Raw genomic sequence first — 130,128 nt, forward strand, 5'->3', positions numbered from 1 at the left:
TCCGTAGTTGTGGCACATGGGCTTCAGCAGTTGTGGCTTGAGGGCTCTAGAATGCAGGCTCAGTAGTTGTGGTGCATGGGCTTAGTTGCTCGGTGGCATGTGGTATCTTCCCGGCCCAGGGCTCGAACCCATGTCCCCTGCATTGGTAGGTGGATTCTTAACTACTGTGCCACTAGGGAAGTCCCTATGTTTCTGTTTTGAGTTGTGTTTGTTTCTGTAAAGTTTAAAAAAAATTCTGTCCTCTTCAGTGAACATAATGTAATAGCATTTATCTATGTTAACACGTATCTTTATAAACAATTTTAAAGGGCTGTACAATTTTCTATTATATGTAGACTCCATGATTTATTTATCTAGTACCAGATCATTAGATATTTAGGTTAATATAAATTTTATCTTTCAGTAAGTATGCTACTGTGAATATCCTTATGCATAGAAAATATTCTTAATTTTGAATTTTAGGAGATTTATTTAGGTTTTCTTCTCAGAAGAGAGATCAGATTTAAAGACCTTTTCAAAAAAGGACACTAGCATCAGAAATCTATTAGAATGCTTTGTTTTATGACACTCTTGCCAGCACTGAATAGTACTGTACATATGACTTCCTGTTCAACATGGCAGAGTGACCACTTATTTTTTCTTCTACTCAAAGCTTCATTAAAGAGGCAGTAAAAGAATAAAATATATATCAAAACCCACAAGATCAAAGAAAATGAGAATGAAAACATGAGATTTGCACAAGAGGAAGCTGTGCCTCCAGGAGCTGACTGGGAGAAAAAAGTGAAAATATGCATATACAGTAGAAAGTAATACAACATTTTAAAGCAATTATACTCCAGTAAACATGTTAAAAAAGACTGAAAATATGAAGGCTCTTTCCTGGGTGTTGAGGCAGTCAGATATACACACCTCTTTGGCAGGAGATAGGAGGACAATTTTCTTGAAAGATTTAAGATCAGGAGAAAAAACCACCAAATAATAACATTTTGGGTTCCTAGCACAAGGGTTGGCTTGTATTCAGACAGAAAGTTGGAGAAGAGGAAGAATAGAAAATATTAAAAAGAGCATAAGAATCATATGGGACACTGATAAGAAACTGAATATATGTGTAACTGCAATTTACTTTTAACATATGTGTAATGAGAGATACTGACTAAGAATTTTCAAAATCCGACAAGAGATATCAAGCCGTATAGTCAATAAACTCTAGACCCTAGCAAATAGAAAGAAAATCATGTCTGGCACATCATAGCAAAGCTAATGAGCACCAAAGACAAAGAGCAAAATCTTAAAAGCATTCACAGGGAAAAAAAAAATCACTTTCAAAAGAACAACGATAAGACTGTCACCACTAATTCCAGAACATTTTCATCACCTGAAAAGAAACCCTCAGTCACTCCCCATTCTCTCTTGTCCCTGTCCCCTGGAAACCACTAACTTAATTTCTATCTCTATGGCTTTCCCTATTCTGGACATTTCATGTAAATGAAATCATACAATATGTGGCTTTTTGTGTTTGGCTTCTTTCACTTAGCATAATGCTTTTGAGGCTTACCCATGTTGTAGCATGTACTTCACTCTTTTTATGGCTGAATACTATCCCATTATACAGATACAACACATTAAAAAACTCCTTCAGCAGTAGGTGGACATTTGTGTGGTTTCCAACTTTTTGGAAGATAAATGTATGGGTTTTTTTCTGGACTCTCAGTTCTATTCCACTGATTTATACATCTGTCTATAAGCCAGTAACCACACAGTTCTTTATTTTTCTTGAAAGAAGTTATTTATCCTTGATATTTATTTGATTCTTGCTGGAATCTTCAAGAATACAAACTCTGTGTTGTCTGTTGTTTACTGATCTAGCCTGAGATTCTATAATAATGCTTAGGATATGGTAGGTGCTCAATAAGTACATGATAAAGTTGAATTTGGACTTAGTCTTTTTTAAATAATTTCTAAACATAGACCTAGAAAATCTCTCAGAGGTTTTCTAAATATCCAATTTTGTTTCTTTCAGTTATTCTTTGGCTAATTTTATTACCTTTAAATTTTTACTTTTGTTCTTTAATTTATTTTATTATTATTTTATAATTTTATTTTTGGGTGAGTTGGGTCTTTGTTGCGGCGTGTGGGCTTTTCTCTAGTTGTGGCAAGTGGGGGCTACTCTTCGTTGCGGTGCGTGGGCTTCTCATTGTGGTGGCTTCTCTTGTTGTGGAGCACGGGCTCTAGATGAGTGGGCTTCAGTAGTTGTGGCATGCAGGCTCAGTAGTTGTGGCTCGCCGGCTCTAGAGCACAGGCTCAGTAGTTGTGGTACACGGGCTTAGTTGCTCCACGGCATGTGGGATCTTCTTGGACCATGGCTCTAACCCGTGTCCCCTAAATTGGCAGGCGGATTCTTAACCACTGTGCCACCAGGGAAGCCCTTTACTTTTGTTCTTGATTTATCATTAAAAAATTTTGTTTTCCAAATTGCCACCTAATTTTCCTTAGATTATTTAGTCAAACATTCTTCCCCTCTATATTGATTTGTAATACTTTCATCCATCATATGTGAATAAATTCTCTTATGTAAAAGGCAGGCAAGGAGAAACTAACCAGAAAGGGGATTAATCAGAATTTGAACTCAGTTATTCTTATTTTTTGGACACTATCATTCTGCTTTCTAGACTATTTTATCCCATGGGACTATATTATTATACTGGTACCATATGTTGTTTTATATATGGTAAAATTAGGCTTCCCTTTTAATTTATTATTTCTCTTCCATAATCTTGTGCCTATCCTTGACTGTTTAAAAAAAATTAAAAATAATTTCAATAATTAACAAAACTATAATAACATCTTACTAATTTTAACTGTAATGATAACTAACTTATATATTAACTTGGGATAAACTGACATTTAAAAAAAAAGTTTGTACACTTGAAACTAACACAAATTGCAAATCAACTATACATCAATTAAAAAGAAGTTTGTCTTCCTATATATAAATATTGTCTTTATATTTATTTATGTCTCTCAATAAAATTTTCTAAATTTCTTCCTGTTGATATTAATACATTTCTCAGTAAGCTACTTGTTGGTAATTTTAAAACTGGGTTTATAAAAGAAATATTTTTGTTATATTTTCTAGTTTATCTCTAGTAGATGTTTATTGATAAAGTGAGAAAAACACCCTCTTAAAAGTACTAACAAATATTTATCAAATAATGTTTATTGTGTCTATTTAAAATATGGTTTTAAATACAAATGTCTCATTTTAAATATTTTAAGAGCCTCTGTATTTATGTACAAGGTAGGTGTGGGAATTTTCCCCCCATCCTGATTGGTTGCAAATCAGGACCAACAGAAATTTTGTTATTCATACTCATAATTTAATCGAAGCATCTATTAAAATGCATTGGGTGCTTTATAATTTAATAAGAAGGAAAAGATGTCATTGCTTAGAATTGTAAACAGCCTGTTATAATCTGGTTCTCTATAAACTGAAAAAGAATATTGCAGAAAAGCTATCTACAGCAACACAGTAAGGAATATACTGACTTTTAGAGAGGTTTTTAGCAAAAAACACTAATTCTATTTCATTTCATGAGTAAAAATCATTATTGGAGATATAGTTTACAATATCATCTGATGAACACATACATATTGTATAGAAGCACACAGGGATATGTTTTATGTTGTTCCTGGCTGAAATGTGAATTTGTGTAACCGCATCCTTCTGTTATTTTGCTACTCTGTGTACATATACACATAAAAACACACACAAGTGTGTACAATGTTAATATTAATTGTAGAAACCACTTTCTAGTAGAATTAAAATGTGTACATGTTAAAATTAAAGCATTTTAATAAAGGTCAAGCTGTCTCCTCAAAATAGGTCAGGCAATTTTTACAATACCTGTAGGTCAAGCACTGGCTCTGCCTATAACTAAAAAAAATTTTTTATCATACTATGCATTAGAAAAATTAACTAGAAAAGCTACAGTAATCAAAAAAGCATGGTACTGGCACAAAAACAGACACATAGATCAATGGAACAGATCTATGAACACATAGATCAAAGCCCAGAAAAAAACCCACACACTTATGGTCAATCTACAACAAAGAAGGCAAGAATACACAGTGGAAAAAAGACAGTCTCTTCAATAAGTGGTGCTGGTGACTGTCCTAGTGGTCTAGTGGTTAAGAATCTGCGCTTCCACTGCATGGGGCACAGGTTTGATCTCTGGCCAGGGAACTAAGATCCTGCATGCTGTGTGGCAAAAAAAAAAAAAAAGTTGATGTTGGGAAAACTGGGCAGCTACATGTAAAAGAATGAAATTAGAACATTTTCTAACACTATATACAAAAATAAACTCAAAATGGATTAAAGACCTAAATGTAAGACCGTATACTATAAAACCTAGATGAAAACATAGGCAGAACACTCTTTGATATAAATAGAAGCAATATTTTTTTAGATCCATCTCCTAGAATAATGGAAGTAAAAGCAAAAATAAACAAATGGGACCTAACTAAACTTCAAAGCTTTTGCACAGCAAAGGAAACCATAAACAAAACAAAGACAACTTAGGGACTGGGAGAAATTATTTTCCAACAATGCGACCAACAGGGTGTAATTTCCAAAATATACAAACAGCTCATAGAGCTTAGTATTAAAACAAACAAACAAACAAAACCAAACAACCCAATCAAAAAATGGACAGCAGACCCAAATAGATACTTTTCCAAAGAGGAAATTGAGATGGGCAATGGGCACATGAAAAGATGCTCAACATCTCTAATCATCAGGGAAATGCAAATCAAAACTACAATGACATTTCACCTCACACCTGTCAGAATGGCCATCATAAAAAGTCTACAAATAACAAATGCTGGAGAGGGTGTGGAGAAAAGGGAACCCTCCTACATTGTTGGTGGGGATGTAAATTGGTGCAGCCACTATGGAGAACAGTATGGAGGTTTCTTAAAAAACTAAATATAGAACTACCATATGATCCAGCAATCCCACTCCTGGGCATAGATCCGAAAAAGATGAAAACTCTAATTTGAAAAGATGCATGCACCCCAATGTTCAATAGCAGCACTATTTACAATAGCCAAGACACAGAAGCAACCTAAACGTCCACAGACAGGTGAATGGGTAAAGAAGATATATACAATGGAATACTACTCAACCATAAAAGAATGAAATAATGCCATCTGCTGCAACATGGATGGACCTAGAGATTATCATACTAAGTGAAGTGAGACAGAGAAAGACAAACATATGATATCATATATGTGGAATCTAAAAAAATGATACAAGCGAAGTTATTTCCAAAATAGAAAGACTCACAGACATAGAAAACAAATTTATGGTTACCAAAGGGGAAAGGGGTTGGGGGAGGGATAAATTAGGAGTTTGGGATTAACAGATATACACTATTATACATAAAATAGATAAAAAACAAGGACCTACTGTATAGCACAGGGAACTATATTCAATACCTTGTAATAACCTATAATGGAAAAGAATCTGAAAAAGAATATATATATGTATATATACGTGTGTGTGTGTATATATATATATATGTACATATATATACATATATATATACACACACACACACACACATATATATATGAATCACTTTGCTGTATACCTGAACTAACACAACATTGTTAATCAACTATATTTCAATTAAAAAAAATTAAGCCATTACTGAGAAGCTAAAAAACAAAAGTGGATCTTAGGCTACATTCATTTGTATGTATTTCATTAATTTTTCATGTATTTATTCTACAGATATTTAGTGAAAGCCATAGCAATGACTGGCTAGATGCTGATCAAACTCATTTTCTCTTATTTTGAAGCTACAGGTAAACTATGTCTTTTAGCATCGCTTGTATGCGGCCAGTGACTGACTTCTGGCCAATGGGATGAGCTAAAGTGAACTACACCACTCCCAGCAGTGACCTGTTAAATCTCATGCACAGGAAAGCTCCTGTGCCAGCCTATCCTTGGGTAAGGTTTTCAAGGACCTAGGATGTGGTAGAGATAAATGACTGATCCGGAATCTCTGATTGACTGAGAGAGCAAGGCTTCCCTGACTGACCTACAACTGATGCTGACATAGGGAGATATAAGTTCTGATTTTCTTAAGCCACTGAGTGTTTTGGGATTGTCTGTTACAGCAGTTAGCCTTCCCTGATTAATACTAATGCAATTCCTATACTGTGCCAGCCCCCATTCTGGGTACTAGGGACACAACAGCAAACAAACAAGAGAGACAAGGTTCTTGCTCTTACAGGATGTTATATATAGAAGGGGGGCAGACATAAACGGCGATCGTTTACTTTCATTGGTGCTTTCCAGTTTACAAAATGATTTCATAGGTACCAATTCATTTGATTTTCATAACAATGTTCTACAGATGAGGAAACAAAAGCTGAAAGATTTTAATTGCTTTGCACAAGACAAAGGGTTTGGAACTAGACACATGGATCAGAGTTTTCCGACTCCTAGCCCATTGATAATACCATGATGCTTCTCAAGTATAAAAATATGACAGAGCAAGGAAGGTGTTAGTCCTTTTCAGAAAATTATTTTATTCAATTTTATTTTAAAAATAACATATTATGCAGAAGTCTAAGAATCTTTATGGCAGCACTGGAGGAGAGGAAGTAGAGGGATGTGACTGGGGAGGGGTACACTGAGGACTTCAACCGTATTGGCCGTATTCCATTTCTTAAGAGAGGTGGTAGGTACAACGTTATTCTGGGTGATCTTCCATTTGCCCCTCTGGATCCATTTTCCACCCTTCTCAATCTGGTCCTCTGCCCTTTGGGGCTGACTTGTATGCTTCGCTGCAGATCAATGGGCTCCTTATCCTTGTAGCTTTTAGAGGATTGAAAGGGAGGAAGAGAATGAGGTCCCAGATTCCTGATTTTGGGGTGGCTTTGGGTTGGTTAGGTCTCTTAACCAAAAGTCACAGCTCCTGCTAGGAGGCCCTCTCCTCTCAGCTGACTCCGGGTTTTGCATTTATTTGCATTTATTGTGTAGTGTACTGGAAGTATCCAATAAGTTACTACCCAGGAGTCTCCGCTGAATCCTGAACATCAGTTTCCATTCCTTGGGCCCCATGTAGGGTAGCAGACAGAACCAAAAAACTATTTTGCTGAATGTTAATAAACTTCTCAATTTTGGCTAGAAATATTTCTTCAGCAGGCACAAAGCATTCTTTAGCATCCATCAGTGAAAATGCTACTATAGAAAGAGGAAATATAGTTGATCCATTTTCCACTGGATCTGAATACGGAAACTTGTGGCTTTGATTTTCGAGGGCAGTTGCAACTTATTTTCAATTCCCTTTATTCCTTCAGACCAAGAAATGTAAATATTGCCTCATTGTTAACTCTCAGTTATTGTAGTATTTCTTTTGGTTTTCCAAGACACTGTCCATGCCTTAGTATACAGTCTGTCTCTTTTTTGGGCAGTGCCTGTGGCCTCTGACCAGGGACTGAACCTGCGTCTCCTGCAGTGGAAGCTCAGAGTCTTAACCAGTGGACCACCAGGGAAGTCCCTAGTTCCTTTATTAAATTCTTCACTCTTCTCAAATTACCCAGCTTGAGAGTGTCTTCTGCTTCTTTCTGCATTCTGATAGAACAGGTATTCTCCCCATCACCCCCAACTCTCTCTTTCAATCAACATGTACACATATCTTTCTTCTTTTTTGAACATTTGACATAATTCATATTTGCAAAAAACTTAAGAAGGAAAAACATTTACTGAGCACTTATATGTCAAGAATTGTGATAGGGTTAACGGTTGGGAATAGAGAAAAAAGTAAGATATAACCCTCTTGTCACAGAAAGTTACAGTCTAGTAGGAGAAACAGGTGAAAGATTAAAGGTAATGAGTACAGTGGTGAAGAGCATGGGATTTGTAGTCAGACAGACTTGAACTCAAGTCCAGGCTCAGCCACCTACTGGTTATGTGAACTTGGGCTAGAGAGATAAAAATGGGATTAGTACTAGTACCTTCTTCATAGGGTCCTTATGTGGATTAAAAGTAAACCCATTAGTATCTATACTTACTTATAAACATATGATCATATGCTTAGCATATAGTAAGTTCTTAATAAATGTTACTTAAAATTATCCTTAATGGCAACAATAGCACCTTGTACCTGGTTTAGAGGTGGCACAGTGGAAGCCACTGATTAACTAGAGCTGTGGAGGTCGGCAAAAATTTAACGGGTAAAGTGATATCTGAGCTGGATCTTGAAGAAACAGAATTATAATTTCACCAAGAGATCAAATAGGGATCAAACATAACCCATTTCCTTTACAGCAAAAACATTTCTTTTCTTTTGGTCCAAGATCCAACCCAGTTTCAAGTGTTACATTTAATTGTTATGTGTCTTTAGTCTCTTTTGATTTGGAATAGTTCCTCAAATCTTTCCCTGTTGGGTCATTGGCATTTTGAAGAGTACAGGTCAATTATACTGTTGATTGTCTTCTGTTTCAATTTGTTTTATGTTTCCTATGATTAGAATCAATTATGCATTTTTGGCAAGAACACCACATGATTAGAATCAATTATGCATTTTTGGCAAGAACACCACAAAAGATATACCATGTTCTCAGCATTTCATATTAGGAGGTGCACAAAGTTGATTTGTCCTCTTCCTGGTGATTTTAACTTTGATAACATAGTTAAGAAAGCACTTTCAATGTTTCTCAGCTGTGAAGTTACCATTTTGCCTTCTTAAATGATAAATATTTTGTAGGGAGTTACACTGAGGCTATGTAAATACCCTGTTTCTTAACAAATTCTCCCCCAATTGTTTTAGCACCCATTGATGGCTCCTGCCTAAAAAAGTATTACTATAATGGTTGCCGAACAGTGATTTTCTAATGACTTCATTTCTTCCACACTTAATATCCGACATTCTATTATAAAGAAGTGCTTACTTTTGCCCCTCATTTGTGTGTTTATTTATGTGTTTTTATCCATATGGGCTCATGGATGACCATTTTTTAAATGGGTTATAATCTGATACTATCATTGTTTATTCTGATGCTCAGATTGTCTCCAGTTTCGCCAGTGGGAGCTCCTTCAAATTGGCTACTATGTCCTTTTTATACTTTCCATCATTTATTTATTAAAAAAAATATTTGTTTATTTATATTTTTGGCTGCAGCGGGTCTTAGTTGCAGGGGTCTCCATCATTTTTGAGTTTTAGTTTATGTTCTGGTACAATGAGAGTTTACAGACTTATCTTGTACTTACCCTGCTCCTGGAATGAGCCAGTTCTCCAGGAGCTCTGATTCCTTTTAGTGGGGAATGGTATTTAGAAACCAAGATCTGGAAATCAGATGTGCTCATTGCCATTAGGCCCTCTCAGTGGGTAAAGCATTACTTACACAAACACACACACACGTCTATATTATCTATGTATCAAAATTTGAGTTCACGCTGATACTTCTAATTCCAATACAACACTACATGATTCATTCTAGCCTTCAGCCTTTCCATATTTTAAACTCCCTCCTTAGACAGTGAAAAATTTGAATCTCAGTATCTTTAATTTAATTACTTATTTTCTTATTTCCCCTTTATGTACCAAGCCTCTGATCCTTGATTATCTCCTTAGCTTTGGCCTTGGTGGTCCCAGAGATCCCCTTAGCTCTGACTGTTTCATTGGCCCCAATTCTGCGAGCTCTGGTCACCTCTCTGACCCTGGCTCCAGCTCCATAGGCCCCATATTAGTGAAAGATGTTAAGCAGGGGAAAGGTATGATCAGATTTGTCTCTTAGAACAATCAGTTTGATGGCAGGGATCAGATTCAATGGAATTAGAGGTAGTTAAGAGGCTGCTGTAAAGCTTAGGCATAAAACGGCCTCAACTAAAACTAAAGCCAAAGTATAGAGAGAACACATACAACAAATACTTAGAAGATAAAACCTATAGGATTGAGTAAATAATTTGATGTAGGGGCATACGGAAGAAGAGAGAGACTAATTTTTTTTTTTTTTCGGCCACACTGCATGGCTTGCAGGATCTCAGTTCCCCGACCAGGGATTGAACCCAGACCATGGCAGTGAAAGTATCAAATCCTAACCACTAGACCACCAGGGAACTCCTGAGAGAGCCTAATTTTTAACTTGTGAGATAACAGTAGAAAGGATGTCACTAAACAAAATAGGAAATTCAGGAGAAAAAGCAGATTTAAAGGGGGTGACAGAAGTGCCAAATAGAGGACAATTGTTTATTTTTGACCATGTTGAATGTGAACTGTCTGTGGACACCTGAAACAGAATAGCAAGTTGGGCAGATGGCTTTGGGCATGGGCTTAGACACTACCTGAAAAATGCTTTTCTCTGTGCAAAAGTCCAGGGAAACAAGTGCCTCCAGGGCCAAAGGACTCTCAGAAATGCCAAATTCTCATCTGAGACTCTGAAGTCCATTTTTCTGCCTGTAAGTGGGTTTGCTGAACTTTGCCCAAGGTAACTAAAACAGAAACCGATGTCCAATGGGGATTTTGACTTAAAAATCTCAGAAGAAGGAAGAGAAGAATACAACAGGACTATGTCTGACATAATTATATAAAACTATGTTTTGTCACTTTTTCATGCTTAAAAAAAAGCATAAAATTGCTTATCTGAAGGACAGCCAGGGACTTCCCTGGTGGCACAGTGGTGAAGAGTCCACCTGCCAATGCAGGGGGACAATGGGTCGAGCCCTGGTCTGGGAAGATCTCACATGCCGTGGAGCAACTAAACCCGTGTGCTGCAACTACTGAGCCTGTGCTCTAGAGCCCACAAGCCACAACTACTGAGCCCATGTAACACAACTACTGAAGCCGTGTGCCTAGAGCCTGTGCTCCACAACAAGAGAAGCCATCGCATTGAGAAGCCTGCGCACTGCAACAAAGAATAGCCCCCGCTCACCGCAACTAGAGAAAACCCGTGCTTAGCAAAGAGACTCAACGCAGCCAAAAAAAAACTCAAAAAAAAAAAAAAACCCCAAAACCAAAACCAGCCATAAAGGTGGTCTTAAGAAGTTTATATCACTCAATAGCTTGTCTTGTGGGGGTGAAGGGGACCAAAGAAAGAGGAGCTGATGGCAAGGCTAACTAGTATTGATAATAATTATAACTTATTGGTCTCTTAAGCACTTCACAAAGTGTTTCCAAATTAATTATGACAAAACTCTATGAGGTAGGTACTCTAATCTGTATTTTTCTGATATGGAAAGTGAGGTTAAACAAGTGGCCCATGGAAACACGACTAAGGGAGGGGGTATGTAGGTAGAGGTTTCAACCCAGGTGTGTCTATCTTAATACAACATCTGGGCTCTTAACTGCCCCAAGCACTGCTTTCCTAAAGATGCAAGGAAACAGCAGCCTCCAGAGGAGATGGCCAGCAAGAGCAGGAGAGTTTCTAGTCTCCCTGTGAAGAACCCTGAGGGTCTTTTGAACTAGAATTTTCAGAAATTCCTGTTCCTCTATTTGATTAGCTCAGTCCTGGACACAACCCAACAGAGGTCAACAAACTGGAATTTCTCCAGAGTAGATGGACAAAGATTACAAGGGATCTGAACGTACTATAGAAGCCTTTTGGTGGGGCTAATGGCCGACTCTGGGAGCGCTTACACCAAGGAGTACTTCCCAGAATTTCTGCTGCCAGTATCCTTGTTCCCATGATGAGCACAGCCATGCCCCGCCTCTGCAGGAGACCCTCCAACCCTAGCAGATACATCAGAAATACATCTACACGTGGAACAACTCCTACAGAACACCTACTGAACGCTGGCAGAAGACCTCAGACCTCCCAAAAGGCAAGAAACTCCCTACGTACCTGGGTAGGGAAAAGAAAAAAGAAAAAACAGACAAAAGAATAGGGACGGGACCTGCACCAGTGGGAGGGAGCTGTGAAGGAGGAAAGGTTTCCACACACTAGGAAGCTCCTTTGCGGGCGGAGACTGCGGGTGGCGGAGGGGGTAAGTTTCGGAGCCGCGGAGGAGAGCGCAGCCACAGGGGTGCGGAGGGCAAAGCGGAGAGATTCCCGCACAGAGGGTCAGGGCCGACCGGCACTCACCAGCCGAGAGGCTTGTCTGCTCACCCGCCCTGGGAGCTGAGGCTCGGGCTTCCGTTGGAGCGCAGGGAGAGGATTGGGGTTGGCAGCGTGAACACAGCCTGAAGGGGTTAGTGCACCACGGCTAGCTGGGAGGGAGTCCGGGGAAAAGTCTGGACCTGCCGAAGAGGCAAGAGACTTTTTTTTCCCTCTTTGTTTCCTGGTGTGTGAGGAAAGGGGATTAAGAGCGCTGCTTAAAGGAGCTCCAGAGACGGGCGCAAGCTGCGGCTAACAGGGCGGACCCCAGAGACGGGCAAGAGAAGCTAAGGCTGCTGCGCCGCCACCAAGAAGCCTGTGTGCGAGCACAGGTCACTATCCACACCTCCCTTCCGGGGAGCCTGTGCAGCCCACCACTGCCAGGGTCCCGGGATCCAGGAACAACTACCCCGGGAGAACACACGGCGCGCCTCAGGCCGGTGCAACGTCACGCCGGCGCAACGTCACGCTGGCCTCTGCCGCCGCAGGCCCGCCCCGCACTCCGTGCACCTCCCTCCCCCCGGCCTGAGTGAGCCAGAGCCCCCGAATCAGCGGCTCCTTTAACCCCGTCCTGTCTGAGCGAAAAACAGACGCCCTCCGGTGACTTACACGCAGAGGTGGGGCCAAAGCCAAAGCTGAGCCCCTGGGAGCTGTGAGAACAAAGAAGAGAAAGGGAAATCTCTCCCAGCAGCCTCAGAAGCAGCGGATTAAAGATCCACAATCAACGTGATGTACCCTGCAGCTGTGGAATACCTGAATAATCATCCCAAATTGAGGAGGTGGACTTTGAGAGCAAGATTTATGATTTTTTCCCCTTTTCCTCTTTTTGTGAGTGTGTATGTGTATGCTTCTGTGTGAGATTTTGTCTGTATAGCTTTGCTTCCACCATTTGATGTAGGGTTCTATCCGTCCGTTTTTTAAAAAAATATTTTTCTTAATAATTATTTTTTATTTAAATAACTTTACTATATTTTATCATACTTTATTTTATTTTACTTTATCGTCTTTCTTTCTTTCATGTTTTCCTTCCTTCCTCCCTCCCTCCCTCCTTTCTTTCTTCCTACTTCTACTAATTCTTTCTCTCTACTTTTTCTCCCTTTTATTCTGAGCCGTGTGGATGAAAGGCTCTTGGTGCTGTGGCCAGGAGTCAGTGCTGTGCCTCTGAGGTGGGAGAGCCAACTTCAGGACACTGGTCCACAAGAGACCTCCCAGCTGCACATAATATCAAATGGCGAAAATCTCCCAGAGATCTCCATCTCAACACCAGCACCCAGCTTCACTCAACGACCAGCAAGCTACAGTGCTGGACATCCTATGCCAAACAACTAGCAAGACAGGAACACAACCCCACCCATTAGCAGAGAGGCTGCCTAAAATCATAATAAGTCCACAGACACCCGAAAACACACAACCAGATGTGGACCTGCCCACCAGAAAGACAAGATCAAGCCTCATCCACCAGAACACAGGCACTAGTCCCCCCCACCAGGAAGCCTACACAACCCACTGAAGCAGACTTAGCCACCGGGGACAGACACCAAAAACAGCGGGAACTACGAACCTGCAGCCTGCAAAAAGGAGACCCCAAACACACTAAGATAAGCAAAATGACAAGACAGAAAAACACACAGCAGATGAAGGAGCAAGATAAAAACCCACCAGACCTAACAAATGAAGAGGAAATAGGCAGTCTACCTGAAAAAAAATTCAGAATAATGATAGTAAAGATGATCCAAAATCTTGGAAATAGAATAGACAAAATGCAAGAAACATTTAACAAGGACCTAGAAGAATTAAGATGAAACAAACAACAATGAACAACACAATAAATGAAATTAAAAATACTCTAGATGTGATCAATAGCAGAATAACTGAGGCAGAAGAATGGATAAGTGACCTGGAAGATTAAATAGTGGAAATAACTACTGCAGAGCAGAATAAAGAAAAAACAATGCAAAGAACTGAGGACAGTCTCAGAGACCTCTGGGACAACATTAAACACAACAACATTCAATTATAGGGGTTGCAGAAGAAGAAGAGAAAAAGAAAGGGACTGAGAAAATATTTGAAGAGATTATAGTTGAAAACTTCCCTAATATGGGAAATGAAATAGTTAATCAAGTCCAGGAAGCACAGAGTCCCATACAGGATAAATCCAAGGGGAAATACGCCAAGACACATATTAATCAAGCTGTCAAAAATTAAATACAAAGAAAACATATTAAAAGCAGCAAGGGAAAGACAACAAATAACAAACAAGGGAATCCCGATAAGGTTAACAGCTGATCTTTCAGCAGAAACTGTGCAAGCCAGAAGGGACTGGCAGGACATATTTAACATGATGAAGGAGAAAAACCTGCAACCAAGATTACTCTACTCAGCAAGGATCTCATTCAGATTTTATGGAGAAATTAAAACCTTTACAGACAAGCAAAAGCTGAGAGAGTTCAGCACCACAAACCAGCTTTACAACAACTGCTAAAGGAACTTCCCTAGGCAAGAAATACAAGAGAAGGAAAAGGCCTTCAATAACGAACCCAAAACAATTAAGAAAATGGGAATAGGAACATACATATCGATAATTACCTTAAAAGTAAATGGACTAAATATTCCCACCAAAAGACACAGATTGGCTGAATGGATACACAAACAAGACCCATATATATGCTGTCTACAAGAGACCCACTTCAGACCTAGAGACACATACAGACTGAAAGTAAGGGGATGGAAAAAGATATTCGATGCAAATGGAAACCAAAATAAAGCTGGAGTAGCAATTCTCATATCAGCCACAATCGACTTTAAAATAAAGACTATTAGAAGAGACAAAGAAGGACACTACATAATGATCAAGGGATCGATCCAAGAAGAAGATATAACAATTGTAAATATCTATGCACCCAACATAGAAGCACCTCAATACATAAGGCAAATACTAACAGCCATAAAAGGGGAAATCAACAGTAACACAATCATATTAGGAGACTTTAAAACCCCACTTGCATGAATGGACAGATCATCCAAAATGAAAGTAAATAAGGAAACACAAGGTTTAAATGATACATTAAACAAGATGAGCTTAATTGATATTTATAGGACATTGCATCCCAAAACAACAGAATACACATTTTTCTCAAGTGCTCATGGAACATTCTCCAGGATAGATCATATCTTGGGTCGCAAATCAAGCCTTGGTAAATTTAAGAAAATTGAAATTGCATCAAGTATCTTTTCCGACTGCAACGCTATGAGACTAGATATCAATTAGAGGAAAAATCTGTAAAAAATACAAACACATGGAGGCTAAACAATACACTACTTAATAACGAAGTGGTCACTGAAGAAATCAAAGAGGAAATCAAAAATACCTAGAAACAAATGACAATGGAGACATGACGACCCAAAACCTATGAGATGCAGCAAAAGCAGTTCTAAGAGGGAAGTTTATAGCAATACAATCCTACCTTAAGAAACAGGAAACATCTGAAGAAACAACCTAACCTTGCACCTAAAGCAATTAGAGAAAGAAGAACAAAAAAACCCCAAAGTTAGCAGAAGGAAAGAAATTATAAAAATCAGATCAGAAATAAATGAAAAAGAAATGAAGGAAACAATAGCAAAGATCAATAAAACTAAAAGCTGGTTCTTTGAGAAGATAAACAAAATTGATAAACCATTAGCCAGACTCATCAAGAAAAAAAGCGAGAAGACTTAAATGAATAGAATTAGAAATGAAAAAGGAGAACAACTGACACTGCAGAAATAAAAAAGATGAGAGATTACTACAAGCAACTCTATGCGAATAAAATGGACAACCTGGAAGAAATGGACAAATTCTTAGAAATGCACAACCTGCCAAGACTGAATCAGGAAGAAATAGAAAATATGAGCAGAGCAATCACAAGCACTGAAATTGAAACTGTGATTAAAAATCTTCCAACAAACAAAAGCCCAGGACTAGATGGCTTCACAGGTGGATTCTATCAAACATTTAGAGAAGAGCTAAGACCTATCCTTCTCAAACTCTTCCAAAATATATCAGAGGGAGGAACGCTCCCAAGCTCATTCTACGAGGCCACCATCACCTTGATACCAAAACCAGACAAGGATGTCACAAAGAAAGAAAACTACAAGCCAATATCAATGATGAACATAGATGCAAAAATCCTCAACAAAATACTAGCAAACAGAAACCAATAGCACATTTAAAGGATCATACTCCATGATCAAGTGGGGTTTATTCCAGGAATGCAAGGATTCTTCAATATATGCAAATCAATCAATGTGATAAACCATATTAACAAATTGAAGGAGAAAAACCATATGATCACCTCAATAGACGCAGAGAAAGCTTTCGACAAAATTCAACACCCATTTATGATAAAAATCCTGCAGAAAGTAGGCAGAGAGGGAACTTTCCTCAACATAATAAAGGCCATATATGACAAACCCACAGCAAACATCATCCTCAATGGTGAAAAACTGAAAGCATTTCCACTAAGATCAGGAACAAGACAAGGTTGCCCACTCTCACCACTCTTATTCAATATAGTTTTGGATGTTTTAGCCACAGCAATCAGAGAAGAAAAAGAAATAAAAGGAATCTAAATCAGAAAAGAAAAAGCAAAGCTGTCACTGTTTGCAAATGACATGATACTATACATACAGAATCCTGAAGATGCTACCAGAAAACTACTAGAGCTAATCAATGAATTTGGTAAAGTAGCAGGATACAAAATTAATGCACAGAAATCTCTGGCATTTCTATACACTAATGATGAAAAATCTGAAAGTGAAATCAAGAAAACACTCCCATTTACCATTGCAGCAAAAAGAATAAAATATCTAGGAATAAACCTACCTAAGGAGACAAAAGACCCATATGCAGAAAATTATAAGACACTGATGAAAGAAATTAAAGATGATACAAATAGATGGAGAGATATACCATGTTCTTCGATTGGAAGAATCAACATGTGAAAATGACTCTACTACTCAAAGCAATCTACAGATTCAATGCAATCCCTATCAAACTACCACTGGCATTTTTCACAGAACTAGAACAAAAAATTTCACAATTTGTATGGAAACACAAAAGACCCCGAATAGCCAAAGCAATCTTAAGAATGAAAAACGGAGCTGGAGGAATCAGGCTCCCTGACTTCAGACTATACTACAAAGCTACAGTAATCAAGACAATATGGTACTGGCACAAAACCAGAAATATAGATCAATGGAACAGGATAGAAAGCCCAGAGATAAACCCATGCACATACGGTCCCCTTATCTTTGATAAAGGAGACAAGAATGTAAAGTGGAGAAATGACAGCCTCTTCAATAAGTGGTGCTGGGAAAACTGGACAGCTACATGTAAAAGTATAAGATTAGATCCCTCCCTAACACCATACACAAAAATAAGCTCAAAATGCATTAAAGACCTAAATGTAAAGCCAGAAACTATCAAACACTTAGAGGAAAACATAGGCAGAACATTCTATGACATAAATGACTGCAAGATCCTTTTTGACCCACCTCCTAGAGAAATGGAAAAAGAAACAAAAATAAACAAATGGGACCTAATGAAACTTCAAAGCTTTTGCACAGCAAAGGAAACCATAATCAAGACCAAAAGACAACCCTCAGAATGGGAGAAACTATTTGCAAATGAAGCAACTGACAAAGGAGTAATCTCCAAAATTTACAAGCAGCTCATGCAGCTCAATAACAAAAAAAAAAACCAACCCAATCCAAAAATGGGCAGAAGACCTAAATAGACATTTCTCCAAAGAAGATATACAGACTTCCATCAAACACATGAAAGAATGCTCAACATCATTAATCATTAGAGAAATGCAAATCAAAGCTACATTGAGACATCATCTCACACCAGTCAGAATGGCCATCATCAAAAAATCTAAAAACAGTAAATGCTGGAGAGGGTGTGGAGAAAAGGGAACACTTGTGCACTGCTGGTGGGAATGTGAATTGGTACAGCCACTATGGAGAACAGTATGGAGGATCCTTAAAAATCTACAAATAGAACTACCATATGACCCAGCAATCCCACTATTGGGCATTACCCTGAGAAAACCATAATTCATAAAGAGTCATGTACCAAAATGTACATTGTAGCTCTATTTACAATAGCCTGGAGATGGAAACAATCTAAGTGTCCATCATCGGATGAATCGATAAAAACGATGTGGCACATATATACAATGGAATATTACTCAGCCATAAAAAGAAACGAAATTAAGCTATTTGTAATGAGGTGGATAGACCTAGAGTCTGTCATACAGAGTGAAGTAAGTCAGAAAGAGAAAGACAAATACCGTATGCTAACACATATATATGGAATTTAAGAAAAAAAATGTCATGAAGAACCTAGGGATAAGACAGGAATAAAGACACAGACCTACCCGAGAATGGACTTGAGGATATGGGGAGGGGGAAGGGTAAGCTGTGACAAAGTGAGAGAGTGGCATGGACATATATACACTACCAAACGTAAAATAGATAGCTAGTGGGAAGCAGCTGCATAGCACAGGGAGATCAGCTCGGTGCTTTGTGACCACCTAGAGGGGTGGGATAGGGAGGGTGGGAGGGAGGGAGACGCAAGAGGAAAGAGATATGGGAACATATGTATATGTATAACTGATTCACTTTGTTATAAAGCAGAAACTAACACACCATTGTAAAGCAATTATACTCCAATAAAGATGTAAAATAAAATAAAATAAACATACTATAAAATACAAGGGAATATTGTAAGAACTGAGAAACCATAAGACATGATAGTACCAAATACATAAAGAGCTATTGTGTAGAAAAGGAATGGGACTTACTGTTTCTCTAAATCTAAGAGTAATCCATGGCATAGTGCTATGTGAAAATGCAGAGCAAAATATTCCATCAATGACTGCAAATATGTAAACATTTAATATGCAAGTGAATAAGGATTGAAGGTAACTAGGACAGATGAAACACTGATGTGTTTAGGCGATGGTATCGTGGCAAAGTTGTGTTGACTCTTTGTTTACTATTGTTCTGCAAAAAAGAAATTTTAACAAAAGCAAACACATAAAAGAAGAAATGGAAGTGCTATAATCATAGAAAAATGTTCGGCCTTACTATAATCTAAAAACAAATAGATTTACATATTTATCAAAATGAAAAACATTAAAAATAGATAATACCTAGCACTAGTAAGGTCTCAGGAAATAAGATCTCTAATACAGTTCTGACCAGAGTGTAAATTTTTACACATTTTCTGAGGAAAAATTTGGCAAACTATATAAAAAAGAATAAACAACAGTGACAATCCTTTGATGCAGCAATTCCACTTTTAAGACTATATCCTAAGTAAGTAAGGATTTATGTAAAGTTTGAACTAAAAACGTACTCACAGAAGCCTTGTTTATAATCCATAACAATTAAAAATAACCTAAATGTCTATTATTACTTAATTTGGCTCAGTAAATTATACAATGGAATATTATGCAGACATTAAAATTATGTGCAAAAAGTACATATATATATATATATATATATTTTTTTTTTTTTTTTTTTGGTTGCACTGCACAGTATATGCGGTCTTAGTTCCCCAACCAGGGATCAAACCGTGACCCCTGCAGTGGAAGTGTGGAGTCCTAAGCACTGGACCACCAGGGAATTCCCTGGAATAAAGTATATCTGATGGCAATAAAGGAAGTTCACAACTTGAACAAAACAGGTAACTAAATACTCTGCATAGTACGGTCCAGTTTTCGTTTAAAATATTCTATATATATGTACTATATGTGCATATACACATATCATATACACATACATATATACATATATTTGGTGCTTGACTTCTTTTTTGCTCATGTGTATATAAATTTTAAAATTTATTATTTGATTTTATTACATTATTTATTTTATTGCTTATATAACAAAACAAAGCAATTAAAAATTAAATAAGAGGGCTTCCTTGGTGGCGCACTGATTAAGAATCCGCCTGCCAATGCAGGGGACACGGGTTCGAGCCCTGGTCTGGAAAGATCCCACATGCCGCGGAGCAACTAAGCCCGTATGTCACAAGTACTGAGCCTGCACTCTAGAGCCCGCGAGCTACTACTGAGCCCACGTGCCACAACTACTGAAGCCCACACACCTAGAGCCCGTGCTCTGCAACAAGAGAAGCCACAACAATGAGAAGCCCACTCACCGCAACTAGAGAAAGCCTGCGCACAGCAACGAAGACCCAAAACAGCCAAGAAAAAAAAAAAAGAAAATTAAAAAAAAAGAGCTTTTCTCATCTATCAAATATGGAAAGTTTTTTAAAAATATGGATTAGATAACACAAAGTTCACAGCACTTAGTTTGTAATGGAGCAGGACCCTATGGGGCCTTCCTGGGACAGGCCTTTTCTCATATCCTCTTCTTTAGTCTCTCTGAAGTACCTAGATAACAGCATTTCATGCACATTTCCATGGTTGTTTTACAGATGTGAAAACCCCCCCACTGAAAGGAAGGTATTAACTACTTGATGACCATGAGCACATAGCCCCAGATCTCCCCATAGCCTAAGGACTGATAATGTTAATCCCTGTGACACCTCCCTGTTGCCTGCACCTTCAGCCAATCAGAGAATTGTGCGTGAGCTGATCACATACCTTGCAACTCCTCCCCCACCCCCGCCCCCCAACCTGGCTTTTAAAAAAATGCTTTGCTGAAACCCTTTAAGGAGTTTGGGTTTTTTTTTAGAGCAATGAGTCACCTGTCTCCTTTGTGGCCCTGCAATAAACCTTTCTCTGCTCCAAACGCCCACGTTTTGGTGTTTGCCCTCACTGTGCGTTGGGTACACGAACTTGCGCTAACAAGTTGATGATCAATAAATACTTCCTAAATGGGAAGGAAATCTAAAAAAGAGTGGATATATGTATACATATAACTGATTCATTTTACGGTACAGATGAAACGAACAAAACATTATAAAGCAACTAAACTTCAATAAAAATTATTTTAAAAATTTATCAGAAAAAAAAATACTAGTTCCTCTCTCTTCCCTGGTGACAGGAGGTATTCAAGCACAAATTAGAAAATGGCAGATCTGGGATGCAGTTGAAGAGATTTAGGCAAGAGGTTTGTATTAGATGAACTCTAAAGCTCCTATCAACTCTGACATTTCATGATCAACAAAATTTTCCCCTATTTACCTCTTAAACTATCAACTGGGATAATACAAAAAACTACGGTTTGTATTGACTACCTAGTTGTTGTGTTACCATCAGTAGCACTGTACATTGTGAATGGAGGGGCGGTGGTGTGAAAAAAAATCCGGCACAAGGGAAGCCAGACTCAAGTCCCAGCCCACCTCTCCATTGACAGTTCCCTGGCTCCTTTTTTTGTGAATGAGCGGTGGTCCTCAGGCCTCAGATCAGACACTATCCGCGAGAAACAGAACTTTAAAAAGGGAATTACTTTCCTTTTCCAAGGAGTTGCCGGGTGGACCAACACAGAGGAATGGAGCGCCCTTTCCAACCGCCTGAGAGTATGGGAGACGTTCAAGACCCTGGGATCCAGTCAGTAAGGGACGACTGGGGAGCTCTCTCTAGGAACTGAGAGGGCCTCTCCCAGTTGGCCGCACCGGGCCTTCTCCGCCAGGCGCCAAGAGGTCGCGCTGGCCGCGGCTACAAGCAGGACAGCACGGAGGGGCCGAACGCCCTGCCAGGTACCCTTACGGCCCCCACGTGCACGCGGGCCGCGAAAAGGCTGGGGCCTCGGGCGGGGGCGGGGCCAAGGCCGCGGGGCGGGGCTCCAGCTGCGCGCGCGGGGCGGGGGCGGGGCGCGCAGCGTGGTCTGGGCAGGCCCGGTGCTCTTCCTCCTCCCGCGCCCAGGCCTGGCGGGCCGAGCTCCTCCCCCGGCTCGGCCTCTCTCCCCACCCCTGCCCTCCTTCTGCCCAGCAGTTCCTCCTTCCCTCCTCCCCTTCTTCCTCGGTGAGGTGCTCCTCCATCAGCCAGCCAGCATGGCGGCCGTGGAGACGCGTGTGTGCGAGACGGACGGTTGCAGCAGTGAGGCCAAGCTCCAGTGTCCCACCTGCATCAAGCTGGGGATACAGGGCTCGTACTTCTGCTCGCAGGTAGACTCCGGCTCCCCAGCGGCGCCGCCGCCGCCCCCCCTCCCCTCTCCGCCCGACCTCGCCGCCGGTCGGGACATGCTCCTCCTCTTACCCCCGCGGTCGCGCCGGCCGCGCTTCCTCCTCCCCACAGTCTGAAGCGCCGCCGCCCCCTCTCTCCTCCGGGGGATCTGGGGCCTCACCGGATCCTGGCCGCGCGGGGCGCACGCTGGGTACTGGCGCGGGCGGCCGCGGCCATGTGGGCTGGGGGCGGAAGCGGACTTGCCCTGAGTCGCTCGGCCGCGCTGGGGCCCCGCGTTGAGGGGCCGGTTCTCACCGCGCATCCTCTGCCCGGGCTGGGGCTGCCAGGTGTGCGGGCTACCCGGGACAGGTGGGGACGCCGGGGGAAGGCGGCAGCCCCAGCTGTGCGAGTCGTCACAGCTGCAGCTCCCGGCAGGGCTCTGATCTTGGTCGCTGGGGGCTGCGGGGCCGGGTAGTCACTCTGGTCCCTACGGGATTGGGGGTCGGAAGAGACCCGCTGGCCTTTGAAGAGTGAGTTACCTGGGACGGTGGGGGTCGCAGAGAGGAGGTATACCAGCCCCACCCACCTCTGTCCGTAGGTTTTACTGCTGCGCATTGACACTTCGGCAACTTTGGGGTTGAGGATGGAGAGGGATCTGTGTAATTCATTCTTTTCCTTTGGCATCCAAAATTATTAATTTACAAAACCATAAGTTAACAGTATGAGTCACCCCTGATTTACTGAATTTACCACCGAGTGAAAAAGACAGTTCCATTAAGAGTTATGCTTTAAAGCCGTAGTGTATTTTAACAAGTTTTGTGCGGTGGAGCAAAGCCAGCACTGAATGGGGTCCGGACTGCAACGTGTGCTGGTGTTTATGTTTACTGAAGAGCACTAGTGTTCCGGCTGCATTTAGACGCCCGGAGTATTGGCCCGGCGGCATTGGTACGGCTTTTAGTTACAGTCCGGATTTGTTGAAGAGAGGCACGTGAATATTAAGGTACTAAATCGGTAGTGTCCCGCGAGGAGAGCATGAACAAAGAGTCTGAAGGCACGGTCAGGGCCCTGGCCTTGCCGTTGACTGTGAGATCTTGAACTAGTCAAGTTACTTAATCTTGCTGAGCACCTCTGTGCAGAGGGGAAGATGATACTTCTACTTGCATATTTCACAAGGTTGTTCTGAGGCCCAAATTATCTAATGAATGTGAAATCTTGGTAAAACCTAAGGAGGTTCTTTTCAAAGGTTAGTACACTGTAGCACTGTTATATGTAAAAATATAAACGAATAGAAGGAAAACAAATATATAAGAGCAATAATATAAATATTTCAAATATAAACTGTGTAAACATAAAGATGTATGTAAAATTAATGTATAAATAAAATCCTTAAGGTCCAGCACTTGTAGACAAACGGTTGTAAGAGATCCTAGCTATGTTGTACAGGTGTTGTTTTCAGATAGGATATGATCCTTGACCTTGTTAGTATCATTTGGGAAAAGTTGCACATGGAGAAGTGTTGCTCATTTTAAAAATAGCATTGGGACTACTCAACATGCTAAAAGTGGTCTGAGTCCTTTTGTTTCTTTAAAATAATTTTCAAATTCTATAATTTGTTGAGGCTTGTGTGGGACCTGGACTTAAAACAAAAAAACAGTAGTTTATCTTTGGAAATTGTGTACCGCATGAGTAGACTAATGTGGTTTATGTTGTGCTTAAATTTAGTTGGCATTTGGTAATGTTAAATGAATTAATATGTACACAGACTTACCTGCTGGGATTTTAAAAAGATACTATGAAGCCATATTCATCAGGGATGGGTGATATTCTCTTAGGCATGGTTTTATTCAGTAGAAAGAACATTGGCTCATTGGGGTTTATGGAAAAATGCCAACACATTTGTGAAAACATGCAGGGTTTATTCAGTACAGTAGGTATTTCATGTTGGATTCTGCAGGTATATTTCTAGTCCCATTGTTATACCTGTAGTCAAATATATCCTGAATGGTGCTCAAAGCTGTCTCTTTCTTCATTTCTGTTACTACGTCCTTTAGTCAGTTTTAAAAATTTCTCACCAGTTTCTCTTAGTTCATTTCCCTGCTGTAATTTCCCACCTTGCAAATAAACACACACACACACACACACACACACACACACACACACAAAAATCAAAGGAAGAAAACCTTTTGTACAGAAGTTATTTCTCCCCTAGCATAGCACAGTCTGACTATGCTTACTGCCACCTATAACAAATAGAGTTACCATTGCTTGCAGGATTCTAGCCCCATGGTCAGGGCACCTGTCTTCAGAAATCACAGCTATTCTTTCAGTCCCAGCTTGAGACCTTGATCAATCATTAACTTTTCCTAAGCCAGTTTCCACATTTGTGATGAAACTAGGGCTTCGTGCCACTTCTCTGATCATTTTCACTAGCAGTCGTCTGTCTTTTCTCTTCTCCTTGCTCCTCTGGTCCCCAGCCTGGCTATCTGGCCAGCTTGTCTTTGGGAACAAACCGAACAAAACTACAAGAGCCGTAACAGAAGTAAGCCTTTCCCGGTTACCCTGTCACACCACCTTATTCCCTTTATAACATTTTATACAATCTGTAATTATTTCATTTTTGTTCTTGTTTATCTGTCTTTTAATCAGAAGGTGAAGTCATGAAGAAGCTATCTTGTTCAGTTCCCTATCCTCATTTCTCAACACAATGCTGTATGCAATAGGTGGTCAATAAATGCTTGAGTCATTGTATCAAAAGGCAGAATAAAGAGGTAGACTACTGCATTTGAATCACAGCTCCATTACTTACCAGCTGTGTGCTTTAGGTAGATAATCTTTGTTTTTTGTTATAGCCTTTTAAAATGGGTCTACGAATAGTACCAACATCAGGGTTGGTACTAAATACTAAAGACTAAATACTAAGTGTATGTAAAACACTTAGCATAGCAGTGCATTTCATCAGTGTTAGCTCTTTTTATTGTTATACTGAGTTTATGCTTAAGCAGATAGAAATATTTTTATTTAGGATGCTTAATTTTAAGAAAAATTTTGGTCCTTTAATGAGTAAAACCCGTTTTACTTGAAATCGAGCCTTTCAGGAGTTCCTGATGTTTGATGGTATTTCGTTATAGATGTATCCATCTTATTCAATAGTAGTTGACCAATTTTAATAGTAATTTAGTAGTTTACTTGTAGTCCCTAACAGTTTGTAAGAGTTTTTTGAGGATGGAGGCTGTGCTGTACTCATTTTTGTATTTCTTTTAAGTGCCTTGTACACAGTAGGCACTCAGTTCATTAAATGAAAGAAGAAAGGTCATTGGGCCTGAGAAGGAAAAGCAAAGAGCAGTCAAGCCCTTAGTGAACACCCCAGGGCAGATGCTATCTTGTCCTTAGTAGGAGGATCTGCTGAGAAGGACCTGAGTGATCTGCAGCCCTTCATAAGGCATAAGAACTTAAAAGGTAGTATGATATAAGTGGAAAGAGCCTGCCTGGGTTTGGAGTCTGACCTGGGTTTAAAATTTTTGAGACCATGTCCTTGGGTAAGTCATCTATTTTATGAGAGGGCTAATGGTACACCCTCTTTATGGAGCTGAGGAGAAGGTGAATAAGAGCATGCGAAGTGCCTCACACAGTGTTCAGTAAATAGTTTTATTACACACATAGCCTTATGTCTAATACTATTACAGTCAGATATAAGGAAGTTTTAAAAATGTTTAAGGACTCCTAGAGTAATGAAAATAAAAACAAAAATAAACAAATGGGCCCTAATTAAACTTAAAAGCTTTTGCATAGCAAAGGAAACCATAACAAGACTCAAAGACAACCCTCAGAATGGGAGAAAATATTTGCAAATGAAACATCAGACAAAGGATTAATCTCCAAAATATACAAACTGCTCATGGAGCTCAATATATATAAAAAAAACCAAACAACCCAATCAAAAAATGGGCAGAAGACCTAAATAGACATTTCACCAAAGAAGACATACAGATGGCCAAGAGGCACATGAAAAGATGCTCAACATCACTAATTATTAGAGAAATGCAAATCAAAACTACAGTGAGGTATCAGCTCACACTAGTCAGAATGGCCATTATCAAAAAATCTAGAAACAATAAATGCTGGAAAGGGTGTAGTGGAATGCTGCACTCTTGGTGGGAATGTAAATTGATACAACCAATATGGAGAACAGCATGGAGGTTCCTTAAAAAACCAAAAACAGAAGTGCCATATGACCCAGCAATCCCACTACTGGGCATATACCCTGAGAAAACCATAATTCAAAAAGAGACATGTACCACAATGTTCATTGCAGCACTACTTACAATAGCCAGGACATGGAAGCAACCTAAATGTCCATCAACAGATGAATGGATAAAGATTTGGTACAAATATACAATGTAATATTACTCAGCCATAAAAAGAAATGAAATTGAGTTATTTGTAGTGAGGTGGATGGACCTAGAGTCTGTCATGCAGAGGGAAGTAAGTCAGAAAGAAAAACAAATACCATATGCTAATGCATATATACGGAATCTAAAAAAAAATAGAAATGGCACTGATGAACCGAGTGGCAGGGCAGGAATAAAGACGTAGACAGAGAATGGACTTGACACGGTGTGGGGAGAGGGGGAAGCTGGGGGAAAGTGAGAGTAGCATTGACATATATACATCACCAAATGTAAAATAGGTAGCTAGTGGGAAGCAGCAGCATAGCACAGGGAGATCAGCTCTTTGCTTTGTGACCACCTAGAGGGGTGGGATAGGGAGGGTGGGAGGGAGGCTCAAGAGGGAGGGGATATGGGGATATATGTGTGCATATGGCTGATTCACTTTGTTGTACAACAGAAACTAACCCAGCACTGTGAAGCAATTATACTCCAATAAAGATGTATTTAAAAAAATAAAAATATAAGCAGTAAATAAACATATTCTATGAAATGGAGAAGCATCGTTTGTTATGAACATTTTGAACAAATTCTTGCAATAGGTTCTTTCAAAGAAGTAGTGGTGATGTAAGGTGACTGATTGGGTCTTCAGTAAGAAAGTAAGTGGGTGGGCATCTTGTATGTTGGAGTTGGAAAGTGAGGAAGGAATTGCCCTTCCAACATGTAGCATCTTTGAAATGCAGACCTGCCCTCTAAGACGCTTTCTCCTTTGGTAACAAAGTTCCTGAGAATGCGGAGTGTTTCTGGAACTCATCTTCATCCTCCTTGGAGGTATTACCATATTATACTTTTTATTTCTAGGGATTTTCTTTAAATTCCTCACATTACCTCACACTATGCCTAGATATTGTTGTAAGGTTGGTGTTTGGGTACAACTGTCTTAGCTTCTTATTAAAAAATGAATAGGATGAAGGTCTAGAGAGGTTGTGATTTTTTTTTTAAACAAAAATAACTTTTGCTGTAGAAAAAATTAGAAAATGCAGGTGAAAAGTTACCCAGTGATTATTTCTGTGAGTTTTTTGATGAGTATTCTTACAAACACATTTATATATTCTTATATACATTTATGTGCATATACTTGTATGTGTTTTTGTCAGAATGGTACCATAATATACATAATCTTAGGGAATTTGCTTACTTTTACGTCTTAACTAACACATTGGGAATGTCTGTAATAGCTACATTCATATTATCCTTTGTAGTGGCTGGACTAATATACAACGTGATCGGTGTACCGTGCTTTATTTACTCACTTATGGTTGAATTTACTTTCTTTTCAATTTTTTTAGCTACTGTTTAACTGCTCTTCAATAAATGTTCTTGTGAAATTTAAATCATTTTGATTTACTCGGGAGTATAGGATAATAGTAGGACTGGTACAGAAACCCAGGAACCAAGGATTGAAGCACCCCAAGCTGCTAGTAGTTCTCACAGTGTAGTCAATGGATTGTTACTAGTTTGAGAAACTTCTGGTGGTGAATGGAGATCTCCTTTTATTGACATGTTTGTATTATAAATGCTTGTCATGAATTATACTTTTATTCCAGTAGAACTTGTGAAAACCAAGCATCATTTGGTTGGTAGATAGTAAAAAGTTGAACAAATCTTTAACTCTGAGTTACTGTTTTAGAGATTGAAGGGCTACTGGAAGTAGATGTGATCTTATACTATTGATATAGCTTGTGGTAGAAGTTTTAGTCACTTTTTCTTTTGGTGGGGGTTAGTCTGTTTCAGATTTGGCATACTTACAACATTTTTAGTTTGGTCTTAATAATTTGGTGGGGATGACAGACAGATAAGCCCATTGCTAAACACATACCCAGCTCTAGACAAGAGGGAGGAGCTTTAGCATGGTAGCTCCTTCTCTATAAATGAGGAATTGTCTTTGGTATTAATAGCAAATCCGTTTAGTTGATGTAATATAGGCAGGAGTACTCTATAGAGCAACCATTGGGATTCTCTCCATATTAAAGTTTTAATGTAACCAAATATAAATAGAATTATCCTTTCTGCTGGATCCTGAACCTCTCTTGACCTCACAGTTTTAACATGAAGCATTTGCTTATTCATGCTTGGGCAGCTCAACAATTATAAATCTTTTTTTTCTTTGGTTGATATCAATCTCAGATCTGGCTTTGAATAAAGAACAATTCAACACACCCTGTAAGCTAGGCCTGCCTTTCTCAATGTGTGTATTTAGCAGCTATAGTTGAACCTAGGAAAGGGGGCCCTCTGAAAATTCCCCTCAATTATTCATTGCAAAGAGTTTTCCTTTTGTGCACCATTCACAATAGCTAAGTTGTGGAAACAACCTACATATCCATGGATGGATGAACAAATAAACAAAATGTGGTATAAATATATAACAGAATACTATTCAATTTTTTTTTTTTTTTTTGCGTTACGCGGGCTTCTCACTGTTGTGGCCTCTCCCATTGCGGATCACAGGCTCCAGATGCGCAGGCTCAGTGGCCATGGCTCACGGGCCTAGCCGCTCCGTGGCATGTGGGATCTTCCCAGACCAGGGCACGAACCCACGTCTTCTGCATCGGCAGGCGGACTCTCAAACCACTGCGCCACCAGGGAAGCCCAGAATACTATTCAATTTTAACAAAGAAGGGAATTTTGCAGTGTGCCACAACATGGATGCATCTGGAGGACATTGTGCAGAATGAAATAAGTCAGTCTCAGAAAGACAAATACTGTGTGATTCCACTTACAAAAGGTACCTGAAATAGTCAAAATCAGACACTCAAAGAGTGGTTGCCAGGGGTTGGGTGAAGGGGGAAATGGGGAGTTACTAATTAGTAGGCATAAAATTTCAGTCAAGTAAGATGGATAAACTCTAGAGATCTGCTCTTTACCATTGTACTCACAACGATGTAAATTATATATATATAAATTTTTTGGCTGTGCCCTGCGGCATGTGGGATCTTAGTTCCCTGACCAAGGATTGAACACGTACCCCCTGCATTGGAAGTGTGGAGCCTTAACCACTGGACTGCCAGGGAAGTCCCAATGTAAATTATTATTGACACTTAACAATTGTTAAGAGGGTAGATCTCATGTTAAAGTCTTCTTACCATTAAAAAAAAAAAGTTCTTTCCTGTTTTTGTCTCTAGTAACCTATCTGTTTTATAGCTAAGTTCAGTGGGGACTTCTTCCTGATATACCAGAGCTGTGCCATGTCTGTTGGAAAGCATTCCTAAAATCCCTGTCAGCTGGAGTTGGCTAGTGTGACATTTATCTGGGTCATAGGCTCAGGCCTCTAAAGAGTGGTTTGGGTATAAGTGAAATTTTGTGGCTTTAGCAGTTTCCTTATCATCATATAGTGGGAGGCAACAGAGACTTTTCCATATTTTGAACTTGTATTTATTGGTTCTGCCTTGATAAAAGGTAAAAAAGGGCAGCCCTTTGCATCAGATTCTGAAGGTTATCCTGCTTTATCGATCAAGCTATGAGCTCAAATCATTTAGTAAAATAGGTAAATGTAAATGCCATTAGGTTTTAGACATGGCATGGCTTTTTTTTTTTTTTTCCCTCTGAATGGGGATTAATTTTCTTACTGATTATTCCACTAATTGGTGCTAGTGATGGGTTTAACTATTTGAATACTGATAACTCTGCATTGTTCACTACTAATATGTGGAGAAAAATATAAATGCAGTTATGTGATTTAGTGTTGCTTTTGAATTGAGGTTTTTAAGCACCTTAAAGTCAGGATCTATAAGTTTTTTTTTTTTTTTTACTCATTTGTTTTTATTAGATGTTGAATAGAATAAAAAACTAACAGTAAGTCATCCATAGGATCTAAAGAAACGTGATATAGTAAATGCCTCTATACTTAACCATCTAAGTTATTAAAAAGAACATTATTAGTAAGGCAAGTAAAACCAGAAGGCTCTTACGTGTCTCTCACCCAAGTGGAACTCCCTATTCTGAATTTTGTGTTTATCATTCATTTACTTTTCATGTTTGATTCCTTAGATAATACATTGTTTAGTTTTGGTGTTTTTGAGATTTTTATAAATGAAATCACTGCAAGTATTCTAAAACTTGCTTTATATATTGAGGTGCTCCTGTGTTGCAACATGGGGGGAGGGCTGGGAGCTGAGGCTCAGGCTTCGGTGGTCAGACCCCAGGGAGAGGACTGGGGTTGGCTGCATGAACACAGCCTGAAGGGGGCTAGTGCACCACAGCTAGCAGGGAGGGAGTCTGGGAAAAAGTCTGGAGCTGCTGAAGAGGCAAAAGACCATTGTCTTGGAGTGCGCGAGGAGAGGGGCTTCCTGCTCTGTGTTCCCACAGGTGACAGAGCACCACCTAAGTGAGCTCCAGAGATGGGCACGAGCTGCAGCTATCATCTTGGACCCCAGAGGCGGGCATGGACCGCTACTGCTGCCACCAAGTATCCTGTTTGCAAGCGCAGGTCACTACCCTCACCCTCCTGGGAGCCTGTGCAGCACACCACTGCCAGGGTCCCGTGATCCAGGGACAACTTCCCCAGGGGAACACATGGTGCACCTCAGGCTGTTGCAGTGTCACTCTGGCCTTTGCTGCCACAGACATGCCCCGCATTCCATCTGTGACTGCTGTACCCCTCCCTCTCCTCGGCCTGAGTAAGCAAGAGAGCTCTAATCAGCCACTGCTTTAACCCCCTCCTATCTGGGCAGGAAACAGATGCCTGAGGGCGGCCAACACGCCCTCAGGGACCAAAACCAAAGCTGAACCCCAGGAGCTGTGCAAACGAAGAATAGAAAGGGAAATTTCTCTGTGTAGCCTCAGGAGCAGTGGACTAAATGCCAGCAATTGGCTTGGTAAACCCTGTGTATGTGGAATATCTGAATAGACAATGAATGCTCCCCAAAAAAGGCGGTGGACTTTGGGGAGCAGCTGTAGACTTGGGGTTTGCTTTCTGTGTCTAATTTGTTTCTGGTTTTATGTCTATTTTTGGTTTTGGTTTTATCTTAGTTTAGTTTTAAGTGCTTGTTATCATTGGTGGATTTGTTTCTATGTTTGGTTGCTCTTTTCCTTTTTTTTTTCTTTCTCCTCTTTTTGTGAGTGTGTGTGTGTGTATGTTTCTTTGTGTGATTTTGTCTGCTTTTACCATTTGTTTTGAGTCTCTGTTCAGTTTTTTTTTTTTTTAATAAATTTATTTATTTATTTAGTTTTGGCTGCATTGGGTCTTCATTGCTGTGCATGGGCTTTCTTTAGTTGCAGTGAGTGGGGGTTACTCTTCGTTGTGGTGCGTGGCTTCTCACTGCGGTGGCTTCTCGTTGTGGAGCACGGGCTCTCGGCATGCAGGCTTCAGTAGTTGTGGCTCACGGGCTCTAGAGCTCAGGCTCAGTAGTTGTGGCACATGGGCTTAGTTGCTCCGTGGCATGTGGTAGCTTCCTGGACGAGGGCTCGAACCCATGTCCCCTGCATTGTCAGGTGGATTCTTAACCACTGCGCCACCAGGGAAGCCCTGTTCGTTTTCTTATTTATTTATTTATTTTTTCTCCTCCTTTTCTTCCGAGCCGTGTGGCTGGCAGGGTCTTGGTGCTCAGGCTGGGTTTCAGGCCTGACCTTCCAAGGTGGGAGAGCCGAGTCCAGGATGTTGGATGACCAGAGGCCTCCCAGCTCCATGTAGTATTCATCAGCGAGAGCTCTCCCAAAGATCTCTGTCTCAACACTAAGACCCACCTCCACCCAACAGCCAGAGAGCTCTAGTGCTGGATGATCCATGCCAAACAACTAGCAAGATGGGAACACAACCCCACCCATTAGTAGAGAGGCTGCCTAAAGTCATACTTAGTTTACAGACACCCCAAAACACACCACCTGATGCATCCCTGCGCACCAGAGGGACAAAATCCAGCCCCATCTACCAGAACAGGCACCAGTCCCCCTAACCAGGAAGCCAATTTCACCCACTGGGGGCAGACACCAGAAATAATAGGAACTATGAACCTGCAGCCTACAAAAAGGAGACCCCAAACACAGTAAATTTTAAAAAATGGGAAGACAGAAATACGCAGCACGTGATGGAGCAAGGTAAAAACCCAACAGACCAAAGAAATGAAGAGGAAATAGTCTACCTGAAACAGAATTCAGAGTAATGATAGTAAAGATGATCCAAAATCTTGGAAAAAGAATGGAGAAAATACAAGAAACATTTAACAAGGACCTAGAAGAACTAAAGAACAAACAAACAGAGATGAACAACAATAACTGAAATGAAAAATACAGTAGAAGGAATCAATAACAGAATAACTGAGGCAGAAGAACGAATAAATGAGCTGGAAGACAAAACGGTGGAAATAACCGCCGAGGAGCAGAATAAAGAAAAAAGAATGAAAAAAAAATCGAAGACAATCTCAGAGACCTCTGGGACAACACTAAATGCACCAACATTCAAATTATAGGGGTCCCAGGTGAAGAAGAGAAAAAGAAAGGGTCTGAGAAAATATTTGAAGAGATTATAGTCAAAAACTTCCCTAACATGGGAAAGGAAATAGTCACCCAAGTCCAGGAAGCACATAGAGTCCCATACAGGATAAACCATAGGAGAAACACATCAAGACACATATTAATCAAACTAACAAAAATTAAATTCAAAGAAAAAGTATTAAAAGCAGCAGGGAAAAGTAACAACATACAAAGGAATCCCCACAAGGTTATCAGCTGATTTTTCAGCAGAAACTCTGTAGGCCAGAAGGGAGTGGCAGGATATAGTTAAAGTGATGAAAGAGAAAATCCTACAACCAAAATTACTCTACCCAGCAAGGATCTCACTCAGATTTGACGGAGAAATCAAAAGCTTTTCAGACAAGCAAAAGCTAAGAGAATTCAGCACCACCAAACTAGCTTTACAACAAATGCTAAAGGAACTTCTCTAGGCAGGAAACACAAGAGAAGGAAAAGGCCTACAAAACCAAAACCAAAACAATTAAGAAAATGGTAATAGGAACACGCATATTGATAATTACCTTAAATGTGAATGGATTAAAAGCTCCAACCAAAAGACACAGACTGACTGAATGGATACAAAAACAAGACCCATATATATGCTGTCTACAAGAGACCCACTTCAGATCTAGGGACACATACAGACTGAAAGTGAGGGGATGGAAAATGATATTCCATGCAAATGGAAATCAAAATAAAGCTGAGTAGGAATACTCATATCAGACAAAATAGACTTTAAAATAAAGACTATTAAAAGACACAGAGGACACTACATAATGATCAAGGGATCAATCCAAGAAGAAAATACAACAATTGTAAATATTCATGCCCCAACATAGGAGCACCTCAATACATAACGCAAATACTAACAGCCATAAAAGGGGACATTCACAGGAACACAGTAATAGTAGGGGACTTTAACACCCCACTTTCACCAATGGACAGAGATCATCCAAAATGAAAATAAATGTGGAAACACCAGCTTTAAATGAAACATTAGACTAGATGGACTTAATTGATATTTACAGGACATTCCATCCAAAAACAACAGAATACACTTTCTTCTCAAGTACACATGGAACATACTCCAGGATAGATCATATCTTGGGTCACAAATCAGCCTTGGTAAATTTAAGAAAATTGAAATTGTATCAAGTATCTTTTCTGACCACAACGTTATGAGACTAGATATCAATTACAGGGAAAAAAATCTGTAAAAAATACAAACATATGGAAGCTAAACAATACACTACTAAATAACCAAGAGATTACTGAAGAAACCAAAGAGGAAATCAAAAAATACCTAGAAACAGATGACAATGAAAACACAATGACCAAAAGCTTATGGCATGCAGTAAAAGCAGTTCTAAGATGGAAGGTTATAGCAATACAATCCCACCTCAAGAAACAAGAAAAATCTCAAATAAACAACCTAACCTTACAATTAGAGAAAGAAGAACAAGAAAAACCCAAAGTTGGCAGAAGGAAAGAAATCATAAAGATCAGATCAGAAATAAATGAAAAAGAAATGAAGGAAACAATAGCAAAGATCAATAAAACCAAAAGCTTGTTCTTTGTGAGTTAAACAAAATTGATAAACCGTTAGACTCATCAAGAAAAAAAGGGAGAAGACTCAAATCTACAGAATTAGAAGTGAAAAAGGAGAAGTAACAACTGACGGTGCAGAAATACAAAGGGTCATGAGAGAGTACTACAAGAACTATATGCCAATAAAATGGACAACCTGGAAGAAATGGACAAATTCTTAGAAAAGCACAACCTTCCAAGACTGAACCAGGAAGAAATAGAAAATGTGAACAGACCAGTTACAAGCACTGAAATTGAAACTGGATTAAAAATCTTCCAACAAACAAAAACCCAGGACTGGATGGCTTCACAAGTGAATTCTATCAATATTTAGAGAAGAGCTAACCCCTGTCCTTCTCAAACTCTTCCAAAATATAGCAGAGGGAGGAACACTCCCAAAGTCATTCTACAAGGCCACCATCACTCTGATACCAAAACCAGACAAAGATGTTACAAAAATGAAAACTACAGGCCAATATCACTGATGAATACAGATACAGAAATCCTCAACAAAACACTAGCAAAAAGAATCCAACAACACATTAAAAGGATCGTACATAAGTGAGGTTTATCCCAGGAATGCAAGGATTCTTCAATATACCAAATCAATCAATGTGAAAAACCATATTAAAAAATTGAAGGATAAAAACCATATGATAATTTCAATAGATGCAGAAAAAGCTTTTGATAAAATTCAACACCCATTTATGATAAAAACTCTCCAGAAAGTGGGCATAGAGGAAACCTACCTCAACATAATAAAGGCCATATAAGAAAAACCCACAGCCAACATCATTTTCAGTGGTGAAAAACTTAAACCATTTCCTGTATGATCAGGAACAAGACAAGGTTTCCCACTCTCACCATTATTCAAAATAGTTTTGGAAGTTTTAGCCATAGCAATCAGAGAAGAAAAAGAAATAAAAGGAATACAAATCAGAAAACAAGAAGTAAAACTGTCACTGTTTGCAGCTGACATGATACTATACATAGAGAATCCTAAAGATGCTACCAGAAAACTACTAGAGCTCGTCAATGAATTTGGTAAAGTAGCACAGAAATCCCTTGTATTCCTATTATTAACAGCAAAAAGCTGAAATAGAAATTAAGGAAACTCCCATTTACCATTGCAACAAATGGAATAAAATAAACCAACCTAGGAATAAACCAGCCTAAGGAGACAAAAGACCTGTATGCAGAAAACTATAAGACACTGATGAAAGAAATCAAAGCTGATACAAACAGATGTAAAGATATGCCATGTTCTTGGAATTGGAAGAATCAACATTGTGAAAATGACTCTACTACCCAAAGCAATCTACAGATTCAATGCAATCCCTATCAAACTACCACTGGCATTTTTCACAGAACTAGAACAAAAAATTGTACAGTTTGTGTGGAAACAGAAAAGACCCTGAATAGCCTAAGCAATCTTGAGAATGAAAAACAGAGCTGGAGGAATCAGGCTCACTGACTTTAGACTATACTACAGAGCTACAGTAATCAAGACAGTATGGTACCTGCACAAAAACAGAAATGTAGATCAATGAAACAGGATAGAAAGCCTAGAGGTAAACCCACTCACATATGGTCACCTTATCTTTGACAAAGGAGGCAAGAATATATCATGGCGAAAAGACAGCCTCTTCAATAAGTGGTGCTGGGAAAACTGGACAACTATATATAAAAGACTGAAATTAGAACACTTCCTAACACCATACACAAAAATAAACTCAAAATGGATTAAAGACCTAAACTTAAGGCCAGACACTATAAAACTCTTAGAAGAAAACATAGGCAGAACATTCTATGACATAAATCACAGCAAGATCCTTTTTGACCCACCTCCTAGAGAAATGGAAATAAGATCAAAAATAAACAAATGGGACCTAATAAAACTTAAAAGCTTTTGCACAGCAAAGAGACCATAAACAAGACGAAAAGACAACCCTCAGAATGAGAGAAAATATTTGCAAATGAAGCAACTGACAAAGGAGTAATCTCTAAAATGTACAAATAGCTCAGACAGCTCAATATCAAAAAAACAACCCAATCCAAAAATGTGTGGAAGACCTAAATAGACTTTTCTCCAATGAAGATATACAGATTGCCAACAAACACATGAAAGGATGCTCAACATCAGTAATCATTAGAGAAATGCAAGTCAATACCACGATGAGGTATCACCTCACACCGGTCAGAATGGTCATCATCAAAAAATCTAGAAACAATAAATGCTGAAGAGAGTGTGGAGAAAAGGGAACTCTCTTGCACTGTTGGTGGGAATGTAAATTGATACAGCCACTATGGAGAACTGTATGGAGGTTCCTTAACAAACTAAAAATAGTAGTACCATATGACCCAGCAATCCCACTACTGGGCATATACCCTAAGAAAACCATAATTCAAAAAGAGTCATGTACCAAAATGTTCATTGCAGTTCTATTTACAATAGCCAGGACATGGAAGCAACCTAAGTGTCCATTGACAGATGAATGGATAAAGAAGATGTGGCACATATATACAATGGAATATTACTCAGCCATAAAATGAAACGGAATTGTGTTATTTGAACTGAGGTAGATGAACCTAGAGTCTGTCAGTCATGCAGAGGGAAGTAAGTCAGAGAAAAACAATTACCATATGCTGATACATATATATGGAATTCAAAAGAAAATGGTTCTGATGAACCTAGGGGCCGGACAGGAATAAAGACGCAGGCATAGAGAATGGACTTGAGATGGTATGGGGAAGGGGAAGCTGGGATGGAGCAGGAGGGTAGTATTGACATATATACATTACCACATGTAAAATAGCTCGTGGGAAGCAGCTGCATAGCACAGGGAGATCAGCTCGGTGCTTTGTGACCACCTAGAGGTAGAAGGTAGGGAGGGTGGGAGGATGGTGCAAGAGGGAGGAGATATGGGGATATATGTATATGTATAGCTGATTCACTTTGTTCTACAGCAGAAAGTAACGCAGCATTGTAAAGCAATTATACTCCAATAAAGATATAAAAGAAAATAACCTGAATTTGGATAAACTGAAAGAAAAAAAAAAAGTAAGTGAAAGGGTGTGTATCAGTGCAAAGGAGAGGACATTCTCTCCAGGGGAAGGATACGTTTATGGAAGCAGGAGCAAGCTGAGACGTGTGTTATGGGAGGTAGATTAGCTTTACGGTGGTAAAGAGTCTCAGTACAGAAATATAAGGAAATAAAATGATTGTTAGCAGGGTAGAGACCTTGCTGTTCCATTGAGTATATTTTTTCAAAATGTAAATACCTTCATTTGTATTTTCAGTATAAAAAGCAGTACATGATCTTTGCATAAATTTAAAACAGAAGTTTATAAAGTGAAAACTCTGTCATGATCATATCCTAGGAGAGTGTTAACAGTTTGGTTTTTGTCTTTTCAGACTTTTATGTATATATTACATAGAGGTTAGAGCATGGATACTGTGTACAGAGGGCCTGCATTTAAATCCTGGCTTTGTGATTAATTAGCTGTGTGGTTCTTTTACATGTTAATTAATCTCTCTGTGCTTCAGTTTCCTCATCTGTAGAATGGGAAATAATAGTACCTACCCTTTAGAGTTGTAAGGATTAACAGTTAATGCATAGTAAGTCCCTAAATCAGTGCTTGGCATGTAGTACACATTTAAATGTTACCTGTTGTTTTTATCTTTTGAAAACAAAAACAGGATCGTTGTTCTTTATTATACATAGGTATACAGTTTTGTAACTTTTTAAAAAATGAATTTCTTTCTTACTGTGGTTAAAAAAGACATAGAGACGTCACCATCTTAAGCATTTTTTTTTTTTTTGTGGTACGCGGGCCTCTCACTGTTGTGGCCTCTGCCGTTGCTGAGCACAGGCTCCGGACGCGCAGGCTCACCGGCCATGACTCACGGGCCCAGCCGCTCAGCGGCATGTGGGATCTTCCCGGACCGGGGCACGAACCCGTGTCCCCTGCATCGGCAGGCGGACTCTCAACCACTGCGCCACCAGGGAAGCCCAAATCTTCATGTATTTTGAAATATAAGCCTTTAGCTAAGTTAGTTGTTTTGTAAGACAGTTCCTCAGTTTATTCAATGAGAATAATCCTGTTAGTCCTCTTATTAAAGCTGGGATTTGATGTAAGTTTCATGAACCACGTATAAAACACTCTGAAATCCTCTGAGGAAAATACAAGGCTATTTATTTGGATAGCTACTTTTCAATGAATGTGATGAATTTCAAAATGTTAGTTGATGATAGCTACATTGAAAACATAGTTGGGAGAAAAATCGATGTGGTATAGCATTGATCCCCAGTGCATTGTAAACTTCTTCAGAATACCAGGTAGTCTGAAAAATGTGAAGCATGTTCTGCTTTTCTAGGAGTATGTTCATAATCTTGTTGAACGTGGGGTTTGTTTGCTGAAATAGAATCAAGGAGGATTATTTTAAAATCTTGGTAATTGGTCCATAGCTTATGACTTTTCAGAATAGATATGAAAAAATTAGTTTACCATGAATACTTACGGTGTGTACCTTAACTTAAGGTGTGTACCAAATCTTAAATGTTGGTCTTTACACATTGTCTTGGGCTTTTTACTTTGAAGTGACAGTAGAGGAGAAGCATTTTGAAATATAGTTCCTTTAAAAAACTTACACTGCTTTTAGTTTGTTCAAAGTTTACCCGAGATCAAATCAACAGAGATTACAATGAAATAGATTATTAATTGAATTGTAGAGGCAGTAATTGCTAAAGGGTTTAGAAGAAATGTCATTTGTCATTGGGGGACAGGAGGAGTTTTACAGAGAAGGTGGTATTTAAAGTCATTTGTTATCTTCTAAACTCTTGCAGGAAGGTAAGTTTTGGATGGAGGAGAGGAGGGCATCTGCTTATTTAAGCTTAATTGCTTTGAAAGAGAAGATATGAAATTGGGCACAGGTGAGAGTGGCTCCCCCTCGCTGCTCCTGTCTCAGAGCAGCTCTTCGTTCTGTTTTAAATTCAAAAGATTGCTCTAGATTTCTTTTTACAAGAGTTCTGTGATCAGTAGCAGTACAAAGAAAAACTTGGCATCTACTCTGATACACTCCAGATGGCAAGCATTAGCAAATAGAATCGAAAATCTTTGTTTATTTAGAATTCAAGCAGATTTGATGATTGGGTTTCTGTATGTTTTCCTGTTGTAAATAACATTACCTTTTGAGTGGAGAAGCTAGGAACAATCAACAAATAATGGTGAATGTGTAGACATACCCACTGTAAGAGCTGGGTCACTGAAGACGACAACGTTAGGAAGGATGTGAGATTGATGTGAAAAGAAAAGAATAACATGATTGTGTTCCTTGATGCCGGTCTGTCAAGCCTTGTTCACCTTAAGGTGATGTCCCCCAGGAAGAGGCTGAAAGAGGTGAGCTGTGTGTTTTTGCCACTGGGCGGATATTTAGTTGTGGGGCAAAGAGTAACTTGTCTGGTTAGTAACACTGAGCGGAAAGTATAAACACATTGCCTTAATGCTGTATTAATTGTTTTAAAGTGTGCTTCAAGTGACAAGATGCCTTAACTCAGAATAAGAAAACAGTTTGTCTTTTAGATGGAATCTTCACGCAGCTGGAAAATGGCATTCAACTTAAAATACTGTCTGTAGGAAAGGAAACTTAATATATATACACTGTACAGTTTAGAGATTATTATACCAATTATTATTATTATTTAAATAAATTTATTTATTTTATTTTATATTTTGGGCTGCATTGGGTCTTCATTGTTGCGTGTGGGCTTTTCTCTGGTTGCGGCAAGTGGGGGCTACTCTTTGTTGTGGTGCGTGGGCTTCTTGTTGCAGTGGCTTCTCTTGTTGCAGAGCACGGGCTCTTGGTGCATAGCCTTCAGTAGTTGTGGCACACAGGCTCGGTAGTTGTGGCTCATGGGCTCTAGAGCGCAGGCTCAGTAGTTGTGGCGCACGGGCTTAGTTGCTCTGTGGCATGTGGGATCTTCCTGGACCAGGGATCAAACCCGTGTCCCCTGCACTGGCAGGCAGATTCCTAACCACTGCGCCACCAGGGAAGCCCCCAATTATTATTTTTTAAATATGGCTTTGATTCTTGAAAAGACATGCACATGGCTTAGAGTCAAATAATCCTAACACCCTATACCAGATATCTCTTTCAACATTTTATCCCAGTTTTATTGAGAAATAATTGACATAACATTGTATAAGTTTAAGGTATACAACATAATGATTAGATACATGTATATATTGTGAAATGATTACCACAGTAAGTTTAGTTAATGTTCATCACCTCACATAGTTTCAGTTTTTTTCCCCTTGTGATGAGAACTTTTTAAGATTTACTCTCTTAAGCAACTTTCAAATATACAGTAGAATATTGTTAACTACACTCATCATGTTGTACGTTGTATCCCCAGAACTTATTTATCTTTCACCATTTTCAACAGATTATTTTGGCACTTAATTCCATATCTCTAAAATACATGGTTAAATTGCTCTGTCTTGATAATCTGGTTTTAGGCCTTCTCTCTAGGCTTCCTGGAATGGCAGAAGAAGGGTTTAGCTATTACACTCCTCACCTGCCATGTGCCTGTCTTCTGACTCGTAAGGTGGTTATGAGTCATGTAGTCTACTTGCCACTTATTAGCTGTGTGACCTTGGGCAAGTCATTTAACTTCTGTACGGCTCAACTTTTCTCATCTGTAAAATGAGTATTATATAAATAGTATCTAGCTCATACGGTTGTTAGCACTTAACCTATGTAATTAGAATAGTGCCTAGCACATAGTAGGCTCTATATAAGTGTTATGTAATATTATTACATAGTGATTACCTTTCCTTTCCTGTGTAACACATGACTTAGCATTCTGTGTACTTGTCTTTAATTACCCCCACCCTTCCTCTGGTTTTTTAAGTCTTTTTTTAGTATATTTAAACATACTTGGTATTCTTTACTTGGTTTCGTGTTCTTGAAGAGTCTCTTCCAGAGTCTTCTGACCTCTCCAACCTGGTTTAGTCCATCTCTAGATCTGTTGTATAGTGAGTTTTTTTTTCTTTTTTTTGTAGGGAGGTGGGTGGGATGGGGAGGGGATCATCTCACATCATCCTGTGGTTTTCTTTTTTCTTCTCTAATGTAGCATGCCCTGATTTGTACATCTTTTTAAAATATTTCATGGAAAATTTCCTTGAGAAATAACATTTTGAGAAAATATTTTCCTTTCTAGGGTTATAAAGCATTTGTTACTAATTTTAAACCACATATGGGTAGCAGTTTTATATTTTATGCCCTTTAGTTAGAAATAATTTTGTTAGAGGTGTGTGTGTGTGTGTGTGTGTGTGTGTGTGTGTGTGTGTATGTGTGTGTGATGGTAGAAGGTATTTAATAGCAATTTTACATGGAATACCTTAGTTTGGACCCAGAATAGGTACTTTCAAGTTCAGGAATGCGTTTTATATATTGAGCACTCATTTAATATTAAATGATTGATTTTGGCAACTCTTAAACCTTCTATTTGTTGAAAGTTTCAAAATAGAAACAACCAAGTCTTATAGTTATGGAACCACAGTACGGCAATGTGGTTGCTAATAGCAGTATCTCTAGAATTTATAAAATAGGCTTGTTGTATCTTCTTGAAAGGACATTTTCCTGAACTTTTTAATGTTACCGTATTCCTTCCTCTACCTTGTGTCTAGTAGGTCTTCTTGAATAGGCAGGTAGTTTTTTGATTTATTTTGTTTTCTTTATTTGAAAATGAGGAAGAAAGGACTTGCTTGTAACCCACCAGAAGGAGTTTAAAGTCATGCTGTATAACATTCTGGCAAAGTTTGCTCGTTTTTGCTATTTAGAGGTTGCATTTTACCAACATGAAGAATTAGTAATCTAGTGAAGTGATTTGCTTAGCATTTTTTTTTTTTTGGCCATGCCCCGCAGCTTGCAGGATCTCAGTTCCCAGACCAGAGATTGAATCCGGGCCATGGCAGTGAAAGCCTGGAATCCTTACCATTAGGCCACTAGGGAACTCCCTTGCTTAGCATTTAATAACTTTACAATATTGTAATTTAAAGTTAATGAGTTTATTCTGTTTATGTAAAGTCCTTTCTGGGAGCTACTGATGCATCAGGATGGTTAAATTCTATTCAGTATAGTTTTGATGCTGAGTGTTTTTCTGTGTATGTGTTTTAATTCCATGAAAATCTCGGAAATTATTTTGTTATAGTAATATTATATTTTGTTTATTAAAAATGGTAATACATGATAGTTGTAGAGAATTTTGAAGTGATGAGTGCTTCTCCCCAAATTTATCTCTAATTCCCCAGGATCTCTACTAAATATTAACAGTTTGCTATGTATCCCAAGGTGTTTTCAAAGAACATGATGCATCTCTTAATCAGCATATTAGTCAACAGAATTCAATAAGAAACTTTCTTGATAACATGGTTTATTATAGTGTCTAGTAGGAAAATAATTACTAACGGTAAGAGAATTAACATACAGTAATATAAGCTCTGCGGATGAAAACATTTAATTATGGAATGTTTAATAAGTGGTAAGTATGATTCTGTTTGAGACCAGTCTTTCGTTTCTTCTTTGACTTTATCCTTTGCCAGTTCTTAGTATGCACTGAGAAATGTTTATGTATTTTTCATATTTATATAAAAATTTTTTTAAGTTAAAAATTTAACCTTTTTTCTTAAATCTGTTTCCTTTTACCTAGATCTCACCTGCTTCTTCCTCTCTCCTCTATATGCTGCTAGATTGTTTTTGCTTTTATTTATGTTTACCAGTTTATTATAGAGGATACAACTCAGGGACAGCCAGATGGAGGAGATGCATAGGGCAAGGGATTGGGGTGGGAGACTGTGGTGCAGAGTTGAATCTTATCCCTTTTACTGAGCCATTGCTTCTTCAGAGCACTGTCCTGTGAGCCTTGTAGCTAGATAGAAAGAGAGTAGACTTTGGAGCCAGAGAGCCCTGTGTTGTAGTTCCAGCTCTGCCACCCAACAGCTGTTTGAACTGGTTCATATTATTTACCCCTTTCCTGCTTTAGTTTCCCCATCTGTAAAATGGGAATATTAATATGCAGTTCCTAGGATTAGTGTGAAGTTTTAATGATATAGTACATGTAAGGTGCCTGGCACAAAAAAGTCCCTCACCAAATGGTAGTTTCCATTAGCAAATGTCAAGGCTGGACAGGCTTTTATCTATAATGGAAGGTGATGTCGTGCTAACCCAGCTTGATGGGAACCTTCCTTTATAGATACTCACCACTTGGTCCTTTTTACTCATTAAGATGATGACAGGGCTATTTTTATTTTTGAGACAAGATCTTGAAGCAGAATATTATCCTTCCCTATTATCTGTTGGCCAGTAATAATAAGGGTTGGTAGTAATAGTGAAATGGCAGGTAGACAGGAAAGGGAAGAAAGAGCAGCAAGAAAACCCTGGATTAAAATATCCAGCAATACATATCGAGAGACATAAAATGCCTACAACTTCGTAAAACAAATATTACTAAGTTGCGTTATGCAGTATGTAAAGGAATAATCCACCATAGTCAGCTAGTTTATTTCAGGGAGGTAGAAATCATTAAATAATAGGTGAAGTTATTAATATAATACATCAAATCATTACATCAGATACAAAAAATCGCTTATGAAGATGCTTAAAATGAATTTGATAGGATTCAATACCAGTTCCTAATAACATTATTTTAAGAGTAGAAATAGAAAAAATTATGTCCTTAATATAAGAAAAAGTATGATACCTCCAGTTTTATTCTTTTTCAAAATTGTTTTAGCTATTCTGATTTGCCTTTGCATATAAACTTTAGAATCATGCTTTTCTATGTTAAAAAAAATCCTGTTGGGATTTTTAAAATTATTTATTTATTTATTTATTATGTATTTATTTGGCTGTGCTGGGTCTTAGTTGCAGCATGCGGGATCTTCCTTGTGGCATGCAGGATTTTTAGTTGCGGCATGTGGGATCTTGTTCCCTGACCAGGGATTGAACCCGAGCCCCCTGCATGGGGAGTGTGGAGTCTTAACCACTGGACCGCCAGGGAAGTCCCCTCCTGTTGGGATTTTGATTGGAATTGCTTAAAACTTATAAATGGGGCTTCGCTGGTGGCGCAGTGGTTGAGAGTCCGCCTGCCGATGCAGGGCACACGGGTTCGTGCCCCGGTCCGGGAAGAGCCCACATGCTGCGGAGCGGCTGGGCCCGTGAGCCATGGCCGCTGAGCCTGCGCGTCCGGAGCCTGTGGTCCGCAACGGGAGAGGCCACAACAGTGAGAGGCCCGCGTACCGCAAAAAAACAAAAACAAACAAACAAAAACTTATAAATGAATTTGGTGAGAATTGACATCTTTCCTGTATTTAGTCTTCTACTTCAAGAGCACAGGATGTCTATTTATTTAATTCTTACTTGATTTCTTTTATCATTGTATCTTAGTTTTCAGCATACGGCTCCTGCACGTCTTTTGTTATATTTATACTATTTATTTAATATTGGGAGGAGTGATTGTAAATGGTGTTACTTTGTGTATTTCCAATTACACATGGCCAGTATACAGAAATATGGTTGGTTTTTGTGCGTTGACCTTGTATTTATGGCCTTGCTAAACTGATATTTTCGTTCTGGGAGATTTTTTCCCTTGGTTTTCCCTTGGTTTTTTTTTTTTATTTTTATATAGGTAATTATGTCAGCTTTGAATGGGGACAGTTTAATTTCTTCCTTTCCGGTCTGTATGCCTTTTATATTTTTCTTACCTTGTTGCATTGTAAGACTTCCAGTATGATGTTGAAATATGCATGTTGAAAGTAGACATCCTTGTCTGATTCTGATCTTAGGGAGAAAACACTGTGTCTTTCACATTATATATGATATAATCTGTAGACTTTTTGTAGATGATCATTATCAAGTTGAGGAAATTCTCTTCTAGTTTACTGAGAGTTTTTATCATGAATGGTTGTTGATTTTTGTTTCCAACTATATTGTGGATTTTTCTTTTTCTTCTTGCACTTCTGTTACTTTCTGCTTCATGTATTTTGAAGCTCTGTTGTTTGATATATACAGTTTAGACTGTTACATCATCTTAGGTAATTGACCTTTTAAAAAAAACATTCTGTAATTTTCCTCTTTACCCTTAGTAATTTTCTTTGTTATGTCATATAGGTCCTGAGGCTCTGTTCATTTTTTTTAAAAAAAATCTTTTCTGTGTTCAAATGGGATAATTTCTTTCAATCTTTTAGTTCACTGCATCTTTCCTTTGACATCTTCATTATGCTATTGAGTACATCCAATTAATTTTTTAGTTTGGCATTGTATTTTTCAATTTTAAAATTTTCATTTGGTTTTTCTTTACATCTTCTTTGCGAAGATTTTCTTTTTTTTCCATTGATTGAAGAGTGTTTTGATTGATTGTTGGAATGTTTTAATAATAGCTGCTTTAAAGTGTTTGTCAGTTAATGCCAACATTGGTGTCATCTTAGCATTGGTGTCTGTTGACTCATTTCCCTTGTAAATTGAAATTGTCTAGGTTCTTTATATGCTGAATAATTTTAGATTGTATCCTAGGGATTTTGAATATTATGAGATCTTGAGTCTTGTTTAAATCTTGTGAGGAATGTTGATATTTTAAGTTTTAGCTGGCTAATAATCTGGTTAGGTTCAGCTTGCAAGTTCTAACATGCCTTCTTTGGGTCCAGTGTCAGTTCAGTTTTCAAAACCTAGCAGTGCCATTCAGATTTGTCCCTGAGACCTGGACGATGGTCTTTCTATTCTGTTCTCACACACATCAGTATTGTATTATGAACAACTTTATGGGGTCACTTTCTGGTGCTCCTTCCTGGTACTTTCCGGTTCCTTGGGAATCCTCATTTTTGGTCCTCTGGCCAGAAAGCTGCGGTTTTAGTTACCTGCTTTGCTGCATACTTCATGACAGTGCCTTTGTCTGGGCCAAATGACAGGAGGACACAGAGAGAAGAAAGCAATGGCGTTCGGCCCCACCCTCGCTGGACCACAGCTTCACTGATGAGAGAGGAGATGCCTCTTCCTCAGAACTTTGACTCCTATGAGCGACTGTGGGTCGCCTCAGGATCACTTGGGGTTTGGGGTGTGAGAAGAGAGAAACAAGAAAAGAAGGTGGACTGTATTCTGAGCACTAGGAGTTCCCTTTCCTGTTCCTTGAGCCAGAATTAGAGGGCTTCTGGACTGCTCTGTGTTTGTGCCCCGGTGGGCACTTCCATGTTGCCCCTGGTGATTTTGGTGGGGGAGAATGGTAGACTACCAGTTCAGTGGTTCCTTAAATAGCTGTGCCATACATTCTGTTTGGGTTTTGTAGTTGGACTAAATCTGTGAACCTCTGACTTTTGTCTCCTTTACAGTGGCTACTGATGTCTCTGCTCAATGTTTCTTTAATTTAAAAAATTAAAAAAAAACAACCCTAAAACCTGGCTTCCTAAGGTTTCCTTTCGTGTCTAAATAGCTTAGAATTCTGCCAAACATTAGTCACAAGTGTGCTCACACACCTTGAGCTGGCAGGCTGTTCTCTGTGATGGTCTCTGTGTTGGCTGGAGAGCCTGTTCAAACCTAAGGTTCTTCCTGACTCTTTTTTAAATTTTATTTATTTTTGGCTGCCTTGGGTCTTCGTTGCTGTGCGTGGGCTTTCTCTAGTTGTGGCAAGCGGGGGCTACTCTTCGTTGTGGTGCTCGGGCTTCTCATTGCGGTGGCTTCTTTTGTTGCGGAGCACGGGCTCTAGGTGAGCGGACTTCAGAAGTTGCAGCACGTGGGCTCAGTAGTTGTGGTGCACAGGCTTAGTTACTCTGAAGCATGTGTGGGATCTTCCCGGACCAGCGATCGAACCCGTGTCCCCTGCACTGGCAGGCAGATGCTTAACCACTGTACCACCAGGGAAGTCCCTCTTCCCGACTCTTGCATCCCCTTCCCCAGTGCGCAAGTTCCGTGGACAGTGATGCTAGTCAGCTACAAAGGTTACAGTCATCACTAGCTGCCTAATTGCCATAAGTTTTCATAAGCTAAGAATTCAGGGCAGGGTTGACACAGACATGTTAAAAATATACAGGTGCATCATCTTTTCAAATTTCCAGTTTAAATTGCTTTTAAAAATAATAAGATTGAGGGACTTCCCTGGTGGCACAGTGGTTAAGAATCTGCCTGCCAACGCAGCGGACATGGGTTTGATCCCTGGTCCGGGAAGATCCCACATGCCGCGGAGCAACTAAGCCCATGTGCTACAACTACTGAGCCTGCGCTCTAGAGCCCGTGAGCCACAACTACTGAGCCTGCGAGCCACAACTACTGAAACCCGTGCACGTAGAGAGCCCACACGTGCTCCACGTGTGCACGTGCTCCACAACAAGAGAAGCCACCGCAATGAGAAGCCCGCACACCGCAATGAAGAGTAGCCCCCGCTCGCCGCAACTAGAGAAAGCCCCGCGCGCAGCAACGAAGACCCAATGCAGCCAAAAATAAATAAATTTATTTAAAAAAATAATAAAATTGATAAAACTGTTATTGGCCACACATTTTTACACAGTTTTCCCTACATTGCAGTTGAGGAAAGTGGAACGTAGAGATATTAAGATTTTTTTTTTACCCTTACAGCTAATAAATGATCAAGCTATGGGACAAGTCTGTCTGACTTCAAAGTCCATGATTTTAGCTGCTGCCCTAAACTTAATTTAGAAAATCATGTGAGTTTTGAGTTGTCCCTACCTATAAACCCTTTATGAATTATCCGTAGTAGTAAGTAGGCAATGGATTTTTTTGTAGTGTTAAAAAAATTAGGTGAAAGTACTAATTTTCTTTAACATTTTTTTTTTGTGTGTGGTACGTGGGCCTCTCACTATTGTGGCCTCTCCCATTGCGGAGCACAGGCTCCGGGGGCCCAGCCGCTCCGCGGCATGTGGGATCTTCCCGGAGCGGGGCACGAACCCGTGTCCCCTGCATCGGCAGGCGGACTCTCAACCACTGCGCCACCAGGGAAGCCCTTCTTTAACATTTTAAATGCTTCTTTTATCGCTCCTCTCTGATGGTTCGTTCTTTCCCCTCCCTTTCTTGAGTTAAATTGGTGTGTAAACTTCTGTGTTCTCTCAATGAATCTGTTGGGATAGAGATGTTATTTTATTTAAGGAAATATGTGTCAGCTTCTGTGAGGGTAAAAAAAAGATGCTGGGTGAGGCAAAAGCACTTTGTTCACATAACCTATTTAGAAAAGTTTTATAAATAGGTTGTATTGGGTTGCCAGCTATATAAAGGCAGATCTTATTTTGCAGTTTTGATATGCATGAATCTAGTTATCATAGAGTAGTTAAAACCAGTCTCCCAACAACATGAGTGATGACGTGAAGTGCATAAGACTTCATTGCTCGCTTCTCAGTCCTCAGATCACTGCGTAAATCACAGTGGTGCATCTTGATCAGTGAGCGACCAGTCCCTTCACTTCGTTCAAAGCCTGTCAGCGATTGGTCCCTGTGCATCTGTCACTCGGTTCTCTTGCAGACAGCAGAGCCTGTAGTTGCCTAGCTTTCTTGTTTCCCAATGATAAACTTATGTGACATTTTACAAAAATGGATCATTGAAAGAAGGAATTGGCTAACAAAGATGGAAGTGCAACAAAGAAGTGCTAAGTGTTAATGCTGGAAGTGAAATCTAAATGGAACATAAATGGACTTGTGGAAGAAACAGTTGACCCAGGGGAGTGTTGACATTGCCCACCTTTCTAGAGACTCTATAGATGTGCAGCCAGAGGAAGTCGGACAGACTTGTTGACATAAATGAGGAAAATGGTTGTGATGAAAAGAATGATGGTGTCTCAGGGGAAGTGACACCAACAAAAAACTTTACATTAAAAGAACTCTCAGAGGTATTGAGAGTGCAAAGGATAAAATTTGGAAGCTGTTTTAAACCTAAAAAGGAGTATGACAATCTGCCAAGCATAACAAAGATATTCATTCTGTTTACTGAGTTATACAGTGGGAAGAAGGCACACATGTTCAAATTAGTCTTGATAAGTTTTTAAATAAAGAAATAAAATACTCTAATTTTCAATATATCTAATGTTTTAAATTACAGTATACTAAGCAAATATTAGTTTTACTTTTTCAGTTTCCTGTATATTTATAACCTACAGTACGAGAATTTTTTAAAACCTCTTGTTCAATTATTTATTTATTTATTTATCTATGACTGTGTTGGGTCTTCTTTGCTGTGCACAGGCTTCTCTAGTTGCGGCGAGCGGGGGCTACTCTTCGTTGCGGTGCGCAGGCTTCTCACTGCAGTGGCTTCTCTTGTTGCACAGCACGGGCTCTATGCGCGCAGGCTTCAGTAGTTGTGGCACATGGGCTCAGTAGTTGTGGCTCGTGGGCTCTAGACCGCAGGCTCAGTAGTTGTGGCGCGTGGGCTTAATTGCTCTGTGGCATGTGGGATCTTCCCGGACCAGGGATTGAACCTGTGTCCCCTGCATTGGCAGGCGGATTCTTAACCACTGTGCCACCAGGGAAGCCCAAGAGAATTTTTAATATTTTGATAAAAAGTTTTAAAGGTCATGGAACAATTGTAATTTTCCCTGTTGATTATGAAGATTGCTTGTTTTTTTTTTTTTTTTTTTTTTTTTTTGCGGTAGGCGGGCCTCTCACTGTTGTGGCCTCTCCCGTTGCAGAGCACAGGCTCCGGAGGCACAGGCTCAGCGGCCATGGCTTATGGGCCCAGCTGCTCTGCGGCATGTGGGATCTTCCCAGATTGGGGCATGAACCCGCGTCCCCTGCATCGGCAGGAGGACTCTCAACCACTGCGCCACCAGGGAAGCCCTGAATATTGCTTTTTACAGTTGCAGCTTGTATGATTGTTTACTACTATGCAAAGCAAGGACTGCCTGTATTAAAAATCAGCTTTATGGAGTTCTTCAGGACCATTCTGTGTATTAAAGTTTTAATTTTGGGTGTGTGGATGGAGATCAGGGATGCTGTAAACTCTAAGTCTTCATCAGCTTGTTCCTTCATTTAAAACCCTTTAATGGCTTTTTCTGTTGTCATTAAAATAGACCAGAATTTTTAACAGGCTCTTATCTCTGCCTCTGTCTTTAGCTCTTGTCTTCTACCTCTTCTCACAGCACTGTGTATTTTTTCTGTTTAGCCCTTATGACTTAAACTATGTAGTAAATTGTGTGATTAGCCATGTAATATTTGTCTAGAATAGGCCTATATTGTTCACTGCTGAATGCCCAGCACCTATGCGCATATAAACATGGGCATACAAGTCTGTTCATTCATTCATTCATACATACAAGTACAGAGTGCACATTACAACTACATGGCACTCTGTATTTTATATGTGCATGGATATATTTTTTTTCTGTGGAGGGGAATGATTGCTTTCCCAAGATTCTCAAAGGCTTCAGTGGTCTGAAAATGTTAAGTCTTGTACTATAGGAATTGATACAGTGAAATGTATACTCAAGCCTAGATGGTATCATTATACATTAAAGATGTTCACTTTCCAATCTGCATTTGAATATTTGGACATTCAAGATATTATATATGACCCTGAGCAAGCATTTAAAATTATTACATTGTAGAAGATAAAATTCATTTTAAAAATGGTTATTTGTGTTGGGATATATTAATATAGTAGCATTTAAAAAATCTCTATCAATTTTACATAAGATATAAGACAGAGTAGAGTTGCTATTGGGTGGGAAATCGGCTGCTTGGCAAATTTCATCTTCTAGAAAATTGTAAATTTCTTCTAGTTTTCAAACTGTGTTTTCCTTTTCAAATTACCTATTGATTTTTTTTTTTGGATCCTGATTCAGTTATATCTTAAGCTTCTTTAAAGGGGTTTATTTAGCTGGAATCTTTGATTTTTTTCAGGGAAGACTGTTCACAGTATTGCTGTAGTACTGGCTATATCAATACCTAGGAGACATGTAAGCTACTTTAGCCATACTTAGTTCTCATTGGGCAGACATTCAGTTGTTTATTCTGAGCTGGCATAATAAAAATGAATTGAAAATTGTACCAAGCATAGTTGGTATGCAGATGGTTGGCCTGGTGTTCAGGAAACATTGGAGTTAAGGCCTGTAAGTGAAGGATGGCAGTAGCATGCCTACCATGCTGCCATGGTGGGATTTTTGCCTCTGGGCTTGGTGGACTCAGACTGTGGTCCTAGGACCTGCCCTGAACTTCTCACTTCACTCCCTTCCTTCCATCCCTGACCTTTTCCTTGCTGACAGTCTTACTACCATAAACATCTCTGCTGTAGGCTAGACTGGAAGAAGGAAAACAAGAAGCTCCAGTCTGTCTTGTCACTTTTGCCAATCATGTCTATGAGGAGGAATAGTTTGGAGAGGGAAGGAAGAGAAGAGGTTGAAATTGCTGACCGAAGTTAGGTTTCTTAAAGTAAGTCATGTGACTTTGCTTGCCCCATTTAAAAATTACCGTGGATAATTGGGAGTTGAGTCCATAAATAAGTACATGTAAGTGGAAAAAGCTTCAGAAAGACTGTAGTTAGTCCCTCACCCTGTTTTAGTGTGTGCCCTGATGTCTTGTTAGTCACTGTATTAGTTTCCTGTGGCCGCTGTAACAAATCCCCCAAACTGAGTGGCTTAAAACACAGACATTTATCCTCTTTTAGTTCTGGAGGCCAGAAGTCCAAAATCAGTTTCATTGAACCTAAATCAAGGTGCTGGCAGGGCCGCGCTCCCTCCAGGGGCTCTACCACATCACTCTGATCTCTGCCTTCCTAGGCACATTACGTTTTCCTTTTCTCTGTGTGTGAACCCCCCTCTTCCTCCTTCTTACAAGGACACTCGTGATGATGGCATTTAGGGCCAACCTGCATAATCCAGGATAATTTCCCTATCATAAAATCCTTAATTTAATCACATATGCAGCAACCCCTTTCCCGAATAAGGTAACATTTTACAGGTTCCAGGGATTTTATTATTGCTGCTTTCACCCATCACTCCTCCAGCCCCCTTTTTGTCTTTTATTAAACAGGTGAGTGATTGTTTATCCCAGTGTTCTTTGAGTTTTCGTACCTCATAATCCAATGCAATTTCTAACCAGTATATCCACCAAAACTAAAGTTGTGGAGTTTTTTACTGACGTCTCTGTTATTGTTTTTCTACTATGATGAGGAGTCTGGAGGTGGATGTGTTGAGACTTGGAACAGCAGCTCCACAAAGTCATTAGGGACCCAGGCTTCTTGGGGTGTGCTTGTCGTTTTGCAGGCACAGCACTGCTACTTCACTTCAGGCAACATCTCCGGGTTTGAAGAGGGGAAAGGGCAAAGAGTAAAAGATAGGTGTTTCTTTTCTCAGAAGCTTTGCAGAAGCCCCACCCAACAACTGGGCTTACACTTGGTTGGCCGGACTGGGTCACGTGTCCACCTGCAGCTTCAAGGAGGCTGGGAATGTTTTTAGCAGTGTTCCCACAACTCCACTCTAGCAGGATTCTTTGGCTGTTGAGGAAAGGGGAGGATGGCTATGAAAAAGGCAGCTTGCAGTCTGTCCTGGAAAGTGATGAAAGCAGTTCACGTTTCCTTCTACAGCTACAAGGTTTTTTGTTTTGTTTTGTTTTGTTTTGCGGTACGTGGGCCTTTCACTGCCGCGGCCCCTCCCATTGCGGAGCAGAGGCTCCGGACGCGCAGGCTCAGCGGCCACGGCTCACGGGCCCAGCCGCTCCGCGGCACGTGGGATCTTCCCGGACCGGGGCACGAACCCGTGTCCCCTGCATCAGCAGGCGGACTCTCAACCACTGCGCCACCAGGGAAGCCCCTACAAGGTTTTTTTTTATTGGCTGCACTGTGCAGCATGTGGGATCTTAGTTCCCTCACCAGGGATTGAACCCAGGCCCTTGGCAGTGAAAGGGCGTGGAGACCTAACCACTGGACCACCAAGGAATCCCCTAGAAGGCTTTTGTGTATATGATCACATTATCTTTGTTTCTTCCCTAACGGTTGTGGAGAAAACCTGCTTAATGCTGGGTATGGTGATAAGCACTAAGATGTCATACGTTGATACTTGCTATGGGCTAGACACTTGAACTACTTTTATATATGTTAGTTGCATTATCTCCTTTAATCTGCTATGTGATCTTCTCCTGGAGAAAATCAACCCACTTTATAGGTGGAGCAACTGAGGATCCATTAAACTGGTAGTAAGTGTCATCATTCCCTAGATTTAAAGGTAAAATTTTAGAGCTTATAATGGTATAGCTAACACATGGTATAGCTTAATCACACCTGTGTTTTCTAGTTCCAGGTTTGGTGCTAAATCAGTGCTTTGAATTGAGTATGTGCAAAACACCCCTCCCCCCACCCCGCCCAGCCCATTCACACACTGTGAAACAGTGAGAAAGCATGACCTGTAGTCAGGTAATCCTGGTTGAGTCCTTCTTCTGCCAGGTACGGTTCTGTTATGTGACAGACAAATTATCTAGTTTATCTGTGCTTCAGTTTTATCATTTGTAAAATGGGGACAGTGTCATCTGCCTCGCAGGGTTTTTGTGAGGATGAAATGAGATATAGGTGTATAGTGCACATATATTTAGTAAATGATAATTTACAGTTTTTACTATGGTTGTCTTCCTATTACAATTCAACATTGAGTTTTCCTTTCTTATGTAATGCAGCGGTCTCCAACCTTTTTGGCACCAGGGACTGCTTTCGTGGAAGACAGTTTTTCCATGGACCAGGGTGCGGGGGGGCGGTATGGTTTCGGGATGATTCAAGCATGTTACATCTATTGTGCACTTTATTTCTATTATTATTACATTGTAATACATAATGAAATAATTATACAACTCACCATAATGCAGAATCAGTGGGAGCCCTGAGCTCATTTTCACTTGCCACTCACTGATAGGGTTTTGATGTGAGTCTGCAAGCAATTGATTGATTAAGGTCTCTGTGCAGTCAGACCTCTCCGCTAATGATAATCTGTATTTGCAGCCGCTCCCCAGCGCTAGCGTCACCCCCTCAGCTCCACCTCAGATCATCAGGCATTAGATTCTCATGAGGAGTGCGCCACCTAGATGCCGTGCATGCGCAGTTCACAGTAGGGTCCGCACTCCTCTGAGAATCTAATGCTGCTGATCTGACAGGAGGTGGAGCTCAGGCGGTAATGCGAGCGATGGGGAGCGGCTGTAAATACAGATGAAGCTTCATTCGCTCACCCACCCGCTGCTCACCTCCTGCTGTGCGGCCTGGTTCCTAACAGGCTACAGACCAGTAGCGGTCTGTGCCTCGGGGGTTGGCAACCCCTGATGTAATCGGTTAATACTGAAGAAATAATTTATTCCTTTTTAGTTCTTGGGACTTTTCGATTAATCTTAATAATCCTCTTTTGTGGTAAAATCATAGAAAAATATTTGTTTTTCTACCAATTTCCTATAACTCCATGGTGGGGAGGAATTGATTTTTGTGCCAGTTGTGAGTGGTTTTTGCAGTGACAACAGATAGGGGTAACTCTAGTTTCCTTCCTGTATTAGTTTTCTATAGCTGCCAAAACAAATTACAACAAACTTGGTGGCTTAAAACAACACAGATTTGTTATCTTGCAGTTCAGTATGTCTGACACAGGTCTCAGGGCTAAAAGCAGGTGTTGGCAGGTTGGCATTTCTTTCTGGAGACTCTAGGAGAATGTGTTATTTGCTCTTTTCAGTTTCTAGAGGCTTCTTGCATCCCTTGGCTGGTGGCTCCCTTCCTCTGTCTTCATAGCCAGTAATGTAACATTTCTGTGGCCATGCTTCCATCATTACATCTTTCTCTGACTCCTTCTGCCTTCCTCTTCCACCTCTTAAGGACCCTGTGATCACATTAGTCCCATCTGGGTAAACAGTATAGTCTCCCCATTCTCGAAGTCAGCTGATTAACAGCTTATATTCCCCTTTACCTTAGTTGTAAACTAACATATTCACAGGTTTTGAGGATTAGGACACGGACGTCTTTAGGCACCATTATTCTGCCTCCTATATCTCCCATCCTCCCCAAAAGACTGAGCTCGGTTTCAGCTTCAAAACTGGAGAAGTCTTTAATGTTGCATACACCTTTTTATACAGTTGAAGTCTGTTGAGGTTGTAGGTTGTAGTAGGAAGGAGGTAATGGGTTCATCTGGGATCTTTGACTCAACTGCTGCTGGTTGTGGAAGATGCGAGGGGAGTGAAGGGGAAGTAGTGAAGGTCTGGCCCTGGAGGGGGAAACCAGCCGAGGCTGTTGGGTAAATCTCTAGGGAAAGCAACTTTTAGCATCACTGGTGTAATGGGTGTTGATTACTACATAGTCCTAGGGATTTCTCTTTTTTTCTCCTTCTATTTTTTCTTTAGCTTTCCTTTTATTCCTGGATTTTTTTGTGTGTTTGCAAAGTCAAAACGTTTGTAGGGATTTGTGAAATTTCTTAGTATTTGTAATGATTTATTTGAGTAATTTTAAATTATTTGAAGGAAAGACTATAAAAGTCAAAGCATCAGTAAAATCTATGTCTGGTTGAATTCATTTTTCCCATTTATTACTTGAGTTCATTACTTGAATTCAATTTACTACTTGAATTCATTTTCCCAATTCAGTACTACTTACTGGTGTCTGAATTATGTCACACGAACGTATTTTCCCAACTGAAAAGTCTAGTCTTTCTAGTTATTTATTTATCCATTCTGATCAATATGCAGGTGTTCACTGAAACTCCTCCATGTGCCAGGCGCTCTGCTTGGCTCTGGAGATATAGTGGTAAACTTGACATAGTCCCTTCCCTCACGGAGCTTACAGTCTAGTCTAGTAGGGCTGTCAGCACATAGTAAACAAAGTGGATATGACTAACTGGGAGTCAAACTACTATAAATCATGGAAGAATCTGCAAAATTTTCCTTATTTTTATTTCCCGCAGTGTATGATTACTTTATTGGTTCAGAGTTCTTTTCAAATACTTCAAAATAATTTGATGACATGAAATTGAAATATAACTATAGCTACTATTTACAATATTGACTAATGTTTTTTGGCTTATTTGAAGTATGTAATCTGAAGTTTAGGTTGCTTTATTTATTTATTTTTTGAATTTTATTTCTTTATACAGCAGGTTCTTATTAGTTATCTATTTTATACATATTAGTATATATGTCAATCCCAGTCTCCCAATTCATCACACCACCACCCACCGGCACCCACCACTTACCCCCTTTGGTGTCCATACGTTTGTTCTCTACATCTGTGTCTCAATTTCTGCCCTGCAAACTGGTTCACCTGTACCATTTTTCTAGGTTCCACATATATGTGTTAATATACGATACTTATTTTTCCCTTTCTGACTTACTTCACTCTGTATGACAGTCTCTAGATCCATCTACATCTCTACAAATGATCCAATTTTGTTCCTTTTTATGGCTGAGTAATATTCCATTGTATATATGTACCACATCTTCTTTATCCATTCGTCTGTCGATAGGCATTTAGGCTGTTTCCATGACCTGGCTATTGTAAATACTGCTGCAATGAACATTGGGGTGCATGTGTCTTTTTGAATTATGGTTTTTCTCAGGGTATATGCCCAGTAGTGGGATTGCTGGGTCATTCTATTTTTTTAAGGAACCTCCATACTGTTCTCCATAGTGGCTGTATCAATTTACATTCCCACCAACAGTACAAGAGGGTTCCCTTTTCTCCACACCCTCTCCAGCATTTGTTGTTTGTAGATTTTCTGATGATGCCTATTCTAACTGGCGTGAGGTGATACCTCATTTTATTTTTATTTTTATTTTTTGTGGTACGCGGGCCTCCCACCGCTGCAGCCTCCCCCGTTGCGGAGCACAGGCTCTGGACGCACAGGCCCAGTGGCCACGGCCCACGGGCCCAGCTGCTCCGCAGCACGCGGGATCCTCCCGGACCGGGGCATGAACCCACGCCCCCTGCATCGGCAGGCAGACTCCCAACCACTGCGCCACCAGGGAAGCCCCCTCATTGTAGTTTTGATTTGCATTTGTCTAATAATTAGTGATGTTGAGCAGCTTTTCATGTGCTTCTTGGCCATCTGTATGTCTTCTTTGGGGAAATGTCTATTTAGGTCTTCTGCCGATTTTTTGATTGGGTTGTTTGTTTTTTTAGTATTGAGCAGCATGAGCTGTTTCTATATTTTGGAGATTAATCCTATGTCTGTTGATGCATTTGCAAATATTTTCTCCCATTTTGAGGGTTATCTTTTCAGCTTGTTAGCAGTTTCCTTTACTTTGCAAAAGCTTTTAAGTTTCTTTAGGTCCCATTTGTTTCTTTTTGTTTTTATTTCCATTACTCTAGGAGGTGGATCAAAAAAGATTTTGCTGTGATTTATGTCAGAGTGTTCTTCCTGTGTTTTCCTCTAAGAGTTTTATAGTGTGCGATCTTACATTTAGGTCTCTAATCCATTAGGTTGCTTTATGAAATGAGTTTTAAAATAGGCATTATCATTTTTAAGCTTTTCCAAATATTTAATGTAGTGAAGTTACAGTTGTTGATTTTCGCAAATAAGGTTTCCAATAACTTTCTTATATATAAAGTTCTTTAAAATATTTCTAATTAAGGAAAGCCTGGGGGCTTCCCTGGTGACGCAGTGGTTGAGAATCTGCCTTCCAATGCAGGGGACATGGGTTCGCTCCCTAGTCCGGGAAGATACTACATGCCGCGGAGCAACTAAGCCCGTGCGCCACAACTACTGAGCCTGTGCTGTAAAGCCCGTGAGCCACAACTACTGAGCCTGCATGCCGCAACTACTGAAGCCCATGCTCCACGACGAGAGAAGCCACCGCAAAGCGAAGCCCGCACACTGCAGTGAAGTGTAGCCCTCGCTCACCGCAACTAGAGAAAGCCCGTGTGCAGCAACGAAGACCCAGCACAGCCAAAAATAAATAAATAAAATAAATTTATTTTAAAAAAAAAAAAAGGAAGGAAAGCCTGACACTAATTTTCATGTTTGTTCCTTTTAGGAATGTTTTAAAGGAAGCTGGGCTACTCACAAGTTACTACATAAGAAAGCAAGTAAGTAAAGTCACACATCTCTATACCATTTTTCTTAGAAGTGGCTTTGTGCAGAAGACAAGAATTCTTCCAGGTCTGAAAGCGTATATTTGAATGTTCTGATGGTATAATTCCAAAAGCTAGAATTAGGACATGTTTTGTTCTTTGTGGTATGTAATCATTTAAATAAAACATGACTAATACCTCTGTTAATCTTGTTTCACATATGTAACATGAAAACATGAGATGGCTGCCACGAGTGGGATCTGGCTTGAGCAATACCAGAGGACATCCTAAACTTTTGGCATCTGGCACCCCCTTTCCTTTGCTAGAAGCCTTTGTGTGTTGTAGGCAAGGACGTATGAGCTATCTGGCTTCATTTAATCAAATCGCTTTTGTTCTTGTTTAGTTTCAATTTCAGTTGCTTTGTCTAACTCAAAATTATATCGCTTTGTTTTTTGGGTGTTTTAATGTTATTACTTACAGTCTAATGTTTAGTTTTCCTTTTTGAGACACCACAAAGTGAAACTATTGGCTGCTTTTTAGCTATTGCTGTCAACCACACTGATCTATTGCTGATTCGAATGGCCTTTTCTGCTTTCGCAACTCATCCTATAAATTCAAGCCGTTAGTGTAGCTAGCTCAGGACAACTCGTCACAATTACTTGCAAATTGACAAGGGCTTTTTTTCTTACAGCATTGCCATCCTTATGGGTGGATTGGCAGATAGTACGTGGTTCTTGGTATAAGGTTTTCTTTCAACTTACTGATCTTGGTATTTTTAGTTCATCTACTTTATATTTTTAAGGAATTTGCTGATTTAATAAAGTTTGGTAGATTGTTTTATGTGTGTATATACCTTAAAAATCTCATTGAGGTCAGTTTAACCACCATTTCAAGGAAAAGGAAATAAAAATTTTAAAAAGACATATATTCTGTGGTTGTATAAAGCGAAGTCTACATTTAATGGAAATGCTAGGCTATTGTGGGAGGAAATGTGGTTAGAGATGAGGAAACATGATGTGAATAAATGAGTTTAAAAAGCATAAATGGCAGGATTTGCTACCTGCAAAGTGTAGAGATAGTTTTAAATATGCCATTTTATTTTATTCACTTATACTTTAAATACTGTATATCAAATGTGTTAGGTATTTTTAGAGCTCTTTGAGCCAATTATTAACATTTTATATTCAGGAACTTAAAGCACAGGGAACTGAAGGATTGAGGTGAAAGAGTATGTTACTAAAAGAACTTGGGTCTTCCCTGGTGGTGCAGTGGTTAAGAATCAGCCTGCCAATGCAGGGGACACGGGTTTGAGCCCTGGTCCGGGGACATCCCATGTGCCACAGAGCAACTAAGCCCGTGTGCCACAACTACTGAGCCTGTGCTCTAGAGCCCACAAGCCACAACTGCTGAGCCGTCGTGCCACAACTACTGAAGACTGTGTGCCTAGAGCCCGTGCTCCGCAACAAGAGAAGCCACTGCAATGAGAAGCCCGTGCACCGCAGCGAAGAGTAGCCCCTGCTTGCGGCAACTAGAGGAAGCCCGTGTGTAGCAACAAAGACCCAATGCAGCCATAAATAAATAAATAAAGAATGGGTCTCTACTGCAAGTGTTTGCCAACTCATTGAAGTGTGCTAGTTTCTTCAATATTGGGTTTCTAAGGATAGAGCTATTTCATTATGACTTACACTGCAAGAGAATTAAACAGCTGGTGTTTCCTAAGTAGTTGTTACTGCATTGGACTAAGACGGTTTGTGTTTTACTTATACCTCTAGAGTTTAGTATGGTGCCGTGTTTCAGACTGTGCCCTCTTGGATCTTAGGGGATGATTTCTTCAGTGGGTGAGCTTAATATTCTTGATCACTTTGGGCTGTGTTGGGTAGAGTCAGCCCTCAGCTGCCAGCCCTGTGTCTTTCACGCCCTAATAAATTGACCCCAACTACCATTGTGGATGACAGTCCTAGAGGAGGGAATGATGTGGGGAAAGGTGATCTCCAGGGCTAAGAAGAGTTTTGAGAAAGGGATTAGGGCAAAAGAATGTTGGGCTGGGAAGGAACCAGGGCATCTTAAAAGATAGCACCTCATTCCAAGAAATAATAGTGAAATAATGTAGCAAACAGTTCATGTGAACTGATGTCTAATTAAAGATGACCCATTTATATTTATGTTCATGAGGGATATTGGTCTGTAATTTGCTTTTAATGTCTTTGACTGGATCTGGCATTAGAGTAATCCTGGACTCATAGAATGGGAAACATTTCCTCCACTTCTATTTTCTGGAAGAGGTTGTGTAGAATTGGTATTATTTCTTCTGTAAATGTTTGGTAGAATTCACCAGTGAAATCATTTGGACCTGGAGTTTTCTTGGTTGCAGAAGCTAATCAGGCCTTAGGAATATTTCAAGTGTGAGTTAAATGACTTAAGAGCAGAATTTACTTTTTATGTGTCATAGTAAAGAAGACCAGTTAGGTTGTCAAGCCCTTAAATGCATGTAATGCTGATGCTTGGGTGCATATTTGTTACACATATCTCCTGCCAGAGTTTACACAGTACCATTGCCTTTGATCTGTAAAAGTTGTAGCACTTCACATCTCAATACTATATTATTCTACACTTTTTACACTCACCACTGATATACTCAGTGTGTTTCTTTGCTTCCCATTTTCCTAAAGTAAAAGGTGGACATGGTTGACAAGTATCTTTTTATTTATTTATTTATTTTATTTTTGTGGTGTGCGGGCCTCTCACTGTTGTGGCCTCTCCCGTTGTGGAGCACAGGCTCCGGACGCGCAGGCTCAGCAGCCATGGCTCACGGACCCAGCCGCTCTGCAGCATGTGGATCTTTGCGGACCGGGGCACGAACCCGTGTCCCCTGCATCGGCAGGCGGACTCTCAACCACTGCGCCACCAGGGAAGTCCCGACAAGTATCTTTTGAATAGCCAAAGATACGATATAAAAACTCGTTTAAAAAAACAACACAAAAGAAAAACCTCTGTGGGATTCCCTGGCGGTCCGGTGGTTAGTACTTGGCGCTTTCACTGCCATGGCCTGGGTTCAATCCCTGGTCGGGGAAATAAGATCCTACAAGCCGCACAGCGCGGCCAAAAAAAAAAAAAAAAAAAAACCTCTAAATAATACTTTTTATTCTACTCTTCTACCCTTCCAAATTAGTGTGCTTGAATTTTGGATTGCGGAGGGAAGGTATTAGATAATATTTCAAAACCGGTTCCACCAAGTTTTGTGAGCACGGATTACTCTAAGCCTCACTTCCAAGCTGCCGAAATCATGCATTTATTTTGAGTGTTAAATAAACAAATCTATGTAAGTGCTTGGTGTATGTACAGTGTGTAGTAAGTGCTCAGTAGCCATTTAATAATCATCTCTGGGAGAACTGAGTCAGGATTGAGATCAGAAGATTCTGTTCCAGGCAAAGCTTAGATATGGGCAGTTCTTTTGTGGCAGCTGAGGCCACCTGCACAGAACCTTTTAAAGAGGAAAGAAAGAAAGGTGTGCTGTACTTGGTACCTGATCTTGCACATATCAGGTACTCTTTGACACCACCTGCAGCTTACCTAGCCCTGTTGCATTGTGATGTTTGAAAGACAGCTTACAGATGTTTGTTTATGCTGTCCTGTGCTTTCACAGTCATTTGAAAAAGACCAGTTAGTATGCAATTTTGTTACCAACCCCCAGTCCAATTCATATTTATTAGATTTTTATTACGTATGTGTCTGGGACTTAGGGGCTTAAATCAATTGATCCGTAAATAGTTTACATTAAGAAAAACTTACTTCGGAAGAGAAACTTTCCCTAAGTAAATTATACCTAGAGACTAGAAAAGGGCTTGCCATATTTCATTCTTATTTAGATAGCTTTTGGGTTATATTATTTGTTGGAGGTCTGCTTTCAATTCTCTTGAAAATCGATTGTGGAAGGTTCAGAATCCAGATCAGTGGAAGGAAAGATTTTGCATCCTTCGTTTTCACCCTCCCTTGGATGATGTTAAAGCAAAAAGCCTGCATCTTGATTGTTGTTCTGTCCTGTTCTGGTGAAAATTATTCTTGAAGTTTATGATTCAGACAGAAGCGCTTGATGCAATCACAGCTAAAGCAGGTGTAAGTTGGCCTGCATTTTAAACTATTTTCTATAATGTTTGACCCTAGTGGCAGTGAATGGAGTCCATTACTGTCCTGGAATGAGAAACAGTTTCGTGTGAATGTTAATGTCAATAGGAAAACTTTCCTGAATTTCATAGGGGAGAAAGATATCTAAAATTTAGTAGTGTAGTAGAGCTCTCCTTTCTCTTTTTCTATTCCTTTACTTTTTTTTCTTTTGGCTGCGCCATGTGGCATGAGGGAATCTTATTAGTTCCCCGACCAGGGTTTGAACCCGTGCCCCGTGATTGGGACTTCAGAGTCTTAACTACTGGACCGCCAGGGAAGTCCCCTCTATTCCTTTACGTTATATGTAATATTATAATTGTATTTTCTTCCAAAACACTGTGAATGGATTGGTGGTATTTTTGCACTCTTTTCAGTTGCCCCTCAAGGGCCTTTCGATCCCAAGTTGACCACATGCTCTTTGGAGAGAGTACTGGACTGGGAAGCAGCATTTCCACATTTCTGTGCCCATGTGAACCATATTGCCTCAGTTTCCTCATATGTAAAATGAGAAAATGAGATTAGATTGTCTTTTCCTTGTTGTTGATAACTTTAGTCACCATGCTGTAATTTCTATCCCCAGGACTTATTTATCATATGACTGGAATTTTGTACCTTTTGATCACCTTCACCCATTTCACCATTCCTCTTTAGCTTAAGATGACATGATTCCATCTGTCCGAAATCAATTTTAAATAGATTGCTTAAAGGGGGGAGTTTTTCCTTGTACACTTCTAAAATTATTTGGAGCTTGCCTTTTAAAACCTGTGCTAGCATTACAATAGTCAGGAAGACACTGGTGTGCGTTGGGAGGTGTATAGGCTGCTACTTGGTGTAGGAGGGATTTGAATTCCTGCCATTTAAACTCTTAGGTTAGTAGTTTTATTTCGGTTTTTGGATAAGAACTGCAGTTATTGTGCTCAGATACCATTAAGGGTAGGTTCTGTGTGAAGAGTTTTAGGTGTATTTCAGTAAATACAACATTGTATATTATTAACTAACCTGGTAGTAAGGTGTGTGTTTGGTTCTTAATTTTTCTAATGAATTTTCAGTAACTTCCGATTGATTGTTCCCTCCCCTTATCTTTGCCTTTTCCTACTTCCTTCTATTACCTACTTCTTTCTGTTACCTCCTTCCTGAGAAAAGGCAAATGGTACTCATCAAATTTTCTAAGCAACTTAAAATGTTGACTTGAAAGTCATTCATCAACTAAGTGAGAAGTTTTTGTTTTTTACTTTAAATTTGCTTTGGGATTATTTAGAATCTGTTCTTTTAGTAAAAGCACAGAATCCATTTGTAATATCCGCTCTCAGTTGGGAAGTTTTCCCCAGGCTCAAATTTTGTATTTCAAAAAGCAGGCTTCCTATAAATTGACATTGTAGAGAGAATACATTTAGTATTTACTTGAGAAAAGGAGTTCAGCTATGAGCTGTTCCTATTCAACATTGTGTAAAAAATGAGAATATGTTTAGTTTGGGCTTTTTCTCCCAAGACACTTAGATCTTTGAGGAGTCATAGGGATGTGGACATAGCAAGAAAGCGGTAGCTTTGGTGACTTAGGTTAGGGTAGAAGTTTGCTGGATTTTGTGCCTGGGCTCTTTGGCTTGGCTTTCAAATGGTGATAGTTAAAGTATGCTGCTGCTCGGTAGCTTGACCACTGAGGCGTTTCTTTCTCTCATTCATCTGTCCATCTCCCAGAAGATGAAAAGGCCAAGCGAGAATCTGTGTCTCCCTGGACTGTGGAAGGTGATATCAACACTGACCCATGGGCAGGTTATCGATATACTGGTAAACTCAGACCACATTATCCACTGGTGAGTAAATAAGGTAATAAAAATTTAACATTCTTTTAAAGCAATTTTCAGTTTCCTAAAAATGATACTTAATAATTTGTATTCCAATTATGAATCATATGATCAAGATTAAGTTTACATTCTAGCTTTTTAACTTTTATGGTACATTATTTAGAAGTTAGTAGGGATAATTGGCAATCATGGATGAAGTAGAAAAATTTGAGATGAAGGATTCTTTAATATTTAAGAAAGTTTGAGGTAGAATAGATATTTTTAGGCCAACATAATGGTAGTGTATATTACTACTTCTCTAAAATTTTTTCAGCGTGATATTCTTCTACCTTAAGTTTGATATGGCTTTTCTGCCACTCCTGTTCCTTCCAGCGTTCTTGGCAGACTGACTTCAGAGTCTTAACCTAGGAATTGACTTAAGTTGAAATTTATTTGTCATTCTCAAATACTTAAATTCTTTTTACTGTTGTATTCTTTTTATAAAAGAGATATATCGGGGCTTCCCTGGTGGCACAGTGATTGAGAGTCCACCTGCCGATGCAGGGGACGCGGGTTCGTGCCCCAGTCCGGGAAGATCCCACATGCCGCGGAGTGGCTGGGCCCGTGAGCCATGGCAGCTGAGCCTGGGCGTCCGGAGCCTGTGCTCCGCAACAGGAGAGGCTACAACAGTGAGAGGCCCGCGTACCGCAAAAAAAAAAAAAGAGAGATACATCTTTAATTTTTAAAATTTGGAAAAATATCAAAAATATAAGAAAGTTTAATTGTAGCTCCCAGAGATAATGTCCAGGAACATATTGGTGTACATTTACTTTGAGACATCATTTTGTTACTGATTGTGGTTCACCAATTTGTTTGGAACAACACGGGCACCTTCCTTGTCTGCATGTAATCTTAAATCTTTAATGGCTTCTGTCACTCTCCCCATTCCTTACATATCCTGGGAAAGGGGGTGGCATTAGCACTAGGCTCGATCTTCACAAAACAGATATGTTGTGATATTTAAGATGTCATTTAAAACTTTTTTTTTCATTTAAGTCAGCGGTCCCCAGCCTTTTTGGCACCAGGGACTGGTTTCATGGAAGACAGTTTTTCCACGGGGCAGGGTCTGGGGGGTGGTTCAGGCGCTTCTGTGAGTGATGGGGAGCGGCAGGTGAAGCTTCACCGCTCACCTCCTGCTGTGCTGTACGGGTCTCTGGCCAGGTGTTGGGGACCCCTGATTTAAATGAAATGAATGAACTTTTGAATTTGGTGTTTATTCCCCCACTTTTATTTTCTTTGTTAGTAGATTTTTTTTTTTTTTTTTGCGGTACGCGGGCCGCTCACTGTTGTGGCCTCTCCCATTGCGGAGCACAGGCTCCAGACGCGCAGGCTCAGCAGCCATGGCTCACAGGCCCAGCCGCTCCGCGGCATGTGGGATCTTCCCGGACCGGGGCACGAACCCATGTGCCCTGCATCGGCAGGCAGACTCTCAACCACTGCGCCATCAGGGGAGCCCTGTTAGTAGATTTTAATAATGAAAGTTACTTTCACGTTTGAATCGGATACATCTAACCTCTTCGTTTTTTTTCAGATGCCAACAAGGCCAGTGCCAAGTTATATTCAAAGACCAGATTATGCTGATCACCCTTTAGGTAAATTCTGCTGTGCTGTTTCTTCATATTTCAATTTGTGGGCTTGCTGACTACTACAGAGGAAAAGAGTGCTGTTTTAGTAGAAAAGTTTCAGTGCTGGATTTCTAATAAATGTAAATATGTTTTCAAGGCACACTAGAACATTTGAGAGCATTAAAGATTCTTTCCTCTCATTAGAAATCTAATCAATTCTGAAAACATTGTTTATGTGGCTGTTAAAGGCTACATTCAACATAATATTGTATTTAGTGTTGTTATATCAAATTCTAGATTTTAAAAATAGTTTTGATTTTAGCATGTTCTCCAACCTTAATTAAATAATATCCATCTAGGAAATAACAGATGGTGGAGGCCTTGAATGCATGCCTAACTAAAGACTCTGGACTGTAGCAGTAATAGACATAGATAGTAATGGTGATGTACTACATAGATAGTAGTAATGGTGATGATAATAGTAGTAGTGGTGATGCTGATGATTCTATAACTGATATTTTTTCATAACTGTGTGTCAGGCACTGTGCCAACCTCTTTACATGTATTACTCCATTTAATACTTTCAACACTCCTGGGGTGGGTTCTATTGTCTTCTCCCTTTGTGGTTAATGATAGTGAGACATGCAGAGAAGATAGGTGCTTTACAGCATAGGCTAAAGTTGGATTATGTGAAATTACTGAGTTTGCTTGTCAAAAATGGTTGAATGTGGTTTAATCTACTGAGCTAAGCTACCTTTGCTTTTTTCTCGAAGAAAAAAAGGGAACTGTATTAAGTCCTTATGAATATAATTTGAAAATTTAGTTAAACACTGTTTCAGATAAATTGAAGGAAAAGAGTCTGAATGATAGAATACTGTTGAGGATATATAATTTCATTACACTGTATTTAATATTCTTGAATATAGTTTTAGATTGTATTTTTAAGGAGTACATAGATAAGGTAAATTGTAATAGGATAAAATGTTGCACAGTGAAAAGTGAGTACCTTTCCCCAGAAGTAATCACTATTAATGATTTCTTGTAGAACTTTTCAGAGATATTTGTTGTGTGTACACACATTAACACACCCCCACCCAATTATACACAAAACGAACAAACTATATATACCTTTTCACCTTGCTCTGTTGTATTTTATGTTGTAAATATTCCATATAATCCGATATAAAACCATTTCTTTCTTTTTAATGACTGAAGTATTCCATTGTGTGGACATGTTACAATTTATTAAACCAGACTCATACTAATGTATGTTTAGATTATTTCCAGGTTTTTACTTCTAACAATTTGACTGCAGGAACTGTTCTTATAATTACATACTTGTCCACATGTTGAGAGTATTTCTATAGGTTAATTGCCTAAAGTGAAATAGCTAGATCACAGGATACATGCATTTTAAAAAATTTTGAGAGGTATTATAAATCTCAGAGATTTTTTTGCCAGATAAAAACATATGAGAGTCGCTTTCCCTGTATCTTTTTTTCTTTTTAAATAAATTTATTTATTTTTGGCTACATTGGGTCTTCGTTGCTGCGCACGGGCTTTCTCTAGTTGCCATGAGCGGGGGCTACTCTTCATTGCGGTGCATGGGCTTCTCATTGCGGTGGCTTCTCCTGTTGCGGAGCACAGGCTCTAGGCACGTGGGCTTCAGTAGTTGTGGCACATGGGCTTAGTTGCTCCCTGGCATGTGGGATCTTCCCGGACCAGGGCTCAAACCCGTGTCCCCTGCGTTGGCAGGCGGATTTTTAACCACTGAGCCACCTGGGAAGTCCTCTTTTCCTATATCTTCCCCAGCTTAGAATCTTATCAAGTTTTGCGATCTGTGCTAATTTGAAAGATGAAAAATGGTATTTTGCAGTTTTTTAAATTTGCATTTTGAGTAAGGTTGAGCATCTCTATATTTTAAAAAATCATTTGTATTTTTTTTCCTTTTGAACTGTCTATTCATATCCTTAGATTTTTTTCCCCCCAGTTAGATTACTTAGTTTTTTCCATACTGACTTATAAATGCTCTTTCTATATTAAGGAAAATAATCTCTTGATGTATGTACTATGAAATGTTTTCTCCCAATCAAGCAGTTACATTTTTGTCTTTGTAGCATTACATTTATGACAAACTTTCAACATTCTTCTGTAGTAAAATTCATCAGTGTTTTCTTATAAGGTGCCTGTGGCTTTATGACCTAGAAAGACCTTTTGGGTTCAGAGATTATAAAAATATTTTCCCATGTTTTCTTCTATTTCTATAGTTTTACTCTTCTTCTGTGTGTGATAAAATTTTTGGTCCATCTGAAACTTATTTATCTTTAGGAGTTAAGTAGGGATGCAACTTTATCTTTTTCCCAGCAGAATATCTGGTTGTGACATCACGAGTTATTATTAAAAATTAGTCTTTCTTACTGATTTAAAATGCAAGCTGTATCACTATATTAAACCTTCACGTCTTTAGGTTTTTGGATTCTGTTCTGTTTCATTAACCCATCTGTCTAATCATATGCCATTGCCAAACTCTTAATTATTACAGCTATATCATGTTTTAATACTTGATAGGCCTTGTTGCCCCCGCCTTTCCTCATTTTCAGAATTTTCCTGGCTGTTCTTGCATGTTTGTTTTTCCATGTGAAATTTAGAATCAGCTTGTCTGGTTCCCAAAAATGTCCTGTTGCCATTTTTTTATTGGGATAGTATTAAATTTATAGACTAATTTTGGAAGAATTGACACCTTTACAATATTGAGTCTTCCTATCCAAGAACAGGGTATGTTTTTCTTTCCTTCATTAGGCCTTTTTAATGTTAAGTTATTCCTGGATACTTTATCTTTTTAAGTTATTCTTGTGAATATAATATCTTCTGTATTTTTTGCTTGTTTGTATATGGGAAAGTTATTGATTTTTATATATTTTTCTTATCTGCCAACTTGCCGAATTCTTATTTCTAGTCATTTACCAGGTATTCCCTTGTTCTAGGGATATATCATCATATCTGAAATTGATAAGGAGTTTTTCCTTTTCTTCCTAATTTTATATGTCTTGTTTCTTTCTCTCGTTTAGTACATCTGCTAGTACTGTCAGAACAGTGCTAAAAACACTAGTGCTGATAGTGGGCATTCCATGATGTTGGTTCTTGGCTTGAGATTTATATTTATCATGTAAAAGTGGTAGCTAGCTATGTTATCAGAATTATCTTTCTAGATGATCATTTATTTTTCATTACTTAATCTTTGGCTATGATGAGTTATATTAATAGTTTAATATTGAACTATCCTTGCCTTTCCAATATGAATCTCACTGAAGTCATGCTGTACTATGTTTTTTGGATTCTGTTTGATAATATTTTATTTGGTATTGTTATATCAGCATTTGTAAAAAGAGTAGTTTATGGTTATATTCTTTTTGTCAGATTTTGAAATAATTATTATACTGGCTTTAATGCTTTTAAATGTATGAATAACTTCAATTAAGCTAATTTTATTAGTGAAAATCCTTAGGGCAGTATTTTTCAAACTTTTTTGACTATGACCCAGAGAACTGTATTTTATAGCATGATCTGTGTATATGTGTGTGTGTGTATAAATTAACAGTCAAACATTTTACAACAGCACTTACTTGCTTACTTACTTATCCTGTATGATATAGTCTATTATTTTCTATTCCATTTATTTATTATAAAAAAATATTAGTCATAGCCCACTAACAGCCACTAAAGGGTCACAAACTGCCATTTAAAAAACACTGACTTAGGTTCCGGTTTCAAAAAAGAAGTGAGTGTAATTAATTTATCAGTTGTTGATAATATACTTGCTTCATGAGATGATGATCATGAAAACAGTTATAAAGTGTATGGTGCTCTTCAAATGAGAATCACTTACTGACCTTATTAACACACTCCCTGGCAAATAATAAGTACTCCATCTTGAATGATTTCTCATAGATTTGGAAATTTGTTCTTTAAAATTGTTCTTTCAGTTTGTTTAGCAAATTTCATGTTGCAAGTAGTTTTTCAGAAAACCTGACCTGGACCCTCCCATATTATGAAATACCATTATGTGAAATAGTGAGACCTGACTATTATTATATCACCTAGGGGATAATTACGCTAATATATACTACGTCTTTTTGTTCATTTTGGTTTTACTTACTGATTTTCTTTACCAGGAATGTCTGAATCTGAGCAGGCTCTTAAAGGTACTTCTCAAATTAAGTTACTCTCATCTGAAGATATAGAAGGGATGCGACTCGTATGTAGGGTAAGAGTTTTTTTCTCCCGCCCATGGGATAGAACATGTTTAAGTAGTTATAACACATGAAGTCAATGATTTGCTCATTTATAAAGGTAGCAAATGTTACATAGTAAAACTGTGACTAGCCATATTTACTTTATTTTTAAATTTATTTACTTTTTGAAGTATAGTTGATTTACAATGTTGTGTTAATTTCTGCTGTACAGCAAAGTGACTCAGTTATACATACATTCTTTTTTATATTCTTTTCCATTATGGTTTATTCCAGGATATTGAATATAGTTCCCTGTGCTGTACAGTAGGACCTTGTTGTTTATCCATTCTACATGTAACAGTTATTTTCTGTGGTTCTTTGAGGAAAATCATTCATCTATTCTTTTATTTCCCTCCCTTCCCTTCCCCATTGTAGAATTGTGAGAAGCTTCAAACTTCATCAGTTCATTATTGTTTAGATTACTTAGGATGTACATTTTCACATAGAAATCAGTCAAACGTACTTATTAAGCTATTTTCTAGTTAGCCCAATTTTATTTATATGTTTACACACACACGCATACACTTTTATTAATGGGTGTTAGAAATACATACAAATGGTTATAAACTGAAAATTCAGGATTATAATATGCAAAGTGAGGTTCGTATTATCAATATCCTACAAAATCTAAGTTAGTCCAAAGGGTACAGATTTCTGTTTCTATTTCATTTCTTCTTGAATGTATGAAGTGTTTCTCTTTTACAGCTTGCCAGAGAAGTATTGGACATTGCTGCTGATATGATTAAACCAGGTGTAACTACTGAAGAAATAGATCATGCTGTACACTTAGTAAGAATTTTAATTTTATGCTTTGAAAAATTTTTTCATACTGTTTAGTCTAAAACATTAAAGTAAAAAATTAAAAATTAAGTAAACCTAAGTTCTGAATATCTACACTTGGCTAATTTGAAAGCAAAGTTTTCACTTTGTTTCAAGTATAGAAAGTATTCAACAGTCATTATTCCCATCTTTAAGTATCTGTGGTATTGGGGTCTGAGGTAAGCTTGAAATATCTTGTTTCTGAAACCTCACATTTCATAACATTTTAGTTTAGCTTTTATAAGATGATTAGCTTTATTAGCGCTTTAAGTAAATCACGCTACCACATGCATCAAATATTTTGAAATAAAAAAGAATATAACTTCTGAAACTAGATTAGTAGGAAAACATCTTCCTTTTTATATCTGTAATAACAAGGCCACAAACAGACCAGATACATGTTTGTAGTAAATATGGTATAGGTATACTTTTAAAATAAAGATTGCTTATCCACCAAAGAGAGACCTTAAAACCCTTTAGTAAATAAATATTCATGATCATAAAAAAAAACAAAAAAAATACCCTACAGTAGATGAGTACATATATGATATGATTAGGTTGTTCATAGTAGAAGAGCAATAATTAGTTAATAAATCACATGGAAAACTAGTTAAACCTGCTCTGGTAATCAAACAAATGCAAGTTATAAAGACCTACTAAATTAGTAAGTATTTTAAAGATGTTTATGTCCATTGCCTACGGGAAGATGGTGAAATTGGTACTCCTTTGCATGGTGGTGGTATTGTAAATTGGAACTATCCTTTTGGAAGGAAATTTGACAATGTGTCTTGAGCTATAAAAATGTTTAGAACATTTTTTTATTTGGAATTTTATAAATCCTGATTTTTGGGTATTGTTCCATGTTATAAAGTACAGTTGACCGTTGAACAACACAGGTTTGAACTGCATGGATCTTTTTTTTTTTAGTATTTATTTATTTATTTGGTTGCACCAGGTCTTAGTTGCAGTGGGCTCCTTAGTTGCAGCTCCAGGGCTCCTTAGTTGCTGCTCACCAGCTCCTTAGTTGTGACAGGTGAGCTCCTTAGTTGTGGCATGCATGTGGGATCTAGTTCCCCAACCAGAGATCGAACCCGGGCCCCCTGCATTGGGAGCGCAGAGTCTTATCCACTGCGCCACCAGGGAGGTCCCTGCATGGATCTTTTCATGTGATGAAAAAGATCTTTCATCTTTTTTTAATAAATATATATATCTACTGTAAATGTATTTTCTCTTCCTTTCGATTTTTAAAAAAAATTTAATTAAAAAATTTAAATTCTTTGGCCTCACCACGTGGCATTCTTTTTTTCTTATGATTTTTAGAATAGTATTTTCTTTTCTCTAGCTTACTTTATTGTAAGAGTACAGTATATAATACAAAGAATTATATAATATAAAGAATACAGTATATAACACATACAAAATATGTGTTAACCTGTCTGTTATTGGTAAGGTCAACAGTAGGGTATTAGTAAAGTTTTGGGGGAGTCAAGTTATACGTGGAATTTGGACTGCGTAGGGGGTCACTGCCCCTCCCCCCCCCCCCATCCTTCCCCCACCCCCTGTGGCCCCAGGTTGTTCGTGTCAGCTGTATGTGGTATGCATTAATAGCAGTTTGAATGCTTCCTATAGGCCAGGTGCTCTTTTACGTGCTTCTTTTATTAACTCATTTAATTTCCCCAGCAACTCAATGAGATAGATGCTACTGTCATCTCCATCTTATAGATAAGGAAACTGAGGCAGAGAGAGGTTAAGTTGCCCAGGGTTACACAACTTGTAAGTAATGGAGTTGGCATTTTCAGTCAATGCAATCTGCTTCTGTGTGCTCTTAACTAGTATTTATACTGCTGTAAGAAATACAGAAGCATATCGTTAAATATAAGGAAAAATGATAGGCATGTAGTTATTGATCATAATATTTTTTTGTAATTGAGGAAACTAATATAAATTTTCAATACTAGAATTGCCAATAAAATTATAGTACATTCCACAAAGTGTATTCTAGGCAACTATTTTAAAATTATTTGTAGGAAGGCTGTGGCAATGTGGAAAGAGAAATTATGTATGCTCTGACTACCACTGTATAAAAACATCCAAGTAAAATAAGACTTATTTATGGGGAACCAGATCATTTTCTTAGAGTTTCTTTTGTTGTTCCACATGAATGTAGTGGTTAAAATGTCTCAGGGAATACTTTACCATCTCTTAATTATTACTAGTATTTATTTTTATTTTTACTACTTTTATTTTATTATTAGGGATAGAGGCTTGTTTCTATGTAAGAAATTATAACTACAAGAAGTGTGCACATTAATTTAAAATTTTAAATTTAAATAATATGTTTTTAATAAGGAGTAGGTAATTCTAAAATAAAATCTTCATATAGTGACATCTGTATATGTAAGTATTTGAAACATGTGAATTTTCTTTTCCTTTGCGATTATCAAGTAAACTGGTTTGCCTGTGGTCTGACTTACAAACCCTACTATTTATCTGCTGTTTAAGGTAATAGCTACTAGGATTTCTAAAATAAAATCTTAAATAAGTTCTTCATTAGGAGCATTTGTACAACAAAATTTTCCACGTTTTTCAAATTTTAAAATGATTAATTGTATACAGATTAACTTTTTCTTTGGCACATTCCAGATTATTCTCTCCGTATTTTTAATTTATTATAGGCATGCATTGCAAGAAATTGCTATCCTTCTCCCCTGAATTATTATAATTTCCCAAAGTCTTGTTGTACTTCAGTGAATGAAGTGATCTGCCATGGAATTCCAGACAGACGGCCCTTGCAAGAAGGTGATATTGTTAATGGTAAGAAATAAGTGTGACTTTTGTCGCTGTTAGCAAAGAAACAGCAAGGCTTTGGGAGTCTAATAGTGACTTGCATTTTCTTCACTTGCTTCCTGTCTTTTACTTTTGTCATATTTAAAACTTAAAATAAATTGAAAATCTCTGGAAACCTATCTTATGGTTTTAAGATGTTTAACTGCTTTCAAGGTGCTTCTAGTATGATGTGCTTGATACAGTTTCTTTAATGCAGATGATCATTATGTGATTGGTAAATAGGGGAAAGATGTCAGTGAAGCGTGGAAGTAATGTTGATTCAAGTGGGATTTTTTTCTGCTTATTCCTTTTAGTCCACTATTGGTTTTGAAGAAATCAGGGCAGGCTTTCTTACAGATAAAGAGAAATCATTAGTAATATATGAAGCTCTTAAGAAAAAACGCTAAAAATTCTGCAGAAGTATTGTCCTTGATGTAAGAAGTTCAGAAAGTGGCTTTAGGGACCACTGTGTTAAGCTATTTTGGGAAACTCCAGGTGCAGAGAAAGAAGCTGCAAAAAACATTTTCCTCTGTGATTGAAAAAATGTTGATGAATTAGGCTCCCCTCGATGGTATCTTTAATATTGATGAACTTGGTCTCTTTAGTAATCAGATATCTTCAAGGATCTATATATCAAACAAGGAAGCCTGAGCCCAGGTGTTAAAGGCTACAGAGAATGGACCAACTGTGATGCTGGCTGTGAATGGTAGTGGGGACTTGACCAACACTGTTTTTTTTTTTGTTTGTTTGTTTGTTTTTTGGCGGTACGTGGGGCTCTCACTGTTGTGGCCCCTCCCATTGCGGAGCACAGGCTCCGGACGCGCAGGCCCAGCGGCCATGGCTCACGGGCCCAGCCGCTCCGCGGCATGTGGGATCCTCCCAGACCGGGGCACGAACCCATGTCCCCTGCATCGACAGGAGGACTCTCAACCACTGCACCACCAGGGAAGCCCTGACACTGTTTTTATATGAATGGTTTTTGCTTCAGTTAGAGTATCTGTTTATAAAGTTCCATAAGTTTTGAGGGGTCTGCCCAATGCTGTTTTTCATATATAAGCCTTATTATTTTTATTACACACATAACGTGTGAGGTTTTTCAGGAACGTGAGTGTTGTGCTAGAGCCAACACACCTATATTGCAATATTTTAAGTGGATTGAAAATTTATGGTTTAAGAATACTCATTTAATGTGCTCCGTAGTATACATTTAGTGTAGTTTAGTGGTGTAGTGGTAATCTGTATTTTTAAACACGGGACTAGTCACAAATCAGTGAAAGGCAAATGAGTCTTTGAAAAATAAGTGTAGAATAGTGTAAATGTTTCTATTTATTGATTCATTAGGATGAGGAAAAAGTCGTTAAAGATAACTAATGAAAGCAGTATTTCCTGTTTAACGTCAAAACGTGGCAAAGTCCTTCATTTAATGTTCTTAACTTGGGTCATTGATCTTGCATGAATGTATCCGTGGATACATTTTTCTTCTGCCGTAAACGATCTAACCACTGCTGTAAGAGTATTAAAGCCCACCGTCTGGCTTGTGCTGGGAGACCACGGACCTGTTTTCCACAGTGAGTTCATTTGCATTACAGACAAGAAGTGTCTCTTGGGCATTAAGTATGTATTCATCGGTGTCACTTGTGAATGCAGAAGTTATCTTTCTCATTAAGCTGCTTGATTCTGTCATATTGGAGAAAGTTAACTTCAATTTTGAGATAAAAAACAAGTGTGGTCTTTATGTTTGCACATTCTTTTGCAGTGGACATCACTCTTTATCGCAATGGTTATCATGGGGACCTGAATGAGACGTTTTTTGTTGGAGACGTGGATGAGGGAGCTCGGAAATTGGTTCAGACCACGTATGAGTGCCTGATGCAAGCCATTGATGCAGGTCAGGCTCAGTGCTGGGCACCCGCTGGAGCTACTGTGTGGTGTGGGCCTTGAGTGACCTGTCACTATACTGTGCATGCCTTATCCCTCCCAGCTGTGCCTCTACCCTACCTGAGTTAGCTTTGGGTTTGGCAGTAGTAGGTTTAAGGATGATTTGGGAATCCCTTGATGAGGATGGACCAGACTATTGCTTATTCTTTTGACTCTTCTATGATTTATCTTCCTTTTCTCTGGCTGATAAATGAGGAGGAATGTGTGGATACTTTTTTTTTTTTTAACGTCTTTATTGGAATATAATTTCTTTACAATGTTGTGTTAGTTTCTGCTGATTCAGAAGGTGAATCAGCTATACATATACATATATCCCCCTATCTCCTCCCTCTTGTGTCTCCCTCCCACCCTCCCTATCCCACCCCTCTAGGTGGTCACAAAGCACCGAGCTGATCTCCCTGTGCTATGCAGCTGCTTCCCACTAGCTAGTTATTTTACATTTGGTAGTGTATATATGTCAATGCTACTCTCTTACTTCGTCCCAGGTTCCTTTCCCCCTCCCTGTGTCCTCAAGTCCGTTCTCTATGTCTGCGTCTTTATTCCTGTCCTGCCCCTAGGTTCATCAGAACCATTGTTTTTAGATTCCATATATATATGTGTTAACATACAGTATTTGTTCTTCTCTTTCTGACTTGTGGATAGTTCTTGAGTGCAACTTTTCTCCTACTTTTTAATTATTTTGTGAAAGAATGTGTTAGATTATAAGAGAAAAATGAGTGATCTTCCTTTACATTGGTTTCTCCTTTTTTGTTTTTTAATCTCTCTTCTCCAGAGGTGTCCACTTTTTTTTTTTTTTTTTAATAAATTTACTGATTTTGGGCTGCGTTGGGTCTTTGTTGCTGCGCGCAGGCTTTCTCTAGCTGTGGCGAGTGGGGCTACTCTTCGTTGCAGTGCGTGAGCTTCTCATTGTGGTGGCTTCTCTTGTTGCAGAGCACGGGCTCTAGGCACACGGGCTCAGTACTTGTGGCTCGCGGGCTGTAGAGCGCAGGCTCAGTAGTTGTGGCGCACGGGCTTCGTTGCTCTGCATCATGTGGGATCTTCCTGGACCAGGGCTTGAACCCCTGTCCCCTGCATTGGCAGGTGGATTCTTAACCTCTGCGCCACCAGGGAAGTCCCCAGAGGTGTCCACTTTTAACATTTAGGATTTTTTCTCTGCAGTACGTTAATACACACATAGAAACACACATAACTGTATGTATGTGTTTAGTTAGGTTAAACGGAATCATAAGATTTGCGGTATTCTATAATTTGGTACTTTTCAACCAGTAATATCTTAGAGGTCTTTCCATATTAGAATACGTACATACCTGTATACGTAGATCTCCATTCTTTTAATGGCTATATATTATATTCCGCAGTATAAAAATTTCTACAGCTATTCCCCTACTGGATTTTGGTGTTTTCCATACATCTTGCTATTGCAGTGAATAATATCTTTGGGTAGAGGTGTATTTCTGTGGGATTTTTCTCACATACAACAGTTCATCCAGGTTTTTAAAAATTTATGCCATATCTTGTGAGGAAAGAGAAGGAGAGTCTTGTTGCAAATGTTAATAGACTATTACAAAGGACAGTTTGAGGGCAAATAACTTTTCAGTTAAAATCCACAGCATTTCAACCTTATTGTTCAGTGTATTATCCACCCCCTACCCCCTGTTAAATAAATCTGATACATCATCAACAATGTATTGGACAGGACAGGGTTCTTAGGCAAAAATATAGGATATGATGCAATTTTTACTAATTTAATGAAGTCAGAGGAATGAAAAATGAAAGCATGTGATTATATTTATATATCAATATGTGAGATATTCTTTTCCTTATTTTTCACTGTTGATTATACTTAAAAACTTCGATATTCTCTGGTATTGTGAGATGAGGACTTTCATATTTAGTTTCTCATTTTGGAAGCTTTAGTTTTAAATCATTTTTAGGGTTTCTGTGTTCAATGTTTATGTCCCTTTTGCTTCTCTGTGAGTTGAAATAACCAGACAGCTGGAATGTTGTTTCACAGTGACAGGAATAAAAGTTGCTAAGAAACTACAAGAAACCAAAGTCTTCATTGACAGTAGACAGGAAAGAATAGAAGTTGCTTCATTCTCTGGAAAGTGCTATTAACACATTTGTATGTATCATTCCTGCCTCTTGTTTTCCAATAATTTAGCTGCCCACTCTGGTGCAGAGCACTAGAGAGCTTGACCAGCTATGAAATTAGCCTTCTAGAATAGGGCTTCTCAGTCTACATGCTAATGGCATTTTGAGTCTGATAATTCTTTGCTGTGGGAGCCTGTCCTGCGTACTGTAGGATGCTTCGCAGCATTCCTGGTCTCTACCCGCTAGAGGCCGTTTGCACCACCAGTCCTCGTTGTGACAGCCAGAAATGTCTCCACATATTATGAAGTGTACTTCCCTCGGACCAGAATTCCCTCTGGCTTGAGAATTAGGGGAGAAGTCTCCTCTCTCACCCTCCGTCATTGTTGTTGAACAGTTTCTTGTGTGTTGTGCACCATGGTTAAAATTTTCCTTTCCTCCCTGCTGACTGGGGCTGATAGGACGGCTTGGATGGAAATGCAAGAAAATCATTATGCAAGTCAGCATGTTCCTCAAAAATCATTAACCTCCCGCCCCCCCAAAAAAAGTCAAGCTGGAACATGTGGTTAAGAGCAAGTAAATGTTATGAAAATGATGCCTTGAGCCGTTCACCTGGAAATTTGATTGATGGGAGAGGATGTGTTGTGCCTGCACCTTAGGTTGGAGATGAGAGAGGCACAGTAGGGGACTGTAGGGCGTGGGAGGACCCCCAGAACCGTGGCCGGGTTCCCTAGGAGTCTCCATGCTAGGAGAGCTGTAGCAGCAATAAGAACCTCTTCTTTGGGTTTTTATTTAAACAGTGGTAAAAGTCATAAAAATTAAACGGAGCTGGAAATATACAGTGAGAAGTACCTTTCTACATCCTACTCCTAAGACCTTCTGCAGAGGCAACTATGAATAATTTGAGAACCACTTTCATGGGGATAAAGAAGCCCAGGGGAAGTAATTCTTTGAGAAATTGACCAGACTAAAACTGAGGACAAGTCAAGTTCCTTTTTGGACATTCCTTTTTCTCCTGATGCTCTTTCCTCTCTTATCTCTTCTGCTCGCTTTAATGGAAAGCACACTGACCTTAGGGAAGACGAGGAAGAGAAGTGTGTGTTCCATTCTCTTGTTTATTCAGAGAGGAAGCGGTGCCTCTCCCAGCCCCTTACTGCTGCACACACCCTCTTCTTCTGCAGCAAAGGAGGAAACCCAGGTGCTGCTGGCTTGGATCTCAGCTTTGCCGTCTCCTGGCAGTATAGCCTCTTTGTGCTTCGGTTTCCTCATCTTGAAAGTCTCGGAATGTAGGTGTGTAAAGCCTTCAGAAAGGTTCCTGGCATAGACAGTGATTGCTTAGTAATTATTAGTGTTTCTTTCTCTTTGTCATGAGTCTTCTCTTTTCCTTTCAGTGAAACCTGGTATTCGATACAGAGAATTGGGAAACATTATTCAGAAGCATGCCCAAGCAAATGGATTTTCAGTTGTTCGAAGCTATTGTGGGCATGGAATCCACAAGCTTTTTCATACGGCCCCCAATGTACCCCACTATGCCAGTAAGTACTGTCCAAAGATTTGGTATTTGCTAACTATTCATTCAACAAATATTCAAACATTTAACAGGACCTACTGTTTTGTATTTATTAAAGTAATCTATTAGCTGTTATAAATAGACCCCCCCAAAATGTAAACACAAGGCACATAACAGTCCACAGCATATGTGTTTGGTCACTCTGGGGGGGGGTGGGACAGTTATTCTCTGACCCATGCTCTTGTCACTTTCAACCTATAGCTTTCAAGATCACTTTGGGGGTTCCCCTCCTAGTCGTACAGATATTGGGGACAAGGGGAGAAGCATGGAGGGGTATGCTTGGGAGGTTTTAATGGGCCAGCCTGGAATTGGCATAAATCACTTACATTTACTTTTCATTGGCAGGACTTCAGTCACATGGCTACACTAACTGCAAGGGAGGTGGGGAAATGTAATCCAGCTGAGTACTCGGGAAGAGAAGGAGACTAGTAATTTTGGTGAACAGCCAGTACTCTCTGCCACATGCATTCTGATTCCTTAAATGAAATTGGTTCAGCTGGGTTTGATTTGAGTTCTCAGTACATGTCACCTACTGTATTCTTTGTTGGTATAGAGGGGGATCGACAAAGTACCTTTTGTTGGGCTTCCGTGGTGGCGCAGTGGTTGAGAGTCCACCTGCCAGTGCAGGGGACACAGGTTCATGCCCTGGTCTGGGAAGATCCCACATGCCGTGAAGCAGCTGGGCCCGTGAGCCATGGCCGCTGAGCCTGCGCGTCCAGAGACTGTGCTCCGCGGCGGGAGAGGCCACAACAGTGAGAGGCCTGCGTACTGCAAAAAAAAAAAAAAAGTACCTTTTCTCAAATTGAGTGCTGTCTGATAGATTAACAAAGGAAGTTTTGGGCGATTAATGTCTTACAGAAACCTTTCTCTTGGAGAGTTAAGACATGCAGGGGTGACTCTGTTATTTAGTGCTAGAAAGGAAAGCCGTCCACAATAAGTGACCTAAGAAGGAATTTAACAAATATGTAGGAGCCACTGCTATGTAGACACTTTCATGTACCTCCTTGTGCTTACGTTTTTCCTCATATGCACAACAGCAGGGAATGGTACCTACCCTAGAACTGTTACTAGGATTAAGTGAGATAATGCGTGTTAACTTTTAGAGTGATGATGATGATGATGGTGATGATATACATTATCTCATTTGATCATCACAACTCTGAATAATTTCTTAGCCCTATTTTTTTTAATTTTATTTTTTTTTATTTTGCGGTGCCTCTCACTGTTGTGGCCTCTCCCGTTGCGGAGCACAGGCTCCAGGTGCGCAGGCTCAGCGGCCATGGTTCATGGGCTCAGCCGCTTCGCGGAATGTGAGATCTTCCCGGACCAGGGCACGAACCTGCGTCCCCTGCATCGGCAGGTGGACTCCCAACCACTGCGCCACCAGGGAAGCCCTCTTAGCCCTGTTTTTAAAAAGCAGATTCTGTGTTTAGGGAAGTGATGTATTTATTCAAGTCCACACAAACTAGTAAATAAATGTCAGGTGTAGGATTGGTACCTAGGTTCTGTCTGGCTTTCTAGAGTCAGTCTTTCCCGTGCTGCCTAGGAAGGACTGAAGCAGTTTGGCGCTGGGTCTTGTGGGAGAAATATAGATTGAGATTTTGCTTTGCTGGAGAGATGAGGAAGGGCATTCCAGGTGGTGGGGAAGCATGAATAGGTGCTTCAAGTTGAGACTGAACAGAGACAAGATAAGCTTGGGCTGAGAATTCTGTGTTAAGGACTAGAAATAGGCAGTGCCAGATCGAGGATATTTGACTTCCTTTTAGGGATTTGTAGAACATTTTTTGGCAGAAGAATGGCAAGGTGAAATTGCCACTTGGGGAAGAAAAGTTAGCAGTGGTGTCTAGAATGTATTGCCGGTGTGAGTTAGCCAGGCTCGTCAGCCTGATGCACCGTTGTCGTAATCCAGATGTGAGGTGGTAAAATCTAAGACGTCAGTAGTTGTGAAGAGAAAGGGAAAGAGTGAGAAACGTCTCAACAGGAGAAGCTAGAGAAGTCACTTAGGGCACAGCATTTGACATAAATCAATAAGCATTTATCAGCAGACCACATAGTCCTTTTTATTTCAGCTGGAATTGTGCTTGAAATAGAAGCTAGCAATAGAAAATAGGTAGCCAACTTCATTCCTTCCTGGTAAGCCCTGTGATCACCTGATGTGCATTGCCTTTAACAGAATGGAAGTAGCTATTCTGATGACACTGGCGTGTGCCACACGTGTACGTGTGTGTGTTTTGTGTGTGGAGCAAGAGTGTGCAAGGGAGGGAATGCAAAAAGCGCCCTTACTTGCAGAGGTAACAAACTTAGGTTTAGGTATGGACTAGATAGAGACTTTTTGTCTATCTGTCTATGTCTATTAATTTTGATTGGAGTAGAGTTGATTTACATTGTTGTGTTCCTGCTGTACAGCAAATGAATCAGTTATACACATACCTGTACCCACTGTCGTTCAGATCCTTTTCCCATGTAGCGCTCCCTGTGCTCTTCGGTAGAGGCCCTTAGGAGTTACCGACTTCATATCAATACACAGTAGTGTGCATGTGTCACAAAGAGAGATTATTTTTGAAGGAAATAGAATTTACGGGAGACGGAGACACAGGTCAGTGATGATGGTGTCAGCAAAATACCATACCACCCATACACAGGAGATGGCGCTTGAGTTTCATGTTAAACTCTTTAATTAGAAATAAAAATTCTGAAAAAAGAAACAAGGACCCAGGTATACTTCATTTCATCCAACTGATATGTTTTTGAAAAGTCAAGTGTTAATCGGGTTTAGATAAAACAAAATATGTGTGGTCCCTTTAGGGACGCGTTAAAGGAAGCTGCTGAGAGAGTCTCTGTACTGCAGAGGCCTTTTGAGATGTAAACGATCCCTGCTTTGGCTTGTAACTTCATATTCCTAAGCACCTGAGCACGGAACCAGGAAATTGTTGTGTAACTTCCCTCCACCTCCTTCCGTGTAAGAGAAGTCCTTGTTAGATGAGAGTTTAGTGTGCTTCTTTGTCATTATGGTTCGGAAGTAAAGGTGATACTACCCTATCTTTAGAATGTATATATCACGGTAATTCTGGGAGGCAGACGGTAGAGCAGGTACACACTTTCGGAAAAGCACTCAGCAGTAGTACCTGCTATAGTGTAGTCGCTAGACGATGTATGTTTGTTTGAGTGAGCCTTGTTGAGGAGCTGAAACCATGAGTCAGGGTTAGCTGGGAGTTGTAACTTCTACAACAATGAATCAATGGCAGAAACAGGAGTGGAACTTGGATTCTCTGTATTGCGCTGTCCAGTGTATATGAGGCACATATGTAATATTAAGATTTCTAGTGGTCATATTGAAAAAGTAAAAAGAGACAGATGGAGTTAATTTTATATTTTATTTAATCCATTACATTAAAAATATTAGCATTTCAACATTTAATCAGTGTAAAAAAAACATTGCGATATATTACATGCTTTTTTTGTCTTTGAAATCGGCATATTTTTACATGTACATTCTGACTTGCCGTTTTTCAAGTGCCTAGCTTCATGCACCCAGTTGCTGCCTTACTGGACAGCACAGCTATCAATTCCTTTATCCTTTTTTCTTTCCATGACACCACACTGACTCTCTGACATTTTCTGTTTGATATCCCCAAGGGAATATGACCAAGTCTATATATGTAGTAAATTGCATGTCATTTGGAGAGAAAGTTCATGAAATTAGAAATAAAAAGATTATTTTTGCCCCTCAGAGTTTTATAATAATTTAGAAACTCCTGATTTGGAATCTGTAGAATAAGTGTATTTTGGCAATACCTAAGATAGCGGAAAGCGGCGTGATAGCTATTAACAAGGAAGGGCGTGCAGGAGTGTAAACGTGCGGGTGAGAGGTTAGACCATACCTAGGCAGAGCAGCTTGAGCAGGGTCTGCCTCCCTCGACACATGGGTTGCCTTCCAGAAGAACCGCAGCCTTACGCAGAAAACCCCTGAAAGCCGGTGCTTTCGCCACCTGGTGGTCAGGCAGCGCAAATGCAGTCACTTGTTTACCGATGCTCTTACCAGTTTTTGGTTTTTATTGACAGTTTGAACTTTAAACTGATTCTCCATTTTCGTCTGAGATTGTCTAAAAAGGCCTATCCCTGTTTAAAATTTTTGGCCTTCTTGGGGAGATGGCACGCCTGGGCACTGATAGTTGAGTTTCTCACAATGATCCTGAAAAATACTTTTGTATTGGTGAACTTGGACAAAGAGTCTTTGGAGGGAGAAATGGATTTTTTGTTTCCAATAGAAAGGAATAATCGTGTCAGCATTAAAGAAAAGTAGGTTAGTGTGCGGGGCTTTGTCCCCCTCCGAAGATAAGACAATTTACAAAACTTTTTAAAAATGGTGCAGTTGTTTCTCTGGGCTGTGCCCCCATCTCCACCCGCATCCACACCCCTACACGCACCCAAGAGGTAGGAGGCTTCTTGTGGAATTCGAAATGTCTTCTTCTTTAAAGCGTCATACCTCCATGAGTGTGGCGCTTTGCTGGGTTGCATGGTTGCAATTCTAACCCTGCTATAACATAAATGGGGGCACTTTTCCTTTTATAGAAGCGATAACCACATCTGAGATCCAGCCTAGGGCATCTCTGTATTTTCCTAGAGAAGACGTAAACAAAATGACATATGCCTAGGACAGTATCTGCCCCAGAGTAGGCGGTTTTCAGTAAAATCCCTGTTTGTTGAATGATCTGCTTTAAGCAAGGGGAATCAGGAGAGGAGAAAGTCATTAATTTAAGAATCACTCATGGGAATATAAGTTGTGTACTTTTCCCAGGGAGCTGCTTAACGACATGCTGTAGGTTTTTTGCTGTGTTCTGAGATTTTTTTCTTTAATTTCAGAAAATAAAGCAGTTGGAGTGATGAAGGCCGGCCACGTATTTACAATTGAGCCAATGATTTGTGAAGGTGAGAAAAAAGGGATGCTGTAACATTCTTTAATTGAAGTTTTATTTACTTTTGGTTACTCATGATCAGATTAGTAGTCTGCTCTACTTGCTTTTTGCTTCATTTCCACTCCCCATCCTATCTCTAACTTGATTCAGTATCATGTTAGAGAACTGAAAATTGTAAGGGTTGGCAAGAAAGCAATACCTTCTCCACGGTAATTTGCCTGCTGTCAGTAGATGCTGAAGTACTTGAATCCTGGTCCGTTTTCATAAAGATCCTGTCAAAGGGTGCATTGTAATAATTAGGTGCCTCCATCAAACCTGTGTAGAAATTCTTTCTTGTCTTGATGGGGGTGAGGAAGAGGAGGAAAAAAGAAGTTAGTGCTATTTGGTTTTTTTTTTTTGTCTTTTTGTTTTTTTAATTAATTAATTAATTTTTATTTATTTATTTTTTGGCTGCATTGGGTCTTCGTTGCAGTGAGTGGGCTTCTCGTTGTGGTGGCTTCTCTTGTTGCAGAGCACGGGCTCTAGGCACGCAGGCTCGGTAGTTGTGGCTCACGGGCTCTAGAGCACAGGCTCAGTAGTTGTGGCGCACGGGCTTAGTTGCTCCGCGGCATGTGGGATCTTCCTGGACCAGGGCTCAAACCCGTGTCCCCTGCATTAGCGGGCGGATTCTTAACCACTGTGCCACCAGGGAAGTCCGAGCTATTCGTTTTGCGGCGGAGTTATATAATTTAATTCTCCACAACTTATGAGGTAGGTGCTATCCCCATTATACAGGAGAGGAAACTGATTTTTGAAGAGGTTAAGTAACTTGCCCAAAGTCACTTAGCTAGTTATGTGGCAGAATTTGTGGGACTCTAAACTCATGAGCCATTCTGCCGCTTGAGGGTCTGCACTCATATCGTCAGGTGGTGTCATACAACTACTGTGGAAAAAGCACAGCATAGACACGCTTAGCACTGGCAGTTCTATGTCCTCGCTGTTGTTGGTCACTGTGACAGGCACATGGCAGTGATGGTTGGTGTCACGATTGGAGCCCCCCACTGAGGCTGTCAGTAATAACTGGGGGCTCCTTCATGAGGCCTTCACCTTTGCTTTCTGCCAGTTCTTCGCTGGGATTGGGGGATGCAGAGTGGGGCAACAGTAGTAGGGCTCTTGTGTCCTGGTCCCTGTGTTAAAGGATGCGTCCCCTTGGGATCCTTCCAGTCTTTTTTATAACCTAATCTTCGGAGTGATATCCCATCACTTCTCCCAGATTTTTTCCTTAGAAGTGAGTCACTAAATCCAGCCCACACTCAAGGGGAGAGGAGCATTGGAGGTTGTTTTAGAGGCTGCCTTCTTAACCTGGTCCTTTGTTCCCTTTTCTGTAAAATGGAAGTTACAATCTTTATCCTGCTGAATCCCCAGGGCTGCTGTAAGAATTAAGTGAGATGATTTGTATTAATGCAAAGTACCTTTAAAGGGCTGTACAAATGTAAGGTATTGTTTTGTCATTCCCTGGAATAAGAATAATGATCATATGTAACCAATTGCAAGAGCATGGAGTATATTAGCAGAGAAAGGCAAGACAGTGAGAGGAAAGTGTCATTTTGGTTACATACCTATTTCCATTAACTGGCACTTAGCTGGTGAGACATGAAGTGGTATTTCCGGGAGTAAGCAAATAACACAGTGTTGAGCTGGTTCAGACAATCGTCAGATTATAACAAATATACCTCAGTGTAACTCAGCTAGGTTAAATCCCAGCTTCTTAGTGGAAGGTCTCTAATCCAAAGAAGAATTTGAATTTCCTTAGAATAGTAGTCTAATATATTTAACTTGACATTAGTAAAGGATCTGTTTTAGCAGATGACAATAAAATTAAAGATGTATTTATGTCGGGCTTCCCTGGTGGTGCAGTGGTTGAGAATCCACCTGCCAATGCAGGGGGCATGGGTTTGAGCCCTGCTCTGGGAAGATCCCACATGCTGTGGAGCAACTAAGCCCGTGCACCACAACTACTGAGCCCACGCGCTGCATCTACTGAAGCCCGTGTGCTCTAGAGCCCATGCTTCGCAACAAGAGAAGCCACTGCAATGAGAAGCCTGCACACCACAATGAAGAGTAGCCCCCGCTCGCCGCAACTAGAGAAAGCCCGCGCACAGCAACGAAGACCCAACGCAGCCCCAAAATAAATAAATAAATAAATTTATTAAAAAACCCCGATGTATTATGTCTTAAATCCGTTTGTGAAAAGATCATTCATTACATTGAGAAATATCTGTTTACTCATCTTTAGATGGTTGACAAAGCATGAGTTAACTTTCTTTAAGCTACCTCATATTTTCTTTTTAGACTGGGGTTTAATATTGCAAAAGTAGGTAACTTCACTGCAGACTTTGTACTCTGGGATGTGTCTGAGGCAGTAAGACCTAATCTTTGGTAAAGATTACTCAAAATGGGAATTCCCTGGCGGTCCAGTGGTTAGGACTCGGCGCTTTCACTGCCGTGGGCCTGGGTTCCATCCCTGGTCAGGGAACTAAGGTCCTACAAGCTGCGAAGTGTGGGCCCCCCACCCCCAAGGCAAAAAAGATTACTCAGAATGAAGAATATTGATTTTTTTTTTTTTTACATCTAATTTGGAGATAAGAAAGTCTCTGTAAACACATTTTTATAGTAGTATCTGGAATTGCAGAACTTTGTCATTCCACTGTTGCCTCTCCTCCCCTGCCCCACTCCTCCCCCCATTCTCTTTTTCCTGTGTTGTCTCCCAGCTCTTTTCATTGTCCCTTCGTTTCCTTTCTAACCCTCTCTCTAACCCATTCTCCCTCATCATAATTTTTTTTTTTTTTGGCCACGCTGCACAGCTTGCAGGATCTCAGTTCCTCGACCAGGGATTGAACCTGGGCCGCAGCAGTGAAAGCCTGGAATCCTAACCACCAGGCCACCAGGGAACTCCCAATAATTTTAAAATTTTCTCACCAATCTCTCTTTTTCTCTGCCCTCTTTCTGGTTACAGGGGTGTGGCCTATAAAAATTTCAGAGTATAATCTGTTCTCACCATCTTTGTGCCTGCCATTTAAAAATTATATCAGGAATTAAATGCTATAATAAAAGTATAAGAAGTTACTCTATTTCCTTCACAATATACATCGGCTATAGTTCAGTCAGTTTCCAAAGTTATACCAGGAGAGAGCTAAATTCATTAATTCAGTTTCTTACTTGTAGTTCTGTGATGAGTGGTTATCAGTTATGTTTCTGAAAATGAAACTGAGTGCCTTTATTTTGGACATACCAACTTGATTTAATATTTGGGAAGTATACAAAATGTGAAGTTTTAAAATTTAAACACTGTTCTTACTTTGTTGGACTAAAGACCAAAATGAAATAGAAAAGGCTTTACAGTTGAAGTGTAAATAGGAATCTTAATAGTGAATTTTAAAATTAGTTTTCTGAGATATCCAAGGATATAGGAGTACAGGCCAGTACACTTGCCTAGAGAGTTTATTAAGAAAACAAACTGAGTGATAGAATTAAGAACTGGTGTTTGTTTGTTTAAGGCGGATGGCAGGATGAAACCTGGCCGGATGGCTGGACAGCAGTGACGAGAGATGGGAAACGGTCTGCCCAGTTCGAGCACACCCTGCTGGTCACGGACACTGGCTGCGAAATCCTAACCCGGCGACTCGATAGCGCGCGGCCTCACTTCATGTCCCAATTTTAATTTCTCCCGAGATGGCACATCTCAGTGATACCTTCTGGCTGTACTCGGCATTTTATTGAGAGTACAGGATGGAAGAGGACATTTTTTATAACTTGTTTTGTTTTGACTATAGATAAGGAAGGACTACAGCATTTGATGTGTGTCCTCAAGAACTTGTCTTGGGTCTGAAAAAGCCAAGAAGAATAAAGGAAGCTTTCTCAACTCCTTTCAATGCTCCCCTCTCCCCACACAAAAAAATCTCTGCACCCCTGTTTTCTCATTTGCCCTTTGAGCACTTTTACTTAAACCTGCTTCTAGTTGCTTTTATCACTGCCACAACCGGGCCTTCAGAGCCACCTGCTTTCCAGGTGAATGTTGGAGATGAGAATCCCTGAAACTTTAGCAACATATTTTGCTCCCGATTTTTTTTTAATTATATATGTATGGAAATATATACGTATACATTTTAAATTCCATATATGTAATTACCAAACACTATGTGACCTGGGGTTTGTGTTGATTCTGACAGGGTTCTATGCTGTCGTAAATGGACCCATCATTTGCAGTGATTTAATTCCCAGCTGGGAATTGGCCTCCCTCCTCCCCTGCTAATTTACCCTCGTAATTGTGTGTAAGGAAGCACTCGGTCAGTGAGACTTTCCAGTGTGGACTCTGTGTGCGTGAATGGCTATGGCAAAATTCACTTTGGAAAAAGATGATCAGGTTTTAAAAAATCTAGTTTATGGCAAAAATAGCCACGCTCCAAGCGGAAGCTGGCTGTTGCAGAGAATGGGATTTTTGTAATACGTTGCTATTTCAGACCTCTGTTTGGTCATAATGGTAGGAAAAACGCTCCCTTCTCTCTTATTTCAAAGGCATACCTTGGAGATTTTCAGAGAAGGGTGGAGGCTGCACTGTGGAGGTTGATGGGGAAAGACAGTTCTGAAATCTCTCCAGCAGTGAGCAGAGTCTGGAAATTCTAATGTTTAATAAACCTGGTGGGGATGAGAAAGGAACTTCTTTGAAATTGGACTGTTGCCTTGCAGGGATGCAGCTGTCCTTGGTGTGCTACCACAATTCTCCTTTACATAGTTGGGAACCTCATTAGAAATGACCTCAGCTGCCCAACATCTGTGTTCCTTTCAGTAGTTCAGTCCAAATGGGAGTGCATCCAGTGAAGACATATCAGATCAAGGTCATTGTCATTAGAGAGTACATGATTACTAGGTATCTGGTAAGTTTATTCTAAGATAATTCGATACCACTGACATGTTACATTTGTATAAGAACATCTTTCCCAGAGTGCCTCAGACCTTTATTGCTTTAAAGGAATTATAATGTTTTCATTACTTTTATTATTTTAATGATTTAGTAAAGTGGCTGAATCTGGTATGTGTGTGAAGTTTTTTATCAAACTGTAATATTTGTGAACGGAATGCCTTGCAATATGAATGTTAATATAATGTGTAAAGGGAGATTAAAAAGTTTGAATGACTACCCCACCACGTAGTTGTTAACTTTGCTGTATTTGTTGGGGATTTCAGAAGGAAGTGGTGGGAATGGGGAGGCTAATTTCATAATCTAAAATAAAATTTGAGTAAAAATACGTTTTTAAGTTGAATGTCTATATACAGATCCCAGTACTGTGTTTAGTTCAGCAGTCTACCAGCAGTATTTGAAATGCAACCATATTTCTGAGATAGTTTAAGGTGGAGATTGCTGCATATGTGAGGCAGCATTTTATGTACTGATAGTGGAATTAACAGTGTGGGCTTACTCAGTGTCTACTATTAGAAAATAAGCTCAAAGAAAAAAGTCTTGGGTGGGTAGTTTTTTTTTGTTGCTGTTAAAAGATAACCACCACACTGGTGATGATGCTTTTCTCGGTTTGGGAGATTTTAAAACATTATGTCCTCTAGTCTAATTGTATATGTCTGATTACAAATGTTTGTTTAGTAGGTTTAGATGAGAAAACATCTCGGGTAGTTTCATCATTCTGCCAACTTCTCAAAAATGTCAGTGTGTTAACTTTTTATTTTTTGTATTAACTTTAAAATAATCCTTTTTTTCCCCTGACAGTCCTTCATCCCCCTTCGAATTATAATTTAGAAGGGAAAGGTGTTTGCCTCTTATTTTCATTTTATGTCTTTTGCTGGTAAAATGTATAAAGGTACATTAGAACCCGTTCACCAACACCTTTATATTACTTGCCATCCACATGTCTAAATTAACAGGAAGAGGGTGTTTAGGAATTTGCCATCTTAGCTTGATTCCTCAGTTTGTCCTGTCACCACTTCTGGCTTTTCATTGAGTTTGGTTAAATTTGAGAGTGGGATGCTCCAGTTTGCTAAAGCCCCCAAATGCACCCTCCTGGTATCTGTAAGCTATTTCTGTCCTACCCACCCACCCCCCGTTTTTTCTTTTTTTTACTTCTAGCTTTTCATTTTGAAAATTTCAAATTTACAGAAAAGTTGATGGTACAGTGAGATAACCATATATCCTTTCCCTGTATTCAGCAATTGTTATTGCATCACATCTCTCTATATAAAAAGCATTTTTCTTTTGAGAGAAATGGCATTGTTGTACTTCACCTGCTACTGTTGCAGCGTGTCTCTCTTAGAACATAAGGACCTTTCCTACACAATCATAATACTCTTGTCACACCCAAGGAATTGATTATTCATAGAGTTATCTAATGTATAGTACACATTCAAACCTGAGGCTCAGTTTCCCCCCAAGCGTACTTTAAAGCGTTTGTCTTGTTTAAAATGCAGAATCCAAACCCATGGCATTTGGTTGTCATCTGTAGGGTTTTTTAAACTCTAGAACAATCCTTCCACCTTTTTTTATCTTTTATGAAACTGACTTGAAAAAGCAGGCCAGTTAGCTTGTAGAATTCTGTGCTTCCCTGATTGTTCCTCATGAGTAGGTTCAGGATAAATGTTTTGGCAGAAGACTCCATAGATGGCATGTGGTGTGTCCCATTCATCGCATCGCATCACATCACATCACAAGGCACATACTGTCATTGTCACATTATTGCCGATATATGTTTGCTCACTAGGTTTCTTTCAGATTTTCTATTTTAAGATCCCTTTCTTAAGCAAATAATTTGGGAGGAGATACTTGGAGACCATTTGGATATCCTGTTCACTTAATGATTTTAGCATTCATTAATAATCCTTGCCGGAATCCATTATTTTGTTACATTGGTGGCTGCAAATAGGGACTTTCTAAATCTAGCATTCTGTCTGCATTTATTGGCTGGCATTCTTTTACTAAAGAAGCACTTTTTTGAGTATCAGTGTGGGCTCGTTGTTTTTAAAAATTCAATTAGTTACTCTAAATGGTCTGTATTTGGCCAGTGGAAGCACCTTTAAGCTTATTTATGGGTCATTTTGATCTGTGTCTGTCAGTCTTTGAGCACCTTCTTGCTTTTTGCCATATCAAGATGTTCTAGATTTATCTTACACTCTTCCTGCCCCAGCCTGGGAATTGGCTTCTTCTCCAAGGAGCCCTAGTTTCTTTTCATGGGGAATGGTATTTGGAAATCAAGATCTGGGTGCTGCTGGGGTGTCATTGCTCCTAGGGCCGTTCAGGGAACAGAGCCAGCAAATGCATTTTTCATAAATCATGAATTCATTCTGATACTTTGATTTCAAATTCAACACTAATCTTCCTCACCCTTCCCTGTTCCATATTTGTATCTTCCTTATCCCATGGTGAGAACTTAGGTTCTGAACAACATTAATATTTACTTATTTGCTTGATTCTACATGACATGTAAAATGATTTTAGAATTACTATACCAAAATCACTACCAAAAATGTAAGTGTAAAAGTTGTGATAGTTCCTATTCTTGGAACATATTTCACTAAGGGGGTACAGAGTATTGGTTTAAAAGCTATTTGAAGTAATTAATTTTGATCCTGCAGTATTCTAAATTTCATAAACCATGAAGTTATTTTTCAACAGTAAATGCAGTGAATCTTGGGGGCAAAGCATGCTATACAGGTGGGGAAGATTTTTTTTAGCGGTCTGGGAGTTAGAAATACTGGAATCAGTTGAGATAGTGTGATATGATTCTGTCTACATTTGATGGTGTGTGGCTTCTACCAAGTTCTCTAGCTACCAGAGGAGCAAATTATTACCACTTGTAATGTGGATGTATAGCCTATTTTCAGTATAGAGTAGGAAAAAACATCTGGACATTGTTTTAGGAACAGATTGTTTCACAACGTAGGCTGCATTGTGCTGATATTCTAAAAGTTATTAATGTGTTTTGCTTCATTTAAAAAATGAACATCGAAAGGAAGGCAGCACAGGTTCCATGCATCGAAATTCTGTGGTCCAACTGTGTTTGAACTCACAAGCAGCCTTTGGTGGCAGCCTCCTTCCTTACCTCTTTTTCCTTTTGCTGCTAAGTATGAAAAAGAGAAACAGTGGTTTGCATTTGGTTATTTTGCAAAAAAAAAAGCCAGGAGTCAGGTGGCCTTGGCTACCTGTTACCTGCTGCTTTGCATTTTGGGGACTGTGGTGAGGAACAACAGAACTGTCTGTATATGGTAATTATGTGATTACATTCAAACGTGTCAGCACTGGTTTATCTCACTAAAATGTGCCCCAAAGTCAATATGCGGAGCACTCAAGAAGGGCTTCCTGGAAAGATTTTCACTTACCACTGATGTTTGTTGGAGTTCAAAGTATTTTAATAATTTTTCTTGTGAATGTCCAGCCTTTTTACTATTGCAAAGCTTTGAGTAGAATAATTGCTTCCATCTCCTGGGTGCTTGGCCCTTTTACTATTACTCAAGCCTCCTCATTCAACTCCCAACAACAAACACATGACAAACTTGCAGGCATATTTGCTCTGTGGTGTCATGAGACGATCACGAGATCAACAATCAGGACACTAGGGCTCTGAGTTCTCTGATTTTTGCGATACGCGGGCCTCTCACTGTTGTGGCCTCTCCCGTTGCGGAAAACAGGCTCCGGACGTGCAGGCTCAGCGGCCATGGCTCTCGGGCCCAGCCGCTCCGCGGCATGTGGGATCTTCCGGGACCGGGGCACGAACCCGTGTCCCTTGCATCGGCAGGCGGACTCCCAACCACTGCGCCACCAGAGAAGCCCAGTTCTCTGATTTTTTAAACTAGCTGAATGGCTTGGACAAATCACCATATTTCTCTATGGAGGTATCCTATTTGTGTAATGACGCCACAACTTAGCAACTGTTTTATTCTATATATAATGTGACTATAAAGCGAATTTGCTTTATTTCAGTACTTGGGTCAGACATCAACAGAAAATTCAGAATAGAATTTTCCAAACTTTACCAGTAAATCTGAGCCCTGGGTGATTCTGAGAAAACAAAATAGCCAAGGATAAGAACATTTAATATTAAAATATAGATTTAAGAAAGAGAACAACAGGTATTTTAAAGCAAATTTCCACTGTTTTATCTTGTTTAACATATCTAGATATTTTTGGTAGTCAGGAATATTTCAGTCCACGTCTAAACTCTGGGTAGTTCTGTGGTGGATTAGCACTCCTTTCCTGAAGGGAGCATGTACATGTTACCTCTCAATGAATTGTTACGATGTCCAGTTTGATAAAAGTCAATCTGCTTAAAAGCCCATCCCACTTGCTCTGTTCCTATAAAGTTCCACCAAAAGAAGTTTGTATAATGCAGGACTTTGTACGTACCGGTTCACTGTGCTGGTTTACTTCCTAGTTGTTATCTTTAAAGATATGATTTCCTTGGTATAGTTCTATGTACTTATTATCTAAGTAACCGTTTAAATATACTTAATGTTTTCCAAATGTGTTTTCTGTCTGTTTTTTCTGCAGGGTATTTGCTGACAGAGAATCTGATCTTGCATGTTAATTGAAACAAAATTGGCTGAGTGCAAAGTTGGTTTTTCCTGGGTCACAAAGTATCTCTAGGCCCAAAGAACTGTCAGTTACTTTAGGACTTTGATCATCAACCTACTTGGGAGATTGGTAGCCATGCAGAAAATGTTCTGAAGCATCTGTGCATGTAAAAATATGTTCCCTGTTTCTCAGATCAACAAAACATTTTGAGAATCGTGAGCTACATTTAATTTTGCTTTGAAATGGGATAAATGGAAGTAGCATTGTGTTTATCTTTCGGAGCTGTATTTGTTTAAGCTGTACACACATTAACTGGCTCCACTGTAACAAAGTTTGGAAATAATGCAGTTTTTTCCCTCATCTCAATAACCTCATCATTCCACAGGTTCTACCTTATGTTAGTTCTCTGTGCATGTAGTAAAGAACTCATTCCAAGTCAGACATGGAATTCCAAGTCAGCCTGTATATGGACTATCTTTCTACAGTAAACATCACTAGGTGGGTTAAATAGAAAGCAGAATAGCCCAACATGCTGAAAATGGAAAAGCAGGAAAGATTTGAAAAATGCCAAGTATACCAGCATTTTCAATGAAAAACAAAAAGCTGTTAAAAGATACATCCTAATATTGTAAAATTTTGGATCCTTAAAAATTTTTTTTTACTAACTTTCATGAAATATACAGCAGAGGTTAGCGACTTGTGTTAAAATTATATACCTTTTATCCAAGAAAGCAGTTTAAACATAACTTCAAAAAATTCCCGACAATACTTCTAAGGTGGTAGAGTCCTCATTTTGGACAACCAGGATAGATTGGCTGACATGCACATAGTGAATGTTTTTTAGCCCTATGTTGTGTATGTTCTTCCAAAAAATATTTGGTTTCGCAATATACATAACAACTTAGATGCCATCCAAGAGGATGTATTAAAAGTATCTTAACAAGAAATACTTTATACCTATAGTTCCATGTTCCAAGAATCTTTATATTAAAGATCTTGTAAAATTGATTCTTAATACTGGTTCTTTGAAAGAGACAATTGTACTTTCAGCCAGGAAATGCTCATACTTGTTAAACTGAATTAGCTGGCTCAAGACTATGTACATGACTGTGACAGAAAAGTAAACTCCCTAATTGACCAGCTACAAGAATTGGAGTTACATTATTTTACTATCTTAAAATTATTTTCTCATTATTGGAGAACATAATGTTTGCCATTCTCATTCAAGTATAATTCATGTATGAGAAGAAAAATAAAGGCGAAAAAAAACCAAAAAAATTATTAGTTCTCCTCCATTATTACCCTATATACCCATTCTGTTACTGCAGTCGCTTAAGGCAATAATATACTTTGTTCCTGGAAGGCTGAGCTAAAACAAATCAGATTAAAGCACACTTCCTATAGCTAGGGTAGAAGCTATTTTTATTCTGTTCTTCCAGTTCACCCAGAACAATAGGTTGGAGCCATCTGGGCCCCGACTGGGTCTCCACCCCTCTAGGTAAAATGAGAGAAGCTAGGTCATACTGCCTAGTCCTTCAAATGCACCAGAGATCCAAAAAAGAAGTCCTGACCATAACTGCCACTATACCAGTTTTCAGTCAACTAAATATTGCTCTCTCAGAAACACAAACTTTGGGAGTAATTAAGCTACATCAGTCAAAAGAATTAAAACAAGAAAAAGCACATGGTTTCAATCCAACCAAAAGATATGTATGTGCATGACATATCTGATGTCCTGACACAAAAACAGTCTAAACTATGCTATGATGTAGAAAGAAGAAAAAGGCACATAGTAGGCGGGGCGCCGTTCACACGAGAGTCGGTTGGTTCCTGTATCCCTGTCCCCGCCTTCCCTCGCCGTCATGTCGATATTCCTGGTGAACACCAACGTGCCCCGCGCCTCTGTGCCGGACGGGCTCCTCTCAGATCTCACCCAGCAGCTGGCGCAGGCAGGCCACGGGCAAGCTGGCGCTGTACATCGCGGTGCACGTGGTCCCGGACCAACTCCTGGCTTTCGGGGGCTCCAGCGAGCCGTGCGCGCTCTGCAGCCTGCACAGCATCAGCAAGATCGGCGGCGCGCAGAACCGTTCCGACAGCAAGCTGCTGTGACGCCTGCGCGTCAGCCCGGGCAGGATCTACATCAACTACTCCATGAACGCGGCCAACGTGGGCTGGAACGGCTCCACCTTCGTCTGCACGTCGCGCTCCGGAGCCCCCTGCCCCAGGCCCGCAGCCCGCACGCGGTTTTCTGCCCGCCCCGCCCCCAGCGACCCCACCTCCCAGGACGGAGAAATAAACGGTATGGAGACCGGGGGGCGGGGGGAAGCACAGGATAGTGTTAATAGTATTCCTTCGTGTTAAAGTATATGTATAAATGCTATTATATTCATAGAAACTAATGGGAAAGATACATAAACTGAATAGTGGTCACCTTTTTTGGGGGGGAAAAGGGAAGTGTAGCTTTTCTTATGCAATTTTCTCTACTATTTGAATGTTCTAACTCTTGGATGTATTGCCTTCATGTATTTATTTTTGTGTTAATGGATCACCTGGATGGTAAGACTATGCATCATTTTCGTTTGCTTCTTTATTCTGCTCAGGGTAAAGAAACCTAAATGTTACTTAACAGCACCGGGAAAAGACTGATAGATTTGACTATACTAAAATAAAAATTAAGAAATATAAAATATATTAATATAAAACTTACAAAGGATTGGCATCTAGAATAAAGAACCCCTAAAAATTACTCAGAAAAAGAGAAGTAATCCAACAGAAAAATGGGCAAAGGATGTGAACAGATGCCTCACAAAAAAGGAAATACAAATGGCCAAAAGAATGAAAGACTTGGGACCTCCCTGGCGGTCCAGTGGTTAAGACTCTGCACTCCTAATGCAGGGGGCTCAGGTTCCACCCCTGGTCAGGGAACTAAGATCCCACCATGCTGTGTGCCACGACCAAAAAAAAGACTTTAGTTATTAAGGGAAAGGCAAATTAAAGTCATTTCACACCCATCTGATTTGCAAAAATGTCCAACCACATTTAAGAGCAATCTGACAATTTCTAATAAGGTTTAAAATGTGTTTATCCTATGGTACACATCCTTCATAACTAACGCACTGAGCACAATGTACAAGGATGTTCCACCACAGTGTTGTTAGCAATACAGAAACAATTGGGGCAACAACTATATGCCATCAACTGGAGACAGATAAATTATGGTTCATATAATTGACTACTACTGCACAGTACTAAAATTAATGAATGGGAGCATCACCTACAACAGGGATTAATCACAAAATAATGAGTGAAAAATGAAAGCTGCAGAATGAGACAGTATCATGTTTAAAACATGTATGACAATACAGAAGACTAAAGGCTTTACGAATATGTGTAGTCAAAGTACGGCAACATGCATGGGAGTGATAAACACCCAATTCTGGATGTCGACTATACCGCAGGAGAGGAAAGGCAAAGTGGCCTGGAAGAGTAAGATGTTAAGATTTGACAAAATAAGTACTGGAAATTTGGGTATTCAGTATATAAATATTTTCCATATGCTTGAAATAGTTCAGAGTGACCAACAACACATATATACCTACTTAAGCTCAGAAGGTAGTTTCAATGATGAATTTGTGGGCCAGATGTCATACTAGGAATTAGGAGTCTAAGTCTGAGCAATGCATCGTACTTGCCCACAAGGAGATAATCTCACAGAAGCAGATTTGGGTTCTGATTAACTGTGCTACTGCTGATTGGAGACATCTGTTTTTTAGTAAATGGGCCTGAGACCCTTAAAAGTTAAGCGAAAGTTACCAAGGACAGTAGAAGACAAGGTTCAGATACTCACCACCGCCCTTCTTCCTCCATCTTTCCTTTAAAGAATGAAGATAATGGGGAGAGCAACGATGACAAAGAATTTGACATACAACAGAGCTGACAACTTCCACACATATGCAGAAATTCCTTTTATTATGTTAAAAATATTCCTTAATGAGCCAGCAATTATTTATGTGAAGAGTCCAGAAAACAGACTTATGACAGTATTAGCCTTATCCTTGATTAGACATTTATGAATTTATACAGAAAACATTATTCCCCAGAGTCAGTTAATGAAGGTCTAAGAAGCTGTGAACTTGAAAGAGCTCCTTCCTGCTTGTCTGGCTGCTCCAATCAGACCACAAGACTTAGTTACAAGGATGGAAGAATTTTTCTCTTTTGAATTTAAAGCTTTAAAACAGTTCGGATGCTGTAAGAGAAGAAAGCAATAAACAGGTTCTGAATGATTTCTTTGAAGACCACTAAAACTGTTTTTTTTACCCTTCTCCCTCCATAAGCCCCAAATCATTACCACATTCTACATTAAACAGCTAAAGAGAAAGCTCACCTCTTTCCTGCATGCATCAGTTCAAAGGCTTCGTTAATTTGGTCAAAAGGCAAATTGTGAGTCACAAATTCATCAATCTTTATTTTTTTGGACATATATTCGGACACCAACTTTGGGATGCTTTCTACACTCTTCCATCCTAAAAGAAATCATACATCTATTCATTAAGTTTTCCAACAAATCTCTACAGTATGCTTATTACTTAGTGGGTGACAAAGACATTTAAGAGAATGAATTTTTTCACGAACTAAAGAGGAATGAAAAACTTCAAAATCAGCATAGAGAGGAAGAAGAAATGCACATCTTTAATAAAGAAAAAAGTAAATGCCTTTTGAGCACTTGCCTTTTTCTGTATTAAGGTTTACTAAAATCTCATTAAATCTTAATGGAGATTTTTAAACCATACAGGATAGAAGTCTCAGAATAAGCTTATTTAAGTCCACAACAGCAAAGATTTCTGTAATCGTGAAATTCAAGGAAGAAAAAAACTGATGTGATACATGACTATTTCTGTGGTTTTAATTTCAACAGTAAGGATACCATCGCAGAAGAGAAAACTGAAATTGAAAAGCAAAGTAGGTGATCTTTAGTTACAGGTTACGATTTTAAACAAAATCAGATCCTTCAATTTCTCACTTGTGTTGAAAGAAGCAGTAAATCAACAAAGAAGCCTTCCCACCTTTTAAACCAGGGAGTCTTTGGACCACATTTCAAACCTCTTTTGAGCCTTTCCCAAATCTCCCTTCTTGTGTCCTCTACCAGTTACCCTTTCCTTCCAAACTGCAGTGCTTTTTTTTCTCCTTTAAATCTCCTAGTAACTGAGACAACCATAGCCACTGCCATTCCCTCAACTGAAACTTCTGTTTACATTTGTGAGTCATATTTTAGCAACACCCATGGAGCCCCAAGGCTCCAGCTTATTTCCCAATAAGCATGTGCTTGGATGAGGCTTCAGTGAGAGGTGACTACCAAACCCCCGGCTCAGTCTCCCAGACTAAGAACACCCTTTCAAATACAGCTATGGACCCTGAGATGATGCCCCTGAGCTGCATGTATGGCTCTGAAAGTCTGTCCTAAAATACTCAGGTGCAGCATGCGTGTAGCGGTTTGGAAAAGAGGGTTTAGTCAGCTTGACCTTTGCCTTGACAAATTCTGTAGTATAAGGAAGGAAAACTTTGACCAAACCCCTCATTTTTCATACTTTCCTAATCTTTTCTTTTGGCCTTGAAACAAAAGCTGGCATGAGGTAGGGGACACTTTGCTTAAACACAGATCATTAAAAACTCATGCTATTAGAGAATGGACTTGAGGACACGGGGAGGGGGAAGGGTAAGCTGGGACGAAGGAACAGAGTGTCATGGAGTTATATACACTACCAAATGTAAAAAAGATAGCTTGTGGAAGCAGCCGCATAGCACAGGAGATCAGCTCTGTGCTTTGTGACCACCTAGAGGGGTGGGATAGGGAGGGTGGGAGGAAGACGAAAGAGGGAGGAGATAGGGGGATATATGTATATGCATAGCTGATTACTTTTTTATACAGCAGAAACTAACACACCATTGTAAAGCAATTATACTCCAATAAAAATGTTAAAAAAAAAAAGAAATGCAAATTCTTGAGGAAAAAAAACCCTCAAGCTATGTAATTCTCTTTCCTTAGGAGGATGGTAAGGATATAAATATATTTTTTAAAAATCTATGAAAAACTTTAGATTTCATTTATTCACAACAGTTGGGATATACAAACATGGTTTTTTTTTTTTTTTAAATAAACAGTTGGTTTTTTTAATAGTTTTTTTAAGATGTTGGGGGTAGGAGTTAATTAATTAATTAATTTTTGCTGTGTTGGGTCTTCTTCTGTGCGAGGGCTTTCTCTAGTTGTGGCAAGCGGGCGCCACTCTTCATCATGGTGCGTGGGCCTCTCACTATCGTGGCCTCTCTTGTTGCGGAGCACAGGCTCCAGACGTGCAGCCTCAGTAGTTGTGGCTCACGGGCCTAGTTGCTCTGCGGCATATGGGATCCTCCCAGACCAGGGCTCAAACCCGTGTCCCCTGCATTAGCAGGCAGATTCTCAACCACTGTGGCACCATGGACGCCCCTACAAACATGTTTTGTCTTTTCTCTTCTCTAGCTGAGCAACCTTGAAAAAGGTGGAAACTTTCTCAGCATTCTGCTGGTAGTTAGGCAACCCCAAACCACCACATACTTTTAGGATCATACAAGGGAAAAATGATCAGTCTGGCAGCTTTTCAATTTTGTTGTAAGGTTTTGTCAAATTTAATATTTTCAGTTTAAGACTTAGTATTGGTTACTGCTGAAATCAGTACTATTCAGACGGAAGTATGATCACATCCAGGGATCACTGTACTCTCTGGAAAAATGAGTAAAAAATGCCAATAACCTATGTAAGTCTACAACACGGCACAGGGTGGCTGATACTGTCGTTTGCTTATCCTGTAACCAGCTTCTCACTCCTGACCTACCCTCAACTATTTCATTAACAGAATATTAATATTTTTTTCAATGTGTAAGAAGTAGCCTTGTGTTTCAGGAGAAGCTGAGCACCTCCGCAGTCCCAGGGGTAAATGCTGACTGGGATTAAAATTCTGCCAATGGAAGTAACAAAAGAGAAAATGTACTCATCTCATCCACCAAATTACCTCCAAAGGCAGTGCCTTTCCACGTGCGGCCTGTTACCAGCTGGAATGGACGAGTGGCAACTTCTTCACCTGAGGCAGCTACTCCAACCACCACGCTGACGCCCCAGCCTTTGTGGCAGGCCTCCAGCGCTGCTCTCTGCAGGCAAATCACAGAGGTCAGTGCACTGTGCTGAGAATATCTGCTTCCCCAGAAACTTCCGGGGGAGAGGGGTGGTACAGAGCTTTATTAGAAAAACGGCAACAAAATGTCCAAAGTGAGTATTTAGTAAGTTTAATTTTATTGAACAATTTTAACAGGTATTTTAAAAAATTTACGAACTTGGCCCAACACTGACACAAATTGAAAGAATAAAAAGCTTTCATTTGTTATTTTAAAAAGTAAATCTTAGCTCAAAATTCTAAAGGCTTAATAATGGCAGCAGAGAAGTAACAGTTATACTTCTGCTGAGTGTCTACTTTGTGTCAGGTACCTACGGTTACTATCTGCATTTTACACATAAGGAAACAGGTTTAAAGAAGTTAAGTAGTTGCTCAAGGTCACTGAGTTAGTAAGTGGACATATATCTAATTCCAAAGCCCATGTTCTCTACAGCTGCATCATTTTGCCTTTTCATTTAATGAAACATACTCTGAGATTTATGTGTACACTGAAAGGCAAAGAAACATTTCCCTTCATCTTTCCCTTGTATCATTTCCAATTTCTAGTTCATGTAGTCATTTTCCCTTCTAATAATTCTTATCAGGGAATTCAAGACTTTTCCTTTACAAAACAAAACAATTTTTGACCTTAATTAAGGAAATTACATTTAAAAAAAGCAGCCCCCACCCCCCCACCACTTGGAATGAAGCCAAGCATACTCACCATGACTTTAACGTTACCAATACACTCAAAGGAATAGTCCACTCCCCCATCAGTCATCTCAATGAGCACTTCCTGGATAGGTTTACTGAAGTCCTGGGGGTTAATACACTCAGAGGCCCCAAACTCCTTAGCCCTTGTGAATTTATCTTTATTGATGTCCACACCAATGATCCGGGATGCACCAGCCACCTTACAGCCCATGATAACTGCCAATCCAACTCCTCCCAGGCCAAAGACGGCACAAGTAGAGCCAGGCTCCACCTAATAGTAAAGATAGTCTATAAGGTACTCATTTCACAAGAGTCAAGGAAATCATTAGTTTTCTTACTGTTTGGGCCAATTTCACTATTCCAGCAAGGCTTTGTTGTATGAAATTAGAAGGTGGACGCTAAAACCCAGGCCACCACTTACCTTGGCAGTGTTCACAGCAGCACCGTAACCAGTTGAAATGCCACAACCCAGAAGGCAGACTTTATCCAAAGGGGCTAAAGGATCAATTTTAGCAACAGAGATATCAGCCACAACTGTGTATTCAGAAAATGTGCTGGTTCCCATGTAATGTAAAATTGTCTTTCCTTTACAAGTAAATCTGCTAGTGCCATCTGGCATTAATCCTTTCCCTTGAGTGACTCTGAAGAAAATAAAAAAGGAAGAAGGTAGGGTAGAATCAAGTTTCCTAAAATGCACAGGAAAAAGAAATCAATTTTTAAAATAATGACCAGTAAACAGAAGAGTGTGCTAAGACCAGAAGTCTAATTTCTAATATATTCATTAATAATTTAGCACCTTTCAGCAATGCCTTATTAGGAAAACTTCTAAAAGAATTATAATCTTACCTATCTTCTTCCAGCATTCAATATGCTTCTGGATTATACTGTCAGAGTATTGAATAATTTTAACAGGTACAATTTATGGCTCAGATGAAATGATTTTAAAATTCCATCGTAAAACTCTGTGACCAAATATAACTTCATAAAGCCAAAACCAGCATCTACACAGCAAAGATTACAAGCAACTATCCACATCAGCTGATGAAAGATGTCCACACTGGCTGATTTAGACCTTTCAGGAGGCCTATTTCAAAAGTGTAGCTCTCACCACTGATATGATACATGGTAACAAAAATTATTTTTGATATTCTAAATAGGTGATGTAACATCTTGCTCAGGAACATGGGCCCTAAAGGCAGACACACTTGTGCTCAAATCCCACGTGCTCCTAGGCAAGTCAATTAACTTTTGTGCCTTAGTTTCCTCACCAGAAAATCAGAGAAATCTATCTTTCTTAGACGTTGCTATAAAGATCAAATGAGGTTATGTAAAGCACTAGCACTGTGCCTGGCACAGAGTGCTTAATATATGTTATTTTAACAAAAATAAACACTACAATTTGATGTACATTCTTGGACAAATCCTTTGGAATACATGTGAATAAATAAATATATATAGATGAAGAAAAATGGATTGCCTCTTGATTCAAGAATAAGTACATTTCCTTTGGGAGAAAAACAAAAGTATGATCAGAAACAAACAACAAATAGGTGACAAAGCTCTACCATAAATAACTTGTATCTTTATGAGAGCAAGTTAAGTTTGTTTAGCTCTGAATGTGAGAAATTGCTCCTGTCCCAGAAGAGTTTCTTGAACAAAAGGTGATATGGGATGTATTTTAAGCTTTGAAAGGACTTGTCCTTCTAAAAGGTTACAGACAGCCACAAAAAAACCTATTACCATTATTATATCTGACGTGTCAAAATTTTTTCAGACCGTGTTTGGAATTCCCTTTCAAAATGACTAGTTTTTTTCTTTTTTCAGTTCTAGCTTTTTTTTTTTTTTTTTTTTTTTTGCGGTACGCAGGCCTCTCATTGCTGTGGCCTCTCCCGTTGCGGAGCACAGGCTCAGCAGCCATGGCTCACGGGCCCAGCTGCTCCGCGGCATGTGGGATCCTCCCAGACCGGGACACGAACCCATGTCCCCTGCATCGGCAGGCAGACTCTCAACCACTGCGCCACCAGGGAAGCCCAGTTCTAGCTTTTTAACTGGATTTACGTGATAAAATAAATGGAACCTTATTTCCAAAAATAGAAACTAATTTTGTCAATGGCTTTAGAAAAAAATGCAAAAATAAACAGATCTCCCAAACACTGCTGGTGGGAGTATATCCCATGACTCAGCAATTTCAATCCTAGGGAAATACCCAAGAGAAAGTTGTGTATATGTCCATCAAGAGACACATATGAATGCTTATAGTGGCACTAATCACAACAGCTCCAAACTGGCAGCAACGTAAATGTCCATGAACAGGAGAACGGATTAACAGTGATTATCTGGAATGGAATGTGAAAGAAACAAAAGAAAATCACTGATGCACAGAGCAACCTGGATACATCTCAAAGGAAGCCAGACAAAAGAGCACATACTGCATAATTCTGTTTATATGAAGTCCTACAGTGAAAGATATCAAAATAGTGGTTAGCTTTGAGGGAGGCAGGTGTTGACTTGTATGGGACATGAAGAACTTTGTGGGCTGCTGGAAGGGTTCTCTATCTTGATCTGGGTGATGGTTATAACTATTAGGTGTGTATATGTATAAAAATTCATGGAGCTGTACACTTAAGATCTGTATAATTACTTCATTATATGTATGTTCTACTTCAATAAAAAAGACAAAAAAGGGGCGAACAGACACAAGATCTTAAATGCCTTGAAGTTCTTTAAGTGTGTTACCTTGCTACAATCAAATAACCACCTTTTCTGTGTCAAAAGGTTATGTTATCTCTTGTAGTCTTCCCAAAACCTTATGAGCTAAGTTTTATTACTTCGATTTCATGGACAATAAAATGGCTCATAAAAATGACTTCATTTAATTTCATAAGCATGTCCCTCCTTACTACATATTTTGGCAAATTTAGCCTAGTGTTATGGAAAGAGAACGGGTTCAGACATTTGTGAGGTACCTCTTAACAGCTGATGATGCTGGGCACACCACTTAATTTCTGGGTCTAAATTTTCTCATCTATGAATATAGTGATAGCAGCGATAATGACAGGTTGCCCTAAAGATGGAATAATTCATGTAAAATGCCCTGTATAGATTGCCACATCATTACTTATTATCATGATATTATCATGATTAGTGTTACCTCTTGTTTTAAGAATAAAATAAAAAGATACTAACCTTATCTTCTGGCAAAGGTTCGTTTTAGGATTTAGACAAAATTTGCACTCTCCACACTGTGGGATGTAAAGTGGGATGACAGTATCACCTGGAAAACAAATGCAAGGACATTATCCTGAATAGGTAGCATCTGATTCTAAATGAATACATCAGCCCCTGCAAATTCCCTTTTTTTTTTTAATTAAAAAAATTTTATTTATTTATTTTTGGCTGCGTTGGGTCTTCGTTGCTGTGTGCAGGCTTTCTCTAGTTGCGGTAAGAAGGGGCTACTCTTCGTTGCGGTGCATGGGCTTCTCATTGTGGTGGCGTTTCTTGTCATGGAGCATGGGCTCTAGGCGCGCGGGTTTCAGTAGTTGTGGCTTGCGGGCTCTAGAGTGCGGGCTCAGTAGTTGTGGCACACGGGCTTAGCTGCTCTGGAGCATGTGGGATCTTCCTGGACCAGGGCTCGAACCCTTGTCCCTTGCACTGGCAGGCAGATTCTTAACCACTGCTCCACCAGGGAAGTCCCCCAAATTCCCATTCTTGTCAACCCATGCAGCTTTGCAAAGTTAACAACTTTAAGACCTAGAACTTTACCTACATGACATCATTCAGACACTGCCTGACTATGCAAAAAATACAAGCTTCAAATTTTTGTCTAAGTGAAACTTTTAAAACAGTAAGTGGAGAACAAGGAGGTCATGTGCTTCAAAACACTGACTCAATGCATCTTCAAAAATTCTTGCTTAATTGGGCAAAATTTGCTTTGGAGATGTACTTAAACCATTTCAGATAAACAGCAGTCTGCATAATCAGAGAGAAAGAAACTCTCAAATATTTGTGCTTTTCAGATGAGGCGTATAAAATCAATCTGACAACTTACTTAGGCAATAACTTACTCACAAATAAACAATGTATAAGTTATCAGAAACATAATTTCCCTATAGAAATAAACCAAAATTGTAAAATAAGTGATTCAAATACTCTCCTTACCTGCCTTCAGCTTAGTAACTCCTTCACCAACACTTTCCACAATTCCAGCACCTTCATGTCCCAAGATCACTGGAAAACTCCCCTCAGGATCAGCCCCACTCAGGGTATAGGCGTCAGTGTGGCAAACTGCAGTGGCAATAATCTAACAGGGTATTAACGTGTCTACATGTGTGTGCATGCGATTCAGTGAGGCATAGGTGGAGGCACTTTTAATAACATTTTATTGATTAGAAGATACAATTCTTTCATATTTTAACCTCTCTAAAATCAGCATATGCTTATACTCTATGGCATCTTAATTAGAACTGGCAGCATTTTCTTAGTGGTACTTAAAAGTAACGGTGCATTTATAGGCAATGAAACATGGTACATCTATTCTCCTTTTCGGTGCATGTTAGCAAGAGAAGGTAAACAAGGTGATGTTTTGGGCACTGTGCCGTCTGCAGGTGTGGAGAGGAACATCCCCTGTGTGCAAAAGCAGGTGGAACCCATCTCACTGCTGGCCTCCTCCTAACTGCTGGGGAATGCGATTTCTAAAAAGGTATTGGCTATTTCTGAAATACGTCAGCCTGCTTGGTCTGGGCCAAAACTCAGAGGTTTTACTGGAACCAACTCCCCTTTTAGCAGCCACACACAATTTCTACTTAAATAAGCCCTTTATCCCGATTTCTCTAGCCTTCAAGCATCTCTCACTTCTCCAAACTACCAAAAGCACAGAAAGGAAAAGTCTTGGGGGTGTCTGTATTTATGCTTCTATGCTTCTCACAAATATATCCAATTACAATGTAACATTCTTGGCTGTTTGTTAGCAGTTTCCCAAGGAAGACTGCTGAACTCAGTGTGCCCGATACGGCTCATTTTAGTACATCCAGGACCAACATTTTCTTTTCTAGTAGCAAAATCACAACCAGGCTGATTTCTGAACTTAAAGAAAAACATACACACTAGTCTAAGATTTCAGATCCCTGGGCCTGGGTTAAAAGGATCTGGAAGTTATTTGGCTCTGGCTTCTCGACCTGTTCAGTGTGACCCCTGGGAACCTGAGAATTGGAAGTGGGATGGGGAAAGTATACTCCAATTCACAGCAAAAAATGCTTATTTTTTCTAGAGGTTAGTTTTATTCAATGTTCAGTACTTTAAAGCACTGATTTTATATGAAAACAAGTACAGAGGAGAATGCCAGAATACCCAGCTGCCTGCCTTGTGCAGTATGACTCTCTCTAGGGGTAACTTCAACTTCCCTGCCACAGCAGAGGTTGAGAAGCACTGCAATAGTGAATCCCCTGAACCCTGGCCTTGTCTCCAAGGGTCAGTACATTTTAAAGCTCTCTTAGCAAGCTTACTTCACTTGCTTGTTGGTCTAATCAATTAGGAGCCTCTTCCTAAATCTTATTTGAAGTTTCTTCCAACAATCCAAAGACCATTTCTTTCTTCTTTTGTTTCTAATGTGTCACCATAGATTTTAACTTATGGGATCAGCAGAAAGGGGAGCATCCTACCAATCCACCTTAAACCCAGACTACAGAAGATAAATTGCAGTAATCCAATGATCCATGCAGAAGGCTGCTCAGCACAACACCAAAGCTCAAAAGATGGGAGAAGGCTGCTGCAAAGGTGAGAGGGATAAAATAAGAGGCTGTGATTCCAAGGTTGGATGACCTTCAATACCTTCTCCTTGACATTGTCCTTTGGGATTTCTCCTCTGCAGACCTCAGAGGACTCATCTATCCAGAGACCTAATTGTAAGCCTTTTTCCCCAGTGCCTTGGATGTTTCGTTACCTTAATTCGAACTTCATGAGCCTTTGGGGGTGCCACCTCTATCTCCTCTATAGAGAGAGGCTTTCTAGCCTCCCAGGCAACCGCAGCCTTACATTTGATAACCTGAAATGGGGAAAACAGAGCAAGATGTTTATCCTCCTGAACTAGTAACAAACTACTTATTAGTTAATTTAGATGCTGGTGAATGCTAATCTTAGAAAGTACATCACAAATAAGACACATATAACTCTAAGTGATATGGAGAACTGTCTGGCACGTGTTTATACTTCATATAAATGATATTCATTAAAAAGATTTAATCGAGATGGCCACATGAAGTTTAATTCAGGAATTCCCTGGCAGTCCCGTGGTTAGGACTCGGCGCTTTCACAGCTGGGGCCCACTTTCAATCCCTGTTCCGGGGAAACTAAGATCCCTGCAAACCGCATGCCCCCCACCCCATAAAAAAAATAAAGTTTCACTCATCAAATATTTAATGACCCTCTACAATGCATAAACAGGAGCTGGTTAACAATACAGGTTCCAAGAAAATCTGATTCAGTAGTCTGGTATCAGACCAAGGAATCTGAATGCTTAAGATGTGCCCTATGAAATTCTTTTGCTCAGGCTGGTTTAAGTAACACTGGTTTAGTGCAAAACTGCACGGTGGGAAGGAGCGTAAGGAAAAGTATCAGAATGGGGGAATTAAAAAAACCCTACATCTATCCCTTTCAACTGTACTATCCAACACAGTAGCCACTTGCGGCTTTTGAGTGCTTGAAAAATGGCCAGTCTGAACTGAGATAAGCTGTAAGTAGGAAATATACCCAGATTTTGAAGAGTTAGTATAAAAAAATTTAAATATTTCAATAATATTAAAAAAATATTGATTACATGTTGCGATAGTATTTTGACTACATTGGGTTAAGTTTTAATCCAATTTAATACCGTTTGAATGTGGCTAATAGAAAACTTAAAATTATATATGTGACTCATACTGTATTTCTATAGTGTAGTGCCACGTCAGAGTCTAGTCAGGACACTCCTCCTTTACCAGAGAATGAAGTGTAATAAGGAAGGTTTTGACTCGTTCACATAATGCTTATGAAACATGTTCACAGAATAAAGATTGCACTGGGTTTATAGGAGACAGACTCGAAAGCTAACGATTACAAAAAGTGTGATTTAAAGGGATAGGCACAAAGTGCTACAGAATGCAAAATGTGGAAAAAGAGTGTAACTTTGGTTGGTGGGTTTGGGAAAGCGTCACTTTTAACTGGGATGCGGAAAGATGAGGAAGAGTTAGTTACATAAAGATAAAATATCTACATATAGAGTGACTGTGAATGGTGAATATGAAGGCCCTTATACAGTCCTTGATACAGTGTAGCTTTGCAGAAATAAGGTGGTAGTTATTAGTAGCAAGAGAACAAAGAGTAGAGGAAAAGAACTGAACTATGTAGAAGGATGAGTGGCTTGTGTTAATTGGCGAGGCTGGAAATGATCACTTTAAAAATTAAAATGTAGATATTAAATCTGATCAATCAATCTGGTAAAAAAAATTCATACATTGCATTAGAATCTTTTTTCACCTCAATGTACCATAAATTTCAAAACAAAACTCCAAAGGTAAAATTCAGAATACTAACAATGAAGTCACATATTCTAGAGAGCTGAAGCAACAAGAATAAATCATCCATAATCTAAGCTTTATTTAAGTCCCTTCTCCACCCTCTTAAAGCATATGTGAAAGTTTAACCTTTTCCTGTCAATTCTAAACAAAACAAAGCCCCACACTAAATCCACACCCAATTGCTCTACTTCAACATCTGAACTATCACAGGAATTATAATTTTTCACATTCTCTGCTGAAGACACTTGGTAATAAGGAAAAAAACCTGCCAACTTGTTAAATCTGAAAGATCGTTTAGAATTTACCATTTCTATTCAAGTCCAAATCTTTTTAGAAAATCTGTTTGCAAAGCATTAAAACAATCAGCAACTTTAGACGGATTAATCATATTACTCATATATTTCTGCCTTTGTTTACTGTCTAACGTGTATATCAGGAACTTGCAATAATAGTCTGTTGCGCAGGGTTCGGAACCCCGGCTCACTATGTTTAGTGTTATCACTAAGCACGACAAACCACTAAGCCTCAAGTTTTTGGTCTGTAAAATGGGCTACTACCTTGCATAGCTGTTATGTGAGGATTAAAGGAGGATATGTATAAAGCTCTGGTGCCCAAGTGCTCCAAAACGTTACCGAAAGGGCCCTTAGGAGCCTTCCAAAAATACATTCTTGGGTCTTCCCTGGTGGCGCAGTGGTTGAGGGTCCGCCTGCCGATGCGGGGGGCGCGGGTTCGTGCCCCGGTCCGGGAGGATCCCGCGTGCCGTGGAGCGGCTGGGCCCGTGAGCCATGGCCGCTGGGCCTACGCGTCCGGAGCCTGTGCTCCGCGGCGGGAGAGGCCACAGCAGTGAGAGGCCCGCGTACCGAGAGAAAAAAAAAAAAAAAAAAAAAAAAAATTCCTTGGTGGCACAGTAATAGCTCAATTATGAACTACTGTCGTGAAAAACAGGCAACGTAGGGGTTAGGAGCACGGGCTCAGGCTGCAGCTTTGCCACCGAAAAGTATGGCCCCGGGCAAGTTACTTATTTGTATGTACGCTAGGCGTGGCGGCCCCTAAGCCACCCCCAGAACACCAGGCTAGAGACCGACTCCCCCCTCACCTCCACTCTCCGGTTCTCCCCACCTCCACCCCGCTTCGGCTGTCCCAGAAAGAAGCAACAAAAACCCTCCCACGAACGGAGCCGTAACAAAGCTTCCTCCCTCCCTTCTTGCTGAACCGCTCGCCCGAAGCCCCGTTTCAGTTCCGGCAGCCGGAGGCCGTCTCAGGGCCAGGCCCCGCGCGTCTCCCCCTCACCTCCTGACTCCCCCCCCATCCCCCGGTCCCCCCCGGCCAGGGGCCCGGTTCTGCTCCATGGTTTCCCTCCCTCGCTTCCTTTTCTGGACTCAGCCAGAGTAGCAGCTGACAATACCTGGCTTGCCATCTTCTCGGATTCCGGTCAGCGCGAAGCGAGGACTCAGGAAGTTCCCCACCGCAACGAAAGGTCGAGGATGTGGGTGGGGCGCGCCGCCTGCGCCGGGGAGAGCGTGGAGGCGGGGTTTGCGGGGGCCGGGCCGTGAGGGGCGGGGCCTGGGGTGCGGCCCGCCCAACGTGCCAGCGGAGGCCCAGGTGGTCTCGCGGGGAGTTGGAGGGGTGTCAAGAAGGCTGGTTGGTGGCGGCAGCTTCGTGAGCCACGCTACAGGTACCCTGCACTATATCTGTCAGGAAGGGGTTTCCGCGTGTGACTGTAGCCCAGGCAGCGTCGATAAAGCTTACAAAGGAGAGTTGTGGAAGGTGAGGAGCCAGGAATTAAATTCTCTGGAAGCATGTGAGAAGCCATGAGAGGACTGCATCGTCTTTGTGCTCCTTCTACACACTTTGTGGGCACGTCTTGAGGGCGCAAGGCGAGTAAGATGCAGCTGTTCGAGGGAGTTTCCGTCAGCTGAGCTGTGTGAAGAAGAATAAAGGACACGCCCCAAACGGAGGCGCCTTCAGGAAACTTCCCAGGGTCAACTTGAAAAAAAACGCGCAAGGGACGACCAGTGAGTTTATTCAGTGTCCTGCTGGGGACTGTGGCGTGGGAGACAGACTCTCAGATAGCTCAGAAGAGTTGTCTTGGGAGGCCAATAGATATGTGATTTGGAGGAGGGAGGTCCATGTAATCCAGCGTGTTATCTCCTAGAAGGTTATTGCTAGTCCCGAGGAACAGGTATCTTAAGTGAATGATTTTCGTGCATGGGAAGGTGTGAGAATCCAGGTTCATAAAAAAGTTTCTCTTGAAATATTTCTCACTATCTAAGGGCCTGTTTTCCCAGAGCACGGAGTGCCACTTTCCTGATCTTAACCCTGAATTCCTTTCAGGATGCACTGTAGGTCAGCGACTGCAGTGGCCAGTGACTCAATCCTTGCAGAATTGGATGGTGGGCAACATCCTTCACTTTACACCAGGCTCCTATACCAGCTGCTGCTGAAGGGTGAGTAGGATTTCTGATGGTGGTCGATAGGACATTGGGAGAGAACTTTGCAAGGAGAAGGGGGCAGGGAAAAATCTCTGAAACATGGATGCATTTGGTGTGTTTTAAGAGTGGACCAGAGTGTAGAGAGAGGGAGGATGAAGTATTTGCCAGTTTACTCTTAAACTCTGTTATGGATGCTGAATTTTATTAAAATGGCTTTACTGAACAGACCACTCTTCTTCCTTGCTGCTCAGTCTTTTTAATGGCTTTTTAATGGCTCCTTTCCCTCAGTATATACCTTAAGGGTTAGTGCTCCCAAAAAGTTTGTCCGAAGCCTTTCCTTTCACTCCACCCACTCATCTACACCATGGCTTTTAACTTCTATTTATATAAGGACCACTTCTAGATTATGAATCAGGATGGCTCCCAGTAAACTCCAGACTTGGGCACACAACTGCCTTCTAGACCTCTGCCTCCATTAGGATATCTCACAATTATCTCAGACTCAACTTGTCCCAGACTCATCCTGTCATCCTTTTTCCTTAAAGGTACTCTTTTTTCTGTCTTTGTGTGTATCACTGAAGGACCCAGATCTAATCATCAGACTACAGAAACCTTCCCCTTCTCCTACACCTTACCATTACATGACTAAAGGCCTATTTACCACCTTTTTACCCAATAAGTATATCATATGTGCCTTTCAACAAAAAATAACAAGGCATACTAAAAGGCAAAAAACACAGTTTGAAGAGACAGAGCAAGCATTAGAACCAGACTTTGATATTGCAGTGATGTTGACATTATCAGGAATTTAAAATAACTATGATTAATATGCTGAGGGTGCTAATGGAAAAAACAGACAATATGCAAGAACAGATGGATAATGTAAGCAGAAAGATGGAAATTCTAAGAAAGAAACAAAAAGAAATGCTAGAAATTAAAATCACTGAAATGGAAATGAAGAAAGCCTTTGGTGGGCTTTTTTTTTTTTTTTTTTTTTTTTTGCGGTACGCGGGCCTCTCACTGTTGTGGCCTCTCCTGTTGCGGAGCACAGACTCTGGACGCGCAGGCTCAGCGGCCATGGCTCACAAGCCCAGCCACTCCGCGGCATGTGGGATCTTCCCAGACTGGGGCATGAACCTGTGTCCCCTGCATCCGCAGGCGGACTCTCAACCACTGCGCCACCAGGGAAGCCCTTTGTTAAAAAAAAAAAAAAGAAAAAATATTATTTATTTATTTATTTAGGCTGCATTGAGTCTTTGTTGCTGCACACAGGCTTTTCCCTAGTTGCGGCGAGCGGGGACTACTCTTCATTCCAGTGCATGGGCTTCTCATTGCAGTGGCTTCTCTTGCGGAGCACGGGCTCTAGGCACACAGGCTTCAGCAGTTGTGGCACGTGGGCTCAGTAGTTGTGGCTCGTGGACTCTAGAGTGCAGGCTCAGTAGTTGTGGTGCAAGGGCTTAGTTGCTCCGCAGCATGTGGCATCTTCCCAGACGAGGGATTGAACCCATGTCCCGTACATTGGCAGGCGGATTCTTAACCACTGAGCCACCAGGGAAGTGCCAGTGGGTTTATTTGTAGATTGTACATAGCTGAGGAAAAGATCTATGAGGTTGAAGATATGTCAGTAGAAACTTACTAAACTGAAAAGCAAACAGAAAAAAAAACTGAAATAAATGGAAAAGAATATCTAGGAGCTATGGGATAACTACAAAAGGCATAACACATACCTAATGAGAATGCCAGAAGAAGGAAGAGAAAGAAACAGGAGCAATATTTAGAGCAATAATGATTGAGAATTTCCTCAAGTTAATGTCAGACACTGAACCACAGATTAAAGAAGCTCAGAGATCACCAAGGAGGCTAATGCCAAAAAACAAAACAAAAATAAACAAACGAAAAAACTACACCTAGGCATAACATATTCAAGTGACAGAAAATCAAAGATGAAAAAATCTTGAAAGAGGCCAGAGGGCAAAAAGCACCTTACCAAAAGAAGAGCAAAGATAAGAATTACAACCAATTTCTCCTCAGAAATCACCTATGCAAACACATAGTGAAGTGAAGTATATAAGTGTTGAGGGTAAAAACCTTCCAATCTAGAATTCTGTGTCCTGTGACTTTATCCTTTAAAAGTGAAGGAGAGATAAAGACTTTCTTAGACAGAGAACCATTGAGGAAATTTGTTGCCAGAAGACCTGTCTTACAAGAAGTGTTAAAAGAAGTTCTTCAGAGAGAAGGAAAGTGAGTCAGGTCAGAAACTCAGATCCAAATAGAGAAAGGAAGGGCAATAGGGAATGAATAAGTGAAGGTAGAATAAAAACTTTTATTTTTCTTTATTGATTTAACAGGTAACAGTTTGTTCAAAATAATAATAGTGGGACTTCCCTGGTGGTCCAGTGGTTAAGAATCTGCCTTCCAATGCAGGGGACATGGGTTCGATCCCTGGACAGGGAACTAAGATCCCACATGCTGCAGGGCAGCTAAGCCCGTGTGCCGCAACTAGAGAGCCTGTGAGCCTCAACTACTGAGCCCACATGCCACAACTGGAGAGCCTGTGCGCTGCAGCTACTGAGCCCCCACACTCTGGAGCTCATGCGCCACAACTAGAAAGAAGCCCGTTCACCGCAATGAAGAGCCTGCGTGCTGCAATGCAAGATCCTGCATGCCGCAACTAAGACCCAATGCAGCTGAATAAATAAATAGTTGAAAATAACCTAGCTCCGATTCCATCTTCTCATTAAAAAAAGTAATAACAGCAAGAACATTTGATGATTATAGTTATGTATAATTGAAGTGGATGACAGCAATGATACAAGGGATTAGAGGGTGGAATTAGGATTATTTTGTTATTGTAAAGTATTAGTACTACCAAAGAATCCATATAGTGCTATTTGAAGGTGAACTTGGATTAGCTGTAAATATGTATTGCAAATTCTAAGGCAACCACTAAATTTTTTTTCTTTTTTTCGGTATGCGGGCCTCTCACTGTTGTGGCCTCTCCCGTTGCGGAGCACAGGCTCCGGACGTCAGGCTCAGCGGCCATGGCTCACGGGCCTAGCCGTTCCATGGCATGTGGGACCTTCCCGGACCGGGGCACGAACCCGTGTCCCCTGCATCGGCAGGCGGACTCTCAACCACTGCGCCACCAGGGAAGCCCCCTAAATTTTTTTTTAAAAGTATATGGGAACATATGTATATGTATAACTGATTCACTTTGTTATAAAGCAGAAACTAACACCCCATTGTAAAGCAATTATACTCCAATAAAGATGTAAATAAATAAAGAAGTATAGCTGATATGCTGAGAAAGAAGGAAACATGGAATCATGTAATATACTGCATTAACACCAGAGAAGGTAGAAAAGGAGAAGACAAAAATGGTAACAAAGAAGAAGGACAACGAATAGGAAACAGTAACAAATATGATAGATAGTAATCCACCTGTATCAGTAATCACTTTAAATGTCAATAGTCTAGATGCACCAATTAAAAGATAGAGACTGTCAGTATGAATCAAAAAACAAGTCCCAAGTATATTTTATATACAAAAAACCAACTTTAAATATAAAGACACATATAGGTTAAAAGTAAAAAGATGGAGAAAGATATAACATGCTAACACTGCTCCAAAGAAAGCTAGAGTAGCTGTATTAATTTCAGACAGCAGATTCAAAGCAAGAAATATTATGAGGTATAAAGAGAGGCATTACATAATGATAAAAGGGTAAAAATGTAAAAATTCTCAGCAAAATATTATCAGATTGAATCCAGTAATTAATAAAAAGAGTTATATGGCACAACCAAGGGATTTATCTCAGGTATGCAGCCTGTTTCAACATTTGAGAATCAACTAATGTAATTCATTTCATTAACAGGCTAAAGAAGAAAAATCACACAATCATATTAATAGATGCAGAAAAAACATTTGACAAAATCCGACACCCCTTCATGATGACAACTCTAAGGAAACTAGGAATGGGGGGAAGTTCTCAACTTGATAAAGAACATCTACAACAAATCTACAGCTAACAATGTACTTAATGATAAGAAAGTATTTAGAAGCTTTCCTACTAAAATCAGGCACAAGGCAAGGCTATCCCCCCTCACCACTCCCTCTCAGTATCATACTGGAAGTCCTAGCTAACGCAATAAGACAAGAACAGAAAATAAAAGATATACTGATTGGCAAGGAAGAAATAAAGCTGTCTTTGTTCACAGATGACATGACTGTCTAAGAATCCACAAAAAACTTGTGGAACTAATAAGCGACTATAGCAAAGTTGAAGGATACAAGGTGGTATACAAAAGTCAGTTGCTTTCCTATATACCAGCAATGAACAAGTGGAACTTGAAATTAAAAACAATACAATTGGGCTTCCCTGGTGGCGCAGTGGTTGCGGGTCCGCCTGCCGATGCAGGGGACACGGGTTCGTGCCCCGGTCCGGGAAGATCCCACATGCCGCGGAGCGGCTGGGCCCGTGAGCCATGGCCGCTGAGCCTGCGCGTCCGGAGCCTGTGCTCCGCAACGGGAGAGGCCACAGCAGTGAGAGGCCTGCGTACCGCAAAAAAAAAACAATACAATTTACATTAGCATGGAAAAAATGAAATACTTAGATATAAATTTAACAAAATATGTACCAGATCTATGAAGAAAAACTGTAAAACTGATGAAAGAAACCAAACAAGAACAAAGTAAATGGAGAGATAGTCCAGATCATGGATAGGAAGACTTATTTATTTATTTGGATGTGCCGGGTCTTTAGTAGCTTCACACGGGATCTTTGTTGTGGTGTGCGGGATCTAGTTCCCTAACCAGGGATTGAACCCAGGCCCCCTGCGTTGGGAGCACGGAGTCTTAACCACTGGACTGCCAGGGAAGTCCCTGGTTAGGAAGACTTGATATTGTCAAGATGTCATTTCTCCCCCTCTTGATCTGTAGATTCAACCCAATTCCAATCAAAATCCCAGCATGATATTTTTGTGGTTATTGACAAACTGACTCTAAAGTTTGTACAGAGAGGCAAAAGACCCAGATTAGTCAACTCAATATTGAAGGAAAAGAGGAAAGTTGGAGGACTGCCACCCCCCAACCTCAAGACTTACTATAAAGCTATAATAATCAAGACAGTGTGGTATTGGCGAAAGAATAGACACATCAGTGAAACAATAGAGAGCCCAGACATAGACCCACATAAATAAAGTCAATGATCTTTGACAACATAGCAAAGAAAATACAATGGAGAAAATACAGTATTTTCAAAAATGGTACTGTAGGGCTTCCCTGGTGGCGCAGTGGTTGAGAGTCTGCCTGCCGATGCAGGGGACACGGGTTCGTGCCCTGGTCCAGGAAGATCCCACATGCCGTGCCATGGCCGCTGAGCCTGCATGGCTGGACCCTGTGCTCCGCAACAGGAGAGGCCACAACAGTGAGAGGCCTGCATACTGCAAAAAAAAAAAAAAAATGGTACTGTAACAATCGGACATTCATATGCAGAAAAATGAATCTAGACACAGACCTCACAAAAATTAAGTCATAATGGATCATAGACCTGAATGTAAAATGCAAAATTATAAAACTCCTAGAAGATAACATAGGAGAAAATCTAGATGACCTTTGGTATGGTGATGACTCTTAAAATACAATACCAAACGCATGATCCATAAAAGGAATAATTGATAAGCTGGACTTCATTAATATAAAACAACATTTCTATTCTGTGAAAGACACTGTCAAGAGAATAGGGGAAGCCACAGATTTGGATAAAATATTAACAAAGCATATCTGATCAAGGGCCATTTTCAAAATATACAAATAACAATAAGAAAACAAAAAACCCAATTAAAAATGGGGTGAAAGATCTGAACATATTGCCCATTAAAGAAGCATATGGCAACTAAGCATATGAAAAGGTATTCAACATCATATGTCATTTGGGAATTGCAAATTAAAGCAATAAGATACTACTACACACCTGTTAGAATGGCCAAAATCCAAAACACTGACATCACCAAATGCAACAGGTATTCTTATTCATTGTTGGCGGGAATGCATAATGATAGAGCCACTGTGGAAGACAGTTTGGTGATTTCCTACAAAACTAAACATATTCTTACCATGTGATCTAGCAATCCTGTTCCGTGGTATTTACCCAAAAGTTGAAAACTCATGTCCACACAAGTTTTATAGCAGCTTTACTCATAATTGCCAAAACTTGGAAGCAACTAAGATATCCTTCAGTAGGTGAATGGATAAACTGTGGTTCAGCTAGACAATGTAATATTATTGAGCACTAATAAGGAATGAGCTATTAAACCCTGAAAAGACATGGAGGAATCTTAGATGCATATTACTAAGTGAAAGAAGCCAATCCGAAAAGGCTACATACTGTGTGATTCCAACTATACATTTAGCATTCTGGAAAAGAAACCTATGGAGACAGTAGAAAAATCAGTGATTGCCAGGGGTTAGTGGGGAGGGAGGGCTGAATAGGTGGAACAGAGAACATTTTTAAGGCAATGAAGCTATTCTGTTATGATACTACATGGTAGATATATATCATTATACATTTGCCGAAACCTGTGGAATGTACAACACCAAGAGTGAACCTTAACATAGGAGTTTGGGTGATAATGATGTGTCAAAGTAGTTCATCAATGTAGCAAATGTACCAGTATTGTGGGGAACGTTGATAGTAGGAGAGGTTGTGTGTGTGTGGTAGGGAGGAGGAGGTACGTGGGAACTCTGTATTTCTACTCAGTTTTGCTGTGAACCTAAAACTGTTCTAAAAAATAAAGTGTATTAAAAAATAATAGGGCTTCCCTGGTGGCGCAGTGGTTGAGAGTCCACCTGCCGATGCAGGGGACACAGGTTCGTGCCCCGGTCCGGGAAGATCCCACGTGCCGCGGAGCGGCTGGGCCCATGAGCCGTGGCTGCTGAGCCTGCGCGTCCGGAGCCTGTGCTCTGCAATGGGAGAGACCACAACAGTGAGAGGCCCGCATACCGCAAAAAAAAAAAAAAATAATAATAATAGACAGGAATTACAAGTAGATGTTTAAGTCTCATCTACTTTCTATGAGAAGACAAAATTGATACAAGGTGAAATCAGAGGCCCTCAGTCTCATTAGAGAATTTGCTAGTGTGGACTAAATTAGAAATAGCCTGAGCAGGTAGGAGATACAGGTGATCTTTCCAGATACAGATCACAAAATGGGTATAGCAGCAAAATATAGGAGTATTGGGGAATCTCAACCTCCTGGCAGCATTTGGAAGCAGGCCCTTTGTTAAATTCTTGACCTACTGTGCTCTCCATTTCATTGAATAGAAGAGAGGAAACAATGAATGACACTGTTAACTTGTACTTAATTCTAACTCTTAAGATAATTCAGCTTATTTTTAAATTTTATTTATTTATTTTTATTTCTGAGATATGCGATTTAAAGTAATAACTAGAATTATGACTTATAATATTATACCAGAACATGTAAGATTTTTAGGAATTTCATCTAATGTCTGAAACATTTATATTTAAATTTATTTTTAATTCAGCTCATTTTGAACTGAAGGGCTTATTAGGTGAAAATGACCTGTCATTTTAGACTTTGTAGCATGCAAGTAAGTGTACACTAGACATAGTCAAACAGACTTCAAAAAGTTGAAACATATTTCATAGAGCTCACAAGAAATAAAGATAAGTATTGAATGAATTCAAGGAGGAGTTCATGAAGCCGTAAATGTCTGCTACATTTTGAGGGGAACTTTTTTTGTTTTACCGGCTTCAGTTGACATTGCTTGGGTACATATTCCATTAGAGAGGTAGAGATAGCCCTTGCTATGGCCCCTCTGAATTGGAACAGGAAACTGAACTGCCACAGATGGGTTAAACACAAGGGAGCCAGAAGTGGTTGGTACTAGTTCTATTAAATACTGAGGCTCGAAATCTACCCATCAAATCCTTTCTCTTGGGAAAGCACACATACACATAGCATACAAAGTAGATGGACACCTAGTTTGCAGCTGCAAATCTGAATTGTGTTGTGTGGTTTTTCCTGTTATTTTTCAAGACGAACACATATCACAGAATTAGGTGGTCAGAGACTCCTTGGGTGGTGCTACGATCCCAAAGAAGTAAATTTTCCTTATTTTTTTTGTAGGTAATATATCATAAGTTATCCATTATTGTAAGTAACCTGAACATATCTTTTCCTGATTGGAACTATGGAGACTCTGGAAAACCTGACAGGCTGGAGAAGTACAGGCATACCTCACTTTATTGTGCTTCACTTTACTGCATTTCACAGATACTGAATTTTTAAAAATTGAAGGTTTGTGGCAACCTTGTGTTGTCAGTTGATGGTTAGCATTTTTTAGTGATAAAGTTAGGTATGTACTTTTTTAAGACATAATGCTATTGTACACTTAATAGACTACAGTGTAGTATAAACATAACTTTTATATGCACTGGGAAACCAAAAAAAAAAAAAAAACCTCATGTGACTCACTTTATTGCCGCATTCACTTTATTGCAGTGGTCTGGAACCAAACCTGCAATATCTCTGAGGTGTGCCTGTACAAGGGATAGTTTCATGATTAAATGTAACAGGAAGTTAAAATGGAACTTTTCATTTTGTCTCAGTTTTGGCTAAAAACTCCAAGGCCAAGCAATATAGGTGCCAAAATTACCCTCACATTCTAAAGCAAGGTACTAGAGTACCTTATGTAGGACATGCTCAGAGACATCTTCTGTCAGCATTAGCTCATCTCCTATCTCTCAGCTATATAAGGGAGGGCAAAGAATCCATGGGGAAGGGCAGAAATGGTTTGGAGGGAGAATTTCTTTGGAGAGAGTTGTCAGTATGCTGTATATGCCCCTCCTACTTCCTGGTAAGTATGTTGGGAGCACTTCCCCTTCATCTGAAGCCAAGAGAAGAAAAACACTCAAAAAGCTTGAAGTATTTTCTCTGAAATGTGGAAGATGCAAGGTCTGTTATCTGAAATAAAATTTAAAAATTTAAGGCTGGTGGCAGAATGAAGTAGAGCAGAGTTTAGTGGGGACAAGGACACAAGTGTGTTTCCCACGGACCAAAGGTGGAAACTGCAAAGGGATACAATTGTAGATTATTTTAAGAGGAACTTCATCACAGAAATCCATCTGGAGAGGTAAGGTGACCCTTGTGGAAGCAAAGGGTTGAAGGCAGAGTCTTAGTTGTCCAGTTGTAGAAAGAATCATCCCTATAAAGGAGTTGCAGGTAGGAGATCCCTACTGGGTCAGAGGATTCTTTGTGAAACCCACAGAAATTCCCCACTCAAGAAGGAATTCAGTATCTAAAAGATGCTGCACCCAAAGGACACCAATATCAGATTGCAACAGTATTGGTTGTATAAAATGTAGTCTTTTCCTCTAAATTTCTCCTCTTTTCCAGGCTGGGCAATTGAGGGGACTTGAAGCAGTAGCTAGCAAGAGGTGGGAGGAGATGGAACACAGAAGGGAGAAGTAAGTCCCTCACTCCTTCTCTACTGCGGACTTAATTTCCTGTAGCAGTAATGGCAGTCAAGCCAGTGGCGGTGTCCTCTGTCCGGGGGTGGAATTGATGGTTCAGTCTGCGGCATCTTGAACCTGAGGTCAAGGAAAATGGTGACCAGATCAGTTCTGCTGCCTGGGTTTGGACATAATTTCAAGCTATAAATCTCTGAAAGTGTTTTCTAGTCCTCTTGATGGTTCTAGGACTTACCCAATAATAAATTCCTTATCATTATAAATTAGCCAGAATTGATTCCTGTGACTTGCAATGAAGTCAGTCAAAAGCAGTATCAGGAATTTTGCAAGAAAACAGACCATCAGGGAAATGGATCAGTCTGGGATTAATTATCTGACCTGTTGAGGCTGAAAGCAGTGAAAATCCAGTTGATTTTAAGGAGTAGATTATCTCTAGGTGTGCAGGGGTGGAACAGTTAATAGAAAATCAACTCTGATTTACTGGAAATAAGTAAGAAAGTATTAAAGGCAAAGCCTTAGGGACCACAAGATTTTTGCTGTAGAAGAGTGTTAAAGTACATGAGTCATTCAAAGCCTGTGGCGGGTAGATGGTTGCTTCTGAAAGTGCTGGACATTTTAATGAAAGAGAATGGTAAATTCTGCTGCTCAATGATGTCAAGGCTCTAGTTCAACTTCTCTGCCAGTCTCGTCTTTCCCATCATGGTTGCAAGATGGCTCCTACAGCTCCAGACTGTCATGTCCTTACATGACAGTATCCAAAGGTGGGAAGGAAAGGGTCTTTTCTCCGCTCCCCCCTTTTTTTCTTTTTAAAAAATTGAAGTATAGGGAATTCCCTGGCGGTCCAGTGGTTAGGGCTCTGTGCTTCCACTTCAGGGGACAAGGGTTCCATCCCTGGTTGGGGAACTAAGATCCTGCAAGCTGCGTGGCATGGCCTAAATAAATAAAAATAAAAATTGAAGTATAGTTGATTTACAATGTTGTGTTAGCTTCTGGTATACAGCAAAGTGATTCAGTTATACATATATATATACATATTATTTTTTGTATTCTTTTCCATTATGGTTTATTACAGGATATTGAATATAGTTCCCTGTGCTATACAGTAGGTCCTTGTTGATTATTTTACATATAGTAGTTTGTATCTGCTATTTCAAACTCCTACTTTATCTCTTCCCCACACCCTTTCTCCTTTGGTAACCATAAGTTTGTTTTCTATGTCTGTGTTTCTGTTTCATAAATAAGTTCATTTGTGTCATATTTTAGATTCCACACATAAGTGATATCATATGGTATTTGTCTTTCTCTTTCTGACTTATTCACTTAATATGATAATCTCTAAGTCCATCCATGTTGTTGCAAATGGCATTATTTCATTCTTTTTTATGGCTAAGTAGTACTCCATTGTATATATGTACCACATCTTTTTTATCCATTCATGTTGATGGACATTTAGGTTGTTTCATGTCTTGACTATTGTAAATAGTGCTGCTATGAACATAGAGATACATGTATCCTTTCGAATTAGAGATTTCTCTGGACATATGCTCAGGAGGGGGATTGGTGGGTCACGTGGTAGTTCTATTTTTAGTTTTCTGAGGAACCTCCATACTGTTTTCCATAGTGGCTGCACCAATTTACATTCCCACCAACAGTGTAGGAGGGTTCCCTTTTCTCCACATGGAAAGGGTCTTTTCTTTACCCTACCCTTCCTCTTTTTTTAAATCAAAAGGGAAATCGCTCCCCCAGCAGATTTCCCCTTATGTCTCATTCACCAGAATGAAGTCGTATGTCTACCCCAAGTCAGTCACTAGCAAAGAGGAATGGGATTAGACCAGTCATAGTTTAACTTCTGGAGCCGAGGGAGAGTCCCACCTTGCCTGAGCTCATTATTGCCTGTTTCCTGAATAAAATTGGGGTTCTGTTTATAAGGGAGAAAAGAGGAATGGCTAATGAGTCAGCATCCAGTGTGGGCAACACCATCTTTGGGTAGCTCTCACCTGTTTATAGTATGACCTAAAAAACTGCCCTCTTTGAGTAGAACCTAGAGCAGAAGAAGTTCAGCTGGTGTAGCCTGCTATGAAAGCAACTCTGATGCTTTCCTTTTATGGACTGAATGGCTTTTAAGGGACCATAGCAGGACATTGTATGGAGCCTGTGGCAACTCCAATGGTAGAATCATGGTGGAGAACCTAAAGTTTTAGAGCAAAGTCATACTTTCTTCAGTCCTGGTTATGATTAAAAATGCCTGACTGTGGTGACCATGGTGATCACTAGGTGATCGTGCTATCTGAGTTTCTCACCATGAACTGGGTGTTACTGGATCCACAAAATTATAAGGCTGGATGTACCCAGGAGGATAGCCTTACTAAAGGAAGTGATGTATATTGGACTAGACCCAAGCAAATCCGGAAGGCATGGTAAATTGCCTGAGCAGCTGACTTAGACTCCTACTGCACTTCCACCCCTTGGGGAGATTCCCTGTGATCAGTTCATAGAGGAGGAAGAGAATTTCAGCTTGGTTATAATGCTCTGCACGATATTCTGCCAGTTGGTAGAGGTAGACTCGGGAAATCTTGCCAGAGTACAGAACTTCAAGCATTATGTCACTGTGAGTGCTCTGATAGGAATGAAATGATCTGAGATACAAATCTACATTGATTAATAGGTAGTAATTAATTAATGATTTGGTCAGATGATGAGGGACTTTGAAAGAATGAGGTTGTAGGATTGGTAGTAAGGACGTCTGGAAAAGAGATATGTGGATGGACCTTCCATAACAGGCACTGAGCATGAGGAAATTTATATTCCATGTGAATCTTGCCAAAAGGTCTGATTTTGGGAGAGATTGTTAATGATCAGGTGAAAAAGGTGACCCATCCTGGGGATATTGTTCAGCAGGCAACACTTTCTCTAGAGTCTTTGGAGTTTCACAAGACCTTTTGGTTTAAATAACGTTTGTGTTAACAGAGAATGGATTTCTTTTTAACAAAGATCAGAAGACATTCTAGTAACACTTGTGAGTATATACATGTCTCCATATTGCTGAGGAGAGCAAAATGATATTCTTGGATAGATTCTTAATTTAATACTTTATCAAATCAGGTTTTTAAAAGTAGCTTATGATGCAGAATTTATTTCTCTTTTCAAAGCTGCAAGAAGGGACATCTCTTTCATTTCTTTCTCAGACTCCTTTGGTTAATAATGAAGACTTTTATTTTTAAGGTCAGGTTGTGAAATTTTATTAGTTATATTAACAGCAGGCCTATAGGACAGAATTTTATTGATAGAAATGGAGAAAAGGATAAAAATGTTATTTAATAATAATATAAGGATATAGCTTTTCTTCTTTATTATTTAATGCCTTATATACTTATAATTTCTTTCTAAAAAGACCTTGAAACTTCAGAGAAGACAAATGGTCTATCCCTGGGTTTAAGTGATAGAATAAGAGCATTCTGGTTAAATCGCATTCCAGAGAGGAAATATTTAAGGTTTTTATATAGCTCAATATTTGTCAACAATGGATATGATTGACTAAAGAATATACAGACATAGCCAGCATTTACTGGTATATTATTCAGAATAGGTATGTTACTCAGACTGTATATGGTGTATTGAGTTTAAGAATACTTAGCGATATGTAATTAGGAATAAAGAGGACGTGATGGTAGGGGAAAAGGGGGTGTGTTAGCTGGATTCAACTAGCAGAGGGACTGAACTTTGTGATGCTCCAGAGAGCAGAACTAGGGAGGCAAACCCTAGCTTTAACCATAAGGGAAAAATTGGCCTGCTCTCTGCAAAGCACTTGCAGAATATGAAAAATCGCCTTGCCCTCAAGAAGCTATAGTCTAGTGAAACTGTTGAAGAATCAGATGAAATAATGCACATGAAAATACTTTAAAAAATGTGAGCTATGATATAGGTGAAAGTTGTTATTCTCTCTCTGAATTCTTCTCAAAGAAAATAGATGGAAAAAATGTTAAAAAAAAAAACCAAACACCTGAGGGCATTGTGGTATTTAATAAACAATGACAGTCCAAGATGTTTGAAGACAGTTAATGTATCTTAAAATGCATTTTTTTCTTCTTAGAAGAATATACTGTGATTTTATTGGCTTCTAAATTCAGGTATTACTCACCCTATTAACTGGCATTCTTAAAGATTTGTAATAATTTTAGATCAAAATATCATTACAAAAATAGACCTGTGTATCTAAATATGTTAGAGAATGAAAACCTTTAATAATGCTTTTTGTTTGTTTGTTTTGTTTTTTCCTTTGGAGGGGTCAAGTTCCATTCCAGTTTTGTTTCAGTGGCTTGATACCCTAGAAATACTATAACTTGTGTTGCCCCTAGTATTTTAAAGAGTAACATTTTGGAGAGGGATGGATTGGGAGTTTGGGACTAGCAGATGCAAACTATTATATATAGAATGGATAAACGACAACGTCCTATTGTATAGCACAGGGAATATATTCAATATCCTGTAATAAACCATAATGGAAAAAGAAAAGAAAATTAAAAATTAACATTAAAAAATAACAAATAAATATTAGAGCCCTGAGGAAAAGCAGGAAAAGCAGACAATTGTCAGTAGTTTGCAGACTATTTTTATGTCTCTAAAGTACAGTTTTTAAATGGACGTTTTCTGCATATTAGCAAATGAATTATTGTTACAAGATTTTTATTGTTTCTGGAGTATCAAATAAAGACGCAGCATTCATTTCTTATTTGAAGAGAGAGATGTTTGGGTAACTTAGACATTAGGTGTACATTTTGAAGAATTATACTATAATTACGTTTACTAGGAATTTCAGTTGGGGGTCTGGATGAGGAAAAAGGCCTCTGCTGCTAAAGGAATGATAAAGGTTAAGCTTTAAACCCCATACACATCACCCTGGGTTTTCACTGATTTTATAAATAATCCCAGTAGTCTTGTTAAGAATAATGAGATTTTTTTGTTTTTCAAATTATAGAACCAGACATGGAAAAATAGAAGACTGATAGAGGCAGGGATGGTGACTGCAGGAGTAATTGGAGAGAGGGAGAGAGGAAACTACTGCCTCACAACTTAGTTAATAATTTATTATTAACTTAGTTATTATTTTTACTAATTAATAGGTTTTATTGATTAGTTATTAAAATAATGCTCATAATGACTATTCTGAGTTATTAGGATTAGATTTGTGATTATATAGGAAAAAGAGGAGTATAGAAATATTTTGGAAAAATTTCACTCAAAAGGGCTGATACAGGGCTTCCCTGGTGGCGCAGTGGTTGAGAATCCGCTTGCCAATGCAGGGGACACGGGTTCGAGCCCTGGTCCAGGAGGATCCCACATGCCACGGGGCAACTAAGCCTGTGCACCACAACTACTGAACCTGTGCTCTAGAGTCCACGAGCCACAACTACTGAGCCTGCGTGCCTAGAGCCCGTGCTCTGCAACAAGAGAAGCCACTGCAATGAGAAGCCCATGCACCGCAATGAAGAGTAGCCCCCGCTTACTGCAACTAGAGAAAACCCATGTGCAGCAACAAAGACTTACAGCCAAAAATAAAATAGATAAATTAATTAATTAAAAAAAGGCTAATATAAACTACTTGGACACTTGTGAGGGTAAATTTGGGTATCAGACAACACATATCTATTGAGCATCTCTAACAGACAGAAGGGTGGATTCAAGGATTGTTCTGCCTTCAAGGAATTTACAAACATATACTTGAAAAACTAGCAATGGAAACAGCATGTCCTAAGATTGCAATAAAGATACTAAGAGCCAAAGGATATCAGGGAAGGAAAGCAGCTTTATGGTTGCCAAGATCTGAGAAGGAGGTGGGTCTCAAGCTGGACCTGGGAAGGATTGAGGAACCCAAGGAGAGGTGGGGAGGGCATGAGGAGAAAGAACCCAGCTGATATAGAGAATAACATGGGAAAGGCCAACCACCTGAGGGGTGCGTCCTATTCCCCACAGTGCCAACAAAGGAAGCCTTTACAGATGGGTTAACTGGCTTCCATTTCTAATGAAAGAGAATCTTAAATAAGCAGGAATATAAGTTTCTGCTTTGAGATATTACTACCCTCCTTAGCCAAAGTTTCAGAGTTTATCTTCTCTCAGAGTTAGACATGTGGTAAACATTAAAAATAACCCCAAACTGGTGGATTTCAGAAATTATGCTAAACTGAGATCTAGTCTTTGTTACTCTAATCTAAATTATTATCTGTCTGATTCTTAAACTGCCCATTGTAGCATCTATTAGTAAAATAGTTTGAAAACGCTCATTTTGCTCTTCATATAACTCTTATTGTCTGTTATATCTTGCAACTGTAAATAGTTTTACTTACTACATTTATTATAAATACATTGTTCTTTGTCATTTCTAGTTGAATATAGAAAAAGATTACTTAGTGCAAATTACAGATGTTTAACTCTGTTAATCTCTAAACATTATACATTGTGATAATTATCAAAGATGAAAAGGGCAATTATTTAATAAAAGTGGAAATTTGAGAGTATAGATGTATTTTACTTTAAAAAATCTTTATATATATATGTGTGTATATATATATATTCATTTATACAGTTTCTGATATCCCAGTACTAGTGATTATAGTTCATAGTAGTAAAGTGGGGCTAAGAGAAATGAACAAATGTTAAAAAGGAAATTATTTAGCAGCTTGTTAAAGAAGAGTAGCTTGTAACTTATTGTAACTTGTGTTACATATACGATATATGTAACACAAGATTTAAAGATATGTGTATCTTGTTACATTTTACATATTAATAGTGATTTTTCTGTTAAAAAGTTTTTTATTATGGAAAAGTTTAAACGTATACAATAGTAGACAGAGCAGTATAATGAAACCCCATATATTTATCACCCCACCTAAAAAATTATAAACATATAGGCAATCTAGTTTTATTTATGATCCCTTCATTCCCCACTCCCACCTCTCCAGAACTAGTTTTAAACAATGCCCAAACATCTTATGATTCTATTCATAAACACATAAATGATCATAGTAATAACATAGGAAATACTAATATATTTTATGGATAAAAATGCTGTAATCTCTATAGCTGTTTGATATTGACATGTTAACTGTAAATATCTATTTAAACTCACAGTTATCATTGTTCATCATATCAGATAATGAATTAACCAGACAGGTTCAGATTTAGTCAGCTAGTATTACAGATCGTTCCTGGTGTTGTCAAAAGAGCAGGACTGTCCTAATGCTGTTACTAATAATGAAACAACAATCAGTATAATTTTCATGACAAATTTCACCAAAACCTATGAATAATTTTTGGTTTTTTGTTTCAAGATTTGTCTTAATATTTCTTTATAGATACCCACTTTGCTAAGTCTGATTTCTTTTATCTTGTCATCCACTTCCATACATGACATTACTAATACTTTATTCATGGTGTTAGTAAGCTGGGGAAAAATTGGGGACCCTCACTTGATTCTGGGCAAGATCCTTGTGGCCCAGTGGTGTTATAGGAAAGTAGAGCATGTTGAGGTTGTCGTGAGATTTTCGTCTTGGAATAGTCACTGCTCTTGGCTCTCCTGTAGCTTAGGGAAAATTGGGCATCAAAAGAAGGTGTGGTTGGTGTGTTGGAATACTGCTTGCGGAGAACTCAAAAATTCCTACTCCTTCAACATGTAGAAGCAAGGAGGGGGATAAGCCTCAAAGGCAGAGAATCTTGGACCTTACTGCTGGAGCTGTGGAATCCCTGGCATCAGCAGGTTGCCATGCACAAATATTTTCTTCACCCAGGACCTGGAACTACACCTACCTATGGAGGGAGAACTTCTGTGGCCTTTCCTCACCATGAGTCAGGGCCACTACACCTTAACAGGCCACCTGCGTGTTTTGTTCCCTCCAGTTCCTTGCTTCTGTGCAGCTGGTATGGCAGGAAGGCCTACCCTCAGTTGTGCTTCCCGTATGATCAGCATCGCTGGAGAGGCCCATCCTCTGCTTTCTCTGTTGCCACCTTTCCAGGTGTGTGGGCAGTCAGGTGGTCTTCTCAGTAGGCCAGGGGGAAGAAGGAGGCCTCATTCAGGTGTCTACCCCTAAGCCTCCATTCTACCACTGACTACCAGGCCTACATGGGATAGTGTGAAAGACTTGACCAGCTATTAATAAAGTAGTGCAGCATTTTCCATTTGGCCGCCACTTAGCAGGCCTTGTGGGTATATTCCGTGACTGAGAAAAAGGGTAGTTGTGGAGGAGCTATGAGCGCCAGGGTCTAAGGCCGTAAACCCCAACCTGACTCCTAACTTGGGGAATACTGCTTATGGGAATATTGAGATCGTACAAGATATTTTAGGGCTTACACACTAAGTTACTTTGTGTAGCTTAAAAAATAATGTTTACTTTTTCTTTTCTTTTTTTCTTTAGAAAATCTTTGATGTGCAATAGCTAAGAAGTGAAGCAACTTTATACCTATCTGTATGGATTAGTTTCAGGTT

The 130,128-nt window shown here is 39.6% G+C and overlaps 2 protein-coding genes and 1 pseudogene across 3 annotated transcripts; 2 read left to right on the forward strand and 1 right to left on the reverse strand.

The window, feature by feature from the left end:
• Positions 1 to 22,109: 22,109 nt before the first annotated feature.
• Positions 22,110 to 89,900, forward strand: METAP1 (methionyl aminopeptidase 1). The gene is made up of 11 exons (XM_065877824.1): positions 22,110 to 22,228; positions 58,676 to 58,727; positions 64,569 to 64,684; positions 66,246 to 66,306; positions 70,452 to 70,543; positions 71,277 to 71,360; positions 74,066 to 74,204; positions 75,973 to 76,104; positions 79,637 to 79,780; positions 84,679 to 84,744; positions 88,268 to 89,900. Exons 1-11 carry the CDS (start codon positions 22,115 to 22,117, stop codon positions 88,429 to 88,431), a joined length of 1,164 nt encoding a protein of 387 aa, XP_065733896.1. The 5' UTR covers positions 22,110 to 22,114; the 3' UTR covers positions 88,432 to 89,900.
• A 6,243-nt stretch (positions 89,901 to 96,143) lies between these two features.
• On the forward strand, positions 96,144 to 96,642 carry LOC136123782 (macrophage migration inhibitory factor pseudogene; annotated as a pseudogene).
• A 1,589-nt stretch (positions 96,643 to 98,231) lies between these two features.
• Positions 98,232 to 108,216, reverse strand: ADH5 (alcohol dehydrogenase 5 (class III), chi polypeptide). 2 transcript variants are annotated; one of them, XM_065877867.1, is made up of 8 exons: positions 108,115 to 108,210; positions 106,335 to 106,476; positions 105,363 to 105,450; positions 102,598 to 102,817; positions 102,187 to 102,447; positions 101,325 to 101,460; positions 98,666 to 98,804; positions 98,232 to 98,527 (listed from the first exon to the last, which is right to left on the reverse strand). In XM_065877867.1, the coding sequence occupies exons 4-8, from the start codon at positions 102,793 to 102,795 to the stop codon at positions 98,503 to 98,505; spliced, it is 759 nt and encodes a 252-aa protein (XP_065733939.1). In that variant the 5' UTR covers positions 102,796 to 102,817; positions 105,363 to 105,450; positions 106,335 to 106,476; positions 108,115 to 108,210; the 3' UTR covers positions 98,232 to 98,502. The 2 variants fall into 2 exon arrangements, with proteins under 2 accessions (XP_065733939.1, XP_065733940.1); XM_065877868.1 differs by lacking the exon at positions 106,335 to 106,476 and having other exon boundaries at positions 108,115 to 108,216.
• Positions 108,217 to 130,128: the final 21,912 nt, after the last annotated feature.

Source organism: Phocoena phocoena, chromosome 5, assembly GCF_963924675.1.
Source record: "Phocoena phocoena chromosome 5, mPhoPho1.1, whole genome shotgun sequence".
Taxonomy (NCBI): domain Eukaryota; kingdom Metazoa; phylum Chordata; class Mammalia; order Artiodactyla; family Phocoenidae; genus Phocoena; species Phocoena phocoena.

Bases quoted from the DNA above. Each gene is read 5' to 3' on its own strand.
- METAP1 (XM_065877824.1), top strand. From the start codon at position 22,115: ATGGCGGCCGTGGAGACGCGTGTGTGCGAGACGGACGGTTGCAGCAGT. The intron at 22,229-58,675 runs GTAGACTCCGGC...TGTTCCTTTTAG, and splicing joins GCTCGTACTTCTGCTCGCAG to GAATGTTTTAAAGGAAGCTG. The intron at 76,105-79,636 runs GTCAGGCTCAGT...TTTTCCTTTCAG, and splicing joins GATGCAAGCCATTGATGCAG to TGAAACCTGGTATTCGATAC.
- ADH5 (XM_065877868.1), bottom strand. From the start codon at position 102,795: ATGCCAGATGGCACTAGCAGATTTACTTGTAAAGGAAAGACAATTTTA. The intron at 102,448-102,597 runs GTAAGTGGTGGC...CTTTACTATTAG, and splicing joins CTGCTGTGAACACTGCCAAG to GTGGAGCCTGGCTCTACTTG. The intron at 98,805-101,324 runs GTAATTTGGTGG...GATTTCTTTTAG, and splicing joins GAAAGGCACTGCCTTTGGAG to GATGGAAGAGTGTAGAAAGC.